The 144,179-nt window shown below is 46.1% G+C and overlaps 2 protein-coding genes across 3 annotated transcripts; both read left to right on the top strand.

The window, feature by feature from the left end:
* The first annotated feature begins 43,865 nt into the window (after positions 1-43,865).
* LOC122923534 (zinc finger protein 721-like) lies at positions 43,866-84,719 on the top strand. Of its 2 annotated transcripts, XM_044274361.1 has the most exons (3): positions 43,866-43,910; positions 43,990-44,068; positions 82,181-84,719. In XM_044274361.1, exons 2-3 carry the CDS (start codon positions 44,002-44,004, stop codon positions 84,664-84,666), a joined length of 2,553 nt encoding a protein of 850 aa, XP_044130296.1. In that variant the 5' UTR covers positions 43,866-43,910; positions 43,990-44,001; the 3' UTR covers positions 84,667-84,719. The 2 variants fall into 2 exon arrangements, with proteins under 2 accessions (XP_044130296.1, XP_044130297.1); XM_044274362.1 differs by lacking the exons at positions 43,866-43,910; positions 43,990-44,068 and adding an exon at positions 51,494-51,550.
* Positions 84,720-117,430: 32,711 nt separating this feature from the next.
* Positions 117,431-143,966, top strand: LOC122923535 (oocyte zinc finger protein XlCOF6-like). The gene is made up of 2 exons (XM_044274363.1): positions 117,431-117,486; positions 141,426-143,966. The coding sequence occupies exon 2, from the start codon at positions 141,461-141,463 to the stop codon at positions 143,912-143,914; it is 2,454 nt and encodes an 817-aa protein (XP_044130298.1). The 5' UTR covers positions 117,431-117,486; positions 141,426-141,460; the 3' UTR covers positions 143,915-143,966.
* Positions 143,967-144,179: the final 213 nt, after the last annotated feature.

Below are 144,179 nucleotides of genomic sequence, written 5' to 3'. Positions count from 1 at the left end.
AGTTAATTTTTTATTTATTTTTTTAAACCCCTCAAGGGGTCATCAAAGGTCCTTTACCTGTATTTAATGCTCACCACAGGTCCTATTCAACAAAGGAGACACAAGGAGATGCCGGGCTTCGCGATCAAGTGGACTAAGGTGAGTTAAATTATTATTTTATTTTTTTAACCCCTCCAGCGCTGTTTTACTATGCATTCTGTATTCAGAATGCTATTATTTTCCCTTATAACCATGTTATAAGGGAAAATAATACAATCTTCAGAACATCAATCCCAAGCCCGAACTTCTGTGAAGAAGTTCGGGTTTGGGTACCAAACATACGCAATTTTTCTCACGTGAGTGCAAAACGCATTACAATGTTTTGCACTCGCGTGGAAAAATCGCACATTTTCCCGCAACGCACCCGCCTCTTATCCGGGCCAAAAATAAGACTCCCGTGTGAAAGAGGCCTAAGGGTACTGGTTCTAAGACCCTTATCGGAGCCTGCCTGCAAAAATTCTAACACTAGACCCACATCTAATTGCTTCTGTGGATCCCATCTGTTACCTGCAAAGGACAGAAAGGAGTTCCGTGTCTGTACATAAGTTCTGGAGATCTGTTTCCTACCATGAAGTAAAGTAGATATGACAGCATCGGTAAGGCCTCTTTGTTTAAATAAGAGCCGTTCAACCTCCAGGCAGTTAGATAAAGTTGTAGAACATTGGGGTGGAAGGCCATACCCACATGGAGAAGGTCTGGTATGGACGGCAGAATCCAGTATTCCCCTGCTGACAAACAGTGGAGCAGGAGGAACCAAGACCTTTTTGGCCACTAAGGGGCAATCATTATTACTTGTGCCACTTCTTCATCTTGGGATCTGAGAAAATGGAGTATACTTTACATGATGACCTCTGATTATGTGGTGCAGACTCAGGAAGGCTTGAAGAACCGCTGATAACTCCACCACTAACTGGACAGGTTGATTTCACAGAAGTGCGATTGACTTGGAGTTACATTGTGTTGTTTAAGTGTTCCCTTTAGTTTTTTGAGCAGTATATATTGTAGGAAGGCGCAAGGGTCCGTCATTGACGGAAGGTACGTGTCACCGAGGTTCCTGGCGTCGGTGAGATAAGAACCGGTAATTTTGTGTGTCAGCGGCAGCTAGTGCTCGCTGACACTGTTTTACTTGGTGTGGCTGTAAAGCCAATCCGGGCCGGTTCTTATTGGGAGCAGCCAAAGAGCAGGGTGGGTGGCTGTTCCCCACGTCCAGGCCAGGTTTTGGGCTGGGGTTTAAAAACCCAGCCAGCAGCTCAGCTGGGTGTGGATTGTATCCTCCATCTGACAGTGGAGCTCCGTCAGGTTCTGTTTTGAGACCTAAACATTTAGTACCGTGCTGGAGTGACACTGCTGGGAATCAGGCGCCCTAAAGCCTGCTGTGGACGGCTGTGGATTGCCCTGGACAAAACAGTCCGCCGGGTGACATCTTTGTTCTGTGGACTTTATGCGGTGTGAATTACCACCAGGACTCTGCAAAGTGTTTGTGTAACTTTTTTCCTTTGGTGTGAATAAACACTGAACTTTTTGCTTTACTACCTTGTTCTTGCCTCTGTACTGCGACCGCTTACCCTGCCTACCAGAGCAAATCCCTACAACCTACAGTACAGACCAAAAGTTTGGACACACCTTCTCATTCAAAGAGTTTTCTTTATTTTCATGACTATGAAGGCATCAAAACTATGAATTATCACATGTGGAATTATATACATAACAAACAAGTGTGAAACAACTGAAAATATGTCATATTCTAGGTTCTTCAAAGTAGCCACCTTTTGCTTTGATTACTGCTTTGCACACTCTTGGCATTCTCTTGATGAGCTTCAAGAGGTAGTCACCTGAAATGGTCTTCACTTCACAGGTGTGCCCTGTCAGGTTTAATAAGTGGGATTTATTGCCTTATAAATGGGGTTGGGACCATCAGTTGCGTTGAGGAGAAGTCAGGTGGATACACAGCTGATAGTCCTACTGAATAGACTGTTAGAATTTGTATTATGGCAAGAAAAAAGCAGCTAAGTAAAGAAAAACGAGTGGCCATCATTACTTTAAGAAATGAAGGTCAGTCAGCCGAAAAATTGGGAAAACTTTGAAAGTAAGGGCTATTTGACCATGAAGGAGAGTGATGGGGTGCTGCGCCAGATGACCTGGCCTCCACAGTCACCGGACCTGAACCCAATTGAGATGGACCGCAGAGTGAAGGCAAAAGGGCCAACAAGTGCCAAGCATCTCTGGGAACTCCTTCAAGACTGTTGGAAGACCATTTCAGGTGACTACCTTTTTAAGCTCATCAAGAGAATGCCAAGAGTGTGCAAAGCAGTAATCAAAGCAAAAGGTGGCTACTTTGAAAAACCTAGAATATGACATATTTTCAGTTGTTTCACACTTGTTTGCTATGTATATAATTCCACTTGTGTTAATTCATAGTTGTGATGCCTTCATTGCCATGAAAATAAAGAAAACTCTTTGAATGAGAAGGTGTGTCCAAACTTTTGGTCTGTACGGCAGCACGGTTGAATATCTCCCAGCTGGAAGAGAGAATATTCACTGCAAGGGAGTGAGAATCCAAGGGTGGAGGTCTGGGATCTCAGTGCGCAACCATCTCAAAGCCACCTCAGATGCCAACGAGCCTTCAGTTTGGTGTCAGGAGAGGGATCCGCCATAAACAGTATCGGGTAAGTAATTCTATATCTTTTCTATATATTATTACTACCCTATACTGTGAGAGCGGATTATCTGAGCCCGGTAAGCGCTTCTGTAGCGCCTCCCAGGAATCTGTTGTTCCTAAAGAAAATAAGGGGGTCTGGAGTCGCCCAATCAGAAGACAGTGCTGTGTGCCGGGGATATGTCTCCTAATACAAGTGTATATTGCTGTATAGTTGCTTCGGCATTTTTAGTCGTTATATAGGAGATGTAATGTCACGGTATAGATTGTACGCCAGTTCATTGACATTGAAGGTATAAAGTTGGCCAATCCATGAGCCTGGATCAGGAGAAATAGGATAAAACCATATAAACTGATGCACACACGGTTTGTCAGTAAGTACTTGCATCTGACGTCACATCCCTAGATAACCTTCACATTCCTCTGATCCCACTTTATTCTAGCTTAGTATAATGGGAAACTCCCAAGGTAAGGGGAATCCCAAGGAAACAGAATTTCAAAGTTTAGAACTAAAAATCATGTTCCTAAATCTGCTGCAAACCCCTCTACGGTGAAGCCGTCTCCTAAAAATAAATGAAAAACAGAAAATGTTTGTCCAGAGGTGTATAGGGTCATTTTACACTGACCTTTGGGTTGATAATACAGTCAGGTCCATAAATATTGGGACATGGACACAATTCTAACATTTTTGGCTCCATACACCAGCACAATGGATTTGAGATGAGACCGACAAGATGTGCTTTACCTGCAGACTGTCAGCTTTACCTGCAGACTGTCGGCTTTACCTGCAGACTGTCAGCTTTACCTGCAGACTGTCAGCTTTACCTGCAGACTGTCAGCTTTACCTGCAGACTGTCAGCTGTACCTGCAGACTGTCAGCTTTACCTGCAGACTGTCAGCTTTACCTGCAGACTGTCAGCTTTACCTGCAGACTGTCAGCTTTACCCGCAGACTGTCAGCTTTACCCGCAGACTGTCGGCTTTACCCGCAGACTGTCGGCTTTACCTGCAGACTGTCGGCTTTACCTGCAGACTGTCAGCTTTACCTGCAGACTGTCAGCTTTACCTGCAGACTGTCAGCTGTACCTGCAGACTGTCGGCTTTACCTGCAGACTGTCGGCTTTACCTGCAGACTGTCGGCTTTACCTGCAGACTGTCTGCTGTACCTGCAGACTGTCAGCTTTACCCGCAGACTGTCAGCTGTAATCTGAGGGATTTACATCCAGATCAGGTGAACGGTGCAGGAATTACAGCAGTTTGCATATACAATAATAATCATAAATCAAACTTTCACTTTTTAATACTTGGTTGCAAATCCTTTGCAGTCAATTACAGCCTGAAGTCTGGAACGCATAGACCTCACCAGACGCTGGTCTCATCCCTGGTGATGCTCTGCCCGGCCTCTACTGCAACTGTCTTCAGTTCCTGCTTGTTCTTGGGGCATTTTCCCTTCAGTTTTGTCTTCAGCAAGTGAAATGCTCAATCGGATTCAGGTCCGGGGATTGACTCGGCCATTGCAGAACATTCCACTTCTTTCCCTTAATAAACTCTTTGGTTGCTTTTGCAGTATGCTTTGGGTCATTGTCCATCTGCACTGTGAAGCGCCGTACAATGAGTTCTGAAGCATTTGGCTGAATATGAGCAGATAATATTGCCCGAAACCCTTCAGAATTCATCCTGCTGCTTTTGTCAGCAGTCACATCATCAATAAATACAGGAGAAGCAGTTCCATTGGCAGCCATACATGTCCACGCCATGACACTACCACCACCATGCTTCACTGATGAGGTGGTATGCTTAGGATCATGAGCAGTTCCTCTCCTTCTCCATACTGTTCTCTTCCCATCACTCTGGTACAAGTTGATCTTGGTCTCATCTGTCCATAGGATGTTCTTCCAGAACTGTGAAGGCTTTTTTAGATGTCGTTTGGCAAACTCTAATCTGGCTTTCCTGTTTTTGAGGCTCACCAATGGTTTACATCTTGTGGTGACACACATACACCTACCTCCTGGAGAGTGTTATTAATCTGGCCAACTGTTGTGAAGGGTGTTTTCTTCACCAGGGGAAGAAGTCTTTGGTCATCCACCACAGTTGTTTTCCGTGGTCTTCCGGGTCTTTTGGTGTTGCTGAGCTCACCGATGCGTTCTTTCTTTTTAAGAATGTTACAAACAGTTGTTTTGGCCTTGTCACAACCAGACATCTGAGAAGCTCTGACAGATGCCTTTCAGAACCTCCTCCTTGAGCTTTCTTTGTTTTGGTTTTCAGTTCCTCATCTCGTTAGCCTCTCTCAGCTGTCTTGTAGTTGGACTGATTGCATCCCTTTAAATACCTCCCCATAATGCATTAGTGTGCGGTTTATACAACTTCCTGGAGTGTGTGTGCATGCTGATCCTATTTCTTAGTCTTCTACAAGATAAGTGTTGTACATTCATTTGTGATTTTATGTTTGCTGGATCCCAGGTGACCCTGACTCCCTCCGTGTCTAGTGTAGGGAGCCGGTGGTCATGTCCCCTCACTATTGTAGGGTGTTCAGGTGTTATATAGTCGAGGTACGAGGATATGCGATCATCCACCATTGGGGTGTTCGCATAGGCTGAGCAGTCAGGGAGAGTGCCAGGTCTTATGCGGGGGTCTCCCTTTTGTTCCTTAGTTTTGGATCCAGTGAGTCATATATTCATTTTGCATTGTCTTGTTTCCTGTACACCGTCCGTGACATTATAAGCCGCCAAAAACCGTCTGAAGCATGGATCCGGTTTCACTTTTGACTGAACACATGCAGGGTCTTTCATTGGAGGTAGCAGATCTCCGTAAGACTCTTTCTCAGTTTCTAGTGACCGGTTCAGCTTGCGTTCATGGAATTTGTTCTGAGCCTAAGATCTCGCTCCCGGATACGTTCTCCGGGGGTAGTGAGAATTTTGTGCGTTTCAGAGAGGCTTGCAAACTCCATTTTCACCTTCTTCCCCATTCCTCTGGTGATGAGGAACGGAGGGTGGGGCTCATTATATCGCTGCTCAGGGGTAACGCTCAGTCGTGGGCCTTTTTGCTGCCGGTGGGGGCACGGCCCCTCCGTTCAGTGGATGAATTCTTTTTAGCCCTGGGTCAGATCTATGATGATCCGGATCGTGTTGCTTTGGCTGAGTCTAGACTACGTCTGTTATGCCAGGGTAAACAATCCGCAGAGATATACTGCTCAGAATTTCGGAGATGGGCAGCTGATACTGGTTGGAATGATGCTGCACTCCGAAGTCAATTTTGCCATGGTCTTTCAGAGGGATTGAAAGATGCATTTGCCTTTCATGAGAGGCCTATCTCCTTGGACTCTGCTATGTCTCAGGCCGTTCGTATTGACAGGCGTCTTAGAGAGAGAGGAGAGATCTCTCCTTCCTGTCATACTCAGTCCCAGGACAGTGCAGCGGTCTCATTCTGTGCGCAGGGGTCTCAGTCGCTGTAAGCCCCTTCTGAGCAGGAGCCCATGCAGCTGGGGTTGATTGCCTCTGACAATAGAAGATTCAGCCCGCATGGGAGGGTTTGTTTTTGTTGCGGAGGTATAAATCATTTGGCAAATGTTTGTCCCTCTAGGAGATTCAGGCAGTTTTCTGGGAGTAATAAAGAAACAAAAAGGAAAAAATCTTTTAAAAATGTTCCATCTGTTACTATTGGTAGGGTTGAGGCGGAAATTGAAGGTTTTCCGTTTGCTTGTAGTTCCCGTTTTGTCCTGCCTGCCAGGGTGGCGCTAGAGAGCAAGAAAATTTTTTGTGAGATTTTTGTAGATAGTGGAGCAGCTGTCAATCCCATTGATAATCATTTTGCGATAACTCATGGTTTCCAGGTGTGCACTTTGGGAAAGGATATTCCTGTTTTTGCTATTGATTCCGCTCCACTTTCTCAGAAATCATTAAAGGGCATAGTTCACAATATTCGTTTAATTGTGAGTGATGCTCATGTTGAGGATGTGTCATGTTTCGTCCTTAGCGGATTACCTACTCCTCTTGTGTTGGGGCTACCCTGGCTCTAAACATAACCCCACCATTGATTGGCAAGCGAGGCAAATAAATGGTTGGAGGGACTTTTGCAGAGAGAATTGCCTCACGACATCTGTTTCTGAGGTTTCTACTAAGACTGTACCACCTTTTCTCTCTGAATTTTTGGATGTCTTCTCTGAGAGTGGAGTTCAGGATTTGCCCCCGCACAGGGAGTACGATTGCCCTATTAATCTCATCCCAGGCGCCAAGCTGCCTAAATCTCGTTTATACAATCTTTCCCAACCTGAGAGGATCGCTATGCGTGCTTATATCTCTGAGAGTCTGAGAAAAGGACACATACGACCCTCGAAGTCACCTGTTGCCGCTGGTTTTTTCTTTGTTAAGAAAAAAGATGGTTCTTTAAGACCTTGTCTGGATTTCAGGGAGCTGAACAGTATCACTATTCGTGACCCTTATCCGCTTCCTCTGATCCCGGACCTGTTTAACCAGGTTGTTGGGGCTAAAGTCTTTTCCAAATTAGATCTAAGAGGGGCATACAACCTGGTCAGGGTCAGAGAAGGAGACGAATGGAAGACAGCCTTCAATAGCCCTGAGGGCCATTTTGAAAATTTGGTTATGCCTTTTGGTTTGATGAATGCCCCAGCCGTTTTTCAGCATTTCGTGAACAGCATTTTTTATCATTTAATGGGAAAATTTGTATTAGTGTATTTGGATGACATTTTGATTTTTTCTCCTGATTTCAAAACTCATAAGGAACATTTACGTCAGGTCTTGCTCATCCTGCGGGAGAATAAATTATACGCGAAACTGGAAAAAGGTGTGTTTGCGGTTCCAGAAATTCAATTTCTGGGGTTTCTTCTCTCCGCTTCTGGTTTTCGCATGGACCCCGAGAAGGTCCGCGCTGTGCTTGAGTGGGAGCTTCCTGAGAATCAGAAGGCGCTGATGCGTTTTTTGGGCTTTGCCAATTATTACAGGAAGTTTATTTTGAATTATTCCTCTATTGTTAAACCACTTACTGATATGACCAGAAAGGGGGTAGATTTTTCTTCCTGGTCAGTAGAGGCGAGTAAGGCCTTTTCTAATATCAAGGAGAGTTTTGCTTCCGCTCTCATCTTGGTACAACCTGATATCTCTCTACCCTTCATAGTTGAGGTTGATGCTTCTGAGGTGGGTGTGGGTGCGGTCTTGTCTCAGGGTCCCTCTCCTGCCAAATGGCGACTGTGTGCCTTTTTCTCGAAGAAACTCTCCTCCGCAGAGAGAAATTACGATGTGGGAGATAGGGAGTTGTTGGCCATCAAGTTGGCTTTTGAGGAATAGCGCCATTGGCTAGAGGGAGCCAGACACCCTATTACCGTGTTTACTGACCATAAAAATCTGGCCTACTTGGAGTCAGCCAAGCGTCTGAACCCGAGACAGGCCAGATGGTCTTTGTTCTTTTCAAGGTTTAATTTTGTTGTCACGTTCCGCCCTGGGGTTAAGAATGTGAAGGCAGATGCCCTGTCACGTTGTTTTCCGGGAGGTGGGAATTTTGAAGACCCGGGTCCCATTTTGGCTGAAGGTGTGGTGGTCTCTGCTCTTTATCCTGAATTGGAGGCAGAGGTGCAGGTAGCCCAGTCAGAGGCTCCTGATCTTTGTCCTCCTGGGAGGTTGTTTGTGCCTCTCGCTTTAGGATTTTTAAGGAACACCACGATACTGTCCTTGCTGGGCACCCGGGGGCAAGAGCCACAGTGGATCTCATCGCTCGGAGATTCTGGTGGCCTGCGCTTCGTAAGTCGGTTGAGGGTTTTGTGGCAGCCTGCGAGACTTGCGCTCGTGCCAACGTCCCTCATTCATGGCCATCAGGTCCTCTCCTTCCCTTACCCATTCCTTCTCGTCCTTGGAAACATCTGTCCATGGACTTTATAACAGACCTGCCTCGTTCCTTGGGGAAGACTGTGATTCTGGTGGTATCATAGTCTCTGATAGGGGCACGCAGTTTGTTTCCAGATTCTGGAAGGCTTTCTGATCTCGATTGGGGGTTCGGTTGTCATTCTCTTCTGCTTTCCACCCGCAGTCGAATGGCCAGACAGAGCGCGTAAATCAGAATCTGGAGACATATCTGCGCTGTTTTGTGGCGGAGAATCAGGAGGATTGGTGTACTTTTTTGTCCCTTGCTGAGTTTGCTTTAAATAACCGTCGTCAGGAGTCCTCTGATAAGTCACCATTTTTTGGTGCATATGGGTTTCATCCGCAGTTTGGGACATTCTCGGGAGAGGAGTCTTCTGGTTTACCTGATGAGGACAGATTCTCCTCGTCTTTGTCATCTATTTGGCAAAAGATTCAGGATAATCTAAAGAGCATGAGTGAGAGATATAAGCGTGTGGCAGATAAGAGACGTGTGCCTCGTCCGGACCTGAATGTTGGTGATCTGGTGTGGTTGTCTACCAAGAATATCAAATTGAAGGTTCCCTCCTGGAAGTTTGGTCCTAAGTTTATTGGGCCTTACAAAATCCTGTCTGTCATCAATCCTGTTGCCTACCGTCTTGATCTTCCTCAGACTTGTAAGATCCATAATGTTTTTCATAAGTCCTTATTAAAACCTTATGTTCAACCCATTGTACCCTTGCCTTTGCCTCCTCCTCCGATTATGGTTGATGGGAATCTTGAATTTCAGGTCTCTAGGATTGTGGATTCTCGTGTTGTCCGCGGTTCTCTCCAGTACCTCGTTCATTGGGAGGGTTATGGTCCTGAGGAGAGGATGTGGGTCCCAGTGACGGACATTAAGGCCACTCGTCTCATCAGGGCTTTCCATAGGTCCCATCCTGAGAAGGTGGGCTCTGAGTGTCCGGAGTCCACTCGTAGAGGGAGGGGTACTGTCACCACCAGACATCTGAGAAGCTCTGACAGATGCCTTTCAGAACCTCCTCCTTGAGCTTCCTTTGTTTTGGTTTTCAGTTCCTCATCTCGTTAGCCTCTCTCAGCTGTCATGTAGTTGGACTGATTGTATTCCTTTAAATTCCTCCCCATAATGCATTAGTGTGCGGTTTATACAACTTCCTGGAGTGTGTGTGCATGCTGATCCTATTTCCCAGTCTTCTACAAGATAAGTGTTGTACATTCATTTGTGATTTTATGTTTGCTGGATCCCAGGTGACCCTGACTCCCTCCGTGTCTAGTGTAGGGAGCCGGTGGTCATGTCCCCTCACTATTGTAGGGTGTTCAGGGGTTATATAGTCGAGGTACGAGGATATGCGATCATCCACCATTGGGGTGTTCGCATAGGCTGAGCAATCAGGGAGAGTGCCAGGTCTTATGCAGGGGTCTCCCTTTTTGTTCCTTAGTTTTGGATCCAGTGAGTCATATATTCATTTTGTATTGTCTTGTTTCCTGTACACCTTCCGTGACAATTAGGCATTCACAGGATAAATAAGTGTCGACCATTACAGGTCCCAAAAATTAGGCATTCAACGGACATAAAAGGCCTTTTATGCCGCTGTATTTACCGAAGACAGGGACCATAAACTGTTATGGATGGTGGCGGATATTTGTGGGCTGTTATGAGGAATTTGAATCAAACATGGTCTACTGGTCACATGTGTTGCATTCCTCTGAGATCCATGCCTCATTCATTTTTAGAAAGGTGAGGTAGTAAGCACTGTCGTGAGCTAGGCGAGTGTGCTTATCGGTCACGATCCCCCCCTGCTGCGCTGAACGTCCTTTCGGACAGGAAACTGGACGAGGGGCAAGCCAACAGTTCCATTGCAAATTGTGCAAGCTCTGGCCAGAGGTGGAGCCTGCCCACCCAGTAGTCCAGGGGTTCCTCGCTTCTCAGAGCGTCCAAATCGGCCGTTAACCCGATGTAGTCGGACACCTGCCGGTCTAGGCGTTCCCTTAGGCTGGATCCGGAGGACAGCTGTCAATAGGTCGGCTGAAAGAATGATCTCCTATCAGAAGTGACCAACACATCTTCAAACCACCCTCTTCTTGCAGGCGCTGTTGGATTGGTACCCGCAACAGTTTCTCTGTGAGTGGAAATTCCTCTGCCAGCGCCCAAAAAAGCAGAAGGTAGCATTTCTCTAAGCAAGGCCTGGAAGTGCTGCATTCTGACAGCCCTCTGTGATGGTGGTAACATTTCCGCCATTTTCTGTTTGTACAGGGGGTCTAAGTACATTGCCACCCAGTACTGGTCCTTGCCCTTTATGCTTTTTATACCGAGGTCCCTCTTAAAACACTGGAGCATAAAGGCCCCCATTTGCACTAAACTGGAAGCGGAGTAGTGCCCTGGCTCCTGCTTATCATCCAGGATAATGTCGTCCTCGTTCTCCTCCCCCCATCTACGGACAACACCGGGGATCTTAGAAAGGTTTAAAGCATGCTCTTCTTGCTCCTCCTCCCCCCAGGCACCATCCTCCTCTGACTCCTCTTCAGACTCCTGTTGTTGACTTGTCTCAGATGGAGTAGCCCCCCTGGGAATTCATCCAGCATTGCGAATTCCTCATCTTCCTGCTCCTCGACAGCTTGATCAATGACACGACGCAATGCACGCTCCAGAAAGAAGACAAAAGGTACAATGTCACTGATGGCGCCCTGGCTTCGACTGACCAGTTTGGTGATCTCATCAAATGGCCGCAGAAGTCTGCATGTGTCACCCATGAGCAGCCACTGGCGTGATGAAAAAAAAACAAGCTCCCAGAACCTGTCCTGCTGCAGAGTTCGTACAGGTAGTCGTTAACTGCACGTTTCTGCTGGAGCAGACTATCGAGCATATACAAGGTTGAGTTCCATCGCGTCGGGCAGTCACAAATAAGACGTCTCACAGGCAGGTTGTGTCGCCGCTGAATGTCAGCAAGGTGAGCCATGGCCGTGTAAGATCTTCTGAAATGTCCGAGATTTTCCTGGCCTGCCGCAAGACGTCCTGGACCCCGGGGTATTTGGCAACGAATCGCTGCATGACCAAGTTCAGGACGTGTGTCATTTTGCCCTGTTTCAGCGTGCTCAGCAGATTGGCACCGTTGTCGCACACCACTTTACCAACTGTCAAATTGAGCGGTGTTAGCCACTGATCGGCCTGTGACCGCAGAGCTGAAAGGAGTGCAGGACCGGTCTGGCTCTTGGCTTCCAGGCACAATAGCCGCAGCACAGCATGGCAACGTCTCACCTGGCAGGTAGAATAGGTTCTGGGGATCTTGGGCGGCGCGGCGGAAGAGACGGTAGCAGTGGAAAAGGAGGAGTCAGCCGAGGAGGAGAGGGAGGATGGAGTAGGAGGAGGAGAAGTAAAGGCAGGCCTGCATGCAATCCACGGCGGTAAAACCAAATCTACACGGGTGCCATGGGTTAAATGCTTATTGGCCGTCAAAAGGTTCACCCAGTGGGCAGTAAAAGTTATATACCTTCCCTGCCTGTGTTTGCTAGACCACGTGTCTGTGGTCAGATGTATCTTGGCACAGACACTGTGTGCCAGAGATACATTCACTTGCCGCTGAACGTGGCCATATAGCTCTGGGATACCCTTCTGCGAGAAATATTTCCTTCCTAGGACCTTCCATTGTGGTGTTCCAATGGCCACAAATTTTCGAAAGGCCTCCGAGTCCACCAGTTTATATGGCAGTAGTTAGCGGGCTATCAGTTCCGACAAGCCAGCGGTCAACCGTTGGGCAAGAGGGTTATCTGGCATCATAATTTTTTTTTACGCTCGAACATTTGGGCCACGGAAGCCTGCTTTTTTCCTGACAAACGTGAGGACGGCATGATATAAGGTGGAGTGGAGGACAATTGTGAGGAGAGAGGAGAAGGAGAAGAGGCTGGACGGTGAGAGCCTGGAGTGAGGCTTTGTGGGTTCTGATGGCGTTGCTCCCACTGGGCTCCGTGACGGGAGGCCAGGTGCCTTCTTAAGGCGCACGTCCCTAGGTGAGTGTTGGGCTTACCGCGACTTATGTGTTGACTGCAAAGGCTGCAGATGGCAACACAATTGTCAGCAACTGACACATAAAAAAAAGCCCACACTGCGGAGCCATGTGCCGGCGTCCTGGGAGCGCCAGATGTGACCGTACATGGTTGATGGCTCGCTCCAGATACATTAGCAGTCTGGTTTGTCCCTCCTGTGCAATGTAATTTCGGTCTGCTTCTCCTCCCTGTCTGCTGGTCCATCTCTCCCTCTGAACTCCCCTCCTCTTCCTCTCTTGTGGGCACCCACGTTACGTCCATAGACACGTCATCATCGACGTCACCTTCCCCACAACAAACATTAGAGATCTGTCACGGCGGACAGGAACTCAGATACACAAACAACCAAATACACAAGTGTCTAGGCTAGATGCTGGGGAAAGGTCACCTCCTAGCACATCCCTGACTTCTCTCCCTATGCTGCTAAGCCCACTTTCAGACATTGAAGGTAGGTAAATAGTGTCCTCGTGCCTGGGCTGCAAACACCATAGAATCCCTGAGATGGTGAAAGGGGAGAAGGGGCAGAAGACACACAAATAGCCTAGACCGCAAACAACACAACAGAAAAGAAACTTATCTGAGCTGGAACAGACAATCCTTCCTTCCTGAATCCTAGACCAGAATGAATACTATAACCCGCACGGCCCTCTGGGAGAGAAGGCCATTTAAGCCAATGACCCCACCCAGAGCACCTGAAGGAAGGCGGATCCAGCATGATTCCAAAACAAACAAAAAGGTTAGACACGTGCTGCCAATCTGACAGATCTCCGCACAATGTCCGAGCAGGGCATGACAAGATCTTAGAGTAGGCAGCAACAGTGGGGGCCAATCTCCTTGGGCTGATCTGGGTAGTGTCGTCAGATTGCTGAGTGGTGGCTGTTGCTACCTCCTCTTCCTGATCCGATGCAAAGAATGGCTGCACATTGGAAATGTCTTGTGATGGATCGGAAAATAATTCCTCTGACTCGAGCGGAGGGGATATGGTGGTGGTGGTGTCTTTGGGGGTGCACACAGCAGAGAGTGAAGAGGGTGCAGATAGAGAGGATGAGGAGGGTTCAGAAGCGGAAGGCTGAGTGAGCCACTCAACCAAGTCTGGTGCGTCCTTTGACGTAATTGAACTCACCTTCTGCAACTTTCCACTTCGGCCTGGTGCTCCTGCCTGACCCCTACCACCCCTGCGGAAGGGCCTGCCTCTTCCTCTGCCTGTCATTTTTTAAATGACCCGGTGACAAAAGTCTCTAGAGAAGCGCAGTGTATGTGGAAGAAGGTATATCGCACCCCGCTTCAATATGTCGTTTTGGGGGGACACTGGTCTATCACACCAGTTATAAAAAAATATTTCCGTTAAATTTTCTCTCTGTGTGTAGCAGAGGTAACGCAGTGAAAGCGGCTGAATTTCTGCAGCACACAAATACACAATTTGAGTAGTATATTCTTATATAACACCCCTCTTCAATATGTGGTTTTGGGGGCCACTGGTCTATCACACCAGTTCTAATACTTTTTCTAATTGCGTTTGTCACTCTTTGTCGTTGTAGTGTCGCTGCAGAACCGCTCACCAGTCACAAGGCTGCACTATACAAATCCACTATAATAGGCTTTCTATATTAGAAAGTATATTATAAGTGTATTACACCCCTATATACTGCACACCAATCAATAGCACACCTATACCAGTCCTTAACCCCTAAAGGACTCAGCCCTATTTCACCTTAAGGACTTGGCCATTTTTTGCAAATCTGACCAGTGTCACTTTAAGTGGTGATAACTTTAAAACGCTTTGACTTATTCAGGCCATTCTGAGATAGTTTTTTCGTCACATATTGTGCTTCATGACACTGGTAAAATGAAGTAAAAAAATAATAACTTTTATTTATAAACAATACTAAATTTACCCAAAATTTGTAAAAAAGATTGCAAATTTCCAAGTTTCAATTTTTCAACTTCTATAATACATAGTAATACCTCCAAAAATAGTTATTACTTTACATTCCCCATATGTCTACTTCATGTTTGGATCATTTTGGGAATGATATTTTATTTTTTGGGGGATGTTACAAGGTTTAGAAGTTTAGAAGCAAATCTTGAAATTTTTCAGAAATTTTCAAAAACCCAATTTTTAGGGACCAGTTCAGGTCTGAAGTCACTTTGCAAGGCTTACATAATAGAAACCTCCCAAAAATGACCCCATTCTAGAAACTACACCCCTTAAGGCATTCAAAACTGATTTTACAAACATTGTTAACCCTTTAGGTGTTCCACAAGAATTAATGGAAAATAGAGATACAATTACAAACTTTTTTGGCAGATTTTCCATTTTAATAATTTTTTTCCAGTTACAAAGAAAGGGTTAACAGCCAAACAAAACTCAATATTCATGGCCCTGATTCTGTAGTTTACAGAAACACCCCATATGTGGTCGTAAACCTCTGTACGGGCACACGGCAGGGCACAGAAGGAAAGGAATGCCATGCGGTTTTTTGACACCATGTCCCATTTGATGCCCCCCTGATGCACCCCTAGAGTAGAATTTCCAAAAAAGTGTCCCCATTTTAGAAACTACGGGATAAGTTGGCAGTATTGTTGGTACTAGTTTAGGGTACATATGATTTTTGGTTGCTCTATATTACACTTTTTGTGAGGCAAGATAACAAGAAATAGCTGTTTTGGCACCGTTTTTATTTTTTGTTATTTACAACATTCATCTGACAGGTTAGATCATGTGGTATTTTTATAGACCAGGTTGTCACGGATGTGGCGATACCTAATATGTATACTTTTTTTTTTTATATATGTAAGTTTTACACAATGATTTCTTTTTTGAAGCAAAAAATATCATGTTTTAGTGTTTTCATGGTCTGAGAGCCATCATTTTTTCAGTTTTTGGGCAATTACCTTGGGTAGGATATGATTTTTGCGGGATGAGATGACGGTTTTATCGGCACTGATTTGGGGTGCGTGTGACTTTTTGATCGCTTGCTATTACACTTTTTGTGATGTAAGGTGACAAAAAATGGTTTATGTTTTTTTTTAGTTTTTTTTTAGTTTTTTTTTACGGTGTTCATCTGAGGGGTTAGTCATGTGATATTTTTATAGAGCCGGTCGATACGGATGCGGCGATACCTAATATGTATACTTTTTCTTCATTTATGTAAGTTTTTCACAATAATATTTTTGAAACAAAAGAAAATCATGTTTTAGTGTCTCCATATTCTGAGAGCCATAGTTTTTTCAGTTTTTGGGCGATTATCTTAGGTAGGGTCTCATTGTTTGCGGGATGAGGTGAGTTTGATTGGCACTATTTTGGGGTGCATATGACTTTTTGATCGCTTGCTATTACATTTTTTGTGATGTACGGTGACAAAAAAACGCAATTAAACTTAACGGTAATTCAGTTTCCTTGAATCCACCATGACGGCCCACAATAAGATTGACCCTTGACCTCTGTAGGGGCAGGAACACATGAAGAGAGTTTAAATTCCCCCCACCCCTCCACCTCCTCAGTGCTTTACAAATTACCCGAAAGGTGGAACAAAAATTAAAAAGATATTGTTTCATACCCCTTAATATATTATCATCTATATCTTTTCCCCGTGTAATATTATATACACAAACCTCTTTTTTTATATATATATATATATATATATATATATATATATACAGTACAGACCAAAAGTTTGGACACACCTTGTCATTCAAAGAGTTTTCTTTATTTTCATGACTATGAAAATTGTAGATTCACCCTGAAGGCATCAAAACTATGAATTACCACATGTGGAATTATGTACATAACAAAAAAGTGTGAAACAACTGAAAATCTGTCATATTCTAGGTTCTTCAAAGTAGCCACCTTTTGCTTTGATTACTGCTTTGCACACTCTTGGCATTCTCTTGATGAGCTTCAAGAGGTAGTCACCTGAAATGGTCTTCCAACAGTCTTGAAGGAGTTCTCAGAGATGCTTAGCACTTGTTGGCCCTTTTGCCTTCACTCGGCGGTCCAGCTCACCCCAAACCATCTCGATTGGTCAAAGGCAGCACGCCATCACTCTCCTTCATGGTCAAATAGCCCATACACAGCCTGTAGGTGTGTTTGGGGTCATTGTCCTGTTGAAAAATAAATGATGGTCCAACTAAACGCAAACCGGATGGAATAGCATGCCGCTGCAAGATGCTGTGGTAGCCATGCTGGTTCAGTATGCCTTCAATTTTGAATCAATCCCCAACAGAGTCACCAGCAAAGCACCCCAACACCATCACACCTCCTCCTCCATGCTTCACGGTGGGAACCAGGCATGTAGAGTCCATCCGTTCACCTTTTCTGCGTCGCACAAAGACACGGTGGTTGGAACCAAAGATCTAAAATTTGGACTCCTCAGACCAAAGCCCAGATTTCCACTGGTCTAATGTCCATTCCTTGTGTTCTTTAGCCCAAACAAGTCTCTTCTGCTTGTTGCCTGTCCTTAGCAGTGGTTTCCTAGCAGATATTCTACCATGAAGGCCTGATTCACACAGTCTCCTCTTAACAGTTGTTCTAGAGATGTGTCTGCTGCTAGAACTCTGTGTGGCATTGAACTGGTCTCTAATCTGAGCTGCTGTTGTTAACCTGCGATTTCTGAGGCTGGTGACTCGGATGAACTTATCCTCCGGTTACTCTTGGTCTTCCTTTCCTGGTGCGGTCCACATGTGAGCCAGTTTCTTTGTAGCTCTTGATGGTTTTTGTGACTGCTCTTGGGGACACTTTCAAAGTTTTCCCAATTTTTTCGGACTGACTGACCTTCATTTCTTAAAGTAATGATGGCCACTCGTTTTTCTTTACTTAGCTGCTTTTTTCTTGCCATAATACAAATTCTAACAGTTTATTCAGTAGGACTATCAGCTGTGGATCCACCGGACTTCTCCACAACGCAACTGATGGTCCCAACCCCATTTATAAGGCAAGAAATCCCACTTATTAAACCTGACAGGGCACACCTGTGAAGTGAAAACCATTTCAGGTGACTACTTCTTGAAGCTCATCAAGAGAATGTCAAGAGTGTGCAAAGCAGTAATCAAAGCAAAAGGTGGCTACTTTGAAGAACCTAGAATATGACTAATTTATTAGTTGTTTCACACTTTTTTGTTATGTATATAATGCCACATGTGATAATTCATAGTTTTGATGCCTTCAGTGTGAATCTACAATTTTCATAGTCATGAAAATAAAGAAAACTCTTTGAATGAGAAGGTGTGTCCAAACTTTTGGTCTGTACTGTATATATATTTTTTATTTTTTTTTAGGGATGGGAATAGTACGGGCCGTCATGATGGATTCAAGTAAACGGAATTACCGGTAAGTCTAATTGCGGTTTTTCCATTTCATCCACCATGACGGCCCACAATGAGATGTAACAAATTACTAAGTGGGTGGGGATATCACCTGTAAAACCTTCCGGCCAAAAAGAGCTTCATTCGAGTCCGGAAGACTAAGACGATAGTGTCTTACAAAGGTATTTGCACTTGACCAGGTTGCAGCCCTACAGATCTGGTCAAGTGAGACACCTCCTTTTTCAGCCCAAGAGGAGGCTGTGGCCTTAGTGGAATAGGCTTTAACAGCTCCAGGGCTGGGTTTGCCCTGTATCACATAGCAACACTCAATGGTGGATCTAATCCATCTAGCTATGGAGGATTTAGAGAGCTTCTTCCCCTTATTTTTTCCTGAGAACTGCATTAGGAGATTATTATCCGTCCTAAATGCTTTGGTAGACTCAAGATATTGAATGACAGTATTTCTAACATCTAATAGACGCATTTTATCGCCTGATCCTGTATCTTCAGACCCGGTGTTAGAGGGTAGGAATATTTCCTGGTCCCGTTGGAAGGATGAGACCACCTTAGGGAGGAACCCTGGGTCGAACGTCAGGCGAATGTGATCTTCGTTGATTTGGAGATTTGGTTCCTTGCAGGGAAGGGCTTGAAGTTCTCCAATACGTCTGGCTTAGGTTATTGCTATCAGGAAAGCGGTTTTTAAGGAAAGGTGCTTTAAAGAAATATCTGACAGCGGCACAAAGGGAGGTTTTGTTAAACCCTCTAGGACGATGTTTTAGGTCCCAAGTTGGAGCCCTAGATCTTAGAGTGGGTCTTAATCTGATTGCTGCTCTGATGAATCTCCTGATCCATCTGTGATTGGCTAGGCTGCAGTCGTAGAAGGTGCGAAGAGCCGATATTTGTACTTTCAGGGTACTAGGTCTCAATCCTAATTCCAAGCCATTCTGAAGGAAATCTAGAATTTTATTGATGGGAGGAGAGGAGGTGTCTGGGTGATCAACCCCTAACCAATTATTTTTTCCAGATTCTTAGGTAGATGGAAGATGTAACTTTTTTTCTACTGGCCCTGAGTGTGAGGATCACTCTATCTGAAAGGCCTTTACTTCTTAAAGTCTCGCTCTCAGGATCCAAACGGCTAGTCTGAATATTTTTGGGTCGGGATGTAGAAGAGGGCCCTGGACTAGCATGTCTCTCTGAAATGGTATCTCCCAAGGATCTTCCAACGACAGCTGTTTCAGAGTAGAAAACCAACTCCTCTTTGGCCATAGGGGGGCTATCAGGATGAGAGTGGTTGGTTCTCCTAGGAACTTCTGGATGACTCGATGTATTAGAGGTATTGGAGGAAATGCGTATGCTAGTCTCCATCTCCAGTGTATTGACAGGGCGTCTATCGCACAAGGTCCGTCCTCTAGATTTAGGGAGCAAAAGAGCTCTACCTGAGTGTTTTGTCTGGAAGCGAATAAGTCTATTTAGGGCTGACCCCATCTTTGGGATATCTTCTGAAAGATTTCCCTGTTCAGGGACCATTCTCCTGGATCTATTCTTTCTCTGCTCAGGTAGTCTGCTACTGTATTTTTGCATCCTTTTAATTGGACGGCGGAGAGCGATAAGGTGTTTTTTTCTGCCCAAGAAAAGATTCTTTTTGCCACTCCTCCAAGCAAGCATGACTTTTTCCCTCCTAGGTGCCTCAAATATGCCACCGTTGTGGTGTTGTCGGACAGTATCTTTAAGTGTTGACCCTTTAACAGGTCTTCTCCTTTTGTTATCGCCTCGAGGACAGCATACAGTTCTCTGTAGTTGGATGACCTTCTTTTTATGTCTTCTGGCCAAGTATCCTGAAACAGATGGTCTCCTATTTTGGCTCCCCAGCCCTCGAGACTTGCATCTGTTATTACCTAAACCACAGGATGGATCCGCCACGCTAGACCTCCAAGTCGTCTTCTTTTTTGCTTCCACCAGTTGAGATCCGTTTTCAGACTGTGGTATCCATATTCTTCTGTCTAGGTCTACCTGTTTTCCATTCCATTCTCTTAGAATCCAACTCTGGATTATCCTGATGGAGCATCTGTGAGAACTCTGAAACATCCTGATTTTCTCTATCAGCACCGCTGTTTTGTCCTGAGGAAGAAAGGTTTTTAGTAAGGTTGAGTCCAGTTCTACCCCTAGGAACCTTATTCTTCTGGATGGAGTAAGTGTGGATTTTTTTATGTTTATAATCCAACCGAGAAGCTTTAGAATCTCTGAAAACCTTTGAGTTGCCGATAGGTTTTCTTCTTCTGTTCTGCCCAGAATCAGGAAATCGTCGAGGTATGGGATAATCGTTATACCTTCTCGGCGAAGATAAGCCACCGTTTCTACCACGATTTCTGTGAAAATTCTGGGTGCCAAGGAGATGCCGAATGGAAGGGCGACGTACTGAAAGTGGTGGATCGAACCATCCACCCCCTTTAGTGCGAACCGTAAATATTTTTGAGAGAGATGATGAATAGAGATATAGTAATATGCGTCTTTGAGGTCGATCGACGACATAAATGCCCCTTTTTGTATGAGAGGAATTGTGGATGGGATGGTTTTCATCCTGAATTTCCTGTACAGAATGGATCTGTTTAAAGGCTTTAGATTTATTATGGTTTGAAAATACTGGTCTAGTTTTTTTTTACTAGAAAGAGGTTGGAATAGAATCCTCTCCTCTCTTATAGTACTGGGACCTTTTGAATTATACCTAGATCTAGAAGGTCTCGGACACCCTGCCATATCTTTGGTAGTTCTGTTCTGGGCCGAGTGTCACAACCAGACAGCTGAGAAGCTCTGACAGAAGCCTTTCAGAACCTCCTCCTTGAGTTTTCTTTGTTTTGAATTTCAGTTCCTCATCTCGTTAGCCTCTCTCAGCTGTCATGTAGTTGGACTGATTGCATCCCTTTAAATTCCTCCCCATAATGCATTAGTGTGTGGCTTATACAACTTCCTGGAGTGTGTGTGCATTCTGATCCTATATTCCAGCCTTCTACACGATAAGTGCTGTACATTTATTAGTGATTTTCTGTTTGCTGGATCCCAGGTGACCCTGACTCCCTCCGTGTCTAGTGTAGGGAGCCGGTGGTCGTGTCCCCTCACTATTGTAGGGTGTTCAGGTGGTATATAGTTGAGGTACGTGGATATGCGATCATCCACCATTGGGATTTTCGCATAGGCTGAGCAGACAGGGAGAGAGCCAGGTCTGATGCAGGGGTCTCAGTCGCTGTCAGCCCCTTCTGAGCAGGAGCCCATGCAGCTGGGGTTGATTGCCTCTGACAATAGAAGATTCAGCCCGCATGGGAAGGTTTGTTTTTGTTGTGGAGGTATAAATCATTTGGCAAATGTTTGTCCCTCTAGGAGATTCAGGCAGTTTTCTGGGAGTAATAAAGAAACAAAAAGGAAAAAATCTTTAAAAAATGTTCCATCTGTTACTATTGGCAGGATTGATGCGGAAATTGAAGGTTTTCCGTTTGCTTGTAGTTCCCGTTTTGTCCTGCCTGCCAGGGTGGCGCTAGAGAGCAAGAACATTTTTTGTGAGATTTTTGTGGATAGTGGAGCAGCGGTCAATCTCATTGATAATCATTTTGCGATAACTCATGTTTTCCAGGTGTGCACTTTGGGAAAGGATATTCCTGTTTTAGCTATTGATTCCGCTCCACTTTCTCAGAAATCCTTAAAGGGCATAGTTCACAATATTCGTTTAATTGTGAGTAATGCTCATGTTGAGGATGTGTCATGTTTCGTCCTTAGCGGATTACCTACTCCTCTTGTGTTGGGGCTACCCTGGCTCACTAAACATAACCCCACCATTGATTGGCAAATAAATGGTTGGAGTGACTTTTGCAGAGAGAATTGCCTCATGACATCTGTTTCTGAGGTTGCTACTAAGACTGTACCATCTTTTCTCTCTGAATTTTCGGATGTCTTCTCTGAGAGGGGAGTTCAGGATTTGCCCCCGCACAGGGAGTACGATTGCCCTATTAATCTCATCCCAGGCGCCAAACTGCCTAAATCTCGTTTATACAATCTCTCCCAACCTGAAAGGGTCGCTATGCGTGCTTATATCTCTGAGAGTCTGAGAAAGGGACACATACGACCCTCGAAGTCACCTGTTGCCGCTGGTTTTTTCTTTGTTAAGAAAAAAGATGGTTCTTTAAGACCATGTCTGGATTTTAGTGAGCTGAACAGTATCAGAATTCGTGACCCTTATCCGCTTCCTCTGATCCCGGACCTGTTTAACCAGATTGTTGGGGCTAAAGTTTTTTCCAAGTTGGATCTAAGAGGGGCATACAACCTGGTCAGGGTCAGAGTAGGAGACGAATAGAAGACGGCCTTCAATACCCCTGAGGGCCATTTTGAGAATTTGGTTATGCCTTTTGGTTTGATGAATGCTCCAGCCGTCTTTCAGCATTTTGTGAACAGCATTTTTTATCATTTAATGGGGAAATTTGTATTAGTGTATCTAGATGACATTTTGTATTTTTCTCCTGATTTTTCCGCTCCCATCTTGGTACAACCTGATATTTCTCTGTCCTTCATAGTTGAGGTGGACGCTTCTGAGGTGGGTGTGGGTGCGGTCTTGTCTCAGGGTCCCTCTCCTGCCAAATGGCGACCGTGTGCCTTTTTCTCGAAGAAACTCTCCTCCGCAGAGAGAAATTACGATGTGGGAGATAGGGAATTGTTGGCCATCAAGTTAGCTTTTGAGGAATGGCGCCATTGGCTAGAGGGAGCCAGACACCCTATTACCGTGTTTACTGACCATAAGAATCTGGCCTACTTGGAGTCAGCCAAGCGTCTGAACCCGAGACAGGCCAGATGGTCTTTGTTCTTTTTAAGGTTTAATTTTGTTGTCACGTTCCGCCCTGGGGATAAAAATGTGAAGGCGGATGCCCTGTCACAGTGTTTTCCGGGAGGTGGGAATTTTGAAGACCCGGGTCCCATTTTGGCTGAAGGTGTGGTGGTCTCTGCTCTTTTCCTGAATTGGAGGCAGAGGTGCAGGTAGCCCTATCAGAGGCTCCTGATCTTTGTTCTCCTGGGAGGTTGTTTGTGCCTCTCGCTTTAAGACACAAGATTTTTAAGGAGCACCACGATACTGTCCTTGCTGGGCACCCGGGGACAAGAGCCATAGTAGATCTCATCGCTCGGAGATTCTGGTGGCCGGCGCTTCGTAAGTCGGTTGAGGGTTTTGTGGCAGCCTGCGAGACCTGCGCTCGTGCCAAAGTCCCTCATTCACGGCCATCAGGTCCTCTCCTTCCCTTACCCATTCCTTCCCGTCCTTGGACACATCTGTCCATGGACTTCATTACGGACCTGCCTCGTTGCTCGGGGAAGACTGTGATTCTGGTGGTGGTGGACCGTTTTAGCAAAATGGTGCATTTCATCCCTTTTCCTGGCTTGCCCAATGCTAAGACGCTGGCGCAGGCATTTATTAATCACATTGTCAAATTGCATGGCATTCCTTCAGACATAGTCTCTGATAGGGGCACGCAGTTTGTTTCCAGATTCTGGAAGGCTTTCTGTTCTCGCTTGGGGGTTCGGTTGTCATTTTCTTCTGCTTTCCACCCGCAGTCAAATGGCCAGACAGAGCGCGTCAATCAGAATCTGGAGACATATCTGCGCTGTTTTGTGGCAGAGAATCAGGAGGATTGGTGTTCTTTTTTGTCCCTTGCTGAGTTTGCTTTAAATAACCGTCGTCAGGAGTCCTCTGATAAGTCACCATTTTTTGGTGCATATGGGTTTCATCCGCAGTTTGGGACATTCTCTGGAAAGGGGTCTTCTGGTTTACCTAATGAGGACAGATTCTCCTCGTCTTTGTCATCTATTTGGCAAAAGATTCAGGATAATCTAAAGAGCATGAGTGAGAGATATAAGCGTGTGGCAGATAAGAGACGTGTGCCTGGTCCGGACCTGAATGTTGGTGATCTGGTGTGGTTGTCTACTAAGAATATCAAATTGAAGGTTCCCTCCTGGAAGTTGGGTCCTAAGTTTATTGGGCCTTACAAAATCTTGTCCGTCATCAATCCTGTTGCCTACCATTTTGATCTTCCTAAGACTTGGAAGATCCATAATATTTTTCATAAGTCCTTATTAAAACCTTATGTCCAACCCATTGTACCCTCGTTTTTGCCTCCTCCTCCGATTGTGGTTGATGGTAATCTTGAATTTCAGGTCTCTAGGATTGTGGATTCTCGTGTTGTCCGCGGTTCTCTACAGTACCTCGTTCATTGGGAGGGTTATGGTCCTAAGGAGAGGATGTGGGTCCCAGTGACGGACATTAACCCCTTCCCGACCTATGACGTGTATACTCGTCATGGAGCACTGCTACTTAGTGCTCCAGGACGAGTATAAACGTCATGGCATTAAACTGTCACCATGTCTGCAGACATGGTGACAGCGCTGAGTGCCGGCTGTTACACACAGCCAGGCACCCAGGGTCAATGCCGAGGGGGGTCCTGTGACCCCCCCCCCCCCCCGTATCGGCAATCGCTTCAAACCGCAGGTCAATTCAGACCTGCGGTTTGCAGCGCTTTATGTCGTTTCTGATCCCTGCGGTCCCTGACCGCGGGGATCAGAAACGTTAAAATTTCCAAAATAAAGTTTTTTTACCCCCCCCCCCCTGCACCCCTGAATGGTATTATGTGGGCGGGTGGTGCAGGGGGAGGGTTGCGGGCGGTGCGGGAGGCGGGCGGTGCGGCAGGCGGGATCGCGATCCCCCGCCCGCCTCCCCTTCAATAATCGTTGGTTTCTAGTGGGTATACCAGGGTGCCAGCACATTGCTGGCACCCTGGTATAAATGGCTGACATCGTTGTTGCGATGTCAGCCGTTTAACCCTTTCCATACAGTGGTCCATACGGACCGCTGTATGGAAAAGGTTAACAGCGCAGGGAGCTCCCTCTCCGATCGGGGGGCTGCTGTGCCTTTGCAGCCCCCCGATGGGAGAGGGAGAGAGCCCCCAGACAGACCCCCGACACCCCAGTCCTCACCCTTCCCCGGCTGCGCAGTTGTGACAGACGGGAAGGTTCCCATGGCAACAGGATGCCTTATCAGGCGTCCTGCTGTCAATGGTGCTGAACAGATCTATGCTGAAGGCATAGATCTGTTCAGGCAAACTGTAAGTAAAATACAGTACAGTACAATATATATTGTACTGTACTGTATTATACAGACATCAGACCCACTGGATCTTCAAGAACCAAGTGGGACTGGGTAAAAAAAATGAAAAAAAAGAAGTGAAAAAAGTAAAAGATAAAAAAAAAACATTTATCACTGAATACAAATTGAAAAAATAAAATACACTACATATATTAGGTATCGCCGCGTCCGTAACGACCTGATCTATAAAACAATACTGTTACTTTCCCCGCACGGTGAACGCCATAAAAATTAAAAAATTAAAACTATGAGGAAATAGAAATTTTGCCCACCTTACTTCCCAAAAAAGATAATAAAAGTGATCCAAAAAGTCGCATGTACGCCAAAATAGTGCCAATCAAACCGTCACCTCATCCCACAAAAAATGAGCCCCTACATGAGACAATCGCCTAAAAACTGAAAAAACTATGGCTCTCAGACTATGGAGACACTAAAACATGATTTTTTTTGTTTTCAAAAATGATATTATTGTGTAAAACCTAGATAAATAAAAAAAAAGTAGACATATTAGGTATTGCCACATCCGTAGGAACCTTCTCTATAACAATAGCACATGATCGTACCTGTCAGATGAACGTTGCAAATAATAAAAAATAAAAACAGTGCCAAAACAGCTATTTTTTGGGAAATTTTCCATTCTAATCCATTTTTTCCCATAACAAAGCAAGGGTTAACAGCCAAATAAAACTCAATATTTATTGGCCTGAAACTACACCCCTCAAGGTATTCAAAACTGATTTTACAAACTTTGTTAACCCTTTAAGTGTTCCACAAGAGTTAGTGGCAAATGGAGATTAAATTTCAGAATTTCTATTTTTTGTTACTTTGCCTGACAAAAAGTGTAATATAGAGCAACTAAAAATCATATATACCCTAAAATAGTACCAACAGAACTGCCACCTTATCCCATAGTTTCCAAAATGGGGTCACTCTTTTGGAGTTTCTACTCTAGGGGTGCATCAGGGGGGCTTCAAATGGGACATAGTGCCCAAAAAAAGTCTAGCAAAATCTGCCTTCCAAAAACCGTATGGCATTCCTTTCCTTCTGCGCCCTGTCGTGTGGCCGTACAGCAGTTTGCGACCACATATGGGGTGTTTCTGTAAACTACAGAATCAGGGCCATAAATAATGAGTTTTGTTTGGCTGTTAAACTTTGCTTTGTAACTGGAAAAAAAATGGAAAATTTGCCCAAAAATTTAAATTCTGAAATTTCATCTCTATTTGCCAATAACTCTTGTGGAACACCTAAAGGGTTAACAACAGTTGTAAAATCAGTTTTGAATAACTTGAGGGGTGTAGTTTCTTAGATGGGGTCACTTTTATAGAGTTTCTACTCTAGGGGTGCATCAGGGGGGCTTCAAATGGGACATGGTGTCAAAAAACCAGTCCAGCAAAATCTGCCTTCCAAAAACCAAACGGCGCACCTTTCCCTCTGCGCCCCGCTGTGTGGCCGTACAGTAGTTTACGACCACATATGGGGTGTTTCTGTAAATGGCAGAGTCAGGGCAATAAAGATACAGTCTTGTTTGGCTGTTAACCCTTGCTTTGTTAGTGGAAAAAAATGGGTTAAAATGGAAAATTAGGCAAAAAAATGAAATTCTCAAATTTCATCCCCATTTGCCAATAACTCTTGTGCAACACCTAAAGGGTTAACAAAGTTTGTAAAATCAGTTTTGAATACCTTGAGGGGTGTAGTTTATAGAATGGGGTCATTTTTGGGTGGTTTCAATTATGTAAGCCTCGCAAAGTGACTTCAGACCTGAACTGGTCCTTAAAAAATGGGTTTTGGAAATTTCCCAAAAAATGCTTCTAAACTTCTAAGCCTTGTAACGTCCCCAAAAAATAAAATGTAATTCCCAAAATGATCCAAACATGAAGTAGACATATGGGGAATGTAAAGTCATTACAATTTCTGGGGGTATTACTATGTATTACAGGAGTAGAGAAACTGAAACTTTGAAATTTGCTAATTTTTTCAAATTTTGGGTAAATTAGGTATTTTTTAGTGCAAAACAAATAATTTTTTTGACTTTATTTTACCAGTGTCATGAAGTACAATATGGGACGAAAAAACAATCTCAGAACAGCCTGGATAAGTAAAAGTGTTTTAAAGTTATTCACACATAAACTGACACTGGTCAGATTTGCAAAAAATAGCCTGGTCCTTAAGGTGAAAAATGGCTTGGTCTTGAAAGGGTTAAGGCCACTCGTCTCATCAGGGCTTTCCATAGGTCCCATCCTGAGAAGGTGGGTTCTGAGTGTCTGGAGTCCACTCGTAGAAGGAGGGGTACTGTCACCAACAGACATCTGAGAAGCTCTGACAGACATTTTTCAGAACCTCCTCCTTGAGGTTCCTTTTGTTTTGCTTTCGGTTTCTCATCTCGTTAGCCTCTCTCAGCTGTCATGTAGTTGCACTGATTGCATCCCTTTAAATCCCTTCCCATACTGCATCACTTTGCGGTTTATACAACTTCCTGGAGTGTGTGCATGCTGGATGCTACTACTGAGTCTTCTACAGATAAGTTTTGTTCATTCATTTGTATTTCCCTGTTTGCTGGATCCCAGGTGACCCGGACTCCCTCCGTATCAAGTGTAGGGAACAGGTGGTCGTGTCCTCTCACTATTATAGGGTGTTCAGGTGTTATACAGTTGAGGTACGAGGATATGCGATCATCTACCATTGAGATTTTTGCATAGGATGAGCAGTTAGGGAGAGAGCCAGGTCTGTTGGAGGGCTATCCCTTTGGTTCCTTGGTTTTGGATCCAGTCAGTCGGATCTTCATTTTGTGTCTTCTAGTTTTCTGTACACCTTCCGTGACATTGTGAGAGCGGAGAAGTGCACTGCCGCCAACAGAGACATGGAGGAGGAGACCAACGACTGCAGAGAGAGGAGCGGACCTCCACTAATGGCCGAACTGTGAGAGCACAGAAGAACACTGCCCCCAACAGAGAGATGGAGGAGGAGACCAACAACTGCAAAGGAGTGGACCTCCACTAATGGCGGAGCTGTGAGAGCGGAGAAGAGCACTGCCCCCAACAGAGAGATGGAGGAGGAGACCACCGACTGCAGAGAGAGAAGCGGACCTCCACTAATGGCCGAGCTGTGAGAGCGGAGAAGAGCACTGCCCCCAACAGAGAGATGGAGGAGGAGACCACCAACTGCAGAGAGAGGAGCGGACCTCCACTAATGGCCGAGCTGTGAGAGCGGAGAAGAGCAATGCCCCCAACAGACAGATGGAGGAGACCACCGACTGCAGAGAGAGGAGCGGACCTTTACTAATGGCTGAGCTATGAGAGCGAAGAAGACCACTGCCCCCAACAGAGAGATGGAGGAGGAGACCACCAACTGCAGAGAGAGGAGCAGACCTCAACTAATGTCTGAGCTGTGAGAGCGGAGAAGAGCACTGCCCCCAACAGAGAGATGGAGGATAAGACCACCGACTGCAGAGAGAGGAGCGGACCTCTACTAATGGCGGAGCTGTGTACTGCCCCCAACAGAGAGATGGAGGAGACCACCGACTGCAGAGAGAGGAGCGGACCTCCACTAATGGCGGAGCTGTGAGAGCGGACAAGAGTAGTGCCCCCAAGAGAGAGATGGAGGAGGAGACCACCGACTGCAGAGAGGAGTGGACCTCCACTAATTGCCGAGCTGTGAGAGCAGAGAAGAGCACTGTCCCCAACAGAGAGATGGAGGAGGAGACCACCAACTGCAGAGGAGCGGACCTCCACTAATGGCCGAGCTGTGAGTGCGGAGAAGAGTACTGCCCCCAACAGAGAGATCGAGGAGGAGACCACCGACTGCAGAGAGGAGCGGACCTCCACTAATTGCCGAGCTGTGAGAGCAGAGAAGAGCACTGTCCCCAACAGAGAGATGGAGGAGGAGACCACTGACTGCAGAGAGAGGTGCGGACCTCCACTAATGGCCGAGCTGTGAGAGCGGAGAAGAGCAATGCCCCCAACAGACAGATGGAGGAGACCACCGACTGCAGAGAGAGGAGCGGACCTCCACTAATGGCCGAGCTATGAGAGCGGAGAAGAGCACTGCCCCCAACAGAGAGATTGAGGAGGAGACCACCGACTGCAGAGAGAGAAGCGGACCTCCACTAATGGCCAAGCTGTGAGAGCGGAGAAGAGCACTGCCCCCAACAGAGAGACGGAGGAGGAGACCACCGACTGCAGAGAGAAGCGGACCTCCACTAATGGCCGAGCTTTGAGAGCAGAGAAGAGCACTGTCCCCAACAGAGAGATGGAGGAGGAGACTACCAACTGCAGAGGAGCGGACCTCCACTAATGGCCGCGCTGTGAGAGAGGAGAAGAGCACTGCCCGCAACAGAGAGATGGAGGAGGAGACCACCGACTGCAGAGAGAGGAGCGGACCTCCACTAATGGCCGAGCTGTGAGAGCGGAGAAGAGCACTGCCCCCAACAGAGAGATGGAGGAAGAGACCACCGACTGCAGAGAGGAGCGGACCTCCACTAATGGCCGAGCTGTGAGAGCAGAGAAGAGCACTGCCCCAACAGAGAGATGGAGGAGGAGACCACCGACTGCAGAGAGAGGAGCGGACCTCCACTAATGGCCGAGCTGTGAGAGCGGAGAAGAGCACTGCCCCCAACAGAGAGATGGAGGAGGAGACCACCGACTGCAGAGAGGAGCGAACTTCCACTAATGCCGAGCTGTGAGAGCGGAGAAGAGCACTGCCCCCAACAGAGAGATGGAAGAGGAGACCACCGACTGCAGAGAGAGGAGCAGACCTCCACTAATGGCCGAGTTGTGAGAGCAGAGAAGAGCACTACCCCCAGAGAGATGGGGGAGGAGACCACCGACTGCAGAGAGAGAAGTGGACCTCCACTATTGGCCGAGCTGTGAGAGTAGAGAAGAGCACTGCCCCCAACAGAGAGATGGAGGAGGAGACCACCGACTGCAGAGAGGATCGGACCTCTACTAATGGCCGAGCTGTGAGAGCGGAGAAGAGCACTGCCCCCAACAGAGAGATAGAGGAAGAGACCACCGACTGCAGAGAGGAGCGGACCTCCACTAATGGCCGAGCTGTGAGAGCAGAGAAGAGCACTGCCCCAACAGAGAGATGGAGGAGGAGACCACCGACTGCAGAGAGGAGCGGACCTCTACTAATGGCGGAGCTGTGAGAGAGCGGAGAAGAGTACTGCCTCCAACAGAGAGATGGAGGAGGAGACCACCGACTGCAGAGAGCGGAGCGGACCTCCACTAATGGCCGAGCTGTGAGAGCGGAGAAGAGCACTGCCCCCAGAGAGATGGGGGAGGAGACCACCGACTGCAGAGAGAGAAGTGGACCTCCACTAATGGCCGAGCTGTGAGAGCAGAGAAGAGCACTGCCCCTAACAGAGAGATGGAGGAGGAGACCACCGACTGCAGAGGAGTAAGAAGAGGAGAGTACTCCAACTCCCAGCATGCTCAGCCCGTTATTAAGTGATATTAGAGGACATTACAGGAGGAGGTAGAAGAGGACAGGACTACAACTCCCAGCATATCCAGCCCGCAGGGGCGTAGCTATGGGCTCATGGGCCCTGGTGCAAGAGTTTAGCTTGGGCCCCCTTCCCTCAGTGCTTTGTGGTCAGGGGCAGGGAAGCACATAGCCTTCATGCTGCCTGAGGCAAAAACCTCACCCCCACCCCCGCAATGCCATATTCTTGGCCTAACCCCTTCCCTCCAGCCAGAGGAGTAACTTGACCAGTATGCACTTTCTATAATGCCAGTGTCTTTTTATGTGGCACAAGGGTCTTTGGGCCACCTCAGGCTCCTAGGCCCGGTAGCGACTGGTACCTCTGCACCCCCTATAGCTACACCTCTGGGTGCCACAATTCAGACTGGGTTGTGGTCTCTTTTGGTACAATTTGTGTTCCCCCAATATGCTGTTTATACAACAAACTATTCTGTTCTGTTAATAGGAGGCAATACAAGTATGGTTCACCATTTTCACTTCTTTGCTCATCCATGCCCCAGTCATCAGATAAGTATACTCAGCACTTCACATCCCACAATTCGAGCCCGAGGCAGTGGAAAGACAGCTGCACAGGATTCAGCACATTCGTACATTTTTTTAATGGAAAGTCTTAGTTGGACTCTTCTATGGCAATTTTATTTGAGTATATTATGAATGTATTATGTGGGCACTATATGGTGCATTCTAAGTTAGAAGGGGGGATTAACAGAAAGTACCACAAAGGGTATCATTCAACCTAAGGTCGGCCTTTAGGTATAATTACCGAAGATTTTTTATTCATGGGTTATCTTGCCATAGATGAGTATTTTCCATGTTTGACTTGTGATATAAATGACATTTTGTGCACATATTCTGTGCAGTGATTTTAGGATTTTGTCATGCACAATGTAGTACCCAAAATGGTTCTTGAGATAATAATGTAAGAAGCAATCCTTGAAAACCAGAAGATCTATAAACATCCAGAGTATACACGCTAGAGAACTAGCTTTAAAAGCCTTGTAACTTTTTATGTTACTTTTATGTTGTTGTTTTTTTGTGTATGATAGTTCTATTTAGGACTAAGGCCTCCTGCACACGACAGTATTTTTTAACGTCCCGCAAAACGTGGTTCCGTTGTACCGTGATCCATGCCCGTTTTTTCTTCTGTGGGTCTGCCGTGATTTTTGGAGGATCCACGGACATGAAAAATGAAAAAAAAATCTAAGTCAAGTTTGCCATTGAAATAATAGGAAAAAACGGACACGGATCACTGACACCGATGCCAATCTTGTGTGCATCCGTGATTTTCACGGACCCATTGACTTGAATGGGTCCGTGAACCGTTGGCCGTGAAAAAAATAGGACAGGTCATATTTTTTTCACGGCCAGGAAACACGGATCACGGACGCGGCTGCCAAACGGTGCAGTTTCCGATTTTTCCACGGACCCATTGAAAGTCAATGGGACCGCAGAAAAACACGTTAAACGGGACAACGGCCACGGATGCACACAACGGTTGTGTGCAGGAGGCCTAAGGGAAAGGAATCCTCTATAATGGGCTTGAAAGACGGCAGCTCTCATCACAGCTTCTTATTCCATTTCATGCCTTGGAGATGTTTGTCTTTGCAATGTGCACAATACTTACATTCTCAGCTGCACAGATGCGTCTGTAGTGCAGGGAACACCCAGGGGACACTCAGCTTTTAAATAATCTCACTAGATGCAGATTTATGACTTTCCTCAACAAGTATCAGCTTTACCTTATTTTTCTGCTGCACCAGGTAGAAATGAGTCTGTATTACATCATGTGCATTGATATTCTGGCAGTCTGCAGCGGAGAGCACATGGACGTGCAAAGTGTGCTTTGTGCATCACTAGAAGAGCCTTTGCTCCTCCATTGAGCCACAAGGATTGATTGCCTTTAACCCTCTCAGTCAGAGAGAGTAGAGGCTAGTCAAAACTCACCGCGCGCCGGCAGCCACCGCACGTCCGCACTGCCGCCGGCCTGCTGCTTCTGAGTGTCTGACTGGGAGCCGGATATGCGCGGAAACCACGCCTCCGGCTCCTCCTCACTCAGACCTCACCACGCCTCCGGCTCCTCCTCACTCAGACCTCACCACGCCTCCGGCTCCTCCTCACTCAGACCTCACCACGCCTCCGGCTCCTCCTCACTCAGACCTCACTCAAGCTGCCTACAGCCTGCGCTGCGCCGTGCACTATTAGATCACAACTGGCCTGGATTTTGAATAGGAGGCGGTGGGGGGGGGCCCCCCTGGCTCAGGGGCCCGGTCGCAATTGCGACCGCTGCGACCCCTGTAGCTACGCCACTGCCAGCCCGTTATTATGTGATACCAGAGGACATTGCAGGAGGAGGTAGGAGGACTACAACTCCCAGCATGTCCAGCCTGTTATTATGTGATATCAGAGGACATTACAGGAGGAGGTAGGAGAGGACTACAACTCCCAGCATGTCCAGCCTGTTATTATGCGATATCAGAGGACATTACAGGAGAAGGTAGGAGAGGAATACAACTCTCAGCATGTCTAGCCGGTTATCTGATATCAGAGGACAATACTGGAGGAGGTAGAAGAGGACTATAACTTCCATCATGTCCAGCCTGTTATTATGTGATATCAGAGGACATTACAGGAGGAGGTAGGAGAGGGCTACAACTCCCAGCATGTCTAGCCAGTTATTATGTGATATCAGTGGACATTATAGGAGGAGGTAGGAGAGGACTACAACTCCCAGCCTGTTATAATGTGATATCAGAGGACATTACAGGAGGAGGTAGGAGAGGACTACAACTCCCAGCCTGTTATTATGTGATATCAGAGGACATTACAGGAGGAGGTAGGAGAGGACTACAACTCCCAGCCTGTTATTATGTGATATCAGAGGACATTACAGGAGGAGGTAGGAGAGGACTACAACTCCCAGCCTCTCTGTAGAGATTTCCCGCTTTCTTCGTTTTCCAGGTTTTCATAGTTTCCTCACAATTACTTTTCTTCAAACTTGTTGAGCTCCGCCCCTTCACTGATCACATGATAGTGACGTCACCGCAGGTCTTTCATGAACTGATATCTTCTACATTGCTGAGCTCCGCCCCTTTAGGTCACATGACATTATCACAGGTCCTTTACCAGCACATACATTCTGCGCTGCTACACTCCGCCCCTCCGGCACCGATCACATGACTATGACGTCACCGCAGGTCCTTCCGCTCTCTGTACACATGGAAAAGCTGCACCCAGCCGCCATGATGGAGGCTCCCCTCCCAGGTAACATGAGCTGTGGACGGGTCTGGTCAGGGATGACACTGCTGGATGTGCGGGGAGATTCATGGGGTCCTGGGCCGCGGGTTACTCCTCCAGCAGCCTGTGACTACATATACTGTGTATGTATACAGTATACTGTCCTCTGTAGTGTGTATACAGTGTACTGTCCTCTGTAGTGTATATACAGTATACTGTCATCTGTAGTATATATACAGTATACTGTCCTCTGTAGTGTGTATATACAGTATATTGTCCTCTGTAGTGTATATACAGTATACTGTCCTCTGTAGTGTATATACAGTGTACTGTCCTCTGTAGTATATACAGTATACTGTCCTCTGTAGTGTATATACAGTATACTGTCCTCTGTAGTGTATATATACAGTATACTGCCCCCTGTAGTGTATATACAGTATAATGTCCTCTGTAGTGTATATACAGTATACTGTCCTCTGTAGTGTATATACAGTATACTGTCCTCTGTAGTATATATATACAGTATACTGTCCTCTGTAGTATATACAGTATACTGCCCTCTGTAGTGTATATACAGTATACTGTCCTCTGTGGTGTATATACAGTATACTGTCCTCTGTAGTGTATATACAGTATACTGTCCTCTGTAGTGTATATACAGTATACTGTCCTCTGTAGTGTATATACAGTATACTGTCCTCTGTAGTGTATATACAGTATACTGTCCTCTGTAGTGTATATATACAGTATAATGTCCTCTGTAGTGTATATACAGTATACTGTCCTCTGTAGTGTATATACAGTATACTGTCCTCTGTGGTGTATATACAGTATACTGTCCTCTGTAGTGTATATACAGTATACTGTCCTCTGTAGTGTATATACAGTATACTGTCCTCTGTAGTGTATATATACAGTATAATGTCCTCTGTAGTGTATATACAGTATACTGTCCTCTGTAGTGTATATACAGTATACTGTCCTCTGTAGTGTATATATACAGTATACTGTCCTCTGTAATATATACAGTATACTGCCCTCTGTAGTGTATATACAGTATACTGTCCTCTGTGGTGTATATACAGTATACTGTCCTCTGTAGTATATACAGTATACTGTCCTCTGTAGTGTATATACAGTCCTCTGTAGTGTATATACAGTATACTGCCCTCTGTAGTGTGTATATATACAGTATACTGTCCTCTGTAGTATATATACAGTATACTGTCCTCTGTAGTGTATATACAGTATACTGTCCTCTGTAGTGTATATACAGTATACTGTCCTCTGTAGTGTATATACTGTATACTGTCCTCTGTAGTGTGTATATATATATATATATATATATATATACTGTATACTGTCCTCTGTAGTGTGTATATATATATATATATATATATATATATACAGTACACTGTCCTCTGTAGTGTGTATATATATATATATATATACAGTGTACTGCCCTCTGTAGTGTGTGTATATATACAGTGTACTGCCCTCTGTAGTGTGTATATATACAGTATACTGTCCTCTGTAGTGTATATACAGTATACAATCCTCTGTAGTGTATATACAGTATACAATCCTCTGTAGTGTATATACAGTATACAATCCTCTGTAGTGTATATACAGTATACTGTCCTCTGTAGTGTATATACAGTATACTGTCCTCTGTAGTGTATATACAGTATACTGTCCTCTGTAGTGTGTATACAGTATACTGTCCTCTGTAGTGTGTATATGTACAGTATACTGCCCTCTGTAGTGTGTGTACAGTGTACTGTCCTCTGTAGTATATATACAGTATACTGTCCTCTGTAGTGTATGTACAGTATACTGCCCTCTGTAGTGTATACACAGTGTACTGTCCTCTGTAGTGTGTATATGTACAGTATACTGCCCTCTGTAGTGTATACACAGTGTACTGTCCTCTGTAGTGTGTATATGTACAGTATACTGCCCTCTGTAGTGTATATACAGTGTACTGCCCTCTGTAGTGTATATACAGTGTACTGTCCCCTGTAGTGTATATACAGTATACTGTCCCCTGTAGTGTATATACAGTATACTGTCCCCTGTAGTGTATATATACAGTATACTGTCCCCTGTAGTGTATATATACAGTATAATGTCCTCTGTAGTGTGTATACAGTATACTGTCCTCTGTAGTGTGTATACAGTGTACTGTCCTCTGTAGTATATATACAGTGTACTGTCCTCTGTAGTATATATACAGTGTACTGTCCTCTGTAGTATATATACAGTGTACTGTCCTCTGTAGTATATATACAGTGTACTGTCCTCTGTAGTATATATACAGTATACTGTCCTCTGTAGTATATATACAGTATACTGTCCTCTAGTGTATATACAGTATACTGTCCTCTAGTGTATATACAGTATACTGTCCTCTAGTGTATATACAGTATACTGTCCTCTGTAGTGTGTATATACAGTATACTGTCCTCTGTAGTGTGTATACAGTATACTGTCCCCTGTAGTGTATATATATATATACAGTATACTGTCCCCTGTAGTGTATATACAGTATACTGTCCCCTGTAGTGTATATACAGTATACTGTCCCCTGTAGTGTATATACAGTATACTGTCCCCTGTAGTGTATATATACAGTATAATGTCCTCTGTAGTGTGTATACAGTATACTGTCCTCTGTAGTAAATATATACAGTATACTGTCCTCTGTAGTGTATATACAGTATACTGTCCTCTGTAGTGTATATACAGTATACTGTCCTCTGTAGTGTGTATACTGTCCTCTGTAGTATATATACAGTGTACTGTCCTCTGTAGTATATATACAGTGTACTGTCCTTTGTAGTATATATACAGTATACTGTCCTCTGTAGTAAATATATACAGTATACTGTCCTCTGTAGTGTATATACAGTGTACTGTCCTCTGTAGTGTATATACAGTGTACTGTCCTCTGTAGTATATATACAGTGTACTGTCCTCTGTAGTATATATACAGTATACTGTCCTCTGTAGTATATATACAGTGTACTGTCCTCTAGTGTATATATACAGTATACTGCCCTCTGTAGTATATATACAGTATACTGTCCTGTGTAGTGTATATATATATATATCAGTTTTAGTGTCATCTGCAAAAATTGATATTTTACTATGCAAGCCTTCTACAGGGTCATTAATAAATATATTGAAGAGAAAAGGGCTCAATACTGACCCCTGAGGTACCCCACTAGTGACAGTGACCCCTCCAGTACTGACCCCTTTGGTACCCCACTAGTGACAGTGACCCCTCCAGTACTGACCCTGAGGTCCCCCACTAGTGACACTGACCCCTACAGTACTGACCCCTGAGGTACCCCACTAGTGACAGTGACCCCTCCAGTACTGACCCCTGAGGTACCCCACTAGTGACAGTGACCCCTCCAGTACTGACCCCTGAGGTACCCCACTAGTGACAGTGACCCCTCCAGTACTGACCCCTGGGGTACCCCACTAGTGACAGTGACCCCTCCAGTACTGACCCCTGAGGTACCCCACTAGTGACAGTGACCCCTCCAGTACTGACCCCTGAGGTACCCCACTAGTGACAGTGACCCCTCCGGTACTGACCCCTGTGGTACCCCACTAGTGACAGTGACCCCTCCAGGTACTGACCCCTGTGGTACCCCACTAGTGACAGTGACCCCTCCGGTACTGACCCCTGATGGTACCCCACTAGTGACAGTGACCCCTCCAGGTACTGACCCCTGAGGTACCCCACTAGTGACAGTGACCCCTCCAGGTACTGACCCCTGAGGTACCCCACTAGTGACAGTGACCCCTCCAGTACTGACCCCTGAGGTACCCCACTAGTGACAGTGACCCCTCCAGTACTGACCCCTGTGACCCCACAGTACCCTACCCAGTGACAGTGACCCCTCCAGTACTGACCCCTGAGGTACCCCACTAGTGACAGTGACCCCTCCAGTACTGACCCCTGAGGTACCCCACTAGTGACAGTGACCCCTCCAGTACTGACCCCTGAGGTACCCCCACTAGTGACAGTGACCCTCCGGTACTGACCCCTGTGGTACCCCACTAGTGACAGTGACCCCTCCAGTACTGACCCCTGAGGTACCCCACTAGTGACAGTGACCCCTCCAGTACTGACCCCTGAGGTACCCCACTAGTGACTGTGACCCCTCCAGTACTGAACCCTGAGATACCCACTAGTGACAGTGACCCCTCCAGTACTGACCCCTGAGGTACCCCACTAGTGACAGGTGACCCTCCAGTACTGACCCCTGAGGTACACCCACTAGTGACAGGTGACCCCTCCAGTACTGACCCCTGAGGTACCCCACTAGTGACAGTGTACCCCCTCCAGGTACTGACCCCTGAGGTACTCCACTAGTGACAGTGACCCCTCCAGTACTGACCCCTGAGGTACCCCACTAGTGACAGTGACCCCTCCAGTACTGACCCCTGAGGTTCCCACTAGTGACAGTGACCCCTCCAGTACTGACCCCTGAGGTACCCCACTAGTGACAGTGACCCCTCCAGTACTGACCCCTGAGGTACCCCACTAGTGACAGTGACCCCCTCCAGTACTGACCCCTGAGGTACCCCACTAGTGACAGTGACCCCTCCAGTACTGACCCCTGAGGTACCCCACTAGTGACAGTGACCCCTCCGGTACTGACCCCTGAGGTACCCCACTAGTGACAGTGACCCCTCCAGTACTGACCCCCTGAGGTACCCCACTAGTGACAGTGACCCCTCCAGTACTGACCCCTGAGGTACCCACTAGTGACAGTGACCCCTCCAGTACTGACCCCTGAGGTACCCCACTAGTGACAGTGACCCCTCCAGTACTGACCCCTGAGGTACCCACTAGTGACAGTGACCCCTCCAGTACTGACCCCTGAGGTACCCCACTAGTGACAGTGACCCCTCCAGTACTGACCCCTGAGGTACCCCACTAGTGACAGTGACCCCTCCAGTACTGACCCCTGAGGTACCCCACTAGTGACAGTGACCCCTCCAGTACTGACCCCTGAGGTACCCCACTAATGACAGTGACCCCTCCAATACTGACCCTGAGGTACCCCACTAGTGACAGTGACCCCTCCAGTACTGACCCCTGAGGTACCCCACTAGTGACAGTGACCCCTCCAGTACTGACCCCTGAGGTACCCCACTAGTGACAGTGACCCCTCCAGTACTGACCCCTGAGGTACCCCACTAGTGACAGTGACCCCTCCAGTACTGACCCCTGTGGTACCCCACTAGTGACAGTGACCCCTCCAGTACTGACCCCTGAGGTACCCCACTAGTGACAGTGACCCCTCCAGTACTGACCCCTGAGGTACCCCACTAGTGACAGTGACCCCTCCAGTACTGACCCCTGAGGTACCCCACTAGTGACAGTGACCCCTCCAGTACTGACCCCTGAGGTACCCCACTAGTGACAGTGACCCCTCCAGTACTGACCCCTGAGGTACCCCACTAGTGACAGTGACCCCTCCAGTACTGACCCCTGAGGTACCCCACTAGTGACAGTGACCCCTCCAGTACTGACCCCTGATGGTACCCCACTAGTGACAGTGACCCCTCCAGTACTGACCCCTGAGGTACCCCACTAGTGACAGTGACCCCTCCAGTACTGACCCCTGAGGTACCCCACTAGTGACAGTGACCCCCTCCAGTACTGACCCCTGAGGTACCCCACTAGTGACAGTGACCCCTCCAGTACTGACCCCTGAGGTACCCCACTAGTGACAGTGACCCCTCCAGTACTGACCCCTGAGGTACCCCACTAGTGACAGTGACCCCTCCAGTACTGACCCCTGAGGTACCCCACTAGTGACAGTGACCCCTCCAGTACTGACCCCTGAGGTACCCCACTAGTGACAGTGACCCCTCCAGTACTGACCCCTGAGGTACCCCACTAGTGACAGTGACCCCTCCAGTACTGACCCCTGAGGTACCCCACTAGTGACAGTGACCCCTGAGGTACCCCACTAGTGACAGTGACCCCTCCAGTACTGACCCCTGAGGTACCCCACTAGTGACAGTGACCCCTCCAGTACTGACCCCTGAGGTACCCCACTAGTGACAGTGACCCCTCCAGTACTGACCCCTGAGGTACCCCACTAGTGACGGTGACCCCTCCAGTACTGACCCCTGAGGTACCCCACTAGTGACAGTGACCCCTCCAGTACTGACCCCTGAGGTACCCCACTAGTGACCCTTCCAGTACTGACCCCTGAGGTAGCCCACTAGTGACAGTGACCCCTCCAGTACTGACCCCTGAGGTACCCCACTAGTGACAGTGACCCCCTCCAGTACTGACCCCTGAGGTACCCCACTAGTGACAGTGACCCCTCCAGTACTGACCCCTGAGGTACCCCACTAGTGACAGTGACCCCTCCAGTACTGACCCCTGAGGTACCCCACTAGTGACAGTGACCCCCTCCAGTACTGACCCCTGAGGTACCCCACTAGTGACAGTGACCCCTCCAGTACTGACCCCTGAGGTACCCCACTAGTGACAGTGACCCCTCCAGTACTGACCCCTGAGGTACCCCACTAGTGACAGTGACCCCCTCCAGTACTGACCCCTGAGGTACCCCACTAGTGACAGTGACCCCCTCCAGTACTGACCCCTGAGGTACCCCACTAGTGACAGTGACCCCTCCAGTACTGACCCCTGAGGTACCCCACTAGTGACAGTGACCCCTCCAGTACTGACCCCTGAGGTACCCCACTAGTGACAGTGACCCCTCCAGTACTGACCCCTGAGGTACCGCACTAGTGACAGTGACCCCCTCCAGTACTGACCCCTGAGGTACCCACTAGTGACAGTGACCCCTCCAGTACTGACCCCTGAGGCACCCCACTAGTGACAGTGACCCCTCCAGTACTGACCCCTGAGGTACCCCACTAGTGACAGTGACCCCTCCAGTACTGACCCCTGAGGTACCCCACTAGTGACAGTGACCCCTCCAGTACTGACCCCTGAGGTACCCCACTAGTGACAGTGACCCCCTCCAGTACTGACCCCTGAGGTACCGCACTAGTGACAGTGACCCCTCCAGTACTGACCCCTGAGGTACGCCACTAGTGACAGTGACCCCCTCCAGTACTGACCCTGAGTACCTGCACTAGTGACAGTGACCCCCTCCAGTACTGACCCCTGAGGTACCCACTAGTGACAGTGACCCCCTCCAGTACTGACCCCTGAGGTACCCCACTAGTGACAGTGACCCCCTCCAGTACTGACCCCTGGTTACCCGCACTAGTGACAGTGACCCCCTCCAGTACTGACCCCTGAGGTACCCCACTAGTGACAGTGACCCCTCCAGTACTGACCCCTGAGGTACCCCACTAGTGACAGTGACCCCTGATGTACTGCACTAGTGACAGTGACCCCTCCAGTACTGACCCCTGAGGCACCCCACTATTGACAGTGACCCCCTCCAGTACTGACCCCTGAGGTACCCCACTAGTGACAGTGACCCTCCAGTACTGACCCCTGATGGTACCCCACTAGTGAACAGTGACCCCCTCCAGTACTGACCCCTGAGGTACCCCTAGTGACAGTGACCCCTCCAGTACTGACCCCTGAGGTACCCCACTAGTGACAGTGACCCCTCCAGTACTGACCCCTGAGGTACCCCACTAGTGACAGTGACCCCTCCAGTACTGACCCCTGAGGTACCCCACTAGTGACAGTGACCCCCTCCAGTACTGACCCCTGAGGTACCCCACTAGTGACAGTGACCCCTGAGGTACCCCACTAGTGACAGTGACCCCTGAGGTACCCCACTAGTGACAGTGACCCCTGATGTACCGCACTAGTGACAGTGACCCCTCCAGTACTGACCCCTGAGGTACCCCACTAGTGACAGTGACCCCTGAGGTACCCCACTAGTGACAGTGACCCCTGATGTACCGCACTAGTGACAGTGACCCCCTCCAGTACTGACCCCTGAGGTACCGCACTAGTGACCCCTCCAGTACTGACCCCTGAGGCACCCCACTAGTGACAGTGACCCTTATGTACCGCACTAGTGACAGTGACGCCCTCCAGTACTGACCCCTGAGGTACCGCACTAGTGACAGTGACCCTCCAGTACTGACCCCTGAGGCACCTCACTAGTGACAGTGACCCCCTCCAGTACTGACCCCTGAGGCACCCCACTATTGACAGTGACCCCCTCCAGTACTGACCCCTGAGGCACCCCACTATTGACAGTGACCCCCTTCAGTACTGACCCCTGAGGTACTGCACTAGTGACAGTGACCCCCTTCAGTACTGACCCCTGAGGTACCCCACTAGTGACAGTGACCCCTTATGTACCGCACTAGTGACAGTGACCCCCTCCAGTACTGACCCCTGAGGTACCTCACTAGTGACAGTGACCCCTCCAGTACTGACCCCTGTGGTACCCCACTATTGACAGTGACCCCTCCAGTACTGACCCCTGAGGCACCCCACTATTGACAGTGACCCCCTTCAGTACTGACCCCTGAGGTACTGCACTAGTGACAGTGACCCCTCCAGTACTGACCCCTGAGGTACCCCACTAGTGACAGTGACCCCTTATGTACCGCACTAGTGACAGTGACCCCCTCCAGTACTGACCCCTGAGGTACCCCACTAGTGACAGTGACCCCTCCAGTACTGACCCCTGAGGTACCCCACTAGTGACAGTGACCCCTCCAGTACTGACCCCTGAGGTACCCCACTAGTGACAGTGACCCCTCCAGTACTGACCCCTGAGGTACCCCACTAGTGACAGTGACCCCTCCAGTACTGACCCCTGAGGTACCCCACTAGTGACCCCTCCAGTACTGACCCCTGAGGTACCCCACTAGTGACAGTGACCCAATCTGAGTGTGTACCGTTAATAACCCCCCTCTGTTTTCTATCCCTCAGCCAGTTACTTACCCACATACAGACGTTTTCTCCCAGTCCGAGCATTCTCATTTTATATACTAACCTTTCATGTGGTTCAGTGTCAGATGCTTTGGAGAAGTCCAGATAAACTATATCGGGGGGGCGCTCTCCTCCCTCTATGGGGGTTCAGCCCTGATATCGGGGGGCGCTCTCCTCCCTCTATGGGGGTTCAGCCCTGATATCGGGGGGCGCTCTCCTCCCTCTATGGGGGTTCAGTCCTGATATCGGGGGGCGCTCTCCTCCCTCTATGGGGGTTCAGCCCTGATATCGGGGGGGCGCTCTCGTTCCTCTATGGGGGTTCAGCCCTGATATCGGGGGGGCGCTCTCCTCCCTCTATGGGGGTTCAGCCCTGATATCGGGGGGCGCTCTCCTCCCTCTATGGGGGTTCAGCCCTGATATCGGGGGGCGCTCTCCTCCCTCTATGGGGGTTCAGTCCTGATATCGGGGGGCGCTCTCCTCCCTCTATGGGGGTTCAGTCCTGATATCGGGGGGCGCTCTCCTCCCTCTATGGGGGTTCAGCCCTGATGTCGGGGGGGGGGGGGCTCTCTCCTCCCTCTATGGGTGTTCAGTCCTGCTATTCGGGGCCCTCTCGTCCCTCTATGGGGGTTTAGCCATGATGTCGGGGGGGTTCTCCTCCCTCTATGAGGGTTCAGTCCTGGTATTGGGGTGGGGGGGCTCTCTCGTCCCTCTATGGGGGTTCAGCCCTGATGTCGGGGGCTCTCTCCTCCCTCAATGGGGGTTCAGTCCTGATATCGGGGGGCTCTCTCGTCCCTCTATGGGTGTTCAGCCCTGATATTAGGGTCACTCTCGTCCCTCTATGGGGGTCACACTTTCCAAGGATTTTTCTTTTCCATTAGAAGCAGAAAACTGAAGGGTCAGAAATTCTTTTGGAAACCACAAAATGTCCTGTGAATCTGTTGCTCAGGAGCTGCTGCCGGCTGCCCATAGACTTCCAGGCTGCTGACTGCCACACCCCAATCATCCAGACATTCGGAGGGCAGCGGGGTGAACTCCACCCTAATCCACCCGCAGGTTCCTGCTCTCCGCTCAGCGCTCAGTATTGTATTCAGTCTGTGTGTTATCTCCTATAGGTTCTGACTCCAGGAGGAGAAGTCCCCCCGAGAGATGTCCCCGTCCTTTGTATTCCCAGGACTGTCCAGAGGAGAAGCTCCCAGAGAACCATCAGGTAGATGGAGCTGAAGTCTCCCCAGAATCTGACCAGAAAGGGACTGAACCAAAGACCATTTTACATTTCTCTTCTTCAGGATGAAAATCTGATGGATGTTAAGGCTGAGGTTAAAGATGAAGCAGAAGAGGAGACGGATTTATGGGGCGATCAGCAGGGTAAGGAGGGGGCGTCCTGTACTCACTGCGCCTGCGCCGAATACTGAACGGGACGGCGCAGGCGCGAGATACAGGGCCGACAGGACGGGAGACTAAGGCTGCCTGGCCCTGTCAATCAAGTGCGGCGGGGCGCGTCCAGAGGTGGGAGTACGGAGCTTCTTATTTTTTTAAATCAGATAATTTTTATTTGACTTTTTTTTTTTTAAATTACAAAAATACCAAGAAAGAAAATAGCCTGCACAGTATACATGCAACAGTTGATACTCACTCCCCCCTCCCCCCCCCCTTTACCCGAGCGCTGGAACGGATCCAGAACTCCAACATCGGTTATTAATATATGCTAAGCATAGCCAGTAGTGTACTTCTCCTATCTAACATTCCTCTTCACACCCATCCTGCGTAGTACTGAACACTTTCATACTTCGTACATCCATAGCTAATTAAGCTAAAGGAAGAAGAAAGCACAGACACAGGGACAGCGTCTCTACCTTCCCATAGTCCAGCTAAGAAGAGAGGCTAATCCGGGCACTGTATCCTAAATTTCTCCCAATTATCCCATATTTTGTTAAACTCGTTGTCTTTTAACATATAGACCTTTTTCTAAGCGTCTTCTATCCGACATCCTGCTGAGGAATTCTCCCCCGGACGGAGGTTGAGGTCTGAGCCAGAATCTGGCTATTAGTCTCCTAGCCTGGAATAGCGGACGCTGCACTCCCAGACGGTGATGGCTAATATTCCTACTACTCACGTTCTCGGACCAGGCGGAACCATCATAATAAATGCACCTTTTATTAAGGCCAGAACCGAGGACCAGAAATTCCGGAGCTCCGCACAATCCCAGAACATGTGTAACAAGGAAGCAGATGCCACATCTAGGACAATCCGCTTCCCCCCGAACACCTATCCGGCCTAAACCTCTGGCGTCCTATACACCCGGGACCTACGCTGCCCCTCACACACTGACAGTTGCGGGGTGAGAGCTAGGATCGACTTCCACTGCTCTTCTGAAATCGGCCCAACCTCGCTTTCCCATTTAGATTTAACTGTTAAAACCCCTTCATCGACTTCACATACAGGTTCCTGTAGGTAGAAGATATCAGACCGCTCGAGGAGCTATTAGTAAGAAGTTGCTGAAACATCGGAACCGTAGTGCATTTCAATGATACAGATTTAGCCTGCGTCTGAAAGGCAGGCCGTAATTGCAGAAATTGATAGAAGGCCGTGCGCGGGAGACCGAATTCAGGTCTCAACTGCTCAAAGGACTTAAAACCATCAGCACTCTGCAGTTGACGTAGATACCTCACTCCTTTGCGCTCCCGGGGTGAAAAGCCATCCAATTGGAAGATGCGGATTCCTCCTGATAGGGGAGAACTGCGTAAACCCTTTCACTGATAACAGCCCCCGACATTTCTGCCAAACTTTGTGTATCATGGAAAGTGTGGGATGTCCCGACAGCTTACCTACAATTCCACTATTCTCCAACAAGACCACCGGAGAATCGTGACCAATAATGTGTGCCACCAATCTGGCTGAGGCCACGTCTCCGGGAGTCCTCCCCCAACCCCTCAACTGTTGCAGCTGGGCCGAGATGTAATAAGGCCATGCGTTCGGTACTGCTAGCCCTCCCTCCTCTTTCCCTCTCTGCAGAGTGTCCAGTCTAATCCGCGCTTTTTTATGGCGCCAAATTAGATCCCTAAATAACCTAAATCAATTGTTATGAATATCCTGCGAGGAATCCATACCGGGGAGTTATGGAATAGATACCTGAGCTTAGCATGAGAATCATTTAAGAAGGTTACTCCTCCCGATTTCAGATAGCGGCAACTTGCACCACTCGGCTCTATATTAAGCTTAATATAACTGTTAGGATTCGCTGTAACTATTATCCCCAGATACTTGGCCTGATGCACAATTTGCAATGGACAGGATTTGGGGACGAGAGTCACCGCAGAATCATCTAGCGGTAAGAGAATGGACTTGTCCCAGTTGATATGGAGCCCAGACCTATCACCAAATTCCCCTATAAGTGCCATGACAGGACCTATAGACTGTTCCACATTACCTAAGTAAATTAACATGTCATCGGCGTAAAGGGACACTCTCTCCTCCTAAGACCCACAGGGAAACCCTACAATCTTATCAGATGAACGCAACAGGCAGGCCAGGGGCTCAATTGCAATAGCAAACAGAAGGGGAGATAATTGGCACCCCTGACAGGTTCCTCTTCCCAATCTGAATGACTCCGATGTTCCCCCATTCGCCCGTATCCGAGCCGAGGGGCCGTTGTATTAGAGGTGGGCGGTATAGGTGATATGCGATATGAATTTGGGCCACGATATGGATTTTCGCCATATCGCCGAACCGCGATATGATCATTTTCTCCTGAGCCGGCCGGAACGGAGGAGGGAGGAGGAGGGAGGAGGAGGGAGGAGGAGGGAGGAGGAGGGAGGAGGAGGAGGAGGAGGAGGGAGGAGGAGGAGGGAGGAGGAGGAGGAGGAGGAGGAGGAGGAGGAGGAGGAGGGAGTCCCTCCCTCCCCACTGTGCGCGGCTGCCGCTGAACACCAATGAGGACAGAGTAGGAGGAGGGGGGGAGGGACTGTGGCCACTGCGCTACCAATGAATGTGCCGGCCATATCCCACAGGGTCCCCCTCCTCCCCCCATCATTGGTGGCAGTTTGCAGTTCCGATCGGAGCCCCAGCAGTGTAATGCTGGGGCTCCAATCGGTTACCATGGCAGCCAGGAGTCACGCTACTGAAGTCCTGGCTGCCATGGTATGTTAGTGAGCAGCATTATACTCACGTGCGCTGTGGCCGCCGGTCGCTCCTTCTTCTGTCTGTGCGGCGGATTGCTAATGCTGTAAGCAATGCGCCGCACAGACCTATGAGAAGGAGCGACCGGCGGCCACAGCGCACGTGAGTATAATGCGCTGCTCTCTGCTCACTAACATACCATGGCAGCCAGGACTTCAGCAGCGTGACTCCTGGCTGCCATGGTCACCGATTGGAGCCCCAGCATTACACTGCTGGGGCTCCGATCGGAACTGCAAACTGCCACCAATGATGGGGGGGGAAGGGAGGAGGCAGATCAGAGGCTGGGGGGAGGAGGCAGATCAGAGGCTGGGGGGAGGAGGCAGATCAGAGGCTGGGGGGAGGAGGCAGATCAGAGGCTGGGGGGAGGAGGCAGATCAGAGGCTGGGGGGAGGAGGCAGATCAGAGGCTGGGGGGAGGAGGCAGATCAGAGGCTGGGGGGAGGAGGCAGATCAGAGGCTGGGGGGAGGAGGCAGATCAGAGGCTGGGGGGAGGAGGCAGATCAGAGGCTGGGGGGAGGAGGCAGATCAGAGGCTGGGGGGAGGGGCAGATCAGAGGCTGGGGGGAGGGGCAGATCAGAGGCTGGGGGGAGGGGGCAGATCAGAGGCTGGGGGGAGGGGGCAGATCAGAGGCTGGGGGGAGGGGGCAGATCAGAGGCTGGGGGGAGGGGGCAGATCAGAGGCTGGGGGGAGGGGGCAGATCAGAGGCTGGGGGGAGGGGGCAGATCAGAGGCTGGGGGGAGGGGGCAGATCAGAGGCTGGGGGGAGGGGGCAGATCAGAGGCTGGGGGGAGGGGGCAGATCAGAGGCTGGGGGGAGGGGGCAGATCAGAGGCTGGGGGAGGGGGCAGATCAGAGGCTGGGGCCATGGTCAGCTCCCTGCTGTTGTGTGCACAAAGCACAGGGCAGCAGGGAGAGTGTAAAGTCCTATTCACCCTCAAAATATAGAAAACAATATATATCGCACATGCTTAAAATGATATCGCAATATAGATTTTAGGCCATATCGCCCACCCCTACTTGAAACTTTAAATTTTTCGGGGGGAAACTTCTTTTTTTTTTTTTTTTTTTTTTTTTACTTTGATTTATTTATAATTTTTTCTCCCCACTTTGGGACTTCAACTTTTGGGGGTCTGATCCCCTTTACAATGCATTCCAATACTTCTGTATATTATACAGTGTATATTACTCATCCAGGGGGCTGAATCTCACAGGCTCTTCACCGGAAGGCATCGCGCTGCCTTCCATGCCATCGGGTCACCGTCACAGCAGCACGGGGACCCGATGGCAGCTCCGATCCCTGCCCAACATCGCATGTGCCGCGGTCAACGCTGACTGCGACACATGAAGGGTTAATGCTGGCGCATGCAGCTGGGGTCTGGCTATCAGTGACTGCCGGACCCCTGCTGGGCAAAGAAATGACGTACATGTACGTCATGGGTCCTTAAAGGGTTAATTTACTACTGCATGTAGCGGTCATACAGCTCCTGATGGTTGAATGGATATTTAGATGTAGATTGTATTACGTACTCCCTCACCAGTAACTAGATAGATGATAGATAGGCCTATAATAGAGGGATAGATAATGGCTAAATAGATACTGAACTCGATCGCAGTCATAACTGACTGAAATTCCGTGCCTACGTGCGCGGGTTTGCCGCAATGCAACCTGAACGCATCCGGCCCTCACCTGCGATGCCCGTGTGAAAGAGGCCTAATAGAGCTCTATCAGGGTGCATAGGACAAGGGATGGAAAGATCCCAGGTTCTACCCCTAAGGGGGCTCATAGTTATTAAATAAAAATAATATATGAAGTATAATTCACCCCTTTTCCCAATTTTACATCTAAAAAAATATATAAACAATAAATAGACATATCGCCACATCCGAAAAGTCCAAATTATAAAATATAATAAAAATGCCCTATGCAGTGAACGCCGTAACAGAAAAATAATAATAATAAAAAACTCACAATTCGCCATTTTTTCTAAATGCAGAATACACGTGGCTTTTTTGGTGTTTTATTTTTTCCGCGTGGTATCGAATGGTATAGAGTATCGCAATACTTTTTTTATGATATCGAAACCAAATCAAAATGGTATATCGGACCCAAACCCGTACATGAGTAGATTAGTGTGCCAGGCATCGTTACATTTATACATTACTTCTACACTATAAAGGCTGGAGACATGTAGTAATGGCTGTTATACCTCAGGTAGGTGTCATCAGATGCCGGGCATCGTTACATTTATACATTACTTCTACACTATAAAGGCTGGAGACATGTAGTAATGGCTGTTATACCTCAGGTAGGTGACATCAGATGCCGGGTGTTATAGATGACATTACTTCTACACTATAAAGGCTGGAGACATGTAGTAATGGCTGTTATACCTCAGGTAGGTGTCATCAGATGCCGGGTGTTATAGATGACATTACTTCTACACTTTAAAGGCCGGAGACATGTAGTAATGGCTGTTATACCTCAGGTAGGTGTCATCAGATGCCGGGTGTTATAGATGACATTACTTCTACACTATAAAGGCTGGAGACATGTAGTAATGGCTGTTATACCTCAGGTAGGTGTCATCAGATGCCGGGTGTTATAGATGACATTACTACTACACTATAAAGGCTGGAGACAAGTAATAATGGCTGTTATACCTCAGGTAGGTGTCATCAGATGCCGGGTGTTATAGATGACATTACTTCTACACTATAAAGGCTGGAGACATGTAGTAATGGCTGTTATACCTCAGGTAGGTGTCATCAGATGCCGGGTGTTATAGATGACATTACTTCTACACTATAAAGGCTGGAGACATGTAGTAATGGCTGTTATACCTCAGGTAGGTGACATCAGATGCCGGGTGTTATAGATGACATTACTATTACACTATAAAGGCCGGAGACATGTAGTAATGGCTGTTATACCTCAGGTAGGTGTCATCAGATGCCGGGTGTTATAGATGACATTACTACTACACTATAAAGACTGGAGACATGTAGTAATGGCTGTTATACTTCAGGTAGGTGTCATCAGATGCCGGGTGTTATAGATGACATTACTTCTACACTATAAAGGCTGGAGACATGTAGTAATGGCTGTTATACCTCAGGTAGGTGACATCAGATGCCGGGTGTTATAGATGACATTACTTCTACACTATAAAGGCCGGAGACATGTAGTAATGGCTGTTATACCTCAGGTAGGTGTCATCAGATGCCGGGTGTTATAGATGACATTACTTCTACACTATAAAGGCCGGAGACATGTAGTAATGGCTGTTATACCTCAGGTAGGTGACATCAGATGCCGGGTGTTATAGATGACATTACTTCTACACTATAAAGGCCGGAGACATGTAGTAATGGCTGTTATACCTCAGGTAGGTGACATCAGATGCCGGGTGTTATAGATGACATTACTTCTACACTATAAAGGCTGGAGACATGTAGTAATGGCTGTTATACCTCAGGTAGGTGTCATCAGATGCCGGGTGTTATAGATGACATTACTTCTACACTATAAAGGCTGGAGACATGTAGTAATGGCTGTTATACTTCAGGTAGGTGTCATCAGATGCCGGGTGTTATAGATGACATTACTTCTACACTATAAAGGCTGGAGACATGTAGTAATGGCTGTTATACCTCAGGTAGGTGTCATCAGATGCCGGGTGTTATAGATGACATTACTATATATGGGGATCACACTTTCCAAGGATTTTTCTTTTCCATTAGAAGCAGAAAACTGAAGGGTCAGAAATTCCACTGGAAACCATAGAAAGGCTGGTGAATCTGTGGCTCACGAACTGCTGTTGGCTGCCCATAGACTTCCAGGCTGCTGACTGCCACACCCCAGTTATCAGGACACTCGGAGGGCAGCGGGGTGAACTCCACCCTAATCCACCTGCAGGTTCCTGCTCTCCTCTGCCGCAATTCAGCGCTCAGTATTGTATTCAGTCTGTGTGTTATCTCCTATAGGTTCTGACTCCAGGAGGAGAAGTCCCCCCGAGAGATGTCCCTGTCCTCTGTATTCCCAGGACTGTCCAGAGGAGAAGCTCCCAGAGAACCATCAGGTAGATGGAGCTGAAGTCTCCCCAGAATCCGACCAGAAAGGGACTGAGCCAAAGACCATTTTACATTTCTCTTCTTTAGGGTGAAAATCTGATGGATATTAAGGCTGAGGTTAAAGATGAAGCAGAAGAGGAGACAGATTTATGGGGCAATCAGCAGGGTAAGTCTGTCATGGGTTACCTGGATACTACTCCCATCATCTTATCATCACATGTAATAATCTCTCCTGTCCCTTTGTGTTTCCTACAGATGGACTCATAGAAGGAAATCCCCCCGAGAGATGTCCCCGTCCTCTGTATTCCCAGGACTGTCCAGAGGAGAAGCTCCCAGAGAACCATCAGGTAGATGGAGCTGAGCCCTATACACATCTATATAGGGGGTCCTGCAGTCATAGAGGGGTCATAGATGGTGGGGGTCTCTTATGTGGATCTGTTATATTTCCCACCTGTCTGCTGTATTGTCCTGAATTGTTACAGATGACAAATCAGGGGGAAGATGTGACTGATATTAAAGTGGAGGATGAAGAAGAGCGGATGATGGGCGATCCCCCGTGTAAGAGTGAGGTGGAGGAGGACATTCCAGGAGATGTGACCACAGGTATGGAATCATGAATGGAGGAAGGGAATTCGGAGGTTTCTTCAGGTGAGGCTCCACCTTAGAGCTGCAGTAAAGGAGCACTCCGGGCAGTGACCCAGCTTTGAGTCTTTAAATAGCAGTCTAATGGTTTTATACTAGTAAAGGCACCGGAGACATGTAGTAATGACTGTTATACCTCAGGTAGGTGTCATCAGATGCCGGGTGTTATAGATTACATTACTACTACACTATACAGGCTGGAGACATGTAGTAATGGCTGTTATTATGAATGATCAGATTGTCACACCTATGGGGGCATATTGTACTTGAGCTAAAAATCTTTTTTTTCAATTGGTTTATTAAAAATATGGAGTCCTTTTCTCTGTACAGAGCTGAGATGCTCTACTGGCAGGATATGAGTTTTCTCTCTGCTCCGTCAGGCAGGGAGGTGACAGGCTCCTTATCTCTGACATTATAGACCCTCATTATAGATCAGTTCTTATCTTACTGATGGCCTCTAAGGCCTGTATTACACCAACAGATTATCTGACAGATTTTCTGACCATTCATTGGTCAGATGGCCTATTACACACACAGATCTTTTGTTATACCCACCAACTATTGGTCTCATTGGACAGATATTGGTCAGATAATCTGTTGGTGTAATACAGGCCTTAGTAATTTAGAGATCAGGATTATTAGATGACCAGCACAAGTACCAGTCACACAGCTAGAAAAACAATTAACCCTTTGTGACAGAACGGCTCAATATTTTTACTAAAGACCAATTGAAAAAATGATTTTTAGCCCCAAATGAGTAAAATGCAATCATAAAATAATGTTCCCCATACATAGTCTTTAAATGTATTTTATTGGGATTTTATGTGATCGACCAACACAAAGTACAAGTCTGTGTGAGGTTTCTCTGCAGAAGCGTCTGTGAACAGCAATTTTTAAGTCTTGTCACAGACAAGACTGAACCCTTCCATTGTAGCTCTGGCTGGATGTTTAGGGTTGTTGTCCTGCTGGAATGTGAACCTCCGCATCAGTCTGAAGTCTTCTGCAGCCTCTACCATATTTTCCTCCAGGATTGGCCTGTATTTAGCTCCTTCCATCTTCCCATCAACTCTGACCAGCTTTCCTGTCCCTGCTGAAAAGAAGCCCCCCCCCCACAGTATGATGCTGCCACCACCATGTTTCACGGTGGGTATGGTGGGTTCAGGGTGATGTGCAGCGGTAGTTTTCTGTCACACATAGCATTTTGCATTTGTGCCAAAAAGTTCCACTTTGGTCTCCTCTGACCAGAGCACCTTCTTCCACGTGTTTGCTGTGTCCCCTACATGGATTGTGGCAAATTGCAAACAAGATTTCTTATGGCTTTCTTCTTGCCACTCTTCCATAAAGGACAGATTGGTGGAGTACACAACTAATAGGTGTGCTGTAGACAGATTCTCCCACCTGAGCTGTGGATTTCTGCAGTGTGACCATGGTCCTCCTGGCTGCTTCTCTAATTAGTGCTCTCCTTGCCTTGGCTGTCAGTTAAGGTGGACGGTCATGTATTTCTAGATTTGCAGTTGTGCCATACTCCTTCCATTTTCAGATAATGGATTGACCAGTGCTCCGTGAGATGTTCAGAACTTTGGATATTTTTTTTTATAACGTAACTCTGCTTTACACTTCTTCACAACTTTATTCTTGACCTGTCTGGCGTGTTCCTTGGTTTTCATGATGCGGTTTGATCCCTGATGTTCTCTAACAAACCTCTGAGGCCTTCACAGAACAGCTGGAGTTATACTGAGAATACATTACACACAGGTGGACTCTATTACTAATTAGGTGACTTCTAAAGGCAAAGGTCACACTGGATTTTATTTAGGGGGATCAGAGTACAGGGGGCTGAATACAAATGCATGCCACACCGTTCAGATATTTATTTATTAAACACTTTTAAACAATGTCTCATCTTCTTCTCACTTCACACAGACTTGTGCTTTGTTGGTCGATCACATAAAACCCCAATAAAATACATCTAAGTTTGTGAGTGTAACGTGAAGAAATGTGGAAAGTCCAAGGGGTACGAATACGTTTTATGGCACTGTATAAGACCTACATTCCGAATACTGCGCCTTCTTTTTTCCCCCAGGCTTGTAAAAACATTTTGGCAAGCTGTTAGATGAGAAGCAAAGTAAAGGAGGGTTACCACCTTCAGTCCCGGCCCCAGAAAAATTCTAAATCTCAGATTTACATGCAAATTCCTAAAGAGCTTCTGCAGTAAACAAGGAGGTCTTTTCTCTATCGGAAAGTTCTGAAAACTTATGGTTCCTTTTATATGATTATAAACCTCAGGGAGATGAATCCGTACCTGGCGTGTAAGGAAATTCAGGACGGAGTCCATCCAATCCTCAATCAAGTATCGTTTCAAGGACTGTGTGATGGGCACAATAGTTATGAAAGATGCTTAGTATCACGTGCCGATTCCTCATTTTCAATATCGTGCCCTATCGTTTTGGAGTCTGCCAAGCCCCCAGAGTGTTCGCGGGGAGACCCGTGTAGCCCTTTGACTAGACCACCATAAAAAGGCATATTGGCGGTCATTGGGTTAAAGAGGTTTTCAGGTTTAATGTTTCCTCCGCTCCAGATAAATAGCATGGGATGCATTTAAGGCTTTTGTTGGGGGTTTGGGTTAAAGGGGTTCTCCAGGCTTTTACTATAAATACCAGATCAGCGGTGGTCCGACGCTTGGCACCCTCGCCGATCAGCTGTATGAAGGGAAGGCGCGTGCACTGCGCACATGCCGTCTCCCTTCCTGGTCACCGCTGCTGCTGTCTATGGCAAAGCTCTCCTGTGAGCGGCGTCACATCTTCTGTACTTTATTTCACACCATCAACACGGATCCATCTTCAATATCTTTTCTTACGCGTTTCGATCATAACGTCTTAGTCACAGCCGGGGTTACACTAATAAATGCCATCTTTACATACTGTCCAGTCTGAGACTCCCAGCATGCACCTCTCACTATGGGGGGAGCGCCGGCCCCTGTGGTTACCAAATCTTAGTGAAAACAGATGGAATTGGAAACCTGAGCATGGTGGGAGAGTCACTCCTGAAGTGTTAGTAGGTGAGCGATGGTGGGATGTTATGTCCGTCAGTACGCCTCTCCTTCCTCTTCTTGTGCCTAAAAAGGCCCCAACATTGGGACAGCAAAAGAAAACTGCACATACTTAGTGTGAATGGTTCTCATAAGTGTGGACACAATATCTGCAAAACTTGCAGGTTTTTGGAAGTGCCGCATCTTTTTAAGACAATAGTTTTTTATTGGGTTTTTGAAGTAAAAACATTACACAAAGTCCGTAAAACATCTTAGTAGCATCGTACATCGCTTAATATACATCAAGTACATGTGCAGGGCTCCAGACTAAAAAACATATCAAGGAGCCATTGGCTCCTGACCTGAAAAATTTAGGAGCCAAATTAAATTTTTATTTAGAAAGACTCCTGTACTCCACTTGAGTTTCAGTATAAAGGAAAGGCATATAAAGTGTCACAATAAATGTACAGTAGTCACAAAAATTGTGTAAGAAATCTTACAGTATTTGAAGTATCATAGTGGTTATACAATAGTCGTACAACATATATAGTGTTGCAAATAGGTGCGCAATAGACATACAGCACATGACCTATCGATAGAATTGTGTACAGAAGAGGAAGACGTGTCGATATCGCACATCGAGAGAGCGTCGTCTGTCATCTGGGGACCCTGTGGGATCATCTCCATCAGGGGGAGTCCGTGGTGAGTAGGTGGCTTTAGGTCGTGGGCTCATTCTGTGGTGAATCACTTGGTGCTCCACCGGATTTAAAGTGGGGCAATAGGTAATAGTTGGTGGAATTAAGGAATGAAGCAGAATCTGACATAGCGCATACTATCAAATCTCTATAACACGTATACTGTAGAGTTAAGAATCCTGTTACTGCATCAGGCTAGCCTAGCTACGGGCAGAGTCCGGGGTAGTATAGGTTGCAATCAGACATACTTAATACAGGATGTTACAAAGTACAGGTAGAGATGCAGTTTGGTATTGTAGCAATTAGCATTGTCTGTTCTTACCCGGATTGTGGCCGCATAAAGTGCAAAGCTGAATAAGGACGAATTCCCTCAGTGGGTGGCAGGAATGCTGCTTCTTGTTGGGCTCTATGTCCCTGTTTGGCACGCGGTTCCGGATTGCCATAGTGTTTGTTATGTCTCCGTTCCCCTTATGAGGAGGCTCGGCTGCGCGGCGCGGTTGGAGGGGCGGGTACTAGCTGGCGTACCTCCGGGTAAACCAAGGAACTCTCCATGAGGGATTGCGCATGCGCGCGCTGCGTCTGGGCGGGTGTTGGAGCGGCCAGCTGTTTCTATCCACTGCGTGTGATTGCGCATGCGCCGGGTCTCGTTGTTGCTGTCAATAGCTGTCTACGCTGGGGAAGCGCTGCGCCTGAGAGCTGGGAGCGTTAGGGGTGCAATATCTGCCATATTTACCTACAGATGACCACCAGGGAGATGAACCATAAAAAGGATATGATCTATTCAGTTCTTGTTTGAGAACTTGGATGAAGTTCGGTATCTGCTCTAAAATCGGAGAAGAGGTGTCGTTAGTGCTGTATAGTTTAAGGCAAAGGTCAATATTTGCAGATTGTGGTCTTGCTCACAGAGGTCCATAGGGTGATACATGCGGTTGATTTGTATTAAAAAAGTCATATATACAAGAATGTAATAAATGTACATGTTGCATGTTATATGTACATGAAAGTCCGTTGGCACCGGTGTCACCGTCGCTTATAATTCAAAAGCACTTGATTACAGATATTTTAAAATCTCGTCCGCCGGCAGTGTCCATTTTGGATCTTGGTAAATAACGTATTTTTTGTGAACATAGAAAGGGGGGGGGGGGGGATTTTTTTTTTATTATTTACAGTACTGTAGGAGCCATATGAAGCTTCCTATTTCATAATCCCGGTTGAGTCCCTTGGGTTCCAGCGTTTGTAGACGGTGGATCCACATGGCTTCCCTGTTGATGAGGAGGCGTGATAGTCCCCAGAAGGGGCGGAGACCTACTACCTGTTCCACTACCTGGAATTGCAGTTGGGCAATAGTGTGACGTTTAGCCGCGAAGTGTGCGGGAATGGGCAGGTGATTGTTTTCACATCGGATGTTGGACTTATGCTGACATATTCTGTCCCTAATGGTCCGTGTTGTTTCACCCACATAAGTCAGGCCGCAGAGGCATTTGATGACATAAATAACATTGGTGGAATCGCATGTGAAGAAAGCCCGTACTGGGATCCCTTTCCCTGTTAGGGGGTGGAAGATCTTGTCACCCTTCATGACATGTGAACATTGCGTGCAATGTAGGCAGGGAAATGTGCCTTTGCGCTGTGTTTGTAGGAGCAATTGTCTCGGCATCTTGATATTGGAGCCCACATCTGCCATTAAAAGCAAGTCTTTTAGGTTCTTGGGGCGTCTATTACATGGTAGGAAGGGAAGTGAGAATGCCTCAATGTGTGGATACGCCTGGTGTAAGAGGTGCCAGTGTTTGCGTAAGATGTGTTGGATCTTGTGCGCGAAGGGGTGGAATGTGTGTGTACGAAAGGTTTTACCCTGACCTTCTGGCTGGGTTGTAGGCATTCTTTTATCACAGTGTTAGGATAGCCCCTGTTTAGAAAACGTGTGGACATTTCATTTAATCTCATTTCCTTTGTTGCCGTGTTGTCAACTATGCGGGAGATCCTTTGGAACTGCGATCGTGGGAGGGACTTTTTCATGCTGGTGGGGTGAAAGCTAGAATAATGTAGTAGACTATTGCGGTCTGTGGGCTTTGTGTAGAGGTCAGTATGTAGAACGCCATTGGGATCTTTTGAGACTATGGTGTCGAGAAAATTGATTGATGTGCTGCTGTGGTGTAGGGTGAACTGGAGTTCAGGCCAAATGGAGTTTAAGTAGGTGAGGAAATCGTGTAGTGATTCTATCGTGCTGTTCCATATGCAGAAAACATCATCGATGTATCTTTTCCAGGTTACTATATGTTGTTGAAATTCTGTATTCGTGTAGATGTAGTCTTTCTCAAACGTGGCCATGTAACAATTGGCGTAGGGGGGCGCCATGTGTGCCCCCATCGCGGTCCCCTGTTTTTGAATGAAGAAGTTGTCTTCAAACAAAAAGTAGTTTTGGATAAGCACAAGATGGAGGAGGTCCATGCATAGTGATGAGACTTCAGGTTTGGTGCCCGTTGTCTCAAGTAATCTCTTAGTGGCCGCTAGGCCCTTGTTATGTGCTATTGATGTATACAGGCTTACTACATCAAGGGTGGCCAGAATAGAATCTGGCTGCACCTGTTTGATATCCCTTATGAGATGTAGGAATGTGGATGTGTCGAGAAGAAAAGACTTGGTGGTTTTAACTTTGGGTGTGAGGACCTTCTCTAGGAATTCCGAGAGGGGAGACAAGATGGAGTCATAGGATGAGACTATAGGGCGTCCCGGGGGTTTGTTAAGACCTTTGTGGACTTTTGGTAATATGTACAGTACTGGCGTTATTGGGTGTTTTTTAGATAGATAGGATGCCGTTTCTTTGTCAATAGTGCCCCTGTCGAGATGGGTTATCAGGCCCTGTTGGATGTTATACCTAATGGACGAGATCGGATTACGTGGTACACGCTCGTAAATATTGGTATCGTTCAATTGTTTATGGATTTCCTCGAGGCAATCCCTTTTGTCCATAACCACCAGAGCCCCGCCTTTATCGGCGGGTTTGATGGTTAGGTCCTTATCCTTTTGAAGACATGTTAGGGCATTACGTTCGTCTTGTGATGGGTTGGATTGACATGAGAGTTTTCCCCTCTCAATGTCCCTCCTGAGGCTCTCCGTGTCCCTCGTCACCAGTGCAATGAAAGTTTCCACTGGGTGGGAGTTCTTGGGGGGGGTTGTAGGTGCTCTTTGGTTTAAGGCCTAAGTCTTTTGAGGAGATCAATGCTCTCCCCTCTTCCACAGTGGCATGGTGAGGGGGGGACCACTTGTCCTCCTTACCGAAGTGGACCTTGAGCCGTAGGTTCCTGAAGAACCTATGGAGGTCCAATTCAGTCTGAAAAGTGTCGAATTTGTAGGATGGGCAGAAGGAGAGGCCCCTCTGTAGTACCTGTATTTGTGTAGGTGTCAGTGTTTTGGATGAAATGTTTATGACTAGTGATTGCAAGGATGTCTCCATTACCTGCGATCTAGTCGTCCTTCCGGTATATGCTCCAGCTGCGTCTTGTCTCCCTCTGCGGCTACGGTTTCTTCGGGATCCCGGATGGGCGGGTGGAAGGTTTTCTGGTCTGTAGCGGCTGTCGCGGCTTGAGATGTAGGAGTCTGAAGAGGAGAGGTAATCCCTTTGTCATTCCAGGGGGGGGGGGGGGGCGAGGGTAATTGTTTTGCCATTTATACACCCTGTTGGTGCGGTATTCCCTTTGGAATTTCTTCTGCTTCATACTCTCGATGTCGCGTTTATGGGTGGCAGCCGTGTTGGAGAGTTTCTCTTTGAAGATATTGTACTCAGCTGTGGGGAGCGTTGCTTGTAGCTGTTGCTCAGCTGTTCTAATCTGTTCTTCCATTTTCTGAATGCTGGTCTGTAGGAATGAAACTGTGAGGGTCATGAGATCGAACAAACAGCGGTTGAGAATTTGCTGGAATTGGTCGCAGTAAATTGGGTCATCTTTGAATAGAGTTGGTCGGATGGTCATACGCAAACCCCTTGGGATGCGTTGTTCCTTGATGTACTCCGCCAATGTGGCGCTGTGAAGTTGATGGTTAATCAGACGACGGGATTCTTTTTCAAGATCTCTGCTTTTGATGTCCGATGTTGGGACCTGCAGGAAATCCCTTGATGTTGTTACTTGAGACAGAATGCGTTCTCTTTCCTCTTCGTTGTATGAAAAGGTCGACATTCTGGAGTTATTTTCCAAAAGGGAAATTTAGACGTTATAAGGTTGGATAGTTCTCCAATTGGATTGCGTGGGTGTTAGGAGATGGTTCCCAAATGAAATTTTTAGTCGCCAAATTTAAAATACATAATATAGCTGGGATGCTTAGGAGCAGGGGGTTTTCTAAGCTACAGCCCACGCAGTTTATGGAGTCGTACACTAATTTCCATGACATGTCAGACTAGCCAGATTCACGTTGGTAATCCCTAGGTGCTGGGTCCCGGCTCATTCGCTTCCCGGCCTCTGCTGCTTGGGTTTCCATGAAAACGTTTGGCTGAAGTGGCATCAAGACAATCTCTGGCCACGGTGGAGATCTGCTCCCCTGTCATCACATGACCATTTACCATAATGAAGTATGTATCCACTGGACTCTGGGGTCGAGTGGAGGGTGGACCATAGGCGCAAAACACAACCAGAGTTTGTTTTAAACCAATAGTTTTTTTTTAATTATTTTTGTTATCGTGACAACGCGTTTAGGGGTTCTGTGGACCCCTTTTTTCAAGTCGGTGAGTGCTGCTGATGGAGGTTGCGCTGCTCCCAGCTTCTGAGACGTGCGGCGTCCAGATGCTGACAGAACCCCGAAACGCGTTGTCACGATAACAAAAATAATAAAAAAAAACTATTGGTTTGAAACAAACTCTGGTTGTGTTTTGCGCCTATGGTCCACCCTCCACTCGACCCCAGAGTCCAGTGGATACATACTTCATACACTGACCCAGACGGCGGCCTGGCCCCCGCCAAAGGTGAACACGGACGTAACCGGCAGCACCAACCAGCAACATTTAAACCACTCCTACTCGCCTCCAGTACAGTTGCACCGAACATTAGGTGCAACGACAGCAGGTGAGCAACACCATTCTTCCTGAATTGGAAGCCTGTTCTGAACCTACTCACCCTATGAGCGCCTTTTTCCTCCTTTGGCCACTTCTTTCTGCATTTACCATAATGCGCGGGAAGCAGTGGTCAGTCATTGGCTGTAACGCCGTCAAATAGGAGGTTTTCATGAAGGGACTCAAGACAAGCAACAAAGGCTGGGGAGCAGATGAGCCGGGACCCCGCACTGGGCATCAGGCAAGTATGATCACCAACAAAGGTCCTGCCAGTCTGAGGTCCAGAAATTAGTGTATCCAAACCCTTTAAGGAGTAATTTTTATATTTTTATTTAAGGGGTTTCAAACCAGTATTATTCTACATGTGACACAGAATGGGTTCAAATAAACTATCCCCACTGCACTCCTTAAAAGACAATCACTTGAGAGTCGCCACTGCAACCAGTGACCACATCAGAGGGCATCACGTGTTGACAGGACCAGCATGGGGGTGGGGGAGGGCAGTTTTTTTTTTTTTTTTTAAATATAATACTTCATGAGCGTTACTCTTTATTCTCAACCCCTCTGCTTGCCTGTCAGTGAATGAAAACCTCTTGTTTGCTGTTTCTTGAGGAAAGATCGCCCATATTCTAGTGCTGCTCACTGTGTAACTGTGGCTGGACATGGACATTCAGTCTGTCAATGTCAACCTTAAAGGTTTCCATTCACTGCCAGCAGGCAGAGATGTAGGAAAGCTAGGGGACCTCCTCTGGCAGCTGAACTAGCCTGTGCTTCACCCCTTATAGGCTGCTTCAGTGCCATTTTCCCTCTTTTTAACTCTACCACATGTCTTTGGCACAGAAAGGAGCAGTTAAGGGCTCTCTGCCCATCACCCCCGTGTCAGTAAGGAGCCGCGCACGGACATCGCCGTCCTTTTCTAGAACGTGCGCAGTATAGGCGGCAATCTCTCCTCGTCAGTCTGCGTACCTTGGGACTGCTGAGCGAACCCCTAGGCCGGGGGAGTCCCACCGTTTCATCATTCTGCCGGCAGTAACACGGACTGACGGGAAGGCTGAGGCCCGATTGCTATTCCCCATGTGGAAGTGATTGCGCTGGTTTCACACCGGAGTCTGTCTGCAGGAGCTCTGCACTGCCGGGGTCGCAGAGCATTATATTGCTTTATGATGCTATGTAACCCTTACAGTTCTGGAATGTATTGGATAACACTGGCAGCATTAGGTCAGTGTTATCCAGTACATTCCAGACCTCTAAGGGTTACATAGCATCATAAATCAATATAATGCTATGCGACCCCGGCAGTGCTATGCAGACCAGGACAGCGAGTGTTAAAGCAGCACAGCCGGTGCCTATACTTGTTCTTAGGGATCTCTGCCTTCTCCTTGTGACCCCATAAGGACCCAGTCCTATAAAACACACTAAATCTGCATACGGGTGACTCGCCTCGTGTTCTCAGCCGTGGACTGTGCAGCCCTAGTTGAAGTGTCTCCAGCAGCTCAGCGCCACAGCACAGACTCAACTCCAAAACTTGCCAGACTGCTGGAAGCGGGAGCACAAGCCACGCCCACCCTCTATGCCGGGTAATCTGAGGGGCGGAGCTTCACCCAGCAGACGTCTGCAGCGTGTGTCTGTTTGCTGGAAGTGGAAGCGGGAGCACAAGCCACGCCCACCCTCTATGCCGGGTAATCTGAGGGGCGGAGCTTCACCCAGCAGACGTCTGCAGCGTGTGTCTGTCTGCTGGAAGTGGAAGCGGGAGCACAAGCCACACCCACCCTCTATGCCGGGTAATCTGAGGGGCAGAGCTTCACCCAGCAGACGTCTGCAGCGTGTGTCTGTTTGCTGGATGAAAGCCTTTTTTTTCTTAGATGCAGAGCAGCAAGCGGAGGGTCTAGGCGCAAATGGCGACAAGACTACAAAGTCTTGTCGCCATTTAGCAGTTCTAAGTCGCATTGGCGACCATCTTGGTCGCCATCTGGAGCCCTGATGTGCAAAAGTTTTTCTACATTAATGAGATACCAATAATAGTAGTTCTAGTTACAATTTATAAACTACAACCAACTTGTTTCATGGAAGAGAAACGTAAAAGAATAAAACATTCAAACTAGGAATTCTCAGCGATCTCGAGTTGTTGGAAAATATCAAGAGCTTTATTGGCTCGGTATAACTGCATAAGTAGACGTTGGCCAAGAGGTCTCAAAGCGTGAATAAGTATGGTTCATATAGGCAATAATTTTTTTGTATGGACGAGAAGTATTTACCAAGTCAACCACCTCTCCCAATCGGGGGACTGTTGAGGGTTTCCAGTACCTCCGTTATGACTAGCTTGGTGGACAACAGAATGTGAGCCATAACTATGCGTGCTTTAACCGGGAAGTTTGATATGTCATGAAATAATAAAGCCAATTCTGGGGATGGACTGGTCTGGTCCAGAGAGTAAAGCTATCGTCCCAGATATTTTGGAGCTTGGGGGATGACCAGATGGGTGTGTAGGAGGGATCCTCTCTACCCGCAGCCTTTCCAACATAGGTCGGAAGTGCCCGGGTAAATATGGCTCAATCTATCCAGGATGAGATACCATCTGAGAATCGTCTTGATAGCTGCTTCATAGTAGGAGACACAGGTAATTGATGCGGAAATGAAAGAGAGTGAGGATGTCCAGCTAAGATCTGAGAATGTTTTACCCAATTCCTTTTCCCATGAGAGGAAGGCGGTTGACTTGGCAAATTTGTGTTTGGATTCAATCATATCATAAATATGCCTTAAGCTATTTGGCGAGGGGCCTTTTGGTATTACAAAGACCTAGAATCTCTTTGGATGTCACTACCATAAGGGAGTCGCTGTTTTGAAAGAAATGTCTCATTCTAAGAATCCTCGTGAGGTATTTGGTATTGTTCATGTATAGAAGAGAATTGCTTAAGTTGGGAGGAATCAAAAAGTTGTGATGCCTGAGCGAGACCCCTATTTACCCAGTTAGCAACCTCTAAGCCAGGAATAAAGAAAGTAAGTGTCTACAATGGAGCATATGAGTGGAGGGAAAGCTTGATTTGGAAGTTTTGGAGTGGAAGGTTCTCCACAGTGATGTTGAAATACGAAGAAAGCTCGGGAGGACTCCAAGTGGAAGTGTATGATCCAGAGGTGGCAATGAGCTGAGCCTCTAAATTATGGCCTGGAGAAACAACTGATTCTATGTGGAGCCAGTGTTGTTGCAAATCTCCTTTCCACCATTCTTTCATAAAGCTCATGTGGGTGGCAAGGTTGTAATCATATATGTTAGGGAGCCCTGGACCGCCCGCCTTTCTATGCTTCGTCAGTAGTGTAAGTGCAATCCGAGGTCTCTTGGGAGTTCAAATGAACTTATTTAATAATCTGTTACTGCAATTAAAAAAGGCCTGCGGTATCAGGGTAGGAACTGTTCTGAACTTGTATACAGGGAGTGCAGAATTATTAGGCAAATGAGTATTTGACCACATCATCCTCTTTATGCATGTTGTCTTACTCCAAGCTGTATAGGCTCGAAAGCCTACTACCAATTAAGCATATTAGGTGATGTGCATCTCTGTAATGAGAAGGGGTGTGGTCTAATGACATCAACACCCTATATCAGGTGTGCATAATTATTAGGCAACTTCCTTTCCTTTGGCAAAATGGGTCAAAAGAAGGACTTGACAGGCTCAGAAAAGTCAAAAATAGTGAGATATCTTGCAGAGGGATGCAGCACTCTTAAAATTGCAAAGCTTCTGAAGCGCGATCATCGAACAATCAAGCGTTTCATTCAAAATAGTCAACAGGGTCGCAAGAAGCGTGTGGAAAAACCAAGGCGCAAAATAACTGCCCATGAACTGAGAAAAGTCAAGCGTGCAGCTGCCAAGATGCCACTTGCCACCAGTTTGGCCATATTTCAGAGCTGCAACATCACTGGAGTGCCCAAAAGCACAAGGTGTGCAATACTCATAGACATGGCCAAGGTAAGAAAGGCTGAAAGACGACCACCACTGAACAAGACACACAAGCTGAAACGTCAAGACTGGGCCAAGAAATATCTCAAGACTGATTTTTCTAAGGTTTTATGGACTGATGAAATGAGAGTGAGTCTTGATGGGCCAGATGGATGGGCCCGTGGCTGGATTGGTAAAGGGCAGAGAGCTCCAGTCCGACTCAGACGCCAGCAAGGTGGAGGTGGAGTACTGGTTTGGGCTGGTATCATCAAAGATGAGCTTGTGGGGCCTTTTCGGGTTGAGGATGGAGTCAAGCTCAACTCCCAGTCCTACTGCCAGTTTCTGGAAGACACCTTCTTCAAGCAGTGGTACAGGAAGAAGTCTGCATCCTTCAAGAAAAACATGATTTTCATGCAGGACAATGCTCCATCACACGCGTCCAAGTACTCCACAGCGTGGCTGGCAAGAAAGGGTATAAAAGAAGAAAATCTAATGACATGGCCTCCTTGTTCACCTGATCTGAACCCCATTGAGAACCTGTGGTCCATCATCAAATGTGAGATTTACAAGGAGGGAAAACAGTCCACCTCTCTGAACAGTGTCTGGGAGGCTGTGGTTGCTGCTGCACGCAATGTTGATGGTGAACAGATCAAAACACTGAAAGAATCCATGGATGGCAGGCTTTTGAGTGCCCTTGCAAAGAAAGGTGGCTATATTGGTCACTGATTTGTTTTTGTTTTGTTTTTGAATTTTAGAAATGTATATTTGTGAATGTTGAGATGTTATATTGGTTTCACTGGTAAAAATAAATAATTGAAATGGGTATATATTTGTTTTTTGTTAATGTGATGTTGTGATAGATCACTGTGACCTTTACCCTTTTTCTCCTGATGCATGATGGGGGAGGAGGAGCTGTACCAGGAAGTCAGACAGTGTGTGTGAGGGGAACTGGAAGCAGACACATGAGGCTGAGAAGGGATTACATCTGATAAGGACAGAAGCTGTTGGAATAAGACTCCTCCATGTAAGAATGCCATAATGTTCTGAGTAATAAACCTTGCTCTGGTTAAGTAGTACATCGGCCTGTGTGCGTAACTTGTTGAGCAGATACTGGCAGCATTGCCAGCAGCACCTGAGAGACACAGAGTGTCCAGGGGACATAACAGTGGCGACGAGGATTGTGGATTTTAGCACACATGGCCTTCATAGGGTTTATTCAACCATTTGATCCTGCAGCTGAGTCATGGATCTCCTGACATAACAGTTAAGTTGCCTAATAATTATGCACAGTAATAGTCACCTGCACACACAGATATCCCCCTAAAATAGCTAAAACTAAAAACAAACTAAAAACTACTTCCAAAAATATTCAGCTTTGATATTAATGAGTTTTTTGGGTTCATTGAGAACATGGTTGTTGTTCAATAATAAAATTAATCCTCAAAAATACAACTTGCCTAATAATTCTGCACTCCCTCTTAGGGAGAGTTAACATCTGGAAGGTCGCTATGCGGCCCACCCAGGATATTTCTTGTTTGCTGTATTGGGCGAGATCTGTTTCCACCTCTTTTAGTAATGGAAGGTAATTGGCACAATATAGTTGTTTGGTTGTTTTGGTGACTTTTGTGCTTAGATATTGGACCTGTTTAATTTGCCAGTCTAGGTTGAAAGTGGATTGTAATTTTAACAGGGAAGAGGTCTTTATATTAATGGGGAGGGCTTGGGATTTCTGCTCATTGACTTTGTAATAGGAGCGTTCTCCAAATTGGCGAATAATCTCTATTACTGTAGGTAATGATTGATCTGGGGAGCTGAGAGTGAGTATGACATTGTCTGCATATAGAGAGAGTTTGTGGGTTCCTCCGCCTATGTCTATTCCTTTTATTTGGTCGGAGAGGCGGATAGCTTGTGCTAGAGGTTCGATGGACATGATAAATATGAGGGGGGAGAGGGGGGGACCCTTTCAGGTGCCATTAGTAATTGTAAATGAGGAGGACAAGGTATCATTAACATATACACTGGCCGAGGGGTTGCTATATAAGGCTTTCACTGCCCCCAGGAAAGGACCACAGAGTCCCATTATCTGGAGCACAGAGAATGCGAAAGACGAATTAATGCGGTCAAATGCCTTTTCGGCATAAAGGGTCACCAAGACTGCTTCCAGACCTGACCTCTCGATGTAGTCTACAATATTCATGACTCTTCTAGTCTTCCCTATAATTTGCCTACCTTGGATAAAGCCTGATTGGTCAGTTAATCAAGGACGGTAGAATGGGTGCTAAGCGGTTAGCCAGGGCTTTAGCATACATTTTTATTTTGGTCTTTAGTAAAGAGCTAAGTTTTGTGGAGAGTCAGGGGATTTACCTTGTTTCGGGATGGTCACTATGACTGCGGAGAGCATTTCTGCTGGGAAGCTACCCATTTCGAATCCCATCTGGAGGGCCTTGCGTAAGTAAGGAAGAAGGATTTGTAATAACAACTTGATAGGCCATCAGGCCCAAGGGCTTTGTGCATGGGAAGGGCGTTTATGACCTTTTTGAAGTTCTGTTTCAGTGAGTGGAGTCCCCAATAATTCTGCTTGTTCTGCGGATACTGTCAGGAGGTGTAGGCTATTCAGAAAGGCGTTGATATCACCGAAGGGGCTTGTAATAGGATTTGTGGGCGGGCTCAGATTGTAAGGAGAGGAGTAATAGTCCTTGAAACTATCAGCTATGCCTTGTGGATCCATGACTTTAGAGCCGTCTAAAGGTGACTTTTTATAAGGGATTCTGGATTTGGTTCTTTGGGATTTTACTCGTTGAGCCAACAGTTTACCAGCTTTTGTTATTTTGCGAGTAATATCTAGCTTTGACTTTTTGTAAGTTCCGCTCATATCTATATAGAAGGCAGTCTTTATCTCCTTAAGGACCCGGCTCATTTTCACCTTAAGGACCCGGCCATTTTTTGCAAATCTGACCAGTGTCACTTTGTGTGATAACTTTAAAATGCTTTGACTTATCTAGGCCATTCTGAGATAGTTTTTGTCATCACATATTGTACTTCATGACACTTGTAAAATGGAGTAAAAAAAATGCATTTTTTTAAAATAAAAAAATACAAAATTTTACCAAAAATCTGGAAAAATTTGCATATTTCCAAGTTTCAATGTCTCTACTTATATAATACATAGTAATACCTACTAAAATAGTTATTACTTTACATTCCCCATATGTCTACTTCATGTTTGGATCATTTTGGGAATGACATTTTATTTTTTGGGGACATTAGAAGGCTTAGAAGTTTAGAAGCAAATCATGAAATTTTTCAGAAATGTTCAAAAACCCACTTTCAAAGGAGCAGTTCAGGTCTGAAGTCATTTTGTGAGGCTTACATAATAGAAACCACCTAAAAATGACCCCATTCTAGAAACTACACCCCTCAAGTTACTCAAAGCTGATTTTAAAAAACTTTGTTAACCCTTTAGGTGTTCCACAACAGTTATTGGCAAATGGAGATGAAATTTCAGAATTAAAATTGTTTGCCAAATTTTCCACTTTTTCCAGTAACAAAGCAAGGGTTAACAGCCAAACAAAACTCAATATTTATTGCCCTGATTCTGTAGTTTGCAGAAACACCCCATATAGGGCCGTAAACTACTGTACGGGCACACGGCAGGGCGTAGAGGGAAAGGTGCGCCGTGTGGTTTTTGGAAGGCAGATTTTGCTGGACTTTTTCATTTACACCATGTCCCATTTGAAGCCCCCCTGATGCACCCCTAGAGTAGAAACTTCATAAAAGTGACCCCATTTTGGAAACTACGGGATAAGGTGGCTATTTTTAGGGTACATATGATTTTTGGTTGCTCTATATTACATTTTTGTGAGGCAAGGTTACCAAAAATAGAAATTCTGAAATTTCATCTCCATTTGCCATAAACTGTTGAGGTACACCTAAAGGGTTAATAAAGTTTGTAAAATTAGCTTTGAATACCTTGAGGGGTGTAGTTTCTTAGATTAGGTGACTTTTATGGAGTTTCTACTCTAGGGTTGCATCAGGGGGGCTTTAAATGGGACATGGTGCCCGAAAAAAAAAGGCCATTAAAATCTGCCTTTCAGAAACTATATGGCGTTCCTTTCCTTCTGCGCCCTGCCGTGTGCCCGTACAGCAGTTTACGACCACATATGGGGTGTTTCTGTAAACTGCAGAATCGGAGTAATAAATATAAAGTTTTGTTTGGTTGTTAACCCTTGCTTTGTTACTGGAAAAAACGGTTTAAAATGGAAAATTTACCCAAAAATAGCTGTTTTGGCACTTAACTTTTTTTTTTACTGTGTTTATCTGAGGGGTTAGGTCATGGGGTATTTTTATAGAGCAGATTCTTACGGACGTGGCGATACCCAACATGTCAACTTAAAAAAAAAAAATTATTTAGGTTTTACACTATATTATCCTTTTTATATACAAAAAAAAACATTTTAGTATCTCCATAGTCTAAGGGTACATGCACACGTTCAGGATTCATGTGCGGAGAATCCGCACTGAAATCCGCAGGTGTTCACAGGCAAATCCGTGCGGTCAATCCGCATTAATTGGTGCGGATTTGCATGCGGATTTGCATGCGGATTTTTTCAACATCTCTCTAGAACAAAAATACACCCTTTTTTAACATCATTTCCTGTGACATCATTTGAGAATCGGATTTGAGAATTAATGTACGTTGAAATCGTGATGCGATTAATTTAACACGAAATAATCGCATGGCGATTTCAACTTAAGCACTGTTATGTTCCATATTCGTTAATTCTAGCCTACTATGGAATATAGCAGTGCTAAGTAGAAATCGCCATGCGATTATTTCGTGTTATATTAATCGCATCGCGATTTCAACGTTTCAAATCCGACAGTACATTCTAGTATATGGAGACGTTCCCATGGTGATGGGGACGCTCCATTAGTACTGCTATATTCCATATTCGGCGAATATGGAATATAGCAGTACTAAGTTGAAATCGCCATGCGATTATTTTGTGTTAAATTAATCGCATCGCGATTTCAACGTACAGTAATTCTCAAATCCGACAGTACATTCTAGTATACGGAGACGTATATTGCGTCTCCATATACTATATGTAGTATATTGCTTCCTTCTCTTGCTGCGATGAACAGACACAAAATGGTGGCTGATTCCCCTTCCTATTACATACATGCGGATTTTGATGCGGATCCGCATCAAAATCCGCACTGTGTGCGTGTACCATCCGGATTTTAGCCTCTCCATTGAAGTGAATGGAGAAAATCCGCAAGATATCCGGACAGGAAAAAAAAAATTAATTGACATGTCGCGGATTTTAAAATCCGCACGCAGGTCAAAATCCGCGCGCGGAAAAATCCGCATCGTGTGCATTGAGAATTTCAAATTCTCATAGAATACAATGGACATGACCTACGGTGCGGATTTACCGCACGCAAATCCGCGCGGAAAATCCGCACGCAATCCTGATCGTGTGCAGGGGGCCTAAGAGTCAGTTTTTTTTTTTTTTTTTGGTTTTTAGCCGATTATCTTAGGTAGGGGCTCATTTTTTGCGGGATGAGAGGACGGTTTTATTGGCACTATTTAGGGGGGCATTTTCAGTGAAGCCCACTGTGTGAATCTGGATTCCTGCTTGGACAATCAGGAATCGCAGGTTAAAAATGCTCTGGGGTACACCAGACAAGTTCACCAGTAGGGGGCTCAGGTGGACTTATCTGGTGGGCCGGAAAACTAGTATGAGCCCCAGAGCTGCTCGTACTAGTGTGGGCCACAGTGTCCCTGGCATGGTGGTCCCCTTGCTCCGCCGCCTTGGGGGCTCATCATCATCGCTAGATGATGAGGACGCGGATGACAAGCGGAAAGTGGGGTCATCCTCGTCCTCACTGGGACTCTTCGATTCGGAGGCAAGGCGGGCCATAGGGGAGTGTGTGTGTGTGTGCATGCGTGGAAAACTTTATTCAGTGTGTGTGGGGGACGGGTGTTCACGTACTTACTTTAAGCCTAACAGAAAAAGAAGATATATTAAAAATCCCAAAAAGTGTAAATAAATAAAAATTCAAACGCGCTGATCAACGGTGGGGTGGGCAAAAAATCAAATAAAAAATACGCCCAAAAAAAGTGTGTGCGGGGGGGGCAAGCTGCAGCATCCCTAGGGGGTCTAGGGTCACACAGATGAGTGCTGTGGACCCCAGACACCCGATCCGGTGTTACAACACAATAAAATAACTTTTTTATTCTCCCCCCCCCCCCCCCCCCCCCCCCCCCAACTCTCCCTCACTATTCCTGCCTAATCTACCTCTCCCAAAAACACAGATTTGTGCCTGATGGCACAAAACAACTTGCAATACAGCCGAGCTCCTCTCTCTCCTGCTCCACGGACCTCCTCTCTCTCCTGCCCACCTGCCCAGCCGACCAATCAGAAGCGATCCTGAGAGGTGGCGTGACCGCTACCTCTCAGGATCGCAGGACGGTGATAGGTATTGTGATATACACCACCAATCGCCTTCCTATTCCGGGTTATCGGGTTACCAGAGACCCGAATAACCTGGAAACGCAGCAAACCGCAGGTCTGAATTGACCTGCAGTTTGCTGCGATCGCCAACACGAGGGGGGGGGGGGGGTCACAGGACATGGCATTGTACTAAGGTGCCTGCTCAATGATTTGAGCAGGCACCCAGTTCCGATCACCGCCCGCCGGTGATCGGAAATACACAGGGCGTACAGGTACGCCCTGTGTCCTTAAGTACCAGGACATCAGGGCGTACCTGTACGCCCTGTGTCCGTAACAGGCTAAATTGGAGCCTGAGGTCTCTCGGGTTGTTTGAGTATAGGGGGGTAATCTTATTTCTCCTCTCAAGATCTTCTATTTTGGTCAACAGCTCTGAGATCTTTTTATCCCTGCCTTTTTTAGCTGCAGAACCCAATTTAATAAAAATTCCTCTCATAAGTGCTTTATGGGCCGACCATAACGAAAAGGGAGATGACACTGACCCAATATTATGTCGGAAATACTCCTGCCATGCAGCTTCTATATCCGCTCTGTATAAGATGTTGTTAAGCCAGAGAGAGTGGTGGGTGGAGGAATGAGGTCTCTTGCAGTGATAGAGTAATTGCTGCGTGATCTGACCATTTTAGCTGAGAAAAGGTGGGAGAAAACTGAAAAACATAAAAAGGACAACAATATAACAGAAAACAGAGAAATCTAAGCAGTATTAAAAACTGCCACATTTGGTAGGGTAAAGTCAACTCCGTGTAGTCAGGAGCCACAAACTTCTTGACTTCTGGATGTAGCAGCTATATACACCCAAGTATAGGCAGGCTTCAATGTTTGGTGCCTCTTCCAGACTCCACCAAGCGCCATTCCTCAGAAAGATGGTGGAGGTCTGGAGGTTTCTCTTTCTGGTAGTCAGAAACTTCAATGTTCTAAGAAGATGGGAGAGATCTGCCAGCGTCCACTGAACTGATGGCATGCCAGGAACCCCCCAGCGATATGCGATTTTATGATCTCTTAACCCCAGCGTGACGGGGGCCAGTTGGCGATGTTTCAATGTGGCAGCTAAAAGATCAGCGAATAGAGTGATGGTATGGTAAGGGCCGGCAGGGTACCCTTTTTTCTGGACACCTCTAGTAGTTGTTCCTTTATGTGAAAATAATGAATCCTCGCCAGCACGTCTCTCGGGATAGAGGCTGGGAGATGGCTGGGTCTTGGAACCCTGCGGGCCCTATCAATAACCAGGTCTTGAGCTGTGAGAGTCGGTATGAGGGCCTGAAATAATAAGCAGAGATATTGTTTGAGGTCTTCATTAGGGATATCCTCAGGGATTCCTCTAAACTTTATATTGTTTCTGCGTGATATGTCTTCCAAATTATTCCAAACCCTCCCATTTTATTTTCAATATGGTACACCCTGTGAAGAAGGCCTTGGATGGTGGCCTGAATAGGGGAGATCAAAGCTTGTAGATCGGCGTGTAGGGATTTGCTGACATTAATTAGCATCTCTTTAAAGGGGTTGTCCGAGTTATGGAAAAAATAATAATAATATAGCACTGTAAATCTGATGGTCAGTGATGTATAACTAATGTGGGGGTCGGCTCCATAGTAGTAGGCACCGCAGTCAGACAGTGACACGATGGCACAGTTCACACAGGGGTTTGCCTGTTTTCTGTATTCTCATCCACAAACAAAATATAAGGCCTTTACATTCAGGCAAAGATACAAAATAAATTCCTGCTCGGCTGAGCACTAACTAAGCATAAAATGACCCTTTCTATACGGGCGGCCTACTACCAGCCACACAACACAATTCAAAATAAACTCCGTGTCCTTTTTGTTGCTTCAGCAGACGTCAGCAGCAATGGTGAAAGCCGGTCCGCTCACCCAGTCCTCACCCAGACATGCTCATAGTGCAAACCTTCATAGCCCAGAAATGAGCCGAGCTCCATCACCTGGCTGAGAGCTCTATATGAAACCCGTTCTGGACAGGAAGGGAATGAGGAGCCCCGCTACCAACCTGCATCCTCATTCCATTAAAATCCAGGCCCGACAACACCATTTACCAAAGTCCTCAGCAAACTGTAAGGCAGACCATCTTTTCCTGGATTCCTGATATCTCACCCAGGTTTCCTAGTTGAGATATCCACCTCCTGTAGCGTAGTACATGGTATATGAAAGAAACCTGGGCGAAATATAACCATTCTCTACTACTTTTCCAGTCACTCTCTCACACTAAGCTAAGCAAGTTTTAAGCAAAAAAATATCTATTTCCTCATTTCCCTGGTTCTCTTCTGGCCCTTTGTTTACTTGCAACAACAACCATCTGTGCCGCTCCCCCTGTAGTGCTAAGGGAGTGAATACAAGTACTGCCCTGAGTGACGTCTGCCGGCGGGGAGACTCAGCAGCATATTGTATGTGTAGGACTACAAGTCCCAGCTGTACACACAGGATCTCCCCCTACCTGCAATGCTCTGCAGAACTTCTCTATCAGCTCCTGTGCCCAGCATTTGTCTCCTCACTGCCTGCAGCTACGCAGTAAACACTTGCGTCTGTGCAGCTGAAGGGGTTAACAATCCTGGGAGAGAGCAATAAGCAGCAGCCGGCAGTGCAGGGGGGCGTGGCCAGCACAGTGAAGTCTCGTGTACAGAGCTCTCGGGCTTGTGCACGAACATTATCAGAGCAGGGAGAGAAGCTGACATCACAGGTCATGTGACCCTCAGTGAAATCTGAGAAACCAGCCACTGGAGATAAAGGGAGTGAATTGGAAAGCTGTTACATTTGCCTAGTTAGAAACATAGAACAAAAAAATATCTCGGACAACCCCTTTAACCCCTTAAGGACACAGCCTTATTTCACCTTGAGGACCAGGCCATTTTTTTCTAATCTGACCAGTGTCACTTTATGTGGTGAAAACTTTAACCACCTCCCGACCGCCTAACGCAGGGATGCGTCCTGCGGGCGGCCGGGTTATTCCTCCTTGACACATCTACGCGTCATATCGCGGGAGGCGAGATTTCGCGTGAACGCGCCCAGCTAAGAAGTTTAACTACAGCCTGCCAGCGGCGATCGTTCGCTGGCAGGCTGTAGATGCGATTTTTTTATTTTATTTTTTTAACTACAAAAAGGTATATTAGAGGCTGTTTTGTCCCTTTTGCTTGGATCGACCACCAGAGGACACAGGCAGCTCTGTAAGTAGCACAAATCACTACACTACCCCCTCCTGTCACATTAACCCCTGATCACCCCATATATAGACTCCCTGATCACCCCCCTGTAAGGCTCCATTCAGACGTCCGTATGTGTTTTGCAGATTTGCGCATCCGCCCATTGCCAGAACTATATAGAAAATGCCTTTTCTTGTCCGCAGTTGCGGACAAGAATAGGACATGTTCTATAGGCTCTACAAAAAGCGCAGTGTTCGCCCGATCAGGCCTGATCTTGTGCGCACACTTGCGTTCAGTCCGCCCCACCGCAGTGACAGAATATATTTTTTCCTGATCACTGCAAAAACACCGTAAAATCGCTGCGGCGCTATAAAGATCACTTTTGAGGGGCATGGCGAGTTCATAGAATAATTTTTCTTTTTTTTTTTGCACAAGTTAGCGGAATTTATTTATTTTTTATTATTTTTTTACAAACTTGTGACCAAAAAAATCTTACATGAACTCGCCATACCCCTCACGGAATCCAAATGCGTAAAAATGCCCTGTGAAATCCTAAAGGTACTCATTGGAATTTAGGCCCCTTTGCGCATCTTGGCTGCAAAAAAGTGTCACACATCTGGTATCGCCGTACTCAGGAGAAGTAGGGCAATGTGTTTTGGGGTGTATTTTTACATATACCCATGCTGGGTGAGAGAAATATCTCTGTAAATTGACAACTTTGTATTAAAAAATGTAAAAAGTTGTCTTTTACAGAGATATTTCTCTCACCCAGCATGGGTATATGTAAAATTACACCCCAAACCACATTGCCCTACTTCTCCTGAGTACGGCGATACCAGATGTGTGACACTTCTTTGCAGCCAAGATGCGCAAAGGGGCCGAAAGTCCAACGAGTACCTTTAGGCTTTACAGGGTTGCTCACAATTTAGCCCAAAATGCCAGAACAGTATACACACCCCACAAATGACCCCATTTCGGAAAGTAGACGCCCCAAAGTATTCACTGATGGGCATAGTGAGTCCGTGGGAGATTTATTTTTTTTTTGCCAGAAGTTAGCAGAAATGGAAACTTTATTATTATTTTTTTTTTCCCTCAAAGTGTCATTTTCCGCTTACTTGTGAAAAAAAATTAAATCATACATAAACTCACCATGCCCCTCCGCGAATACTTTGGGGTGTCTTCTTTTTAAAATTGGGTCATTTGGGGGGTATTTATACTATCCTGGCCTTCTAGCACCTCAAGAAACATGACAGGTGCTCAGAAAGTCAGAGCTGCTTCAAAATGCGGAAATTCACATTTTTGCACCATAGTTTGTAAACGCTATAACTTTTGCGCAAACCAATAAATATGCACTTATTGGATTTTTTTTATCAAAGACATGTAGCACAATAAATTCTGATACAAACTTGTATGGAAATGTAATTATATTTGAACAATTTTACCAGAAAAAGTTAAAAATACACTTTTTTTGAGAAAATTGCGGACTATTTTGATTAATATCAGAAAAACGAAAAATGTCAGCAGCAATGAAATCCCACCAAACGAAAGCTGTATTTGTGAGAAGAAAAGGAGGTAAAATTCATTTGGGTGGTAAGTTATATGACCGAGCAATAAACCGTGAAAGTAGTGTAGTGCAGAATTTTAAAAAGTGGTCTGGTCATTAAGGGTGTTTCAGCTAGCGGGGCTGAGGGGGTTAAGAAACTTTGACGAATCAACACAGATGGTGAGCGGCGATAACGCTATTATCAGCGTAACCATCCCACTTCTGTGTCTCCTCAAACGCTCACTGCTCACAATTAAGGCCGACTCTTTGCATGTGATAGCCAGACCACCCCGAGTTCATCTTCTCAGTGCGAAATGGACGATGAAGCGGAGGAGCAGGAGACGGTTAAGGGGGCTTAAGCTAAGGGAGCTGAGGTGGTTAAAAAGCTCTTACTTATCCAAGCCATTCTGAGATTGTTTTTTCGTCACATATTGTACTTCATAACACTGGAGTAAAAAAAAAATCATTTTTATTTATAAAAAAAATACCAAATTTACCAAAAATTTTGGAAAAATGTGCAAATTTGCAAGTTTCAATTTCTCTACTTCTATAATACATAGTAATACCTCCAAAAATAGTACTTTACATTCCCCATATGTCTACTTCATATTTGGATCATTTTGGGAATGCCATTTTATTTTTTGGGGACGTTACAAGGCTTAGAAGTTTAGATGCAAATCTTTTAAATTTTCTGAAATTTTCAAATACCCACTTTTTAGGGACCAGTTCAGGTCTGAAGTCACTTTGTGAGGCTTACATAATAGAAGCCACCCAAAAGTGACCCCATTCTAGAAACTACACCCCTCAAGGTATTCAAAACTGATTTTACAAACCTCATTAACCTTTTTGGTGTTCCCCAAGAGTTGATGGCAAATGGAGATGAAATTTCAGAATTAAAATTTTTTGCCAAATTTTCTATTTTTTCCACTAACAAAGCAAGGGTTAACAGCCAAACAAAACTATATTTATTGCCCTGACTCTGCGCTTTACAGAAACACCCGATATGTGGCCGTACACCACTGTACGGCCCCACGTCAGGGCGTAGAGGGAAAGGAGCGCCGTGTGGTTTTTGGAAGGCAGATTTCGCTGGACTGGTTTATTTACACCATGTCCCATTTGAAGCCCCCCTCATGCACCCCTAGAGTAGAAACTCCAAAAACGTGACCCCATTTTAGAAACTACGGGATAAGGTGGCAGTTTTTTGGGTACTAGTTTAGGGTACATATGATTTTTGGTTGCTCTATATTACACTTTTTGTGAAGCAAAGTAACAAAAAATAGAAATTCTGAAATTTCATCTCCATTTGCCATTGACTCTTGTGGAACACTTAAAGGGGTTGTCCGGGTTCAGAGCTGAACCCGGACATACCGTTATTTTCACCCCGGCAGCCCCCCTGAGCCTAGCATCGGAGCATCTCATGCTCCGATGCGCTCCAGTGCCCTGCGCTAGATCGCGCAGGGCACGGGCTCTTGTGTTTTCAATAACACACTGCCGGGCGGTAACTTCTGCCCAGCAGTGTGTTCGGTGACGCCACCGGCTCTGAGGGGCGGGCTTTAGCTCTGCCCTAGCCATTTTACTGGCTAGGGCAGCGCTAAATCCCGCCCATCAGTGCCGGTGACGTCACCGGGGTTCCTGTTAGCCCCATAGAGAGCCCGGTACGTCACCGGAACTCTGAAAAATGCCTTTGCCCTGCGCGATTTAGCGCAGGGCAAAGGAGAGCATCGGAGCATGAACTGCTCCGATGCTCATGTCAGGGGGGCTGCCGGGGTGAAAATGGAGGGCTGTCCAGGTTCAGCTCTGAACCTGGACAACCCCTTTAAAGGGTAACAAAGTTTGTAAAATTAGTTTTGAATACCTTGAGGGGTGTAGTTTCTTAGATGGGGTCACTTTTTGGAGTTTCTACTCTAGGGGTGCATCAGAGGGGCTTCAAATGGGACATGGTGTCAAAAAACAAGTCCAGCAAAAACTGCCTTCCAAAATCCATATGGCGTTCCTTTCTTTCTGCGCCCTGCCGTGTGCCCGTACAGCAGTTTACGACCACATATGGGGTGTTTCTGTAAACTACAGATTTAGGGCAATAAATATTGAGTTTTGTTTGGCTGTTAACCCTTGCTTTATTACGGGAATAAATTGATTAAAATGGAAAATTTGCCCCAAAATACCTGTTTTGGCACCATTTACATTTTTTATTATTTACAACGTTCATCTGACAGATTAGATCATGTGCTATTTTTATAGAGCAGGTTGTTACGGACGCAGGTATACCTAATATGTTTACTTTTTTAAAATTTATTTATGTTTTACACAATAATATCATTTTTGAAACAAAAAATAATAATTTTAGTGTCTCCATAGTCTATAAATAAATTTTTTTGGCCAATTGTCTTAGGGTCTTATTTTTTGCAGGATGTGATGACTGTTTTAATGGTATGATTTTGGGGTGCATATACCTTTTTGATCGCTTGCTATTACACTTTTTGTGATGTAAGGTGACAAAATTATGGCTTTTTTTTACACCATTTGTATTTTTTATTTTTACGTTGTTCACCTGAGGGGTTAGATCATGTGATATTTTTATAGAGCAGGTTCTTACGGACACTGCAATACCTAATATGTGTACTTTTTATTTATTTATTAAGGTTTTACACAATAATATCATTTTTGAAACCAAAAAAACTTGTTTTAGTGTCTCCATAGTGTGAGAGCTATAGTTTATTTTTAATTTTTTGGGCCATTGTCTCATTTAGGGGCTTATTTTTTGCTGGATGAGGCAACGGTTTGAATGGTACTATTTTGGCGTACATACAACTTTTTTTTCTCACTTTTATTACCTTTTATGGTAAGTAAGGTGGGCAAAATTTCAATTTCATCATAGTTTTTTTTTTTTTTTTTATGGCGTTCACCGTGCGGGGAATGTAACATGACTGTTTTATAGATCAGGTCGTTACGGACGCGGTTGTATATAACATGTGTAGGGAATTTTATTTTGACAATTTTTAATCCGGGATAAATGTTTTTTTTTTCACTTTTATTTTTTACCCAGACCCACTTGGTTCTTGAAGATCCAGTGGGTCTGATGTCTGTATAATACAGTACAGTACACTATATAGTGTACTGCACTGTATTCCACTTACACTTTGTCTTTAGCACAGATCTGTTCAGCACCATGGAGAGCAGGATGCCTGAGAAGGTGTCCTGTTGCCATGGGAACCTTCCCCGTCTGCCAGACAGGGAGGGAAGAGAGGGGGGCTCCCTCCCTACTTGACCCCATCCTGTCCGGAAGCTGCAAAGGCACAGCAGCCCCCCGATGGGAGAGGTAGGGAGCTCCCTTCCCTTCTATACAGCGGTCCCTACGGACCGCGGCGTGGAAGGGGTTAAAGCTGCTGACCTCTGCACAGATGTCAGTCATTTGAATCAGAGTGTCAGCAATGAGCTGACACTCTGATTCAACCGCTTAGTCATCCTGAGAATAAAGGGAGGTGGGCGGAAGATCACGCACCCTCCCGCCACACTGCCGCCCGCCTGCCTCCAGCATCGCCCGCAATCCTCCACCCTCCCTGCTGCGCCCGCAGGCACAAAAACACAGAGGGCTGCAGGGGGGGGGGTTTAACTTCGAAATACAGGCACTTTGAGGTTTCTGATCCCTGCGGTCACGGACCGCAGGGATCAGAAACTTGCATAAGCGCCACAAACCGCAGGTCTGAATTACCTGCGGTTTATAGTGATCGGCAATGCGGGGGGGTCACAGGACCCCCTAGGCATTGTCACAGGGTGCCTGCTGAATGATTTCAACAGGCACCCCGTTCCGATCACTGCTGGTCGTGCTGGAGTGATCAAAACTACACAGGACGTACGGGTACGCCCTGTGTCATTAAGGGGTAAACAACGTACCCGAGGCGGGTAGACTTGATGATTGGAATTGGGCCAGGTTAGGGGCCACCGAAGAGAGTTTTGGTGAGGCACCGGAGAGACGGTCTCTGCTTCTCCGGACTGCTGGTAGAGGATGGCGCATGCCACGTCCGGGAAGGCAGCGGTACGGCTGAATCCCCCACATCAGGGTGTTTGAGAGGTCTGCGCTGCTTCTCCCCGGTATGCGCAGTGGTGAGGGCTCATTATTCCCGGTGTCTGGGGAAGGAGGAGATGCCTCCGGTCCATGCTGTGGCGGGGAGAATAATCCCTGAGAGCCTGCTTGCGGATCCTCAAAACACGGATGCCGCCCGTGTGCCTTCTGCAATTTACGGAACAGGCAGCCCATTATAGAAATGCCGATAGTTGTCCGCAAAACGGACAAGAATAAGACATTATCTATAATTTTCACAGGGCCACGGAATGGAGCAATGGATTCGGACAGCACACAGAGTGCTGTCCACATCTTTTGCGGCCTGAAGTGAATGGGTCTGCACCCGAGCCGCAAAAAATGCGGACAGCACACCATGTGTCCACATCCATATGTCTGTTCCGTGGCCCTGCAAAATAATAGAACAAGTCCTATTCTTCTCCGCATTACGCACAAGGATAGGACTATTCTATAGAGGGCATAGAGCGGTATCCATGTTCTGCAAATCCGCAGTTTGCGGCCTGCGAAAATGCCAATGGTCGTGTGCATGAGCCCTAAAAGAGAGGACACTGAAGCATTTGTCACCAGCAAAAATGCAGTTAACCCTTCCTCTGCCTCCAAACATTTCATACAACATCACACGAACAACACAGATGGTTTAGAGGTATGGGAACTGAAAAAGTTAGATGATGGGAGGGGGATTCAGAAAAGAAGATGACTGAACGAGAGGCGTACTGAAAACGAGATATCCAGAAGGATGGAATGACGGATAACAGCCCCCTATCGCTAATAGTGATGAGTGAAGCGAACTGCGGATCCTAGATCCGAAGTCGCTTCCCTCAAACCGTCGGATTAAAGGGGTTGTCAAAGTTATATTTGTCCTCAGGATAGGTCATCAATATCAGATCGGCTGGGGTCCGACACCCGGCCGATCAGCTGTTTGAAGATAAGGCGGGCGCCCCGTGCCAGCGCCTCCTCCTCTTCACTGTTTACCTTCTGCATCTGCAGCGGTGAGCAGGTGTAATTACAGCCAAGCCGTCCCATTCATTTCTATGGGATGGATCGCTCCTATACAAGTGTGTAGTAACGAGCCGTCCCATAGAAATGAATGGGACGGCTTGGCTGTAATTACACCTGCTCACCGCTGCAGATGCAGAAGGTAAACAGTGAAGAGGAGGAGGCGCTGGCACGGGGCGCGCCTTCTCTTCAAACAGCTGATCGGCCGGGTGTCGGACCTCAGCCGATCTGATATTGATGACCTATCCTGAGGACAAATATAACTTGGACAACCCCTTTAATGCTGTATGGAGATCCGTCTCTGTACAGCATTAAAATGTACGGCCTCCAATAAGGCGAAGTCAGTTATTTTCAAAGTCTCGCAAGAGTTCATGGAATAACTGCGGCATTTGAAGTGAAAAACGACTTAAAAACTTGGATCCAAACTCTGCTTCAGATCCGAGGTAGCAGTCAGAACCATAGGAGCACAGTGTAATTGTACTAGACTCCAATGCATACAGGCCCCAACATGAGCCCTCGCACAGATCCGTGCATATAATAATTTTATTATAAATTAATTTTAAATAATGGTAAGAATATGCTGATGCAAAGAAAAAGGTATTTTTTCCAAAATGTTTCATTCTCCCCCCCCAAATATTAAAACACAAGAAATCCTTTACACATTTGATATCATTATAATCGTAGTGACCCGGTGAATGGAAGTAACAGGTCAGTTTTACCTTATAGCAAATGTTGTAAAATTTAAAACCCATAAAACTTTGTTGGAAATGTTTTATTTTTTTTTATAATTCCACCCCACCATTTGGAATTTATTTCCCCGCTTCCCACTACATTGTATGCAACCGTACATGGTTCCATTAAAAAGTACTTGTCCCGCAACAAAAAAGCTTGCATATAGCCATGTGAATGGGAAGATAAGAGGCTTTGGGAAAGCTGGGAGTAAAAAAACGAAAATTGAAAATTGCCAGAACATTAAAGGGTTAATGTCCCAGGATTAAGGGGGGGGGGGGGTACTGAGTGCAGACCAGAATCTGGGACGTCACTGAAACATGTTAGCTTATGTTCTGATTAGCTTTTTTCCGCCCTGACTTCAGAACACATTCTGTGTCATACTCCAGGCTGATCGATCATCTAGTAGATGATTTATCCGCACACTGTAGCAAGAAAAAACGTGACATCCTTCCTCATGTTACCATTTCCTTGCGCAAATTTGCTCCATTGATTTAGGCTAAATCTGCAAGCAGATCCTCAAAGTGCAAACTGTAGAAACTCAGGAGACGTTCAAGAGTCGGCCTTAAATTTCTACAGCAAATACCTCACATTCCTGATGGATCCACTTCTGACTTCTGGCACAAAAAATGTATTTTATATTGTATGTGTCTCTCCAGCCTAAGGCCAGATTCACATGAGCTTATTACGGACATATTATTCATCTGTATTGTGCACGTGTCCCGACCACAGGTTCAGCTGACATCAACTCACAGCATCATAGATACATGTGCACGTAACATAGGTGGATATGTCTGTTACATGTGAATCCAGCCTCATTGGAATGTGATAAATTTATCAAAAAGGTTTAACAATAAATCATAAAATCTATTCTTAATCTTAACAGAAAATCCCTGTGAGAAGCCTGAAGGAAACATCATCGTGTTATCTCTAGATTATAAAGATGAAGACACCAGGCAGCGCTCTTCAGGAGAAAACTTCATTACCTGTAATGTACATCCAGGACTTCACAATGCAGAGCCATCAAATAATTCCCCCAACAATGAGGAACTTTCTAATGACCAATCTCAGATTATCAACCCAAGTCCAAATCTATCATATAATCATCCTAAATATGAGGATTCTTCTACTGATCAATCACAGATTATTACTCCAAATATAAGGCAGAGACGGGGTAAAATGTTTAATTGTGAGGAACGTGGAAAACAGTTTAGATATAAGTCAGAGCTTTCTGTACACAGAAGTCGTCACAAAGGAGAGAAGCCGTATTCATGTTCAGAATGTGGTAAATGTTTTATCAAGAAATCAAGCCTTGATCAACATAAAAGAATTCACACAGGAGAGAAGCCATATTCATGTTCAGAATGTGGGAAATGCTTTAACCAGAAATCAAGCCTTGATCTACATAAAAGAATTCACACAGGAGAGAAGCCATATTCATGTTCTGAATGTGGAAAATGTTTCATAGAAAAAAAAGGTCTTGCTAAACATCTCAGAATTCACACGGGAGAGAAGCCGTATTCATGTTCAGAATGTGGTAAATGCTTTAACCGAAAAGCAAGCCTTGATCTACATAAAAGAATTCACACAGGAGAGAAGCCATATTCATGTTCAGAGTGTGGTAAATGTTTTACAGATAGATCATATCTGCTTACACATCAGAGAATTCACACAGGAGAGAAGCAACATTCATGTTCAGAATGTGGGAAATGTTTTAGCCGAAAATCAAGCCTTAATATACATAAAAGAATTCACACAGGAGAAAAGCCATATTCATGTTCAGAGTGTGGTAAATGTTTTACAGATAGATCATATCTGCTTACACATCAGAGAATTCACACAGGAGAAAAGCAACATTCATGTTCAGAATGTGGGAAATGTTTTAACCGAAAATCAAGGCTTAATATACATGAAAGAATTCACACAGGAGAGAAGCCATATTCATGTTCAGAGTGTGGTAAATGTTTTACAGCTAGATTACATCTGGTTACACATGAGAGAATTCACACAGAAGAGAAGCCATTTTCATGTTCAGAATGTGGGAAATATTTTAGAGATAAAAACCATCTTACTACACATCAGAGAAGTCACACAGGAGAGAAACCATTTTCATGTTCAGAATGTGGGAAATATTTTAGAGATAAAAACCATCTTACTACACATCAGAGAATTCATACAGGAGAGAAGCCATATTCATGTTCAGAATGTGGGAAATGCTTTAACCAGAAATCACACCTTAATCAACATAAAAGAATTCACACAGGAGAGAAGCCATATTCATGTTCTGAATGTGGAAAATGTTTCAAAGAAAAAAATGATCTTACTAAACATCTCAGAATTCACACAGGAGAGAAGCCGTATTCATGTTCTGAATGTGGAAAATGTTTTAAAGAAAAAAAAGGTCTTGCTAAACATCTCAGAATTCACACAGGAGAGAAGCCATATTTATGTTCAGAGTGTGGTAAATATTTTACAGATAAATCATATCTGCTTAAACATCAGAGAATTCACACAGGAGAGAAGCCACATTCATGTTCAGAATGTGGGAAATGCTTTAACCGAAAATCAAGCCTTGATCTACATAAAAGAATTCACACAGGAGAGAAGCCATATTCATGTTCTGAATGCGGAAAATGTTTCATAGAAAAAAAAAATCTTACTAAACATCTCAGAATTCACACAGGAGAGAAGCCATATTCATGTTCAGAATGTGGGAAATATTTCAGAGAAAAAAAAAATCTTACTACACATCAGAGAAATCACACAGGAGAGAAACCATTTTCATGTTCAGAATGTGGGAAATGCTTTAACCATAAATCAAGCCTTGATCAACATAAAAGAATTCACACAGGAGAGAAGCCATATTCATGTTCTGAATGCGGAAAATGTTTCATAGAAAAAAAAAATCTTACTAAACATCTCAGAATTCACACAGGAGAGAAGCCATATTCATGTTCAGAATGTGGGAAATATTTCAGAGAAAAAAAACATCTTACTACACATCAGAGAAATCACACAGGAGAGAAACCATTTTCATGTTCAGAATGTGGGAAATGCTTTAACCATAAATCAAGCCTTGATAAACATAAAAGAATTCACACAGGAGAGAAGCCATATTCATGTTCTGAATGCGGAAAATGTTTCATAGAAAAAAAAGGTCTTACTAAACATCTCAGAATTCACACAGGAGAGAAGCCGTATTCATGTTCTGAATGCGGAAAATGTTTCATAGAAAAAAAAGATCTTACTAAACATCTCAGAATTCACACAGGAGAGAAACCATTTTCATGTTCAGAATGTGGGAAATGCTTTACCAAGAAATTAAGTCTTAATCGACATAAGAGACTCCACACAGAAGAGAAGACATGTTGATGTTTTGTGTAAGAAAAAATGTTTTACAAATAAATTAGTCTTTCAAACTTGCAGACATGTGTGTTCATGTTACCTCATTGTGCCAATATTGTATGCGAGTGAGCAACAGAAGTCATGCTTACAAGTCGCTGATAAACCTTTTGTTTCTTTTTACTTCATTCCAATATAAAATGGTACATCATGAGGGACGCTGAGACAGACATCGTTCACACCTCCTCCCCTCCACGCGACGTTTCGGGAGAACACGCCTCCTTACTCATGCATGCAGGTAGAGGGGGAGGTGGGATTTTTGTAGCACCAACAGCTGATTCATATTTACAAACCACATCGTTTTATACAAAATGCATCGCCATAAATAGCCCTAACACATGAAAGTGATCAATCATATAAATGCACTAAAGCTACATATTTCATTTAACCCTTAGGTATTAAAGACTGGAGTTTCACTATCCAAAAGGTCTCCCTTTGTAACAATCTCCTACTGTTATCCTCCTCATGGACTCCACTTTTTACTACCTCCAGAATCTGACACCTGATGGGCCCGATCATAAAAATGTTGGGCGACCGTAGTTTCACCTCCACTGTATCCATCTTACTCTCTCTTCTGAGTTCCTTCCTAAGGCTGGACTTATGCTCATTGATTCTGATCCGTATAGCCCGAGATGTTTGCCCAACATATCTTTCCACATGGGCATTTCAAGCAGTATATGACATTACATGTCTCGTACGTTGCAAAATCTTTAATTTGTATCCTGTCTCCCTGTGTGGGGTGCACTACAGCGTCATCTTTAATTATAGCACTACAATTCCCACAGCTCAGACAGGGAAAAGTACCCCTCCTCTGAGTTGCAAGGAAACTCTGACTTTCCATTTTTTTTAGGGTGCATGTCACTTCTAATCAGCATGTTATTCAGAGAGGCAAAAAGGGGGTTATCAACAAACATTCTCCCAAATTTTTGATCATGTCTTAGTACCCCCTAATATTTCAGAATAACAGTTTTTATTAGTTTAGAATGTCGATCATATTTGGAAACATACACAAATTGTTTATTTTGCTTATTCCTCTTTTTAACCTGTCTGATGTCCTGTTTTTTTTTTTTTGTTTTTTTTCGAAAAAAGTTCAAGTTCGGGACCCGAACTCGAACCGAACTTGACCCCGAACCCCATTGAAGTCAATGGGGGCCTGAGCACTAAAATGGCTGTAAAAATGTAATGGAAAGGGCTAGAGGGCTGCAAATGGCGTCAAAATGTGGTTAAGAGCATGGCAAGTGCTCTGCAAACAAATGTGGATAGGGAAATGACTTAAAATAACATCAAATTTGTAAAAATAAAAAATTATAATCTTGATCTAGGAGGACCAGGTCCATATGGAGAAGAAGGTTGAGGAGGCGGTGGATGTGGCGGTGGAAGTGGAGGAGGAGGAGGTAGCCTACACCTGCTTTTTGGTTTTACATTTATTTTTATTTTTTTAAATTAGGGTACACCCCAAAACATTGGGAAATATAGACCTTCAGTCGTGCTAAACACACGTTCAGACAATACACCGGCTGCAGGGCAGGCCAGCACCTCCAAGTTGTAAAGGGCATGCTCAGGCCGTGTGACAATTTTGGAGACCCAGAAGTTGCAGTGGCTGACCCTATGTCACACGTCCCCGTGATGTTCACGATCCAATTTGATATCTGCTCTATCAACTTTTGTGTTCATTTATGCCCCTACCATGGTGATTACGGGTGGCGGGTAATCACGGTTCCAGGCCGGAGAGGGAGTGTGAGAAAAAGAGACCAAATTTAAGGGAGATAAATGTGGGCCAAAAAAGTCAAGCGGAATTGTGGGAAAAGCTATTGAGGCGCAAATGTTGGCCAAAAGAGTATATCGGAAATATGGGACAAAGTATTGAAGCTTAAATGTGGTACAACTTGCTTAAGTTTAAGCATTGAATCAAAGCAGGTGGCGCGCATCAATTACAGAAGCATTTCAGAAATGTTATTCCCTTTCACCTATGCAGAGCAGGGGTTTATTCACGTCTAAAACTGTAGAATGTCAACCCAAGAATGTAACAGAAAAATGACAGAAATTCATTAACCTGTCTTCTTGGTAGTGCAGGGGTCTATGACAGAAAACAATTGTTTATAAAATAAAAATTATTGAAAGTTATTAAGCTGTCAACTAGGTAGAGGAGGGGTATATTACACCCAAAAATTGGTGAATTTGACCCTAAAATATAACTGACAAATGTTGTTGTTTTTTTACCGGTCTACTAGGTATAGCAGTGGTACTTCACACCAAAAAATTTATGAATTTCACCTGAAAATGTTAATGACCATTAATTTTTTTATTTTTATAACCGCCCTACTAGGTATAGCAGTGGTACTATACACCCAAAAATTTGTGAATTTCACCATAAAATGTAAGAGACCAATTTTTTTATTGTTTAATCTGTCTACTAGGTATAGCAGTGGTACTTCACACCCAAAAATTTTTGAATTTCAACTGCAAATGTAACTGACAGATATATTTTGTCTGTGAACTAGCCTACTAAGTATAGCAGTGGCACTATACACCCAAAAATTGGTGAATTTCCTCCAAAAATGTAAATGACAAAGTAGTGAAATGATATAAAATAAAACTCGTACAAAAAAAAAATATGGATTTATGAGGTAGAGTTCCATATGGAGTAGAAGTTTGAGGAGGAGGTGGAAGCGGCGGTGGAGGAGGACGAGATAGCCAACACAGGTTTTTGGTTTTAATTACATTTTTTTTAAATTAAGGTACACTCCAAAAGAGTGTGAAATATACAAAATACAAGAATGAGCAATTGCGCTGCAGTCTAACAATGGCTGCTTAGTGCCGGTATACATGTCTATTCTGCACAAGGTACGGACAAGTCCTGAGGGATCCAGGCCTGGTTCATTTTAATGAACGTGAGCTTGTCCACATTGGCTGTGGACAGGCGGCTGCGCTTGTCTGTGATGACGCCCCCTGCTGTGCTACACACACGTTCAGATAATACACTGGCTGCAGGGCAGGCAGCACCTCCAAGGTGTAAAGGGCAAGCTCAGGCCATGTGCCCAATTTGGAGACCTAGAAGTTGCAGGGGCAGACCCGTCATTCAGTATGTGTAGGCGCGTGCACACATACTGCTCCACCATGTTGGTGAAATGCTGCCTCCTGCTAAGACGTTCCATATCAGCTGGTGGTGCTGGTTGTTGTGCTGACAAAGCTTTTCCACATTTCGGCCATGCTAACCCTGCCTTCTGAGATGCTGGCGGTGCCCCTGCTGCTTTGGCGACCTCTTCCTTGTCCTCTGCCTTCGCCTTGTGCTTCCACTGTGCCCCCGCTGTCAGGTGGGAATGCCACCAGCAGCGCGTCTACCAGCGTGTGCTTGTACTCGCGCATCTTACGATCACGCTCCAGTGAGGGAATTAAGGACGGTACGTTGTCCTTGTAACGGGGATCCAGCAGCGTGGCCACCCAGTAATCAGCACAAGTTAGAATGTGGGCAACTCGGCGGTCGTTACGGAGACACTGCAGCATGTAATCGCTCATGTGTGCCAGGCTGCCCAGAGGCAACGAAAAGCTGTCCTCTGTGGGAGGTGTATCCTCTGTATCCCCCCATCCACGCACCAGTGATGGCCATGAGCTGGTCTGGGTGCCACCCTGCTGTGAACATGGTTCCTCCTCATTCTCCACCTCCTCATTCTCCAGAACTGTGCCCTGGCTGGACAATTGTGTACCTTGGGTTTGTGGGTGCAGGGACCCACCCTCGGAGCCACTTGGGAATGACTGGCCGGAAACCCTACAAAATGATTCCTCCTCCTCCTCCTCCTCCTGTGCCACATCCTCTTCCATCATCGCCAGCAGCGTTTTTTCAAGGAGGCATAGAAGTGGGATAGTAACGCTGAGAACGGCGTTATCGGCACTGGCCATGTTTGTGGAGTACTCGAAACAGCGCAATAAAGAACACAGGTCTCGCATGGAGGCCCAGTCATTGGTGGTGAAGTGGTGCTGTTCCGCAGTGCGACTGACCCGTGCGTGCTTCAGCTGAAACTCCACTATCGCCTGCTGCTGCTCGCACAGTCTGGCCAGCATGTGCAAGGTGGAAATCCACCTTGTGGGCATGTCGCATATGATGCGGTGAGCGGGAAAGCTGAAGTTACGTTGCAGCGCTGACAGGCGAGCAGCAGCAGGGTGAGAACGCCTAAAGCGTGCACAGAGGGCCCGCACTTTATGCAGCAGCTCTGACATGGGGTAATTTTTAAGGAATCTCTGCACCACCAAATTCAGCACATGCGCCAGGCAAGGGATGTGCATCAAACCGGCTAGTCCCAGAGCTGCTACGAGATTTCGCCCATTATCGCACACCACCAGGCCAGGCTTGAGGAAGACTGGCACAAACCACTCATCGGTCTGTTGTTCAAGGCCCGTCCACAGCTCCTGCGCGGTGTGGGGTTTGTCCCCTAAACAGATAAGTTTTAAAACTGCCAGCTGTCGTTTACCCCTGGCTGTGCTGAAGTTGGTGGTGAAGCTGTTGCGCTGACCGGATGAGGAGCTGGTAGAGGATGAGGAAGCAGAGTAGGAGGAGGAAGCAACAGGAGGCAAACTGAAGCGCCCTGCAATCCTCGGTGGTGGAAGGACATGCGCCAAACTGCTATCCGCCTCAGGCCCAGCCGCCACTGCATTTACCCAGTGTGCTGTTATGGAGATATAACGGCCCTGACCGCGCTTGCTGGTCCACGTATCCGTAGTCAGGTGACCTTGCCACAGATGGTGTTGCGCAGTGCACACCTGATTTTGTCCCCTACTTGGTTGTGCAGGGAAGGGATGGCTCGCCTGGAAAAGTAGTGGCGGCTGGGCACGACGTACTGTGGGACAGCCACCGCCATAAGGCCTTTAAAACTATCCGTCTCCACCAGACAGAATGACAGCATTTCAAATGCCAGTAATTTAGAAATGCTGGCATTCAGGGCTAGGGATCGCCGGTGGGTAGGGGGTACTTCCTCTTCCTCTCCAGCGTTTGGGATATGGAGAGCTGAACGCTTCCGTGGGACATTGTGGAGATGCTTGGTGACCCAGGTGTTGCTGGCAGATCCTCTGTTTGCGGGGTGGCAGGAGGCACTGTCACTCCAGAGGTGGATAAAGAGGCCGAGACTGCAGCAGAAGAGGAAGCAGGAGGAGCCAGAGAGCTTTCTTGGTTTTCGAGGTGTCTACTCCACTGCAGCTCGTGCATAGCACTTAGATGCCTGGTCATGCAGGTTGTGCTCAGGTTGAGAAAGTTTATGCCTCGCTTCAGGCTCTGATTGCACAGCGTGCAAACCACTCGTGTCTTGTCGTCAGCACATCGTCTGAAGAACTGCCAAGCCAGGGAACTCCTTGTTGCTGGCTTTGGTGTGCTCGGTCCCTTGCTGCGGTGGGCAGTAGCAGGCGTACTGTCTAGGGGACGGCCGCTCCGCTTTTGCACCCTGCTCCCTCTTTTGCTGTACTGGTGGCTCTGTGCGACCACCGCCTCTTCCTCCGAACTACATAGGTCACTCACATGACCTTGATTCCATGTGGGGTCGAGGACATCATCGTCCTCCACATCATCTTGCCACCCAGTCTTCACCCCTGACCTCCTTGTCGGTCTGCATACTTTCAAAAGCCCCAGCAGTTGGCACCTGTGTCTCGTCATCATCCAAGACGTGCTGAGATGGTCCTCCCATGTTCTCATCTTGAAAGATAAGTGGTTGGGCATCGGTGCCCTCAATCTCTTCCACTTCTGGTGCAGGGCTGGGTGGATGGCCCTGGGAAACCCTGCTAACAGAGTCATCAAAAAGCAGAGGAGACTGCTGCATGACTTGGGGCTCAGACTGCTTGGCTGATGTGCAAGGGGGTGAGGTGAAAGACTGATGGACATCGGCTGCAGGTGCCATCTGTGGTCTTTCAGCAGGAGACTGGGTGGGAGACAATGTGAAGGAACTGGATCCACTGTCAGCAACCCAATCTACTATCGCCTGTACTTGTTTCCGCCCGAAGGTCTCCTTAATCCTAAATGTGGGTATTAGTCACGGACTTGTCCTGCTAATGATTGTGAAACTTCCTTACTAGGAGAAGGTTGGTAGGAGCTAGGAGTGACCTTGAGGTCATAGTAACCTTCTAGAAAGAAGCTCACAGTTTATTACATAGAATGGCAGAAGTAAGCACAAGATGGAGTCTCAACCCTCACAATTCCCCCATTTTTTAGATATCCACTCACTGCAGGTGCCAGATACTCATACTTCAGGCGGACATTCCCCTTGCTGCTGGTATCCCCAGATTCTGCATATCTGTACCTGTGTGAGGGATAATCTCACCTTGTCTCATAGTCTGTTCTACTTCTGTTCTTGTTACACACACTGCTCAAGCACAACAATGTGAGCTTGATTACAATGTACATGGGTGCAATAATCAACAAAATCTGTATTATTCCTTGTACTATGCCCATAAGCCACCCACCAACATTTTTGAACCAGTTTGCTGGGTTCAAGAAAGGAAAAGTATCTGACCACCAAGAATCATTATCTGCACTATGTTCATCCAGCCATTGATCTCTCATCTCCTTCATCTTTTCAATACCTGCCCTTGTTTGAATGTTACCCTGTGGATCTATGTGATGACCGCAGGTTGGTCCTATCACTTGACACATTCCTCCCTCCCGGGCAGTGAGATAATCCAGAACTAGAGTATGCCGGCTAGTAACTATGATTAACTGAGATTGTATATCATTAGTTCGGTTTACAAACCCCAACACATCCCATATTTGGTCATCCAGGTAGTCAGTGGCCACCACTAACATCGCACATCTGCATTATCATTAGAGAGACAGAGTACTAAAGTACTTGTGGAACATGGAGAGAAAAACAGAAAAAAACAGGTGCGTTTTATATGTAAATTTGGCTACCGGAGGTTTTTCCGTTTTTGCGTTTTAATTTTTCTTCCCTGTTTTCTGTGAGCCCTAACTTTTTTATTTTTCCGGTCACATAGCTGTATGAGGGCTTATTTTTTGCGGGACAAGTTTTACTTTCTAATGTCACCATTAGTTATGGCGTAAAATGTTGTGGGAAGTGGTAAAAAAATTCCAAGTGGGGTGTAATTGGAAAAAAACGCGATCCCTCTACAGTTTTTACGGGTTTTGTTCCCACAGCGTTTTGTCTACAGCAACACTGACCCGTGCCCTTCATTCTCTGGGTCAGTACGATTACAATGATACCCCATATGTGTAGGTTCTTAAAGATAAATGTAAACTTTTAGAAAAAGAAATATTTTTTATATCACCATATTCTGACCCCATAACTTGTCTATACTTACGTCTACTGAGCTGTTTAGGGGCTCATTGTTTGCGGAACAATCTTTACTTTTAATTGATACTATTTTGGAGTATGCGTGACTTTTTTATCACATTTTATAAAAAAATTTGGGTAAGAGAAGCAATGAAAAAATTGCAAATCAGCCATTTTGACCCTTTTTTCCGTTACGCCATTCGCCGTATTGAATTATTTTTCTATTTTAATAGTATGGGCATTTTCGGTCGCGGTGATACCCATGATGTTTATATTTATTGTTATTTAGGTATTTATTTTTTAATTATACGGAAAGGGGGGTGATTAAAACTTTTATATATTTTGTATCTTTTATATATTTTTAACTTTTTTGTGGTCATTAAGTGCCTCATATGAGCTTATAATTTTTTTTTCTTATTTTTAATTTTGTTTTTTTAGTTATTTATTATTAGCCTTTTTTGCTCACTTTTGCTCATCTCTTATCCTGGCCTGCCATCTGTTGGCCAAAATAAGAATTGCAGTTTTCATACTGTTAGCCTACTCAGTAAGGCTTACAGTATTCAGCGCAACTACCTATGCCGGTCACGGTAATTTGCCGCAGGTCTCTGCTGTATGAAACAGCAGAGATCTGCCGGCTATGATGCCCGCTGCACGTGCCAGCGGGTGTCATGTTTACACATCACACCAGCGCCGTACATGTACGGCGCTGGTAGCCTAAGAGTTAAAGACGGGAAGAAATGGAATGAAGAAAAAATAGAGTAAAAAATGAAAAAACAGAAAAATGTCATATAAGAATAATGCATCCACTTTAAACTCGCATATACAGGACGTAGAAGCAGCAAAATAGATACAGATTTATATTTTATCAATCGCCGTGTCAAAAACGCACCAATAACACAGCAATAACGCAGCAATAACGCAGGTGCGGTTTGTATACATTTTCTTACTTTTCATATTTTATTAAATATTATGGCGTTTAATGGTTCATTGAATATGCATTTATTAGATGGCCTCTATATAGATATAGAACATGATCCAGTCCTGGTTTCCTTACTGGCATATTAGTGTTTTTATGTCCGCCTCCAATTAGTTATTATAATGCCCGTTATTAAGTGATATCAGAGGACATTACAGGAGGAGGTAGAAGAGGAGAGGACTACAACTCCCAGCATGTACAGGCTATTATGTGACATCAGAGGACATTACAGGAGGAAGTAGAAGAGGACTACAACTCCCAGCATGTCCAGGCCATTATTATGTGATATTAGAGGACATTTCAGAAGTTAGTAGGAGAGGACTACAACTCCCAGCATTTTATGTGATATCAGAGGACATTACAGGAGGAGGTAGGAGAGGACTACAATTCCCAGCATGTCCAGCCTGTTGTGATATCAGAGGAGAGGACTACAACTCCCAGCATGTCCAGCCTGTTATTATGTGATATCAGAGGACATTACAGGAGGAGGTAGGAGAGGACTACAACTCCCAGCCTCTCTGTAGAGATTTCCCGTTTTCTTCGTTTTCCAGGTTTTCACAGCTTCCTCACAATTACTTTTCTTCAACCTCGCTGAGCTCCGCCCCTTCACTGATCACATGATAGTGACGTCACCGCAGGTCTTTCATGAACAGATATCGTCAACATTGCTGAGCTCCGCCCCCTCAGGTCACATGACATTATCACAGGTCCTTTACTAAAACATACATTGTACACTGCTACACTCCGCCCCTCCGGCACTGATGACGTTGACGTCACCCCAGGTCCTTCCGCTCTCTGTCCCCATGGAGAAGCTGCCCCCGGCCGCCATGATGGAGGCTCCCCTCCCAGGTAACAGGAGCTGTGGACGGGTCTGGTCCAGGCTGACACTGCTGGATGTGCGGGGAGGTTCCTGGCGGCTCCGCCCCCTCACGTGACTTGACGTTATCACAGGTCATTTACTACTTCCCCTGTGCAAAGCTGAGCTCCACCCCTGCTCTGGTCACATGACAGTGACGTCACCGCAGGTCCTGTACCACCACCTGTCTGCACTGCTGAGCTCCGCCCCTTCCTGCTCTGGTCACATGATGATGACGTCACCGCAGGTCCCTCCGCTCTCTGTCTCCATGGAGAAGCTGCCCCCGGCCGCCATGATGGAGGCTCCCCTCCCAGGTAACAGGAGCTGTGGACGGGTCTGGTCCGGGCTGACACTGCTGCATGTGCGGGGAGATTCATGGGGTCCGGGGCCGCGTGTTACTCCGCACAGCGATCAGGCCACGTGTCAGAGACGCCGCCGCTGCGATCAAAGCGGAAAAGTCCATGAGACGGATAGAGACACATCAGGGGGCGTCGTGTATATACGGAGCCCATCGCCAGGATACTCCCCCAGTGTCCGATAGGTGCAGGATATGGTGTGTGTATATATACAGTACAGACCAAAGGTTTGGACGCACCTTCTTCTCATTCACAGAGTTTTCTTTATTTTCATGACTATGACAATTGTAGCTTCACACTGAAGGCATCAAAACTATGAATTATCACATGTGGAATTATATACATAACAAACAAGTGTGAAACAACTGAAAATATGTCATATTCTAGGTTCTTCAAAGTAGCCACCTTTTGCTTTGATTACTGCTTTGCACACTCTTGCCATTCTCTTGATGAGCTTCAAGAGGTAGTCACCTGAAATGGTCTTCCAACAGTCTTGAAGGAGTTCCCAGAGATGCTTAGCACTTGTTGGCCCTTTTGCCTTCACTCTGCGGTCCAGCTCACCCCAAACCATCTCGATTGGGTTCAGGTCCGGTGACTGTGGAGGCCAGGTCATCTGGCGCAGCACCCCATCACTCTCCTTCATGGTCAGATAGCCCTTACACAGCCTGGAGGTGTGTTTGGGGTCATTGTCCTGTTGAAAAATAAATGATGGTCCAACTAAACGCAAACCGGATGGAATAGCATGCCGCTGCAAGACGCTGTGGTAGCCATGCTGGTTCAGTATGCCTTCAATTGTGAATAAATCCCCAACAGTGTCACCAGCAAAGCACCCCCACACCATCACACCTCCTCCTCCATGCTTCACGGTGGGAACCAGGCATGTAGAGTCCATCCGTTCACCTTTTCTGCGTCGCACAAAGACACGGTGGTTGGAACCAAAGATCTCAAAGTTGAACTCATCAGACAAAGCACAGATTTCCACTGGTCTAATGTCCATTCCTTGTGTTCTTTAGCCCAAACAAGTCTCTTCTGCTTGTTGCCTGTCCTTAGCAGTGGTTTCCTAGCAGATCTTCTACCATGAAGGCCTGATTCACACAGTCTCCTCCTAACAGTTGTTCTAGAGATGTGTCTGCTGCTAGAACTCTGGGTGGCATTGACCTGGTCTCTAATCTGAGCTGCTGTTAACCTGCGATTTCTGAGGCTGGTGACTCGGATGAACTTCTCCTCCGCAGCAGAGGTGACTCTTGGTCTTCCTTTCCTGGGGCGGTCCGCATGTCAGACAGTTTCTTTGTAGCGCTTGATGGTTTTTGTGGCTGCACTTGGGGACACTTTCAAAGTTTTCCAAATTTTTCGGACTGACTGACCTTAATTTCTTAAAGTAATGATGGCCACTCGTTTTTCTTTACTTAGCTGCTTTTTTCTTGCCATAATACAAATTCTAACAGTCTATTCAGTAGGACTATCAGCTGTGTATCCACCTGACTTCTCCACAGGGTCCCCCCCCCACCGTCATTGGTGGCAGTGGGCAGTTCCGATCGGAGTCCCAGCAGTGTAATGCAGGGGCTCCGATCAGTTACCATGGCAGCCAGGAGTCACGCTGCTGAAGTCCTGGCTGCCATGGTATGTTAGTGAGCAGAGAGCAGCGCATTATACTCACGTGCGCTGTGGCCGCCGGTCGCTCCTTCTCATAGGTCTGTGCGGCGCATTGCTAATGCTGTAAGCAATCCGCCGCACAGACAGAAGAAGGAGCGCCCGGCGGCCACAGCGCACGTGAGTATAATGCTGCTCACTAACATACCATGGCAGCCAGGGCTTCAGTAGCGTGACTCCTGGCTGCCATGCCCCCTCCAGTACTGACCCCTGAGCTACCCCACTAGTGACAGTGACCCCTCCAGTACTGTCCCCCTAAGGTACCCAACTAGTGACAGTGACCCCTCTAGTACTGACCCCTGAGGTACCCCACTAGTGACCCCTCCAGTACTGACCCCTGAGGTACCCCACTAGTGACAGTGGACCCCTCCAGTACTGACCCCTGAGGTACCCCACTAGTGACGGTGACCCCTCCAGTACTGACCCCTGAGGTACCCCACTAGTGACAGTGACCCCTCCAGTACTGACCCCTGAGGTACCCCACTAGTGACAGTGACCCCTCTAGTACTGACCCCTGAGGTACCCCACTAGTGACAGTGACCCCTCCAGTACTGACCCCTGAGGTACCCCACTAGTGACAGTGACCCCTCCAGTACTGACCCCTGAGGTACCCCACTAGTGACAGTGACCCCCTCCAGTACTGACCCCTGAGGTACCCCACTAGTGACAGTGACCCCTCCAGTGCTGACCCCTGAGGTACCCCACTAGTGACTGTGACCCCTCCAGTACTGACCCCTGAGGTACCCCACTAGTGACAGTGACCCCTCCAGTACTGACCCCTGAGGTACCCCACTAGTGACTGTGACCCCTGCAGTACTGACCCCTGAGGTACCCCACTAGTGACAGTGACCCAATCTGAGTGTGTACCGTTAATAACCACCCTCTGTTTTCTATCCCTCAGCCAGTTACTTACCCACATACAGACGTTTTCTCCCAGTCCGAGCATTCTCATTTTATATACTAACCTTTCATGTGGTACAGCGTCAGATGCTTTGGAGAAGTCCAGATAAACTATATCGGGGGAGGGGGGGGGCTCTCGTCCCTATATGGTGTTCAGCCCTGATATCGGGGGGCGCTCTCCTCCCTCTATGGGGGTTCAGCCCTGATATCGGGGGGCGCTCTCCTCCTTCTATGGGTGTTCAGCCCTGATATCGGGGGGGCTCTCTCGTCCCTCTATGGGTGTTCAGCCCTGATATCGGGGGGGGGGGGGCTCTCCTCCCTCTATGGGGGTTCAGGTCCTGATGTCGGGGGGGGGGGGGGGGGCTCTCTCGTCCCTCTATGGGGGTTCAGCCCTGATATCGGGGGGCGCTCTCCTCCCTCTATGGGGGTTCAGTCCTGATATCGGGGGGGGGGGCTCTCTCGTCCCTCTATGGAGGTTCAGCCCTGATATTAGGGTCACTCTCGTCCCTCTATGGGGGTTCAGTCCTGATGTCGGGGGGGGGGGGCTCTCTCGTCCCTCTATGGGGGTTCAGCCCTGATATCGGGGGGCGCTCTCCTCCCTCTATGGGGGTTCAGTCCTGATATCGGGGGGGGGGGCTCTCTCCTCCCTCTATGGGGGTTCAGCCCTGATATTAGGGTCACTCTCGTCCCTCTATGGGGGTCACACTTTCCAAGGATTTTTCTTTTCCATTAGAAGCAGAAAACTGAAGGGTCAGAAATTCTTTTGGAAACCATAAAATGTCCTGTGAATCTGTTGCTCACGAACTGCTGCCGGCTGCCCGTAGACTTTCAGGCTGCTGACTGCCACACCCCAATCATCCAGACATTCGGAGGGCAGCGGGGTGAACTCCACCCTAATCCACCCGCAGGTTCCTGCTCTCCGCTCAGCGCTCAGTATTGTATTCAGTCTGTGTGTTATCTCCTATAGGTTCTGACTCCAGGAGGAGAAGTCCCCCCGAGAGATGTCCCCGTCCTCTGTATTCCCAGGACTGTCCAGAGGAGAAGCTCCCAGAGAACCATCAGGTAGATGGAGCTGAAGTCTCCCCAGACTCCGACCAGAAAGGGACTGAACCAAAGACCATTTTACATTTCTCTTCTTCAGGATGAAAATCTGATGGATGTTAAGGCTGAGGTTAAAGGTGAAGAAGAAGAGGAGACGGATTTATGGGGCGATCAGCAGGGTAAGGAGGGGGGGGGGGTCCTTTACTCACTGCGCCTGCGCCGAATACTGAACGGGGTGGCGCAGGCGCGAGATACAGGGCCGACAGGACGGGAGACTAAGGCTGCCTGGCCCTGTCAATCTAGTGCGGCGGGGCGCGTCCAGAGGTGGGAGTACGGAGCTTCTAGTAGCAGGGGCGATGCCCCCCCCCCCCCCCCACTCCTAGAGGCTAATTAGCATATTATACAAATTAGCTTTCTGGTGTAACGGGGGCGTAGATACAAGCAGGAATCGGCTAGTTAGGTTCATCGCTAATGTCGGCGAGTTTAATAGGGTTAATTCTGATGACAGAAACCCTTTAAGATATTATAAATATTGACAATAGCGAATTAATCCGTCTTACAGCTAAATGACCTCTGATGTCACCGCAGGTCCTGGTCTAGTAACCCATCTTTCTAGCCCAAATCTAAAATTCAATAGATAAAATATTTATCCATTTAGCTACCGTATTTTTCGCTGTATAAGACGCCCCCGACGATAAGGCGCACCCGACGATAAGGCGCCCCCGACGATAAGACGCACCCGACGATAAGACGCACCCGACGATAAGACGCACCCGACGATAAGACGCACCCGACGATAAGACGCCCCCGACGATAAGGCGCACCCGACGATAAGACGCCCCCGACGATAAGGCGCCCCCGACGATAAGACGCACCGACGATAAGACGCACCCGACGATAAGGCGCACCCGACGATAAGACGCCCCCGACGATAAGGCGCCCCCGACGATAAGGCGCCCCCGACGATAAGGCGCCCCCGACGATAAGCGCCCCCGACGATAAGGCGCCCCCGACGATAAGGCGCCCCCGACGATAAGGCGCACCTAGGTTTTTCAGGAGGAAAATAAGAAAAAAATATTTGGAACCAAAAGGTGTGCTTTTGGTAGATTTTGAACTAATGGTGGTCTGTGGATGACGCACTGTTATGGGGGGATCTGTGGAGACGCACTGTTATGGGGGGGGATCTGTGGATGACGCACTGTTATGGGGGGGATCTGTGGATGACGCCCACTGTTTATGGGGGAATCTGTGGGTGACGCACTGTTATGGGGGGGGATCTGTGGGATGACGCACTGTTATTGGGGATCTGTGGATGACGCACTGTTATGGGGGGATCTGTGGATTGACGCACTGTTATGGGGGATCTGTGGATGACGCACTGTTATGGGGGGATCTGGTGATCACGCACTGTTATGGGGATCTGTGGTGACGCACTGTTATGGGGGGGATCTGTGTATGACGCACTGTTATGGGGGGATCTGTGATGACGCACTGTTATGGGGGGATCTGTGGATGACGCACTGTTATGGGGGGATCTGTGATGACGCACTGTTATGGGGGGGATCTGTGGATGACGCACTGTTATGGGGGGATCTGTGTGATGACACACTGTATGGGGGGGATCTGTGGATGACGCACTGTTATGGGGGGATCTGTGGATGACGCACTGTTATGGGGGGATCTGTGGATGACCACGTTATGGGGGGATCTGTGATGAACGCACTGTTATGGGGGGGATCTGTGGATGAAGCACTGTTATGGGGGGGATCTGTGATGACGCACTGTTATGGGGGGATCTGTGAATGACGCACTGTTATGGGGGGGGATCTGTGGATGACGCACTGTTATGGGGGGGGATCTGTGGATGACGCACTGTTATGGGGGATCTGTGGATGACGCACTGTTATGGGGGATCTGTGGATGACGCACTGTTATGGGGGGGATCTGTGGATGACGCACTGTTATGGGGGGGATCTGTGGATGACGCACTGTTAGGGGGGGATCTGTGGGATGAGCACTGTTATGGGGGGGGATCTGTGGATGACGCACTGTTATGGGGGGGATCGTGGATGACGCACTGTTTATGGGGGGGATCTGTGGATGACGCACTGTTATGGGGGGGGATCTGTGGATGACGCACTGTTATGGGGGGGATCTGTGGATGACGCACTGTTATGGGGGGTGGATCTGTGGATGACGCACTGTTATGGGGGGGGATCTGTGGATGACGCACTGTTATGGGGGGGGGATCTGTGGATGACGCACTGTTAGGGGGGGGGATCTGTGGATGACGCACTGTTATGGGGGGGGGATCTGTGGATGACGCAACTGTTATGGTGGGGATCTGTGGATGACGCACTGTTATGGGGGGATCTGTGGATGACGCACTGTTATGGGGGGATCTGTGGATGACGCACTGTTATGGGGGGATCTGTGGATGACGCACTGTTATGGGGGGATCTGTGGATGACGCACTGTTATGGGGGGATCTGTGGATGACGCACTGTTATGGGGGATCTGTGGATGACGCACTGTTATGGGGGGATCTGTGGATGACGCACTGTTATGGGGGGATCTGTGGATGACGCACTGTTATGGGGGATCTGTGGATGACGCACTGTTATGGGGGATCTGTGGATGACGCACTGTTATGGGGGGATCTGTGGGTCACACTTATGTCATCCACAGATCCCCATAAGTGTCATCTACAGATCCCCCATCAGATGCATCAGTGAGGAGGGAGGAGGCAGGGACACTCGTGGAGGGGCCCGGTGCAGTGACGCTACTCTAATACACCGGGCCCCGCAGCTGTTAAGTACTTTTAATCCGAATGGGTCCGCAATTACTGTACTTACTGTAGTACCGTATGTATAGCATTAAGACGGCGCATTAATGCTATACATACGGTACTACAGTAAGTACAGTACAGTAATTGCGGACCCATTCGGATTGAATGTACTTAACAGCTGCGGGGCCCGGTGTATTAGAGTAGAGTCACTGCACCGGGCCCCGCCATGAGTGGCCCCGCCTCCTCCCTCCACACTGATACTTTGATGGCCGACAGGATGGGAGACTAAGGCTGCCTGCCCTGTCAATCAAGTGCGGCGGGGCGGCCAGCATAGCGGCCAGCGAAGTATCCGCTTTATAAGACGCACGGCCATTTCCCCCCCACTTTTGGTATCGTGACAACCCTAGTTAGATGCTTGATAGATATATGATTGATAGCTAGATGGATAAATAGATAGGTAGATGTTTGATAGATGGGTAGGTAGATGTTTGATAGATGGATAGGTAGGTAGATGTTTGATAGGTAGGTAGGCAGGTAGATGTTTGGTAGGTAGGTAGATGTTTGGTAGGTAGGTAGATGTTTGATAGGTAAGTAGGTAGGTAGATGTTTGATAGATAGGTAGATGTGTGATAGGTAGGTAGGTAGATGTTTGATAGATGGATAGGTAGGTAGGTAGATGTATGATAGGTAGGTAGATGTTTGATAGGTAGGTAGGTAGATGTTTGATAGATGGATAGGTAGGTAGGTAGATGTATGATAGGTAGGTAGATGTATGATAGGTAGGTAGATGTTTGATAGGTAGATAGGTAGATGTTTGATAGGTAGGTAGATGTTTGATAGGTAGGTAGGTAGATGTTTGATAGGTAGGTAGGTAGATGTTTGATAGGTAGGTAGGTAGATGTTTGATAGGTAGGTAGGTAGATGTTTGATAGGTAGGTAGGTAGGTAGATGTTTGATAGGTAGATAGGTAGGTAGGTAGATGTTTGATAGGTAGGTAGATGTTTGATAGATGGATAGGTAGGTAGATGTGTGATAGGTGGATAGGTAGGTAGGTAGATGTTTGATAGGTAGGTAGATGTTTGGTAGGTAGGTAGGTAGATGTTTGATAGGTAGGTAGATGTTTGATAGATGGATAGGTAGGTAGGTAGATGTTTGATAGATGGGTAGGTAGATGTTTGATAGATGGGTAGGTAGATGTTTGATAGATGGATAGGTAGGTAGATGTTTGATAGATGGATAGGTAGGTAGGTAGATGTTTGATAGATGGGTAGGTAGATGTTTGATAGATGGATAGGTAGGTAGATGTTTGATAGATGGATAGGTAGGTAGATGTTTGATAGGTAGGTAGGTAGATGTTTGATAGGTAAGTAGGCAGGTAGATAGGTAGATGTTTGATAGGTAGGTAGATGTTTGATAGGTAGGTAGATTTGTGATAGATAGATGGATAGGTAGGTAGATGTTTGATAGGTAAGTAGGCAGGTAGATAGGTAGATGTTTGATAGGTAGGTAGATGTTTGATAGGTAGGTAGGTAGATGTTTGATAGGTAGATAGGTAGGTAGATGTTTGATAGATGGATAGGTAGTTAGATGTTTGATAGGTAGGTAGTTAGATGTGTGATAGATAGATAGATAGATAGATGGATAGGTAGGTAGATGTGTGATAGATGGATAGGTAGGTAAGTAGGTAGATGTGTGATAGATAGATGGATAGGTAGGTAGATGTGTGATAGATAGATAGATGGATAGATAGGTAGTTAGATGTTTGATAGGTAGGTAGATGTTTGATAGGTAGGTAGGTCAGAAATATTGAGCAGAAAGGAGTCCGGGCAGTGACGGCCGATGGCTGTTACATTACAGATGGGTTCGGCAGGAGCCGTGTTGTCTGATCTCCAAGAGAGTCAGGAATTTGTGCATAATCCTTTGTGTCCTAAAACTGAGGGCTTCAGACGGACCCCATAAAGTGCTTCATGCTTTGCCCAGAGAAGAAACAAGGAGATTGTCCAGAGATCTGTTTCTTTTCCCAATGAATAGAGAGTCATTTGTATCACGATGTGTTATATCCTACGTGTTGTATCCTACGTGTCATATCCTACGTGTCATATCCTACGTGTCATATCCTACGTGTTATATCCTACGTGTTATATCCTACGTGTTATATCCTACGTGTTATATCCTACGTGTTATATCCTACGCGTTATATCCTACGCGTTATATCCTACGTGTTATATCCTACGTGTTATATCCTACGTGTCATATCCTACGTGTCATATCCTACGTGTCATATCCTACGTGTCATATCCTACGTGTCATATCCTACGTGTTATATCCTACGTGTTATATCCTACGTGTTATATCCTACGCGTTATATCCTACGCGTTATATCCTACGCGTTATATCCTACGCGTTATATCCTACGTGTTATATCCTACGGTTATATCCTACGTGTTATATCCTACGTGTCATATCCTACGTGTCATATCCTACGTGTCATATCCTACGTGTCATATCCTACGTGTCATATCCTACGTGTCATATCCTACGTGTTATATCCTACGTGTCATATCCTACGTGTCATATCCTACGTGTCATATCCTACGTGTCATATCCTACGTGTCATATCCTACGTGTCATATCCTACGTGTCATATCCTACGTGTCATATCCTACGTGTCATATCCTACGTGTCATATCCTACGCGTCATATCCTACGCGTCATATCCTACGCGTTATATCCTACGCGTTATATCCTACGCGTTATATCCTACGCGTTATATCCTACGCGTCATATCCTACGCGTCATATCCTACGCGTCATATCCTACGCGTCATATCCTACGCGTCATATCCTACGCGTCATATCCTACGCGTCATATCCTACGCGTCATATCCTACGCGTCATATCCTACGCGTCATATCCTACGCGTCATATCCTACGCGTCATATCCTACGCGTCATATCCTACGCGTCATATCCTACGCGTCATATCCTACGTGTTATTGTTTTAGAGAAATAGGAAGTAAAATATAATCTTGTACTTTAGTTATATCCAAGTATATTCCTGGTATCTGTATCTACAGCCTGGCCCATAAATATTGGGACATGGACACAATGCTCACATTTCTGGCTCTATACACCACCACAATGGATGTGAGATGAAACATGTGCTTTACCTGCAGACTGTCAGCTTTACCTGCAGACTGTCAGCTTTACCTGCAGACTGTCAGCTTTACCCGCAGACTGTCAGCTTTACCTGCAGACTGTCGGCTTTACCTGCAGACTGTCAACTTTACCTGCAGACTGTCAGCTTTACCCGCAGACTGTCAGCTTTACCTGCAGACTGTCCGCTTTACCTGCAGACTGTCCGCTTTACCCGCAGACTGTCCGCGTTACCCGCAGACTGTCGGCTTTACCCGCAGACTGTCGGCTTTACCCGCAGACTGTCGGCTTTACCCGCAGACTGTCGGCTTTACCCGCAGGCTGTCGGCTTTACCCGCAGGCTGTCGGCTTTACCCGCAGGCTGTCGGCTTTACCCGCAGGCTGTCGGCTTTACCCGCAGGCTGTCGGCTTTACCCGCAGGCTGTCGGCTTTACCCGCAGGCTGTCGGCTTTACCCGCAGGCTGTCGGCTTTACCCGCAGGCTGTCGGCTTTACCCGCAGACTGTCGGCTTTACCCGCAGACTGTCAACTTTACCTGCAGACTGTCGGCTTTACCCGCAGACTGTCAGCTTTACCCGCAGACTGTCCGCTTTACCCGCAGACTGTCGGCTTTACCCGCAGGCTGTCGGCTTTACCCGCAGGCTGTCGGCTTTACCCGCAGGCTGTCGGCTTTACCCGCAGGCTGTCGGCTTTACCCGCAGGCTGTCGGCTTTACCCGCAGGCTGTCGGCTTTACCCGCAGGCTGTCGGCTTTACCCGCAGGCTGTCGGCTGTACTCTGAGGCATTTCCATATACATACATATATACAGGTCCTTCTAAAAAATTAGCATATTGTGATAAAGTTCATTATTTTCTGTAATTACTGATAAACATTAGACTTTCATATATTTTAGATTCATTACACACAACTGAAGTAGTTCAAGCCTTTTATTGTTTTAATATTGATGATTTTGGCCACAGCTCATGAAAACCCAAAATTCCTATCTCAAAAAATTAGCATATCATGAAAAGGTTCTCTAAACGAGCTATTAACCTAATCATCTGAATCAACTAATTAACTGTAAACACCTGCAAAAGATTCCTGAGGCTTTTACAAACTCCCAGCCGGATTCATTACTCCAAACCGCAATCATGGGTAAGACTGCCGACCTGACTGCTGTCCAGAAGGCCATTATTGACACCTCAAGCAAGAGGGTAAGACACAGAAAGACATGTCTGAAGGAATAGGCTGTTCCCAGAGTGCTGTAATGGTGGAGAAGCGGGTTTTGGGGGGAGAGGACCGAGCAGTTGTGTAGAGGGTCTGTGGGGACTGTGTAGTAAAGCTTTCTCTGATGTGGACTATCTTTTGTTTGAAATATTTGGCAAAGTCCTCAGCTGAGAAGAGAGGAGAGGGTGGGGGCGCTGGGGGGCGGAGAAGGGAGTTAAAAGTGCTAAAAAGTTGTTTAGGGCTGTGGGGCAGGGAAGATATGAGAGATGAGAAGTCGCCTGTTTTGCATCAGCGAGTGAGGATTTGAATATGAGAAGGGATTGCTTGTATGCGGTGAAATGATCTTTAGAATGGTATTTTTTCCATTGCCGCTCAGCAGCCCTGGAAGCTTGTCTGAGTTTCTTGGTCAGGTTGGTGTGCCAGGGTTGTCTGTTGATTTTCCGGATTTTGTTGTGTGTGAGGGAGGCAACAGTGTCCAGAGCTGTACTTATTGTGGTGTTATATAGGGTGGTAGCAGCTTCTGGGTCTTGGAGGCAACAGATGGTAGAGAGTGGGAGAAGAGAGTCATAAAGCAAGCGAAAGTCGAGATGTTTAAGGTTCCTGCGGGGGGGTGTGCTGGTGTGTGGACCGGGCGGGCTACAGAAGAGACCAGTGAAGAGAAGGTGAGTAGGTTGTGGTCGGATAGGGGGAGAGGCGAGTTAGAAAGGTTAGATAGGGAGCAAAAGCGGGTAAAGATCAGATCCAGAGTGTGACCATCTCTGTGGGTGGGAGATGAAGACCACTGTGATAAGCCGAAGGAGGAAGAGAGCGACAGGAGTTTAGAGGTGGCCGAGTGGCAGGTGTCAATAGGGATGTTGAAGTCACCCATGATGATAGTGGGTATGTTGGTAGAAAGAAAGTGTAGTAGCCAGGTGTTGAAGTGGTCAAGAAAGATGGTGGCTGTGCCTGGGGGGCGGTAAATGACTGCTACTTGAAGGTTGGAGGGAGAGTAGATGCGAACAGAGTGTACTTCAAATGAGGTGAGCGTAATGGAGGGTGGCAGTGGAGTTGGGCTGTAGGAGCAGGTGTCTGATAGGAGAAGACCAACTCCTCCACCATGTTTGCAGCCGGGGCGGGGGGTGTGAGTGAATTGAAATCCACTATAAGAGAGTGCAGCAGGGGAGGAGGTGTCTGAGGGTGTCAGCCATGTTTCTGTGAGACCCAGAAAGGAAAGGTTTTGAGAGATAAACAGTTCATGAATGTAGGAGAGTTTGTTACAGACAGAGCGTGCGTTCCATAATGCTCCTGCGAGAGGAATGTCAGAGGGATCAGAGGAATGGTAATTAGGTTTAAGGGGTTGTAGAAATTTGCAGAAGGAGATTTGTAGTGGGACATGGAAGTGATAGTGGGGATTTGCTGAGGGGGGCCTGGATTTGGAGAGATATCACCAGCAGTAAGGAGCAGCAGAGAAAGTGTTAATAGATGAGAATAGGAGAGGGCATGGGGTGTCTGTGTGTGTTTGGAAAGGAAGTGTTTTATGTTTGCAAACAGGTTTGTGAGAGCGATGAGATGAGAAGGTAAGATGGAGGAAGAGATGAATAGTTCCTTGCTGGGTGAATGGATGTGGGGGTATTTCAGGAGGTTGTGGAAAAGTAGGAGGAGTAAGAGGAAAAATTTAAACATTGTTTGCATTGACTATGTCTAATTACCTGTGGTCCCCTTAAAGAGTTGCACTTGAGAGATGTTGAAAGACCAAGGTCTGCAAAGACCTAGGATCTTAAATTTATACCACTCAGTGATAATCAGGTGTGACCAAGAGGGGAGGGGGCTACATATGTCCTAATCAAGGAGGACCAGATACAGGGGTGAAATAGTCAGTGTAAACAAATACTCAATAAATCCAGCAGGAAAAGAGACATTAATATTTCAATGCAGACATACCAGGATTTAGAAGGAGAGATGAGAGGGGGTGGACAATATCAGACTGGAAAAGCTGGGTGTAGCAGTAAGGTTTAATGCGAACATACCTGGAGATGAGAGAATTGGGTGATGGTCAGTAAGCAGTGATGACAAAGTGGAATATCCATAATATTACATTCTGGTATAATTCAGTCTGTGCACTTAAAGAGTTGCACTTGAGAGATGTTGAAAGACCAACTGTATGGAATATGCAGCATTTCGTTTGATAAACCATGGCTATGCAGCACTAGTATCAATCATTTGCGGTGCACTATACTAATGCCTCTTTATAGTGCACAGCAAATGATTGATACTAGTGCTGTATAGCCATGTTGTAATGCTGCAAATTCCATACAGTAGTCATATTAGAAGTATAGGAATGAGGATGTGCGACCCAGATTCTCTCTACATTCCATAATACATACATACATACATATATACATACATACACACACACATATATACATACATACACATACATATATACATACATACATACATATACATATACACACATATATACATACATACATATACACATATATACATACATACATATATACATATACACACATATATACATACATACATATACACATATATACATACATACATACACACATACATACATGCATACATTTGTTCCCATTTTAATTCACAATCAGATTAACAGTGATGATCTATCGAGGACACGGGGAGACTACATTGAGCAAGTAGAGGCCTGTTAAACCGTAATGAAGATACATAAATCCTAAAGAAATACAGTAACGCATATCTGGAGCATGAGAGGAGGACAACCAAGGGTCCCATACTGTTTCAGTACGAATAGCTGACATCTTCTCGTATTGGAGAATGTTATTAAGTCTATCGAGCACAGCTTGGGAGCTGAGTGAGCTGGAGCGCCGGCAATGTGGATTCTAGCAGCTAACAAAATGTATTGGGCTAGCTTGAATCTGGCATACGTTAGCCAGTGAGGCTTATCACCTAATAAACATAAAGGTAGTGACATAGGGAAAGTACATTTCAATACTGTTGAAAGCAAAGAAGTTGTCTGGGCCCATAAACGTCTAACAACTGGACAAGACCACCAAATGTGAAGCATAGATCCCTCCTCCTCACAACCTCTGAAACATTTAGGAGAAATCTCTGGATAGATACGATGGAGTCTGGCAGGTACCATATATGTTCTGTGCAATATTTTTATTGACGTTTCTGCCAATGTGACCTGCCAGGATCCTTTTGTGAGAGTTTGGGATCTCTGATACCATTTGGAGGGTGGGGATTCTTGTTGTATGTCCTCCTCCCAGGCCTTCATATAGGGCAGCTTATCTCCTTCAGGAAAGGAACATAGAGATCCATAGATTTGAGACAATAATCCCTGTGTATATAAGGAGTAAGTAATAGATCGCTCAAACAGGGTAAATGTAATATTTTGATCAGGCGTTTGTAAAGACCTCAGGAAAGAGAACACTTGATTCATATTAAGGTATTCCCAACAGGAGAGGAGTGGCTATCCTTGAAATCTATGGTTGAGATCAATTTGCCTCTAGTCAGGAACCTATATAATGTGCAGAGTCGGTTGTTTAACCATCATGTGACATTGTGACGTTGGAGACCTGGGAAGAATTTGGGGTTCCCTATAAGGTACGTTAGAGGGAACTGGCCTGGATTGGAGAGTATGCTTAAATCTGACCGATCTCCAGAGAATCAATGAGTAATATGACAACAGGAAGTTAGAGCGTATGGAGTGTGGAACAGTACCCTCATTCCAGATTAAGGCTCTCCAAGAACAAGGGGAAATATAGAAGTCTCCATCTCGATCCATAGAGGATATAACTTTGGGTCTAGATGTGTCAAGAACATTTGGGCTAATCTAGCAGCCTTATAATACTTCACAAAGTCTGGGACAGATAACCCCCCTAATGATTTGTGCCTGCACATGGTTATTTTGGAGATGCGTTGACGCCTATGTGTCCTGATAAACCTAGGCACCTCTCCTTGGAGAGATTTCAAGTCCACTATGGAGGCTGGAACTGGGAGGGCCCTAAACAGATATAATAGTCTTGGAAGAATAACCATTCTGGTAATGTGAATCCTCCCCACCCAAGATACCTGAAGTTTTTGCCATGATAACAAATCCTGACGTATCTTACGATATATTGGCAAGTCATTTATTTTATATGTAGCTTCAAGAACACTCGGTAGTGAAACTCCTAGGTATGAGATATGCTGTGGCTTATATTGGAAGGGGAATTTTTGTAGTAATAGTGCTTTAGTTGTTGCTGGGGTGTTTCATAACATCATTTCAGATTTGGCGTGGTCAATTGTCAAACCCAAGGTTTTGGAAAAGGAATCTAGAAGCTTTAAAAGGGAGGGGAAAGAGATGATGGGATTGGTGATTGATAACAATAGGTCATCAGCAAAAAGACTAAGCTTATATTCAGTCTTTCCAATTGATAAACCTTTAATATCTCTGAGGTCGTATGTGAATTGCTAGGGGCTCAATAGCTAAGGCAAACAATGCTGGAGAGAGCGGGCAACCCTGTCTTGTTCCCCTTCCAATCGAGATAGGGTGGGCCATTGTGGTAGGGAGTTTGAGACTAGCTTTTGGTTTGGAATAAAGCGCCTGGATAGCCATAAGAAAGGGGCCCTTAATTCCTATTGCGATAAGGACTTTATAAAAGATAAGGCCAGGTGACAGTATCAAAAGCCTTCTAGCGCCAGGAGAGCCAATGGAGTCTTGCTTGTATTAGAGGACTGTATGATATTCATGATTTTCCTAATGTTGTCAGGAGCTTCTCTACCCGGGAGGAAACCCACCTGATCTCTGTGAATAAGATCTGGTAGAAATCTGTTGAGTCTGTTTGCTAATATTGAGGTAAAGAATTTGTCTATATTTAGTAGTGAGATTGGCCTATAGTTGGATGGGAGCAGGGGGTCTTTATTAGGTTTGGGAATGACCGTAATTGTGGCCCTCAGAAATTCCTCAGGGGGTGGGGATCCCTTCATTAATTGGTTGCAGAAATTTGTAATATGGGGAACAAGTATGGAGGCCAGTTTCTTATAGTATAGGGCGGAGTATCCATCTGGGCCTGGGGCTTTACCCAATTTGAGGGACTTCATTGCATGTGTCACCTCATCTGCTGAGACTGGTTTACACAATTCTGACTGTGACTCTGGAGTCAATGCGGGTAATCTTATTGATGATATAAAGCTATCAATCTGAGATTCAGAGTTCTCTTTAGGGGCTGAGTAAAGTTGTTCATAGAACCTGTGGAAAGTTTTGTATATGGAGTCTGGATGAGAAGTGACTTGATCTGACCGTGTGCAGATTCGAAAAACATGGTTGATCTTTTGTTTAGCTTTAAGCTGGCTAGCTAAAAATCTATCTGGCTTATTAGCATATTTATAATAGAAGGAGCCTGTCCAGCGAAGGGCTTTTTCCGTATTAGTGAGGATCATGTTCAGTTGCTGCTTGACGTCTTTAATGGCTTTTAGGAGATACAACGATGGGGATCTTTGATGAGCCCATACTAGTTTGGTCAATTTTGACTCTAGGTTAACTTGGGTCTGAGTACGTTCACGCTTTCGTTTAGAAGCGATACTAATCAACTTGCCTCTAACAAATGCCTTATGCGTCAGCCATAACATCATAGGTTCAGTTTCAGGAAGGGCATTATCGGTAAAGAAGTTTGAGATATCTTCCTGCATCTGAGTGAGTACCGCAGGATGAGTCAGGACGGATTCATTTAGTCTCCATGGTGGTCTGGTGTAGTTTTGGTGGGGTGATGTAAAATCTGATATGACCATATCATGATCAGACCAGGAGGAAACCACATGTCTGGAGTAAGACAAACAGGGAAGGATGGATGTTGACGCTAAAATCATATCAATACGTGAATAATGCCGATGTTTGCGTTTTGGGGCATGGGGTGGGCTGTGGGGCTGAGCGATCCAGCACAGGGTGGAGAACTAAATTGAAATCTCCGCACTAAATTATTTTTGGGTAAGACAATGTCTCACTTATTCTACCCATGTTCTCCAGAAAGTTTATGGGTCCCTCAGTGGGGGTGTATGTATTAACCAGACATAAAACCTCCTCCCTGTAGGTCCCTACTAGAATAACAAACCTTCCTTCTGGGTCAACATGCGAGTGAGTGACAGTTAGAGGAAAGGAATTCCTCAGCAGCGTGATCACTCCTCTGCACTTGGATGTGAAGGTAGATGAGTAATATCTTGTGTATCGCGGGTGGAAGTATTTTGGATGGGATGTAGGGGTGAAATGCGTCTCCTGCAGACAGATGACATCGGGCGCATGTTTAAGGTATATAGCAAGGGCTGTTTTTCTCTTCCTAGGGGAGTTGAATCCCCTCACATTATGAGTTAATACTTTACACATAATGTAAATTTAGGGGGCGATACTATTACTAGAACGGCGCCCGACGTCATCTGCACCCAGACACGCCTCCTGCTCATTAATCTGAATCACCACATGTTTCCAAGTTGTGTGCATATGCATTGCCTCTAAGAAAAAGTCATTAGAATAAACCAACGTAAAAAGGACAAAAACTAACACAGAGAAAAATAAAGAGCTGTGAAGCCCATAACTTATAACATATTTGGTTGGTAGAAGTGAAAATAGAGTCAGCCAAAACACGGCCAACAATATTTTTCCACATAAACCCAGGGTGAGGGTCAGCATGAAAATCCGCTTCGCCGATTCCCTAAAAAAAAGGTAACATAGCCTTATGTACAGTTCTAGGTCATATAATGGGTGACCTACTTAGAATAGAACTTTAAGGGAGGTAAATTCACTTCACATGAAACGTTATTTATAGGGCTTTCAGGTGAACCTCAGTCTGCCCGAACTGGTAGGGGTTGGAGTAACTTTGGTCCATACTCTCGTCGGCTGCTGTGGTAATGGCATGGAACTTGATGGAGTTTGCGGGTCGCATTGTATCCCGGCCCGTTGCAATTCTTCAATCCCTCTGACGGTGAGTGGACCGTATGGGATCAGAGCGTCACAGTCAGGGAGAAGGAGACGCCCAGGAAAGAAGCTGATGTCTCCTTCCCATTGCTCCTCTGACAAACACAAGGTGCAACAGCACTCTACAAACCAAAAGTAGAGTACCAAAGTATATTACATTGCCAATGCTATGCTAATAACTTAGAGATGCTTAGCAAATACATTTTGTACAAAATCATTTGAGCCCGTCTGCCGCACGCCAAGGCGACCTCTATAAGACGGGTCCTAACACTAAAACCCACCTGTTGGGTGCCATAACTGCGACCATGAATCCAGAAAGTGCACATCCCACATGCATGCTGGGCCCTCTTGATTTACGTCTATGTGGAGCCAAAATGGCCTTCATTGAATCCAGGGGCTACAAGTACCAGCATGCACGCTGAGCAGACTATATACTCAATCTAATTGAAATCAGCCTGCGAGGCAGAGGAGGGGCAGGAGGGAGTGCACGACCCAGAATAGAGGAGTCAGCCACTACTCCTATATTAACACTAGAAACACAAAAAAAGGGGGGGTCAGCTCATCCAAATACGCAGGTGCACGTTGCTTGTGGCTGCAAATATACACATCTGACAAACACAAGGTGCAACAGCACTCTACAAACCAAAAGTAGAGTACAAAAGTATATTACATTGCAAATGCTATGCTAATAACTTAGAGATGCTTAGCAAATACATTTTGTACAAAATCATTTGAGCCCGTCTGCCAAACTACAAGGCGACCTCTATAAGACGGGCCCTGCTCCGATAGCAGTAATTAGCATTCAGTGCGGGAAACGGTAACGGGGTCCACAGCAGTGAACGGATCGGCACCCAGATATAATAGTAAGTGCAGGGAGATCCCTATGCGCCGCTTTACATGTCCTGCTACTTAGTTAACAAAGTCCGGACCCATGAAAGGTCGTCTTTAACCTTTAATACAGCAGGCGGATGCCAGCAGCAGAATCACATAGCCGGCCCCCTGCCTCTGACAGGAGCTGCGAGGGGTTAACTGCCGCGGATCTGCTGCCGGCACCCGCCTCCTGTATTAAAGGTTAATTATCATTGGGGGTGCAGTGCGGCCCCCTCTATCCACCCCCCGGTATTAAAATCATTAGTGGCAGTGGCCCCAGGGTCCCCTCCCCTCCTCCTCATTGGTGGTGCAGTGGCATCTTCTGATCGGAGCCCCAGCAGTGTAATCCCAGGGCTCCGATCGGTTACCATGGCAGCCAGGATGCTACTGAAGCCGTCCATGATAACCTCCCTGCGGCTGTGTGTACTATGCGCAGGGCAGCAGGGAGTGTGTGAGGTCCTAGTCACCCTAAGGCCCCTTTCACACGGGCAAGTATTCCGCGCGGGTGCAATGCATGAGGTGAACGCATTGCTCCCGCACTGAATCCGGACCCATTCACTTCAATGGGGTTGTGCACATGAGAGATGTTTCTCATGCATCACTTGCTCGTTGAGTGAAAATCGCAGCATGTTCTATATTCTGCGTTTTTCATTCCAAGCAGGCCCCATAGAAATGAATCGGGCTGCGTGAAAATCACAAGCAAGTGCGGATGCGGTGCAATTTTCACACATGGTTGCATTGCTGACTGAAATTCCGTGCCTACTTGCGCGGGTTTGCCGCAATGAAACCTGAACGCATCCGGCCCTCACCTGCGATGTCCCTGTGAAAGAGGCCTAGTAGAGCTCTATCAGGGTGCATAGGACAAGGGATGGAAAGATCCCAGGTTCTACCCCTAAGGGGGCTCATAGTTATTAAATAAAAAGTATAAAAAAACAATATTTAGTTTTTAACTTAAAGTATAAATCATCCCCTTTTACTAATTTTACATATAAAATATATAAATAAATAAACATATCGCCACGTCCGAAAAGTCCAAACTATTAAAATATAATAAAAATGCCCTATGCAGTGAACGCCGTAACAGAAAAAAAATAATAATAAAAAACTCACGATTCGCCATTTTTTTAAAATGCGGAATGCACGTGGCTTTTTGGGTGTTTTATTTTTTTTTGCGTGGTATCGACTGGTATACAGTATAGCAATACTTTTTTTTATGATATCGAAACCAAATCAAAATGGTATATCGGACCCAAACCCGTACATGAGTAGATTAGTGTGCCGGGCATCGTTACATTTATAGATGACATTACTACTACACTATAAAGGCTGGAGACATGTAGTAGTGGCTGTTATACCCCAGGTAGGTGACATCAGATGCCGGGTGTTATAGATGACATTACTACTACACTATAAAGGCTGGAGACATGTAGTAGTGGCTGTTATACCTCAGGTAGGTGTCATCAGATGCCGGGTGTTATAGATGACATTACTACTACACTATAAAGGCTGGAGACATGTAGTAATGGCTGTTATACCTCAGGTAGGTGTCATCAGATGCCGGGTGTTATAGATGACATTACTACTACACTATAAAGGCTGGAGACATGTAGTAATGGCTGTTATACCTCAGGTAGGTGTCATCAGATGCCGGGTGATATAGATGACATTACTACTACACTATAAAGGCTGGAGACATGTAGTAATGGCTGTTATACTTCAGGTAGGTGACATCAGATGCCGGGTGTTATAGGTGACATTACTTCTACACTATAAAGGCTGGAGACATGTAGTAATGGCTGTTATACCTCAGGTAGGTGACATCAGATGTCGGGTGTTATAGATGACATTACTACTACACTATAAAGGCTGGAGACATGTAGTAATGGCTGTTATACCTCAGGTAGGTGTCATCAGATGCCGGGTGTTATAGATGACATTACTTCTACACTATAAAGGCTGGAGACATGTAGTAATGGCTGTTATACCTCAGGTAGGTGACATCAGATGTCGGGTGTTATAGATGACATTACTACTACACTATAAAGGCTGGAGACATGTAGTAATGGCTGTTATACCTCAGGTAGGTGTCATCAGATGCCGGGTGTTATAGATGACATTACTTCTACACTATAAAGGCTGGAGACATGTAGTAATGGCTGTTATACCTCAGGTAGGTGTCATCAGATGCCAGGTGTTATAGATGACATTACTATATACAGTGGCGGAAATAATTATTTGACCCCTCACTGATTTTGTAAGTTTGTCCAATGACAAAGAAATGAAAAGTCTCAGAACAGTATCATTTCAATGGTAGGTTTATTGTAACAGTGGCAGATAGCACATCAAAAGGAAAATCGAAAAAATAACTTTAAATAAAAGATAGCAACTGATTTGCATTTCATTGAGTGAAATAAGTATTTGAACCCCTACCAACCATTAAGAGTTCTGGCTCCCACAGAGTGGTTAGACACTTCTACTCAATTAGTCACCCTCATTAAGGACACCTGTCTTAACTAGTCACCTGTATAAAAGACACCTGTCCACAGAATCAATCAATCAAGCAGACTCCAAACTCTCCAACATGGGAAAGACCAAAGAGCTGTCCAAGGATGTCAGAGACAAAATTGTAGACCTGCACAAGGCTGGAATGGGCTACAAAACCATTAGCAAGAAGCTGGGAGAGAAGGTGACAACTGTTGGTGCGATTGTTCGAAAATGGAAGGAGCACAAAATGACCATCAATCGACCTCGCTCTGGGGCTCCACGCAAGATCTCACCTCGTGGGGTGTCAATGGTTCTGAGAAAGGTGAAAAAGCATCCTAGAACTACACGGGAGGAGTTAGTTAATGACCTCAAATTAGCAGGGACCACAGTCACCAAGAAAACCATTGGAAACACATTACACCGCAATGGATTAGAATCCTGCAGGGCTCGCAAGGTCCCCCTGCTCAGGAAGGCACATGTGCAGGCCCGTCTGAAGTTTGCCAATGAACACCTGAATGATTCAGAGAGTGACTGGGAGAAGGTGCTGTGGTCTGATGAGACCAAAATAGAGCTCTTTGGCATTAACTCAACTCGCTGTGTTTGGAGGAAGAAAAATGCTGCCTATGACCCCCAAAACACCGTCCCCACCGTCAAGCATGGGGGTGGAAACATTTTGCTTTGGGGGTGTTTTTCTGCTAAGGGCACAGGACAACTTATTTGCATAAACGGGAAAATGGACGGAGCCATGTATCGTGAAATCCTGAGCGACAACCTCCTTCCCTCTGCCAGGAAACTGAAAATGGGTCGTGGATGGGTGTTCCAGCACGACAATGACCCAAAACATACAGCAAAGGCAACAAAGGAGTGGCTCAAGAAGAAGCACATTAAGGTCATGGAGTGGCCTAGTCAGTCTCCGGACCTTAATCCAATCGAAAACCTATGGAGGGAGCTCAAGCTCAGAGTTGCACAGAGACAGCCTCGAAACCTTAGGGATTTAGAGATGATCTGCAAAGAGGAGTGGACCAACATTCCTCCTAAAATGTGCGCAAACTTGGTCATCAATTACAAGAAACGTTTGACCTCTGTGCTTGCAAACAAGGGTTTTTCCACCAAGTATTAAATCTTTTTTTGTTAGAGGGTTCAAATACTTATTTCACTCAATGAAATGCAAATCAGTTGCTATCTTTTATTTAAAGTTATTTTTTCGATTTTCCTTTTGATGTGCTATCTGCCACTGTTACAATAAACCTACCATTGAAATGATACTGTTCTGAGACTTTTCATTTCTTTGTCATTGGACAAACTTACAAAATCAGTGAGGGGTCAAATAATTATTTCCGCCACTGTATGGGGATCATACTTTCCGAGGATTTTTATTTTCCATTAGAAGCAGAAAACTGAAGGGTCAGAAATTCCCCTGGAAACCATAAAAAGGCTGGTGAATCTGTGGCTCACGAACTGCTGGCTGGCTGCCCATAGACTTCCAGGCTGCTGACTGCCACACCCCAGTTATCAGGACACTCGGAGGGCAGCGGGGTGAACTCCACCCTAATCCACCCGCAGGTTCCTGCTCTCCGCTCAGCGCTCACTATTGTATTCAGTCTGTGTGTTATCTCCTATAGGTTCTGATTCCAGGAGGAGAAGTCCCCCCGAGAGATGTCCCCATCCTCTGTATTGCCGGGACTGTCCAGAGGAGAAGCTCCCAGAGAACCATCAGGTAGATGGAGCTGAAGTCTCCCCAGAATCTGACCAGAAAGGGATTGAACCAAAGATCATTTTACATTTCTCTTCTTTAGGATGAAAATCTGATGGATATTAAGGCTGAGGTTAAAGATGAAGCAGAAGAGGAGACTGATTTATGGGGCAATCAGCAGGGTAAGGAGGGGACTGTCATGGGTCACCTGGATACTACTCCCATCATCTCATCATCACATGTAATAATCTCTCCTGCCCCTGTGTGTTTCCTACAGATGGACTCATAGAAGGAAATCCCCCCGAGAGATGTCCCCGTCCTCTGTATTCCCAGGACTGTCCAGAGGAGAAGCTCCCAGAGAACAATCAGGTAGATGGAGCTGAGCCCTATACACATCTATATGGGGGGGTCCTGCAGTCATAGAGGCGTCATAGATGGTGGGGGTCTCTTATGTGGATCTGTTAGATTTCCCACCTGTCTGCTGTATTGTCCTGAATTGTTACAGATGACAAATCAGGGGGAAGATGTGACTGATATTAAAGTGGAGGATGAAGAAGAGCGGATGATGGACGATCCCCCGTGTAAGAGTGAGGTGGAGGAGGACATTCCAGTCCATGTGACCACAGGTATGGAATAATGAATGGAGGAAGGGAATTGGGAGGTTTCTTCAGGTGAGGCTCCACCTTAGAGCTGGAGTAAAGGAGCACTCCGGGCAGTGACCCAGCTTTGAGTCTTGAAATAGCAGTCTAATGGTTTTATACTAGTAAAGGCACCGGAGACCTGTAATAATGGCTGTTATACCTCAGGTAGGTGACATCAGATACCGGGTGTTATAGATGACATTACTACTACACTATAAAGGCTGGAGACATGTAGTAATGGCTGTTATACCTCAGGTAGGTGTCATCAGATGCCGGGTGTTATAGATGACATTACTTCTACACTATAAAGGCCAGAGACACGTAGTAATGGCTGTTATACCTCAGGTAGGTGTCATCAGATGCCGGGTGTTATAGATGACATTACTACTACACTATAAAGGCACCGGAGACATGTAGTAATGGCTGTTATACCTCAGGTAGGTGTCATCAGATGCCGGGTGTTATAGGTGACATTACTGCTACACTATAAAGGCTGGAGACATGTAGTAATGGCTGTTATACCTCAGGTAGGTGTCATCAGATGCCGGGTGTTATAGGTGACATTACTGCTACACTATAAAGGCCGGAGACATGTAGTAATGGCTGTTATACCTCAGGTAGGTGTCATCAGATGCCGGGTGTTATAGGTGACATTACTACTACACTATAAAGGCTGGAGACATGTAGTAATGGCTGTTATTATGAATGATCAGATTGTCACATTTTTTATGTTATACCCAGAAACTTAAAGGCTATGGACACCTTTGGGGGCATATTGTTCTTGAGCTAAAAGTCTTTTTTTCAATTGGTTTATTAAAAATATGGAGTCCTTTTCTCTGTACAGAGCTGAGATGCTCTACTGGCAGGATATGAGTTTTCTCTCTGCTCCGTCAGGCAGGGAGGTGACAGGCTCCTTATCTCTGACATTATAGACCCTCATTATAGATCAGTTCTTATCTTACTGATGGCCTCTAAGGCCTGTATTACACCAACAGATTATCTGACAGATTTTCTGACCATTCATTGGTCAGATGGCCTATTACAACACACAGATCTTTTGTTATACACACCAACCATTGGTCTCATTGGACAGATATTGGTCAGATAATCTGTTGGTGTAATACAGGCCTTAGTAATTTAGAGATCAGGATTATTAGATGACCAGCACAAGTACCAGTCACACAGCTAGATAAACAGTTAACCCCTTGTGGCAGAACGGCTCAATATTTTTACTAAAGACTAATTGAAAAAATGATTTTAGTCCCAAATGAGTAAAATGTAATCATAAAAAAATTGTCCCCATACATAGTCTTTAAATGTATTTTATGTGATCGACGAACACAAAGTACAAGTCTGTGTGAGGTTTCTCTGCAGAAGCGTCTGTGAACAGCAATTTTTAAGTCTTGTCACAGACAAGACTGAACCCTTCCATTGTAGCTCTGGCTGGATGTTTAGGGTTGTTGCAGGATATGATATGTATGAGAAGGGGGCTGAGCGAGCTGAAGTTTAAAGGGGAGTTATACCCTGTGGTTTATATACTTCATGGGTTACCTGAAATGCTTTTATTTTGTTGTAGAGCTTCTGACTATGAACTATTCTTCAGAAGACAAGGGCAGACTGGGAACTTAAAGTGGCCCTGGAAAAAAATAAAATAAAAGTGGCCCCATGTTGTAGGGAGGTCCGAATTAACAGCAACACGAGTAGATGGGATCAACAATACCATAGTGCAAAACACCATCCCAGCAGAACCAAATAACACAATGTAGCACAATATACTGCCCCAAAAGCTGTCCCTCTGTGGTGGCCATCAATAGTTATCTGTCCTCCTCCTCCTCCAGTCATCTATGGAGCAGGGGGCTTAGGAGGTGAGGTGCGGGCCATAGCAGATGAATTCAGGAGGCCATGTGCGGTCGTCGCTGGCTGGGGACCCGAGTACCTCATTCTCACAGCATTAATTACTATTGAGACCTCATTAAGTACCCGGTCAGCAGCAGAGAGGAGAACTTGAGTGGCCCCCTGGGCATCGGCCCACTGGGAAATTTCCCTGTAGGGTCTATGGCCAATCTGCCCCTGGACAGGGATACTCTGATGATAACTGAGGGATTTCTTTGTAGGAGCCAGTCAAACTTAAAAAAAGTCTAATCGACAAAGACGCAGGATCACCGGGCCTGAGAAAAAGGGGCACTCTGCTTTTTTTCCCCACAGGCTTGTGAAAACATTTTGGCAAGCTGTTAGATGAGAAGCATAGTAAAGGAGGGTTACCACCTTCAGTCCCGGCCCCAGAAAAATTCTAAATCTCAGATTTACATTCAAATTCATAAAGAGCTTCTGCAGTAAACAAGGAGAAACCTCAGGGAGATAAATCCGTACCTGGCGTGTAAGGAAATTCAGGTCGGAGTCCATCCAATCCACAATCAAGTATCGTTTCAAGGACTGTGTGATGGGCACAATAGTTATGAAAGATGCTTAGTATCACGTGCCGATTCTTCATTTTCAATATCGTGCCCTATCGTTTTGGAGTCGGAAGTGCCCGGGAAAATATGGCTCAATCTATCCAGGATGAGATACCATCTGAGCATCATTTTGATAGCTGATTCATAGTGGGAGACACAGATAATTGATGCGGAAAGAGAGTGAGGATGTCCAGCTAAGATCTAAGAATGTTTTACCCAATTCCTTTTCCCATGAGAGGAAGGGGGTTGACTTGGGAAATTTGTGTTTGGATTCAAGCATATCATAAATATGCCTTAAGCTATTCGGCGAGGGGCCTTTTGGTATTCCAGAGATCTAGAATCTCTTTGCATGTCACTACCATAAGGGAGTAGTTGTTTTGAAAGAAACTTCTCATTCTAAGATACATGTAAAAATCCTCGTGAGGTATTTGGTATTGTTCATGTATAGAAGAGAATTGCTTAAGTTGGGAGGAATCAAAAAGTTGTGATGCCTGAGCGAGACCCCTGTTTACCCAGTTAGCAACCGCTAAGCCAGGAATAAAGAAAGTAAGTGTCTCCAATGGAGCATATGAGTGGAGGGAAAGCTTGATCTGGAAGTTTTGGAGTGGAAGGTTCTCCACAGTGATGTTGAAATACGAAGAAAGCTCGGGAGGACTCCAAGTGGGAGTGTATGATCCAGAGTGGCAATGAGCTGAGCCTCTAAATTATGGCCTGGAGAAACAACTGATTCTTTGTGGAGCCAGTGTTGTTGCAAATCTCCTTTCCACCATTCTTTTACAAAGCTCATGTGGGTGGCAAGGTTGTAATCATATATGTTAGGGAGCCCTGGACCGCCCGCCTTTCTATGCTTCGTCAGTAGTGTAAGTGCAATCCGAGGTCTCTTGGGAGTTCAAATGAACTTATTTAATAATCTGTTAATGCAGTTAAAAAAGGCCTGCGGTATCAGGGTAGGAACTGTTCTGAACTTGTATAATATCTTAGGGAGAGTTAACATCTGGAAGGTCGCTATGCTGCCCACCCAGGATATTTCTTGTTTGCTGTATTGGGCGAGATCTGTTTCCACCTCTTTTAGTAATGGAAGGTAATTGGCACAATATAGTTGTTTGGTTGTTTTGGTGACCTGTTCAATTTGCCAGTCTGGGTTGAAACTGGATTGTAATTCTAACAGGGAAGAGGTCTTTATATTAATGGGGAGGGCTTGGGATTTCTGCTCATTGACTTTGTAGGAGCGTTCTCCAAATTGGCGAATAATTTCTATTACTGTAGGTAGTGATTTATCTGGGGAGCTGAGAGTGAGTATGACATTGTCTGCATAGAGAGAGAGTTTGTGGGTTCTTCCGCCTATGTCTATTCCTTTTATTTGGTCGGAGAGGCGGATAGCTTGTGCTAGAGGTTCGATGGACATGATAAATATGAGGGGGAGAGGGGCAAGGTCGGGTGCCATTAGTAATTGTAAATGAGGAGGACAAGGTATCATTAACATATACACTGGCCGAGGGGTTGCTATATAAGGCTTTCACTGCCCCCAGGAAAGGGCCACAGAGTCCCATTATCTGGAGCACAGAGAATGCGAAAGACCAATTAATGCGGTCAAATGCCTTTTCAGCATAAAGGGTCACCAAGACCGCTTCCAGACCTGACCTCTCGATGTAGTCTACAATATTCATGACTCTTCTAGTCTCCCCTATAATTTGTCTACCTTGGATGAAGCCTGATTGGTCAGTTAATCAAGGACGGTTGAATGGGTGCTAAGCGGTTAGCCAGGGCTTCAGCATACATTTTTTTTTTGGTGTTTAGTAAAGAGCTAGGCCTGAAGTTTTGTGGAGATTCAGGGGATGTACATTGTTTCGGGATGGTCACTATGACTGCGGAGAGCATTTCCGCTGGGAAGCTACCCATTTCGAATCCCATCTGGAGGGCCTCGCGTAAGTAAGGAAGAAGGATTTGTAATAACAACTTGATAGGCCACCAGGCCTAAGGGCTTTCTGCATGGGAAGGGAGTTTATGACCTTTTTGAAGTTCTGTTTCAGTGAGTGGAGTCCCCAATAATTCTGCTTGTTCTGCGGATACTGTCGAGAGGTGTAGGCTATTCAGAAAGGCGTTGATTAGAGTTGAGCGAACGTTCGGGTTCGTACCGAACATTCGGTTTTTCGGCATCCGAACCCAAATATTTACGTAAAAGTTTGGGTTCGGTGTTCAGCGTTTTTTTTTTGTTTTTTTTTAATGGCGCTTTTTGAGAGGCTTTTTGAGATCAACAAGCGTCATACTACTGGGTGCAGTGCACAATTGTTGAAAACGAACTTTTTTTTCCTTTCAGTTAGTCAATATCAATACATAATCAGTAGCCATTTTATGCAACGATAGTGAACCAGCACAGGCTATCTGCATGTCTGCAAGTCCAGAAATACTGCTTTGAGACACTTGGGTTAAAAAAAAACTTTTTTTTCATATAGTGCACATCTAGGATTATTACTGCATAAGCGACTGTGAAATTTAGCCCAGAAATACGGCTTTTTCTTACTGGGGTTAAAAAAAAACTCTGATATACTGCACATCTGGGATTAGATGTGCATAAGTTACTGTGAAATTTAGGCCACAAATACCGCTGTCATATAGAGTTAAAAAAAAATAATAATTTGTGCAATACTTTTTGGCGGTTAATTATTTTTAACAGACTTTAACACACTTTTTACTTTGCTTGGGGAACGCTAACTATGAGGCAAACATCTAATAAGGGATGCGGTCGTGGTGGTGGTGTTGGTGGATCCTCTGGTGCAGGGAGAGGACATGGCTGTTCTGCCACAGCTACACGTCCTACTGAACCTACTACCTCAGGTCCCAGTAGCCGCTAGAATCTACAGCAATATTTGGTCGGGCCTAATGCCGTTCTAAGGATGGTTAAGGCCTGAGCAGGTACAGGCATTAGTCAATTGGGTGGCCGACAGTGGATCCAGCAGGTTCACATTATCTCCCACCCAGTATTCTGCAGAAAGCGCACAGGTGGTGCATGAAACCCATGCCCATCAGTCTGTCACATCACCCCCGTGCATATCGGGGAACCTGTCTGAGCCTCAAGTCATGCAGCAGTCTCTTATGCTGTTTGAAGACTCTGCTGGCAGGGTTTCCCAAGGGCATCCACCTAGCCCTTCCCCAGGGGTGGAAGACATAGAATGCACTGACGCACAACCACTTATGTTTCCTGATGATGAGGACATGGGAATACAACCTCAGCATGTCTCTGATGATGACGAAACACAGGTGCCAACTGCTGCGTCTTTCTGCAGTGTGCAGACCGAAAAGGAGGTCAGGGAGGAAGTCTGGGTGCAAGACGATGCAGGGGACGATGAGGTCCTAGAACCCACCGAGCAAACAGCGTAGCAAAAGAGGGAGCAGGCACACCAAAGGCAGCTTCAAGGAGTTCCCTGGCATGGCACTTCTTCACACAATGTGCTGACGACAAGACCCGAGTGGTTTGCACGCTGTGCCATCAGAGCCTGAAGCGAGGCATTAACGTTCTGAACCTTAGCACAACCTGCATGACCAGGCATCTACATGCGAGACACGGGCTGCAGTGGAGTAAGCACCTTCAAAACCAAGACAGGGCTCAGGCCCCTCCTGCTCCCTGTTCTGCTGCTGCCTCGGCCTCTTCCTCTGCCTCTGGAGGAATATTGGCACCTGCCGCCCAGCAAACAGACGATGTGCCACCAACACCACCACCTCCGTCACCAAGCATCTCCACCATGTCACACGGAAGCGTCCAGCTCTCCATCTCACAAACCTTCGAGAGAAAGCGTAAATTCCCACCTAGCCACCCTCGATCCCTGGCCCTGAATGCCAGCATTTTTAAACTACTGGCCTTTGAAATGCTGTCATTCAGGCTGGTGGAGACGGACTGCTTCAAACAGCTCATGCCGCTTGCTGTACCACAGTACGTCGTTCCCAGCCGGCACAGATACGTGGACCAGTAAGCACGGCCAGGGACGCTATATCTCCCTAACTGCCCACTGGGTAAATGTAGTGGCGGCTGGGCCCCAGGTGGAGAGCTGTTTGGCGCACATCCTTCCGCCGCCAAGGATCGCAGGGCATCATTCTTTGCCTCCTGTTGCCTCCTCTTCCTACTCGGCTTCCTCCTCCTCTTCTACCACCTCCTCATCCGGTCAGCGACAGACCTTCACCACCAACTTCAGCACAGCCCGGGGTAAACGTCAGCAGGCCATTCTGAAACTGATGTGTTTGGGGGACAGGCCCCACACCTTGCAGGAAATGTGGCGGGGTATAGAACAACAGACCGACGAGTGGTTGCTGCCAGTGAGCCTCAAGCCCGGCCTGGTGGTGTGCGATAATGGGCAAAATCTCATTGCAGCTCTGGGACTAGCCGGTTTGACGCACATCCCTTGCCTGGCGCATGTGCTGAATTTGGTGGTGCAGAAATTCATTTACAACTACCCCGACATGTCAGAGCTCCTGCATAAAGTGCGGGCCGTCTGTGCGCGCTTCCGGCGTTCTCATCCTGCTGCCTCTCGGCCCCAACTGCTGATATGGATCGTGTTAGCAGGAGGCAGCATTTGAACAACATGGTGGAACAGTACCTGTGCACACGCCTACACGTACTGACTGATGGTTCTGCCCCATTCAACTTCTGGGTCTCCAAATTGTCCACATGGCCAGAGCTTGCCCTGTATACCTTGGAGGTCCTGGCCTGCCCTGCAGCCAGTATACTCTCTGAACGTGTATTAGGGGCAATAACGCCACCACAGTGTAATGGACGTTATTAATGAGGCATACCTGTATGATGTATCTGCCCGCCTCATCTACAATTTTCGAGATAGGGGTGAATGCGAGTGTATCTCTGAAAGCTAAAAGAACTCCCCTCCGTTTTTTGGTAAAGTGTGATTGATTGAATAATGATCAGAAATTTGGGGTGGCGAATTCAGTAACTTTCTTGCGCTACTATATGAGTTTCTTGGGCACAAAGTGTGTTGCATTTGAAGTCTAGGTCCTCCTTCTACATAAAGGATCTCTTCGGAGGGCTTTTAAGGCCCTTTACATTTAGTGATACAATCTTAATAACCATTGTACATACAAGAGAAGCTAAACATTACATTAACCAGGTTGTCCAGGGTAGGAGACTTGGCCCTAGTGATGTCGGGAGCAACTCTTTGGTATCTTTGGAGAACATCCAGTAGCTGAGAAAAGGTGGGAGCAAACTGAAAAGCATAAAAAGGACAACAATATAACAGAAAACAGAGAAATCTAAGCAGTATTAAAAACTGCCACATTTGGTAGGGTAAAGTCAATTCCGTGTAGTCAGGAGCCACAAACTTCTTGACTTCTGGATGTAGCAGCTATATACACCCAAGTATAGGCAGGCTTCAATGTTTGGTGCCTCTTCCAGACTCCACCAAGCGCCATTCCTCGGAAAGATGGTGGGGGTCTGGAGGTTTCTCTTTCTAGTAGTCAGCAACTTCAATGTTCCAAGAAGATGGGAGAGATCTGCCAGCGTCCACTGAACTGATGGTATGCCAGGAACCCCCCAGCGATATGCGATTTTATGATCTCTTAACCCCAGCGTGACAGGGGCCAGTTGGCGATGTTGTTTCAATGTGGCAGCCAAAAGATCAGCAAATAGATTGATGGTATGGTAAGGGCCGGCAGGGTACCCTTTTTTCTGGACGCCTCTAGTAGCTGTTCCTTTATGTGAAAATAATGAATCCTCGCCAGCACGTCTCTCGGGATAGAGGCTGGGAGATGGCTGGGTCTTGGAACCCTGTGGGCCCTATCAATAACCAGGTCTTGAGCTGTGAGAGTCGGTATGAGGGCCTGAAATAACAAGCAGAGATATTGTTTGAGGTCTTCATTAGGGATATCCTCAGGGATTCCTCTAAACTTTATATTGTTTCTGCGGGATATGTCTTCCAAATCATTGAGCTTAGCCTTTATTTTCTCTAGCTCTTATGACATTTCAGTGTGTGCATCCAATTGATTGTTATGGGAGGACGCAAACCCTCCCATTTTATTTTCAATATGGTACACCCTGTGAAGAAGGCCTTGGATGGTGGCCTGAATAGGGGAGACCAAAGCTTGTAGATCAGCGTGTAGGGATTTGCTGACTTCAATTAACATCTCTTTAAAGGGGTTGTCCGAGTTATGGATAATATAGCACTGTAAATCTGATGGTCAGTGATGTATAACTAATGTGGGGGTCGGCTCAATAGTAGTAGGCACCGCAGTCAGACAGTGACACAATGGCACAGTTCACACAGGGGTTTGCCTGTTTTCTTTATTCTCGCCCAGAAACAAAATATAAGGCCTTTACATTCAGGCAAACATACAAAATAAATTCCTGCTCGGCTGAGCACTAACTAAACATAAAATCACCCTTTCTATACGGGCGGCCTACTACCAGCCACACAACACAATTCAAAATAAACTCAGTGTCCTTTTTGTTGCTTCAGCAGACTTCAGCAGCAATGGTGAAAGCCGGTCAGTTCACCCAGTCCTCACCCAGACATGCTCATAGTGCAAACCTTCATAGCCCAGAAATGAGCCGAGCTCCATCACCTGGCTGAGAGCTCTATATGAAACCTGTTCTGGACAGGAAGGGAATGAGGAGCCCCGCTACCAACCTGCATCCTCATTCCATTAAAATCCAGGCCCGACAACACCATTTACCAAAGTCCTCAGCAAACTGTAAGGCAGACCATCTTTTCCTGGATTCCTGATATCTCACCCAGGTTTCCTAGTTGAGATATCCACCTCCTGTAGCGTAGTACATGGTATATGAAAGAAACCTAGGCGAAATATAACGATTCTCTACTACTTTTCCAGTCACTCTCTCACACTAAGCTAAGCAAGTTTTAAGCAAAAAAATATCTATTTCCTCATTTCCCTGGTTCTCTTCTGGCCCTTTGTTTACTTGCAACAACAACCATCTGTGCCGCTCCCCCTGTAGTGCTAAGGGAGTGAATACAAGTACTGCCCTGAGTGACGTCTGCCAGCGGGGAGACTCAGCAGCATATTGTATGTGTAGGACTACAAGTCCCAGCTGTACAATGACACTGCCTATACACACAGGATCTCCCCCTACCTGCAATGCTCTGCAGAACTTCTCTATCAGCTCCTGTGCCCAGCATTTGTCTCCTCACTGCCTGCAGCTACGCAGTAAACACTTGCGTCTGTGCAGCTGAAGGGGTTAAAAATCCTGGGAGAGAGCAATAAGCAGCAGCCGGCAGTGCAGGGGGGCGTGGCCAGCACAGTGAAGTCTCGTGTACAGATCTCTCGGGCTTGTGCACGAACATTATCAGAGCAGGGAGAGAAGCTGACATCACAGGTCATGTGACCCTCAGTGAAATCTGAGAGACCAGCCACTGGAGATAAAGGGAGTGAATTGGAAAGCTGTTACATTTGCCTAGTTAGAAACATAGAACAAAAAAATATCTCGGACAACCCCTTTAACCCCTTAAGGACACAGCCTTATTTCACCTTGAGGACCAGGCCATTTTTTGCAAATCTGACCAGTGTCACTTTATGTGGTGATAATTTTAAAAGATTTTTACTTATCCAAGCCATTCTGAGATGTTGTTTCGTCACATATTTCGTCACTTTATAACACTGGTAAAATGGAGTAAAAAAAATTCATTTTTATTTATAAAAAAAATACCAAATTTACCCAAATTTTGGAAAAAATTAGCAAATTTCCAAGTTTCAATTTCTCTACTTCTATAATACATAGTAATACCTCCAAAAATAGTTATTAGTTTACATTCCCCATATGTCTACTTCATATTTGGATCATTTTGGGAATGCCATTTTATTTTTTGGGGACGTTACAAGGCTTAGAAGTTTAGATGCAAATCTTGAAGATTTTCTGAAATTTTCAAATACCCACTTTTTAGGGACCAGTTCAGGTCTGAAGTCACTTTGTGAGGCTTACATAATAAAAACCACCCAAAAGTGACCCTATTCTAGAAACTACACCCCTCAAGGTATTCAAAACTGATTTTACAAACGTCATTAACCCTTTAGGTGTTCCCCAAGAGTTGATGGCAAATGGAGATAAAATTTGAGAATTAAAATTTTTTGCCAAATTTTCAATTTTAATAAATTTTTACTAACAAAGCAAGGGTTAACAGCCAAACAAACTCTATATTTATTGCCCTCACTCTGCGGTTTACAGAAACACCCGATATGTGGTCGTACACCACTGTACGGCCCCACGTCAGGGCGTAGAGGGGAAGGAGCGCCGTGTGGTTTTTGGAAGGCAGATTTCGCTGGACTGGTTTATTTACACCATGTCCCATTTGAAGCCCCCCTGGTGCACCCCTAGAGTAGAAACTCCAAAAAACGTGACCCCATTTTGGAAACTATGGGATAAAGTGGCTTTTTTTTGTGCTATTTTAGGGTACATATGATTTTTGGTTGCTCTATATTACACTTTTTTTGAAGCAAAGTAACAAAAAATAGAAATTCTGAAATTTCATCTCCATTTGCCATTGACTCTTGTGGAACACTTAAAGGGTTAACAAAGTTTGTAAAATCAGTTTTGAATACCTTGAGGGGTATAGTTTCTTAAATGGGGTCACTTTTTGGAGTTTCTACTCTAGGGGTGCATCGGGGGGCCTCAAATGGGACATGGTGTCAAAAAAACCAGTCCAGCAAAAACCACCTTCCAAAATCCATATGGCGTTCCTTTCCTTCTGCGCCCTGCCGTGTGCCCGTACAGCAGTTGACAACCACATATGGAGTGTTTCTGTAAACTAAAGAATCAAGGCAATAAATATTGAGTTTTGTTTGGCTGTTAACCCTTGCTTTATTACGGGAATAAATGGATTAATGAAACAGAAGAAAGATCTGTGGATCACCGGCTAGGCAATGTGGATCAGGTGCTCTTGGTCTGAGTGGCCCACCCAGCCACAGATAAATAAATACTTCTACTTCTCTCAATAAATGGATTAAAATGGAAGATATGCCCAAAAATACCTGTTGTGGCACAGTTTTTATTTTTTATTATTTACAACGTTCATCTGACAGATTAGATCATGTTCTATTTTTATAGAGCAGGTTGTTACGGACGCAGGGATACCTAATATGTTAACTTTTTTTTTATTGTATTTACCGTATTTTTCGCTTTATAAGACGCATCTAATGATAAGACACACCTAGGTTTTTGATGAGAAAATAAGAAAAAAATATTTTGAACCAAAAGGTGTGCTTTTGGTAGCTTTTGAACTAATGGTGGTCTGTGGATGACGCAATGTTATGGGGATCTGTGGATGACGCACTGTTATGGGGGATCTGTGGATGACGCACTGTTATGGGGGGGATCTGTGGATGACGCAATGTTATGGGGATCTGTGGATGACGCACTGTTATGGGGGATCTGTGGATGATGCACTGTTATGGGGGATCTGTGGATGATGCACTGTTATGGGGGATCTGTGGATGACGCACTGTTATGGGGGCTCTGTGAATGACGCACTGTTATGGGGGGGATCTGTGGATGACGCACTGTTATGGGGGGGATCTGTGGATGACGCACTGTTATGGGGGGGATCTGTGGATGACGCACTGTTATGGGGGGGATCTGTGGATGACGCACTGTTATGGGGGATCTGTGAATGACGCACTGTTATAGGGGATCTGTGGATGACGCACTGTTATGGGGGATCTGTGGATGACGCACTGTTATGGGGGGGATCTGTGGATGACGCACTGTTATGGGGGATCTGTGGATGACGCACTGTTATGGGGGGGATCTGTGGATGACGCACTGTTATGGGGGGGTATCTGTGGATGACGCACTGTTATGGGGGGGATCTGTGGATGACGCACTGTTTTGGGGGGGATCTGTGGATGACGCACTGTTATGGAGGGATCTGTGGATGACGCACTGTTATGGGGGATCTGTGGATGACGCACTGTTATGGGGGATCTGTGGATGACGCACTGTTATTGGGGATCTGTGGATGACGCACTGTTATGGGGGATCTGTGGATGACACTTATGTCATCCACAGATCCCCATAAGTGTCATCTAGAGATCCCCCATCAGATGCATCAGTGTGGAGGGAGGAGGCGGGGACACTCATAGCGGGGCCCGGTGCAGTGACTCTACTCTAATACACCAGGCCCCGCAACTGTTAAACATTCAATCTGATCTATATCTAATTGTATATGCTCTCTACGGTACTTACTGTAGTACCGTAAATATAGCATTAAGACGGCACAGACCGGCATCTCCCTCGGTCATGCGCCGCCTGCCCCAGCTCCCTTCTCGTGCGCCGCCTGCCCCAGCTCCCTCCTCTTGGGCGTCGCATGACAGAGGGAGCTGGGGCAGGCGTCGCATGACACAGGGAGCTGGGGCAGGCGCCGCATGACAGAGGGAGCTGGGGCAGGCGTCGCATGACAGAGGGAGCTGGGGCAGGCGTCGCATGACAGAGGGAGCTGGGGCAGGCGTCGCATGACAGAGGGAGCTGGGGCAGGCGTCGCATGACAGAGGGAGCTGGGGCAGGCGGCGCATGACAGAGGGAGCTGGGGCAGGCGGCGCATGACAGAGGGAGCTGGGGCAGGCGGCGCATGACAGAGGGAGCTGGGGCAGGCGGCGCATGACAGAGGGAGCTGGGGCAGGCGGCGCATGACAGAGGGAGCTGGGGCAGGCGGCGCATGACAGAGGGAGCTGGGGCAGGCGGCGCATGACAGAGGGAGCTGGGGCAGGCGGCGCATGACAGAGGGAGCTGGGGCAGGCGGCGCATGACAGAGGGAGCTGGGGCAGGCGGCGCATGACAGAGGGAGCTGGGGCAGGCGGCGCATGACAGAGGGAGCTGGGGCAGGCGGCGCATGACAGAGGGAGCTGGGGCAGGCGGCGCATGACCGAGGGAGATGCCGGTCTGCACCGTCTTAATGCTATACTTACGGTACTACAGTAAGTACCGTACAGAGCATATTCAATGAGATATAGATCAGATTGAATGTTTAACAGCTGCGGGGCCCGGTGTATTAGAATAGAGTCACTGCACCGGGCCCTGCCATGAGTATCCCCGCCTCCTCCCTCCACACTGATACTTTGCTACCCGCGCTGTGCAGCATAGCGGCCAGTGAAGTATTCGCTTTATAAGACGCATGGCCATTTTCCCCCCACTTTTGGTAAGTTTTACACAATAATATCATTTTTGAAACAAAAAAAAAAACATTTTAGTGTCTCCATAGTCTGAGAGCCATAGTTTTTTTTTATTTTTATGGGCCATTGTCGCATGTAGGGGCTCATTTTTTGCGGGATGAGGCGACGTTTGAATGGTACTATTTTGGCGTACATACGACTTTTTTTATCACTTTTATTACCTTTTTTGGGAAGTAAGGTGGGCAAAATTTCTATTTCATCATAGTCTTTATTTTTTATGGCGTTCACTGTGCGGGGAATGTAACGGGACCGTTTTATAGATAAGGTCGTTACGGACGTGCTGATATATAACATGTGTAGGGAATTTTATTTTTTTCATTTTTAATCAGGTATAAATGTGTTGTTTTTTTTGTTTTTACTCTTTTTTTTTTTCATTTTCTGTATAATACAGTACAGTACACTATATAGTGTACTGCACTGTATTTCACTTACACTTTGTCTGAACAGATCTCTGCCTTTAGCACAGATCTGTTCAGCACCATGGAGAGCAGGATGCCTGAGAAGGCGTCCTGTTGCCATGAGAACCTTCCCCGTCTGCCACAACTGAGCAGATGGGGAAGGGGAGAGAGGGGGGCTCCCTCCCTCCTTGACCTTATCCTGTACGGGGCCTACAGACCGGCAATGCGGGGGGGGGGGTCACAGGGTGCCTGCTGAATGATTTCAACAGGCACCCTGTTCCGATCACTGCCGGCAGTAATCAAAACTACACCGGACGTACTGGTGTGCCCTGTGCCCTTAAGGGGTTAAGCAACGTACCCGAGGCGGGTTGACTTGATGTTTGGAATTGGGCCAGGTTAGGGGCCACCGAAGAGAGTCCTAGTGAGTCAGTATATTCACTCACCGCTCTGGAGGCACCGGAGAGACGCGGCCTCTGCTTCTCCGGACTGCTGGTAGAGGATGGCGCATGCCACGTCCGGGAAGGCAGCGGTACGGCTGAATCCCCCACATCAGGGTGTTTGAGAGCTCAGCGCTGCTTCTCCCCGGTTTGCGCAGTGGTGAGGGCTCATTATTCCCGGTGTCTGGGGAAGGAGGAGATGCCTCCGGTGCATGCTGTGGCGGGGAGAATGATCCCTGAGAGCCTGCTTGCGGATCTTCAAAACACGGATGCCGCCCATGTGCCTTCTGCAATTTACGGAACAGGCAGCCCATTATAGAAATGCCGATAGTTGTCCGCAAAACGGACAAGAATAAGACATGATCTATAATTTTCACGGGGCCACGGAATGGAGCAACGGATTCGGACAGCACACAGAGTGCTGTCCACATCTTTTGCGGCCTGCTGAAGTGAATGGGTCTGCACCCGAGCCGCAAAAAATGCGCCTTGGATGCGGAACCAAACCACGTGCATGTGAATGCGCCCTAAGGCTACTTTCACATCTGCGGTTTTTCTGGATCTGGCAGGGTTCTGCAAAAACACTTCCGTTAGGATAATACAACTGTCTGCATTCATAATGAACGGATCCGGTTCTATTATCTTTAAAATGACCAAGATGGATCCGGCGCCAAAACCATTGTAAGTCAATGGGTGCCGGATCCGTTTTCCCAGACACATTATCCCTTGACACTGCATGCAGCGTTTTTCTGTCCGCCATGGGAACGCAACCAAATGGAACGGAATGTAATCTGGTGACTCCGTTCTGTTCAGTTTTGTCCCCATTGACAATGAAGGGACAGAACTGAAGTGTTTGCCTCCGGTATTGAGATCCTACGACATATCTCAATACCGGAAAGGAAAACCGCTGATGTGAAAGGGGCCTTAATCTTGCACCACAGAGGACACTACATTTCAATAACTAGCACCTAATGCAACGTCCAGTACGTGGGCTGCACAACCTGCCCTTTGAAGGGCTCATGCACACAAACACATATTTTTAGTTCGCATCTGATCCGCAGTTTTTGTGGGTCGGATGCGGACCCATTCACTTCAGTGGGGCTGTAAAAGATGCGGACAGCACACCATGTGTCCACATCCATATGTCTGTTCCGTGGCCCTGCAAAATAATAGAACATGTCCTATTCTTCTCCGCATTACGCACAAGGATAGGACTATTCTATAGAGGGCAGGACCTTCAGTTCTGCGAAATGCGGAACGCATAGAGCGGTATCCATGTTCTGCAAATCCGCAGTTTGCGGCCTGCAAAAATGCCAATGGTCGTGTGCATGAGCCCTAAAAGAGAGGAGACGGAAGCATTTGTCACCAGCAAAAATGCAGTTAACCCTTCCTCGGCCTCCAAACATTTCATACAACATCACACGAACAACACCGATGGTTTAGAGGTATGGGAACTGAAAAAGTTAGATGATGGGAGGGGGATTCAGAAAAGAAGATGACTGAACGAGAGGCGTACTGAAAACTAGATATCCAGAAGGATGGAATAACGGATAACAGCCCCCTATCGCTAATAGTGATGAGTGAAGCGAACTGCGGATCCTAGAACCGAAGTCGCTTCCCTCAAAACGTCGGATTAACCACTTCAGCCCCGCTAGCTGAAACCCCCTTCATGACAAAGCCACTTTTTACACTTCTGCACTACACTACTTTCCCGGTTTATCGCTCGGTCATACAACTTACCACCCAAATGAATTTTACCTCCTTTTCTTCTCACTAATAGAGCTTTCATTTGGTGGTATTTTATTGCTGCTGACATTTTTACTTTTTTTGTTATTAATCAAAATGTAACGATTTTTTTGCCAAAAAATGACATTTTTCACTTTCAGCTGTAAAATTTTGCAAAAAAAACTACATCCATATATAAATTTTTCGCCTAATTTATTGTTCTACATGTCTTTGATAAAAAAAAAATGTTTGGGCAAAAAAAAAAAATGGTTTGGGTAAAAGTTATAGCGTTTACAAACTATGGTACAAAAATGTGAATTTCCGCTTTTTGAAGCAGCTCTGATTTTCTGAGCACCTGTCATGTTTCCTGAGGTTCTACAATGCCCAAACAGTAGAAAACCCCCACAAATGACCCCATTTCGGAAAGTAGACACCCTAAGGTATTCGCTGATGGGCATAGTGAGTTCATAGAACTTTTTATTTTTTGTCACAAGTTAGCGGAAAATGATGATTTTTTTTCTTTCTCTTTTTTCCTTACAAAGTCTCATATTCCACTAACTTGCGACAAAAAATAAAAAATTCTAGGAACTCGCCGTGCCCCTCACAGAATACCTTGGGGTGTCTTCTTTCCAAAATGGGGTCACTTGTGGCGTAGTTATACTGCCCTGGCAATTTAGGGGCCCGAAAGTGTGAGAAGAACTTTGCAATCAAAATGTGTAAAAAATGACCGGTGAAATCCGAAAGGTGCACTTTGGAATGTGGGTCCCTTTGCCCACCTTGGCTGCAAAAAAGTGTGACACATCTGGTATCGCCGTACTCAGGAGAAGTTGGGGAATGTGTTTTGGGGTGTCATTTTACATATACCCATGCTGGGTGAGAGAAATATCTTGGCAAAAGACAACTTTTCCCATTTTTTTATACAAAGTTGGCATTTGACCAAGATATTTTTCTCACCCAGCATGGGTATATGTAAAATGACACCCCAAAACACATTCCCCAACTTCTCCTGAGTACGGCGATACCAGATGTGTCACACTTTTTTGCTGCCAAGGTGGGCAAAGGGGCACATATTCCAAAGTGCACCTTTCGGGTTTCGCAGGCCATTTTTTACAGATTTTGATTGCAAGGTACTTCTCACACATTTGGGCCCCTAAATTGCCAGGGCAGTATAACTACGCCACAAGTGACCCCATTTTGGAAAGAAGACACCCCAAGGTATTCCGTGAGGGGCATGGCGAGTTCCTAGAATTTTTTTTTTTTTTTTGTCACAAGTTAGCGGAAAATGATGATTTTCTTTTTTTTCTCTTTTTTCCTTACAAAGTCTCATATTCCACTAACTTGCGACAAAAAATAAAAAATTCTAGGAACTCGCCACTTCTTTCCAAAATGGGGTCACTTGTGGCGTAGTTATACTGCCCTGGCAATTTAGGGGCCCAAATGTGTGAGAAGTACTTTGCAATCAAAATGTGTAAAAAAAATGGCCTGCAAAATCCGAAAGGTGCACTTTGGAATATGTGCCCCTTTGCCCACATTGGCAGCAAAAAAGTGTCACACATCTGGTATCGCCGTACTCAGGAGAAGCTGGGGAATGTGGTTTGGGGTGCCATTTTACATATACCCATGCTGGGTGAGAGAAATATCTTGGCAAAAGACAACTTTTCCCATTTTTTTATACAAAGTTGGCATTTGACCAAGATATTTATCTCACCCAGCATGGGTATATGTAAAATGACACCCCAAAACACATTCCCCAACTTCTCCTGAGTACGGCGATACCAGATGTGTGACACTTTTTTGCAGCCTAGATGCGCAAAGGGGCCCAAATTCCTTTTAGGAGGGCATTTTTAGACATTTGGATCCCAGACTTCTTCTCACGCTTTAGGGCCCCTAAAAAGCCAGGGCAGTATAAATACCCCACATGTGACCCCACTTTGGAAAGAAGACACCACAAGGTATCCAATGAGGGGCCTGGCAAGTTCATAAAAAAAAATTTTTTTTCGCAAAAGTTAGCGGAAATTGATTTATTTTTAGTTTTTTCTCACAAAGTCTCACTTTCCGCTAACTTAGGACAAAAATTTCAATCTTTCATGGACTCAATATGCCCCTCAGCAAATACCTTGGGGTGTCTTCTTTCCGAAATGGGGTCAGTTGTGGGGTGTTTGTACTGCCCTGGCATTTGAGGGTCTCCGCGATCATTACATGTATGGCCAGCATTAGGAGTTTCTGCTATTCTCCTTATATTGAGCATACAGGTAATGAGATTTTTTTTTCCGTTCGGCCTCTGGGCTGAAAGAACAAATGAACGGCACAGATTTCTTCATTCGCATCGATCAATGTGGATGAAAAAATCTCTGCCCAAAAAAAAAAATGGAGGGGAAAGGCGTCTGCCAGGACATAGGAGCTCCGCCCTACATCCATACCCACTTAGCTCGTATGCCCTGGCAAACCAGATTTCCATTCGCATCAATCGATGTGGATGAATAAATCATTGCCGGGATTTTTTTATATATTTTTTTATATATATACAAAGTGTTTGCCAAAGCATAGGAACGCCGCCTCCTCCTCAGCTCGTATGCCTCGGCAAACATATCTGTTACTGCAGAGGAGAAAATCCCGTCTTGCAGCGCCGCATACACCGACTTGCGTGTAATCTGACAGCAGCGCAATGCTTCTGTCAGAATGCACATCGGTGCTGCAGCTGGTCGATCGGTTGGTCCACCTGGAAGGTAAAAAGACAAAAAAAAAAGAAAAAGAAAAAACCAGGCCGCAACGCAATAATTTTATTAACTTTGCAACAGAACATGTAACTTTAACTTTTTGAACTGAACATTAACGTGTTTGCTTACTGGTGTGTTTTTTTTTTTTTTTTTTACCTTTATAGAACAAACCTCTCCTTCCCCATGGGTCAATGTGCAAAGCGCAAATCGCCCAAAGATGTGGCGAAGTGCGTTATGCACTTTGTCCCATGTGAAAGGAGACGTTTGCAGCAGCAATGAGTGAATGGGCCCTAATAGCCCTGTGTGCCTATCCTGGTGAGATGATCCCTATGCTAATAGTGTACCTGTGAGTGGTACTTCCGGAAACACTCTCCAAAGCATAGGGCAGGGTGGTCAGGACAGTCAGGACAGAAATAGCGGGTGTCACGCCTTATTCCACTCCTGCTACAGACACGACATCTTTTTCGGGGTGATGGTTGGGTTGAGGTACCAGGAACGACATTGGGGAAATGTCGCTCGTGTAGACGGCTAACTACACTGGTGGATGGGGCCACGGAACCTCCTGGGTACAGGAGGTTCTCGATCTCTTCCTGAAATTTGAGGAAGGATCCTGTTCTCCCAGCCTTACTGTAGAGAACAAAACTATTATACAGAGCCAATTGAATTAAATATACAGACACCTTCTTATACCAGCGTCTGCTTCTGCGGGACACTAAATACGGAGCCAACATCTGGTCATTGAAGTCCACCCCTCCCATGTGAAGGTTATAGTCGTGGACTGAGAGGGGCTTTTCAATGACACGGGTTGCTCGCTCAATTTGTATTGTCGTGTCTGCGTGAATGGAGGAGAGCATGTAAACGTCACGCTTGTCTCTCCATTTCACCGCGAGCAGTTCTTCGTTACACAGTGCGGCCCTCTGCCCCCTTGCAAGACGGGTGCTAACGAGCCGTTGGGGGAAGCCCGCGCGACTAGTTTGTGCGGTACCACAGGCGCCAATCCGTTCTAGAAACAAATGCCTAAAGAGGGCCACACTTGTGTAAAAATTGTCCACATAAAGATGGTACCCCTTGCCGAATAAGGGTGACACCAAGTCCCAAACTGTCTTCCCACTGCTCCCCAGGTAGTCAGGGCAACCGACCGGCTCCAGGGTCTGATCTTTTCCCTCATAGACACGAAATTTGTGGGTATAGCCTGTGGCCCTTTCACAGAGCTTATACAATTTGACCCCATACCGGGCGCGCTTGCTTGGGATGTATTGTTTGAAGCCAAGGCGCCCGGTAAAATGTATTAGGGACTCGTCTATGCAGATGTTTTGCTCTGGGGTATAAATATCTGCAAATTTCAGGTTGAAATGGTCTATGAGGGGCCGAATTTTGTGGAGCCGGTCAAAAGCAGGGTGGCCCCTGGGACGGGAGGCGGTGTTGTCACTAAAGTGCAGGAAACGCAGGATGGCCTCAAATCGTGTCCTGGACATAGCAGCAGAGAACATGGGCATGTGATGAATCGGGTTCGTGGACCAATATGACCGCAATTCATGCTTTTTTGTCAGGCCCATGTTGAGGAGGAGGCCCAGAAAAGTTTTAATTTCGGAAACTTGGACTGGTTTCCACCGGAAAGGCTGGGCATAATGGCTTCCCGGGTTGGCGGTTATAAATTGTGTGGCATACCGATTTGTTTCTGCCACAACTAAGTCTAAAAGCTCCGCAGTCAAGAACAGCTCAAAAAATCCCAGGGCCGAACCGATCTGAGCTGTCTCAACCCGAACTCCAGACTGGGCGGTGAAAGGGAAAACTACAGGTGCGGCTGAAGTTGGGGACTGCCAATCAGGGTTTGCCAGCACCTCTGGGATTCTAGGGGCTCTACGGGCACGTCTTTGCGGTGGCTGCGACGGGGTCACTACTGCACGTGCCACCGTACCAGCTTCAACTGCCCTTCTGGTGCTCGCCACTTCACCAGGTTGTACGGCAGTGCTGGTACTAGGTCCAGGAAGGGCTGGGCTGCTGGTGTATGCCTCACCACGTAATCCGACAGCACGAGCCCCACTCTGCTGCTCTTGAAGCGGATCCTGCGGTCTAGCGACACGGGGCCGGGTACGCCTGGTGGTATCAGGGACCTCAGCCTCCTCGTCCGAACTTTGGGTCAGAGAGCCACTGCTTTCTACAGGTTCGTATTCTGACCCGCTGGATTCATCAGATGAGGGTTCCCACTCCTCATCCGACTGGGTCAGAAGCCTGTAGGCCTCTTCAGAAGAATACCCCCTGTTAGACATGTGGGCAACTAAATTTAGGGGTATTCCCTGAGACTACCCAAGAAAAAAAAAGCAAGCCTGTCTTACAAAGGGGAGGCTAGCGAAGTACCGGAGGCCGCTGCGGTTGATAAAAAATATCAAAACTGATTTTTTTATCGCCGCAGTGCGTGTAAATTGAATGTGCAGCGATCAAAAAAAAATATTTTTTTTGTCACGGCGGTGGGGCGGGCGTGGGCGAACGCACGTGTGGGCGACCGATCAGGCCTGATCGGGCAAACACTGCGTTTTGGGTGGAGGGAGAACTAAAGTGACACTAATACAATTATAGATCTGACCGTGATCAGTTTTGATCACTTCCAGATACTATAAAAGTACAAATGCTGATTAGCGATACGCTAATCAGCGAATAACGGACTGCGGTGCGGTGGGCTGGGCGCTAACCGATCCCTAAACTACCTAACCAAGGGGCCTAAACTATACTGAAACCTAACAGTCAATACCAGTGGAAAAAAAATGTGACAGTTTGCACTGATCACTTTTTTCTTTTCACTTGTGATTGACAGGGGCAAGAGGGGGTGATTGGGGTTCAGGGGGGTGATCTGGGGCTAAGTGTGTAGTGTTTGGTGTACTCACTGTGAAGCCTGCTCCTCTGCTGGATCCAACCGACGAAAAGAACCAGCAGAGGAGCAGGCAGCCATATAACAGATCATATTTACAAATATGATGTTATTCGGCTCTCTGATTGGATTTTTAAAAAATCAGCAACCTGCCAGCCGCGATCATTGGCTGGCAGGTTGCTGACGAAATAGTCCTGAACGAAATGCCGGCGCGAACTGCGCATGCGCGGGCGCATATTCGTATATGCGTGACTCTGCGCAGCGCTGCCACCTCCGGACCGCACATCTGCGTTAGGCGGTCCGGAGGTGGTTAAAGGGGTTGTCCAGGTTATATTTGTCCTCAGGATAGGTCATCAATATCAGATCGGCTGGGGTCCGACACCCGGCCGATCAGCTGTTTGAAGATAAGGCGGGCGCCCCGTGCCAGCGCCTCCTCCTCTTCACTGTTTACCTTCTGCATCTGCAGCGGTGAGCAGGTGTAATTACCGCCAAGCCGTCCCATTCATTTCTATGGGATGGATCGCTCCTATACAAGTGTGTAGTAACGAGCCGTCCCATAGAAATGAATGGGACGGCTTGGCTGTAATTACACCTGCTCACCGCTGCAGATGCAGAAGGTAAACAGTGAAGAGGAGGAGGCGCTGGCACGGGGCGCGCCTTCTCTAAAAACAGCTGATCGTCCAGGTGTCGGACCCCAGCCGATCTGATATTGATGACCTATCCTGAGGACAAATATAACTTGGACAACCCCTTTAATGCTGTACGGAGATCCGTCTCTGTACAGCATTAAAATGTGCGGCCTCCGATAAGGCGAAGTCAGTTATTTGCAAAGTCTTGCAAGAGTTCATGGAGTAACTGCGGCATTTGAAGTGAAAAACGACTTAAAAACTTGGATCCAAACTCTGCTTCAGATCCGAGGTACCAGTCAGAACCATAGGAGCACAGTGTGATTGTACTAGACTCCAATGCATACATGCCCCGACATGAGCCCTCGTACAGCTCCGTGCACATAATAATTTTATTATAAATGAATCATAAATAATGGTAAGAATATGCTGATGCAAAGAAAAAAGTTTTTTTTTTCCAAAATGTTTCACTAAAATACAAGAAAAACCTATACACATTTGATATCATTATAATGGTAGTGACCCGGTGAATGGACGTAACAGGTCAGTTTTACCTTATAGCAAATGTTGTAAAATTAAAACCCATAAAACTTTGTTGGAATTACTTTTATTTTTTTATAATTCCACCCCACCATTTGGAATTTATTTCCCTGCTTCCCACTACATTGTATGCAACCGTAAATGGTTCCATTAAAAAGTACAACTTGTCCCGCAACAAAAAAGCTTGCATACGGCTATGTGAATGGGAAGATAAGCGTTATGGCTTTGGGAAGGCTGGGAGTAAAAAAATGAAAATTGCCAGAACATTAAAGGGTTAATTTCCCAGGATTGGGGGGGGGGGGGGGGGGTTACTCAGTGCAGACCAGAATCTGGGACGTCACTGAAACATGTTAGCTTATGTTCTGATTAGCTTTTTTCCGCCCTGACTTCGGAACACATTCTGTGTCATACTCCAGGCTGATCGATCATCTAGTAGATGATTTATCCGCACACTGTAGCAAGAAAAAAAGTGACCTCCTTCCTCCTGTTACCATTTCCTTGCACAAATTCGCTCCATTGATGTAGACTAAATCTGCAAGCAGATCCTCAAAATGCAAACTCAGGAGACGTTCAAGAGTCGGCTTTAAATTTCTACAGCAAATACATAGCAGAGAAATTAAGTCTTGATCGACATAAGAGACTCCACACAGAAGAGAAGACATGTTGATGTTTTGTGTAAGAATAATGTTTTACATTCCTGATGGATCCACTTCTGACTTCTGGCACAAAAAATGTATTTTATATTGTATGTTTCTCTCCAGCCTAAGGCCAGATTCACATGAGCTTATTACAGACATATTATCCATCTGTATTGTGCACATGTGTCCCGACCACAGGTTCAGCTGACATCAACTCACAGCATCATAGATACATGTGCACGTAATATAGATGGATATGTCTGTTACATGTGAATCCAGCCTCATTGGAATGTAATGAATTTATCAAAAAGTTTTAACAATAAATCATAAAATCTATTCTTAATCTTAACAGAAAATCCCTGTGAGAAGCCTGAAGGAAACATCATCATGTTATCTCTAGATTATAAAGAAGATGAAGACACCAGGCAGCGCTCTTCAGAAGAAAACGTCATTACCTGTACTGTACATCCAGGACTTCACAATGCAGAGCCATCAAATAATTCCCCCAACAATGAGGAACTTTCTAATGATCAATCTCAGATTATCCACCCAAGTCCAAATCTATCATATAATCATCCTAAACATGAGGATTCTTCTACTGATCAATCACAGATTATTACTCCAAATATAAGGCAGAAACGGGGTAAAATGTTTAATTGTGAGGAACGTGGAAAACAGTTCAGATGTAAGTCAGAGCTTTCTGTACACAGAAATCAACACAAAGGAGAGAAGCCGTATTCATGTTCAGAATGTGGGAAATGGTTTACCAAGAAATCAAGCCTTGATCAACATAAAATAATTCACACAGGAGAGAAGCCATATTCATGTTCTGAATGTGGAAAATGTTTCATAGAAAAAAAAGGTCTTGCTAAACATCTCAGAATTCACACAGGAGAGAAGCCGTATTCATGTTCAGAATGTGGGAAATGCTTTAACCGAAAAGCAAGCCTTGATCTACATAAAAGAATTCACACAGGAGAGAAGCCATATTCATGTTCAGAGTGTGGTAAATGTTTTACAGATAAATCATATCTGCCTGCACATCAGAGAATTCACACAGGAGAGAAGCCGCATTCATGTTCAGAATGTGGGAAATGCTTTAACCGAAAATCAAGCCTTAATCTACATAAAAGAATTCACATAGTAGAGAAGCCATATTCATGTTCTGAATGTGGAAAATATTTTAGCGATAAAAACCATCTTACTACACATCAGAGAAGTCACACAGGAGAGAAACCATTTTCTTGTTCAGAATGTGGAAAATGCTTTGCCAGGAAATGCAGTTTTTTTCAACATAAGAGAATTCACACAGGAGAGAAACCATTTTCATGTTCAGAATGTGGGAAATGCTTTGCTAGGAAATGCAGTCTTGATCTACATAAAAGAATTCACACAGGAGAGAAGCCATATTCATGTTCTGAATGTGGAAAATGTTTCATAAAAAAAAAAGATCTTACTAAGCATCTCAGAATTCACACAGGAGAGAAGCCATTTTCATGTTCAGAATGTGGGAAATATTTCAGCGATAAAAACCAACTTACTACACATCAGAGAAGTCACACAGGAGAGAAACCATTTTCATGTTCAGAATGTGGGAAATGCTTTGCCAGGAAATGCAGTCTTTATCAACATAAGAGAATTCACACAGGAGAGAAACCATTTTCATGTTCAGAATGTGGGAAATGCTTTAACCAGAAGTCAAGCCTTGATCAACATAAAAGAATTCACACAGGAGAGAAGCCATATTCATGTTCTGAATGTGGAAAATGTTTCATAGAAAAAAAAGATCTTACTAAACATCTCAGAATTCACACAGGAGATAAGCCATATTTATGTTCAGAGTGTGGTAAATATTTTACAAATAAATCATGTCTGCTTGCACATCAGATAATTCACACAGGAGAGAAGCCACATTCATGTTCAGAATGTGGGAAATGCTTTAACAGGAAATCAAGCCTTGATCTACATAAAAGAATTCACACAGGAGAGAAGCCATATTCATGTTCAGAGTGTGGTAAATGTTTTACAGCTAGATTATATCTGGTTGTACATGAGAGAATTCACACAGGAGAGAAGCCATATTCATGTTTAGAATGTGGTAAATGTTTTACAGATCGATCATATTTGCTTGGACATCAAAGAATTCACAATGAAGAGAAGCCACATTCATGTTCAGAATGTGGGAAATGCTTTAACCGGAAATCAAGCCTTGATCTACATAAAAGAATTCACACAGGAGAGAAGCCATATTCATGTTCAGAGTGTGGTAAATGTTTTACAGCTAGATTATATCTGGTTGTACATGAGAGAATTCACACAGGAGAGAAGCCATATTTATGTTCAGAATGTGGGAAATATTTCAGAGAAAAAAGACATCTTACTTCACACCAGAGAAGTCACACAGGAGAGAAACCATTTTCATGTTCAGAATGTGGGAAATATTTCAGAGAAAAAAGACAACTTGCTTCACACCAGAGAAGTCACACAGGGGAGAAACCATTTTCATGTTCAGAATGTGAGAAATGCTTTACCCATAAATCAAGCCTTGATCAACATAAAAGAATTCACACAGGAGAGAAGCCATATTCATGTTCTGAATGTGGAAAATGTTTCATAGAAAAAAAAGGTCTTACTAAACATCTCAGAACTCACACAGGAGAGAAGCCGTATTTATGTTCAGAATGTGGAAAATGTTTCATAGAAAAAAAAGGTCTTACTAAACATCTCAGAATTCACACAGGAGAGAAACCATTTTCATGTTCAGAATGTGGGAAATGCTTTACCAAGAAATTAAGTCTTGATCGACATAAGAGACTCCACACAGAAGAGAAGACATGTTGATGTTTTGTGTAAGAATAATGTTTTACAAATAAATTAGTCTTTCAAACTTGCAGACATGTGTGTTCATTTTACCTCATTGTGCCAATATTGTATGCGAGTGAGCAACAGAAGTCATGCTTACAAGTCGCTGATAAACCTTTTGTTTCTTTTTGCTTCATTCCAATATAAAATGGTACATCATGAGGGACGCTGAGACAGACATCGTTCACACCTCCTCCCCTCCACGTGACGTTTTGGGAGAACACGCCTCCTTACTCATGCATGC

The sequence above is a fragment of the Bufo gargarizans genome, unplaced genomic scaffold (assembly GCF_014858855.1).
Source record: "Bufo gargarizans isolate SCDJY-AF-19 unplaced genomic scaffold, ASM1485885v1 original_scaffold_1696_pilon, whole genome shotgun sequence".
NCBI lineage: Eukaryota > Metazoa > Chordata > Amphibia > Anura > Bufonidae > Bufo > Bufo gargarizans.
The sequence above is the reverse complement of the archived record's forward strand: the minus strand, read 5'-3'. Positions and strand labels throughout refer to the sequence as shown.

Bases quoted from the DNA above. Each gene is read 5' to 3' on its own strand.
- LOC122923534 (XM_044274361.1), top strand. From the start codon at position 44,002: ATGGATGTTAAGGCTGAGGTTAAAGATGAAGCAGAAGAGGAGACGGAT. The intron at 44,069-82,180 runs GTAAGGAGGGGG...TAATCTTAACAG, and splicing joins TTTATGGGGCGATCAGCAGG to AAAATCCCTGTGAGAAGCCT.
- LOC122923535 (XM_044274363.1), top strand. From the start codon at position 141,461: ATGTTATCTCTAGATTATAAAGAAGATGAAGACACCAGGCAGCGCTCT.